The sequence below is a fragment of the Meles meles genome, chromosome 18, assembly GCF_922984935.1.
Source record: "Meles meles chromosome 18, mMelMel3.1 paternal haplotype, whole genome shotgun sequence".
NCBI classification, from domain to species: Eukaryota; Metazoa; Chordata; class Mammalia; order Carnivora; family Mustelidae; genus Meles; species Meles meles.
The window spans coordinates 44672440-44809147 of NC_060083.1; the positions used below are offsets into that span (position 1 = coordinate 44672440).

Sequence of the window (136708 nt, forward strand, 5' to 3'; positions counted from 1 at the left end):
CATGCAGCCCAGCTCAAGCTCCACCTCCTCACCTCCACCTTGCAGCCCTCCTGGATCTCCCCCTGCTTCAACCCCAGTACCACTTCATGCTCACTCCCATGCTGTTATCCCTTTCCTATCCACCATGATACTTGACATAGGACTAAATCGGGCATTGGTAATCCTTGATCACTGGAGGATTTTAAAAGCAACTTCCCATATCACCATTAAGCATGGGGTTCTCGGCGAAAATTTGTTGACTGGGTCTTCCTCATTGTGATGGGAGAGAGGTGTTTTGTTTTGTCTTTTTTTTTTTTTTTTTTTTTCTGAAACCAGGCTCTTCCTTAAAGACTGTGGTTCATGACACACTATTGACCAATGTTTGTTTGGCCAGCTCTTCCTCTATAAAACTCTTCTTTTTCCAGCCCTTCAGGTTTTTGTCCTATAAATTCATAGAAAAACTGTTGGCAAATGTGGCAGCTGGACCTCTGCAAAACAGCACCATCACCTCTGCCCCACTCCTCCCAGCCCCGCCCGCAGGCAGTTAATAGGAGAAAGGAATAACTGTGTCACCCCTGGACTCCAGTTGCTCATCTTGCCCTTAAACTTGGAGGCCTCTGGGGCTGAACGAAACTGGACAAAGTGTGCTGAGGAGCCCAATAGGGCTGGTTCTTTTTCTGAAAGTTCCTTATTGTGGAAAAATAAAATTATGTGTTTAATTTCTGTAACCTGATGCCTGATTTGCCTTGGCAGCCATTCTCCCAGGCTTGGCCAAAAGTCCAGCAATACTACTGATTAATACCAGCTCAACTTGCTCCCCAGAGAAGAAGAGCATTATTTACTTGACCATTTTCTTAAATCCTTTTTAATTTGCATGTACTTGAACATGATCTTATTGGCTTTAACCTGCTGTATCTGACCACTGGCCCCAGTGAAGCCTTGGGGAAGACTGCTCTGCTCTGTGCACTCAAATCCCATCATAAAACAAGATTTTTTCAATCCAGTGATTAGAAATGACACGTCATATGTTCTGTTCCTTTGGGGGCTGTTGAGTTCTAAGTGTACTTTTGTCCCCTGCTGGTCTTCAGGCCACTGGTAGAAAGGGAAGAAAATGATAATTCCCAGAATTCAAAACAGTGCTTTCTGCAATATTCCTTTCTCCCTTCCAACCTTCCTCCCTTCCTCCTTCCAGGTCCCTTTGAATGGTGACCCCTGGGCTCATTCTGTCTCTCCCTTGTGAAGCCCATAGGGATATCAAATAGCGTTTCTCCAAGGGGACACAGGGAACCAAGGAAAGGTTGGGCCCCAGACAGTCCCTGACAGGGAAGTGTAAACACAGCTGCAGAGATGGGAGCAAACTATCCTCCCTCTCGCCTCCCCCCACCCCCAGTTCCCACCCAGAAGTAGGGAAAGGCCACCCGGCTGTGGAGAAACAAACAACAAAACAAAGCAAAGCACAACCTAAAAGCCTGCGTGAAGGTCACCAGAAACTGGGGTTGCTGCCCAGGCCTTGGTGGGGCCAGCTAAAGTGCCAGACCCCTCCCTGAACATTTAGAGGCAAAGGCAGCTCCAAATCAAGTTGCGGTCTGGACACTACTGAGCCTGGAAACATGGCTCAATTTTTGAAGCCTCTCCACTCCTGGACACTTTGTCCCCTGATCTCAAAAACACAGCTTTCTGCCCCAGGTGCTTAGCTCTTGACCCCTAGTTGCACAGGGATCATAATAATGCATTCAATTCAGCAAGTAAGAACAAGCTCACAATAAACTCTTGTTCGTGGCTGTTATAAGTTTAAACTCTGAGCCTCCAAGCCAAAATTCAGAAAGGGCCTCCTAGCCTTTGTTAATTACAAAATAAATAATGCCAGCAGGAAGGGACTTTCTCTTTTGGGGATTACTTGGGTGGGATTCATGCCTTGCTTTGCACATACTCTGAAAGCCCCAACCCCACAGCTAGGGTGGTGGTGCCCATTCTTGCTCCCTTGGCACAGTGAATGCAGGGCCTTGATCTCATGGGAACGCCTTTGGCACAGCCTTGCCTGGGAAGTAGCCCCGAACGGGTGGACAGCTAATGAGCTGTGCTTCCTTTTTGGCCATCAGGGTCCTCAACTATAAAACTGCAGAACTAGAAAAGTGGTAATAGCCTTCAAACACTGTCCACTCAATATGTGCCCGGCATTGTGCTGAGTGCTTTACAACGGGTCACCTCATTTCATATGAAGTCAGTAATATGCTTTTCCTCATTTTACAGCCAAAAAAAATTAAGGCTTAAAGAGATTCTGGGGGGTGCCTGGGTGGCTCAGTGGGCTAAAGCCTCTGCATTCAGCTCAGGTCATGGTCCCAGGGTCCTGGGATCGAGCCCCGCATTGGGCTCTCTGCTCAGCGGGGAGCCTGCTTCCACCTCTCTCTCTATCTGCCTGCCTCTCTGCCTACTTGTGATCTCTGTCTGTCAAATAAATAAATAAAATCTTTAAAAAAAAAAAGATTCTGGAACTTGCCCAAGGTTACCCAGCTGGTAAGTGCTGTGGTCAGGATTTGGGTCCAGTCATTCTGATCCCCAAACCCATGTTCTGAACCCCATCCCTCTACTTCCTCCTTTCTATGAGATCTTCTAGCTCTGATATCATGATTCTGGATTCTCTCCATGGCTTGCTGTTCTCACTATTGGTGCCAGAAAAGAGAAATGTGTTTGGGACTCTGTAAGTTCAGAGGAAAACAGTTCCTGAAGGGTAAGGGGTTCCTTACTCCCTTTGTGCTGGAGATGCCAATCAAAGCTGGACATTCTACAGACCCCCATATCAGTAGGGAACAGTCTGTGTGAAAGACAAACAAATCCTAGCCAGACAGGAAAGGGGAGTTCCTCTTATTTCTGCAACTTCCCCTACTCTCTTCCCTGGCTTATCAGCAGGGTCCCACACTGCTAATGTTATGGCCCTTTGAACCCCACTCTAGCTAGAATGGGATACCAGGCTACAGAGATGCTTTTGGAGCAGAAAAGCACATTACATACATCTACAGATTATATCCATGCCACTGTACATAAAGGAACAAACATAAATCACATTTATTTACACATTTAACAAATCATCTTTAACATTCATGTAATCGCTAGACATTGGACTGGGTGTGAATCTACATTATTTCTTGTAATCCTTGCAAGACGTCAAGCAACCATGAGTCATGTAATCCTTGCAAGAGATGGGCATTGTTAGCCCCATTTTACAAAGGGCATTGAGACTCAGGGAGATTGAGAACATTGGCCATGGCCGCATGGCTGGATAGTAGGAGGGCTGGAATTCTATCTGGTTCCAAAGACTATATTCTTTTAAATAAAAGGAGTGCTGTGTCATGAAAAGAACAAAATTTTAGAACTGCAAGGATCCCAGAATATCTGGGAAATGCAGTTGTCATAAGTATATGTGTTACACACTTTGACGGTAAATACCATTTATCACAGGGTTTCTAGAACCAGACATTGGGTCAAATGCCTGACTTGCATTATCTTTACTGCTGAGTGAGATACACACTGGTAGCCCCATTTTGGAGATAAGAAGACATGCTCAGAAGAGTTAAGTATTTGCGCAGGGTCACATACAGATGGAGCTGGGATCCAAACTCAAGTCTGCTTGACTCCAAAGTGTGTGCTCTTAACCGCTAAAATAATGGGAATCATCATCATCATAAATAATAATAAAAATATCCTGCTCTAAGTGCTTTATATCTTGTAACTTATAAGGATTTTTATTATCCCCATTCTGCAGGTGAGAAAAATGTTGTCTTCTGTAGTATTATTAAGCTCGCATCACAGATAGGACACAAGTTAAACAAACATATACTCCTACTGTCATATTTGCTTAACACACGCTGGATGTTATGATCTAGAAAATATTCTATTTTGTAACGTCATGAGTGTTTTTCATTGTCCACCCAATGCTTTAAGGTCTTGGGGACAAGGATGTGAAAAGATACTGTCTATAAAAGAAACAGGCATAGTCAGGAGAGGGATTGCACAGAGAGAAGAAGGCCTCCCGTGCCACGAGCAATTCTACTTTTTTGCCCTTCTGGCTGGTCTTCTGCATCCCTTTCTATCTGGTTCTCTCTAGCAGGTTGGCTAGCAAGTTGACATCTATCAGGTATTGTGGAGCAGAGGTTATGTTCATAGGCTTTGACATCAGGATCTGGGTGTCTGCCAATATGAGCTGCATGAGCTTGGACAAATTACTTAAGTTTTCTGAGCCTCAGTTTCCTCATCTGTAAAGTGGTTTCTATGGCACCTAATTTAGTAGAGTTGTGAGTTTTAAACAAAACAATCTGAGCATACTGCCAGGCATCCTCAGGGTATCCCCATGTTATATAACATCAAAACTCTCGGGGTGCTGGGAGTGGGTAGAAGGGTTCCCGGGGATGTCTCATAGGATAGTCCTGAGCGATGGAGGAAGAGTAAAAGCAACCCTGGCATCTGGCATTGGGTCCTGACAGCAACCATGAGTCAGCCCCAGGTGCCGAGGGACCAGCAGTGTTCTCAGCACTGCTGGGCGTGTGCTATGGTCACTTGGCCACGATCCTCTTCAGTCATGCTCTCTGAATGTCATCCTTATAAATATGGTCTTTTTTTTTTTTCCTTCAGAAAAACAGCCTCTACCATGTGCTGTCATGGTCTAGCCTGGGTCAGAGAAGGAAGGGAGGAGGAGGTTGTGTATACACTGTTGGGTGAAATAGGATCTTTTTTTTTTTCTGGAGGGGTCTACCTTGTCCTGGAAGGAACTCTCTCCTCTCTTCTCCTCTTTCAACCCCATTTTCAAGACCCAGTAGGAAATCAGTATTTGGATATAGAGTGAGAAGATGATAAATCATAAGGCTTAAGACGTGAAGCTTTAGTATAAAGCACTCCTGAGTTCAGATCCTGACTGCCAATTACTACTTCTGGGGCCTTGGGCATATTACCTCTGTTTCCCCATTTTACCCACCAACAAGATAATTCTGATGTTATGGCAGTAAGGTTTTAAGAATTACTTACAAAGTACTCAGCACATGTGTCAGAGAACACACTGTGCATCGCATAGTAATTGTTAATAAATGGTAGCTACTATTAAGTCCCTGGCAGTTGATGGGGAATATGGCTTGACTATTTTCTTTGCTTTTTACCAACTTGAGAGCTAAAGTTTTCTCCAAAAACCATTCTTGGGACCCCTGGGTGGCTCAGTGGGTTAAGCATCTGCCTTCAGCTCAGGTCATAATCTCAGGGTCCTTGGACCAAGCCCGCATTGGGCTCTCTGCTCAGCAGGGAGCCTGCTTCCCCCCCCCCCCACTCTGCCTGCCTCTCTGCCTGCTTGTGATCCTCTCTGTGTCAAATAAATAAATAAAATCTTCAAAACAACAACAACAACATTCTTGCCTCTGAGAGATGGCCAGCCTCCTCACATGGAGTGTACCATTATTCTGGAGATGAGGAGATGGAGAGAGATGGAGTTGTGGTGTCCCTACACTTTGTCTTCCCTCCTTTAGCTAGCTGGTTCCCTGACTATAGCTCTCCTGGTCGTCCCTGCTGCCTCCTCGCCCTTTAAAGAAATCGGTCTCCTCTCTCCAGCTTGGAAGAATCAGCCCCTCCCAGCCAGGACTTCTGCCTCCCCTGACCCTGACTCTCCCCCACTTTCTCTCCTGCGTTCTCTTCTTTATTTTGCAGATAGCTGGGGAAGAGGCCAGGGCGTGTGAATGTCTCTGCATTGCAGAGATGCTAATCCCAGGATGCTCTGCATGCAATTTCATTGTGTAGGAGGCCCCCAGTGCTTTTACTCCCCTGTATGTTGTTCTGGACTTGTATGTGAGTGTGTAGGGGGGAAAGCTGAAGATTAGAAATGGAACTCCTGGGATCAAGTCACCTCTCCTCTTACTTCAGGCAAGAGGTTCCTTCGCCTATAAGAAGGGAAATTTACGTGGCAGTAGAATCCTTATCCAGAAGTCAATCTAGGTTGGGGCCAGAAATATCAGGTCAATGTCCAGCTGGACCAGAAACAGATCCCTCTTCCCAAGCACTAGAAGTGGGTGTGGGATAGGGACAGAGGACAAAGGAAGTGTGTAGGAAACAAAGACCAGACTCCACTGGATATAAGACAAAGACTACAGATAATACTATACTACAGTTAAAAGGAAAGAAGCACATCTATACATCCTATGGGAAAGAAAGCCCAAGACATATTAAGTAAAAAAAGAAGTCACCAAACAACAGAGATATTAAATCCCATTTATGGGGCGCCTGGGTGGCTCAGTGGGTTAAGCCGCTGCCTTCAGCTCAGGTCATGCTCTCAGGGTCCTGGGATCAAGTCCCACATCAGGTTCTCTGCTTGGCGGGGAGCCTGCTTCCCTCTCTCTCTCAATCTGCTTGCCTCTCTGCCTACTTGTGATCTCTCTCTCTCTCACTGTCAAATAAATAAATAAATAAAATCTTAAAAAAAAATAAATCCCATTTATGCTTTTTTAAGTCCAAAGGGAAGTGAGTGAGAAAGGAATGAGGGTATAAAGTTTAATGTATTTAAATATTTTGCAATGAGTATAAACTTGTGTGTTACTTGCAATTAAAAAGTGTATTTTTGGGGCGCCTGGGTGGCTCAGTGGATTAAGCCGCTGCCTTCGGCTCAGGTCATGATCTCAGGGTCCTGGGATCGAGCCCCGCATCAGGCTCTCTGCTCCACGGGGAGCCTGCTTCCTCCTCTCTCTCTGCCTACTTGTGATCTCTCTCTCTGTCAAATAAATAAATAAAATCTTTAAAAAAAAGTGTATTTTTATAGCAAAAAGTATATATTTGAAGGCAGAAGTAGGCTTGGGAAGGGAAGAGGAGGGGGCCCCTAGGGGTGGAAAACAGGACTTCCATGAACAAACCAGCCTCTGTCCCTGATGAAGCCCTTCTCTGTCCCCTCACTGCAGAACATGGGACTATCTTCTATATGGCAACTTGGAAGAGAAAAGTGAGGTCTCTGGACCTCTTTAAGTCCCAAAGGACCCCAAGAGCCGACCCCCAGTTACCAGGATGCCCCCAGGAATCCATGAAAGAGACAAACATCCAACTGGTAAGGAAAAGTGGAAAGAGGAAAATCAGGAGGAGGGAAAATTCCCAGATTCTCCAATAGGAAGATTTATTTAGACTCCCAAGTTCAGCAATGACTAAAACAAGCTCCTCATAGGAGGTTTCCACATCCTGTTGCAAACATAACCCCAGCTCCAGGCTAAAGATAAAACTTTCTACTGAGTCACCTATATTTTCCCTTTTGATTCTAACGTCATGTGAAAATGTTGAGCTCCAGAGAGATGAAACGACCTGCCCAAGATAAGACAGAATCTGCCTTCGGAATCCTAACCAATGCTTGCTTGTTTGTTTTTTATCAATGATACCATACTGCCCTATGTAAAGCCCAACATTTGTTTTGTCAATTGTCAACTTGACCCCAGCCTCAGTCCTAAATCACAGTGGGCTCAGGAGTTTCTGGCCCCAGCCCAGTGGAAGCAGCTAGTTTTGTTTTCTGTCTCTCTATGGGTCCCCCTCCCTTCTCATCAACCAGAAATCTCCCTCCTGACCATGTTTTCTTCTTGAAAAGGCCAGTCTTGGGTGGGAGGACACGACTGGATTTGTTCGCTGGCCTGAAGTGACTCTGAGGCGGTCAGGCTCTTTTCTGCACAGTGCAGAAGACGACTATCACCAGAGGGCTTTGGGGTTCATGCCAAGTGGGCCACCTCCTTTCTTCTTCCAGATGCCTTACTAAGGCACCCTCTTGACCCTAGCGATGGAGGAGGACCACAGGCTTTCAGTGACCATTGTGCAAGAGCCTAAGACCCTGAACTGAAGATTGGAAGAGAAATCACGAAGGATAATTTGTGGTGGGCAGAAATCAGTAAATTGGGACAAGAGCAGCAGCTGAGTCCAGGGGTCAGTGTCTGGGAGTCATTTAGGAAAGTTTGGTGCTGACAGCTGTGTCTGGAGGCGAGCATCAGGGCCAAACCAGCTCCTGGGCTGCTCGGCTGCTTCAAGCTAATGAAGCTCTGGCTCAGGACACAGAGACAGCTGTGGTGTGGCAGAAGTCAGGGTCCCTGGGGCCCCAGGCTCAGCCTCAAGGCTTCCCAGCAGTGAGACCTTAGGCAAGTCCTTAAGAAAGAAGAAAAAGAAACATCCACTGAGTGAGCGCAACGCTCTTTCATGTGTCATCCTCACTACTGCTTACCGAGAAGGACAATGTCCCCATATTACATGGGGAGAAACATTCTCAAGGTAACCAAAGTCACTGTGGGCTATCTGGTTATGGAGCAGGAAGACAGAAATGGGATTTAGAGCCTCTGAGCTCAAGTTCTGGGCTCTTTCTCCCCAGCTCTACCTTTTTCCCATGTAAAACAGGAACAAAATGTACCCACCTTATGAATATAGTCGCCCATAGCAGTTTCTTTCTTTTTTTTTTTTAAAGATTTATTTTTTTGACAGATAGAGATTACAAGTAGGCAGAGTGGCAGGTAGAGAGAGAGAGAGAGAGGAGGAAGCAGGCTCCCCGCTAAGCAGAGAGCCCGATGCGGTCCTCGTGCGGGGCTCGATCCCAGGACCGATCCCAGGACCGATCCCAGGACCGATCCCAGGACCGATCCCAGGACTCTGGGATCATGACCTGAGCTGAAGGCAGAGGCTTTAACCCGCTGAGCCACCCAGGTGCCCCGCCCATAGCAGTTTCTAAATCCTACCCTTCTCCCAACCTTGGTCTCGGAGAGTAGTAGCCATCTTTTTCTTGGCAATGGAGTAATCTTTAACTTTTGCCCCTCCCCCCAATCCCCTTTGTGGCCACTGAACTTTTGCCCCTCCCCCCCAATCCCGTTTGTGGCCACCTTCTTACTAGGAATGAAGTAACCTTACTTTTGCCCTTTACCTCAACCAGGTTTGAGGATCTAGGCCCCAGGAGGTGCCTGGAAGGGAGGGTATTTGGGCTCCGGTTTCCCCTCTGCCCCTATCCCCAGGCCTTCTCCAGATTCTGGAGGGCAGGCTCCCTCATCTCCTCCTCCCCAGTTTTGGCAGGCGGACTGATATCAGTGGGTGTTCCCAGGAAAGGGGAACTCTGAGTCCAGCTCCAGGCGCCCCTTCCCCCACGGCCCAGGGCAGCTCCAAGCCCCTGCCTTAAATACTGTGGCGTGGAGAGCCCTCTGAACTCCCAGCCCCTTCTCTCTCCTCCAGGTCCGCGAAAGCAGGTCGCTAACCCCCTTCCTCGCCTCCGCAGCGAAGGAGAAAGGACGATAGGGTCCCGGGGGCGGATGCTCCGAGACCCAGGCGAGTCCTGGGCACCGCGCAGCTGAGCCCAGGAAATGCATCCCGGTTCTGGGGTTACGAGGGGAGCTGTCCAGCCCCGCAGGGTGAGCTAGAAGAGAGAGTGGGCCAACGCCGACACGGCGGAGGGAACGGCGGGCGCCAGGGCCGGGTGGGGCTGCGACTCCCCCTCCAGCCAGCCGGCCCCGGGCGTCGCCCCCGCCCCCCACGTGGCCGCAGCCGTCCCAGCCCCTGCGAGGAAGCGGCGCGGCTTCCTGGGGCTTGGGCCGGGGATATAGGCGCCCCCGCCCGGGCCCGGCTCAGCGCCACCGCCCCTCCTCGCCTGCTCGCGGCGCGATGGCCTCGCTCCGGGCTGAGCGCGCAGCCGGCGGCCCGCGGCTCCTTGCGACCCGCGCGGGGCGACCGGCTGCGCTCCGCCTCCTCCTCCTGCTGGGCGGTGAGCGCGGCGCCCCGGGGCCCGGCTGGGAGGCGCGGGAGGCCCGGAGGGGAGGGGGCCTGGACGGCCGGGACCGAGAAACGGGCCCTGGGTGCGGGAGGGTCAGCGCTGTCCTCGGGCCGTCCCTGGCCCCACTTCGGTGAGGGCTTAGAGCGAGCTGCTTCCCACTTGGAGGAACCTAGGGTCCGGGCCTCGCGGAGAGGTCTTGGGGGTTGGGGAGGAGGAGGAGGATTTGGGTCTGGATGTGAGTGGGAGGGAGCTTCTCTTCCAGTTACTGAGGCAACCCTTGGAGGCCTGGATTATTCCTTTTTCCTCTACTGGAAGTAGCCCTGACTTCCTAGGGTCTCAGACACCCCCCCCCCCCCCACTCCAGACTCCACTGCTTAGATCCCCGCCATCCCACCTCCCTCTCCCATTTCTGTTCACAGCTGTCCTGAAGCCCCAGGAGTCTCTGGCTCAGGTTCCTCCCACTGAAAGCAGCTTGAAGCCAGAAGGTGTGTACCCGAGGCTCTGGGACGGTGACCTGGGACATCGAGGAGAGCCAGGTCGGTGGGGAGGGTCCCTTTCCCGCAACCCCAATTGGCAGCCCATTAAACCCCCTTCTGTTCTCTCCTGGGGTTCCTGTGGCCTTTTTCCCTCTCATCCCACGTGACCCGCCCCCAGCTCTGAGCTGGCTCACCCCCACGGGTGGGTTAGAAGACCCCAGAAAAAGTGTGTGGCTGTTCCTGTGGGACTGGCACATGGAAGGCATTAACATTTTTCTGAACTGAGCCTCTTTCCTTGGAAAACTTTCTGAGACTCTCCTGGTGTTTGCCATGTTTGAAGACAGGAGCAGTGGAAATACCTGGACCCGAGGGCTGGGGAGGGGGGGGGGGGAGGGGGAGGGGCGGGGTTGTGGTCCTGTGAAGCAATCTCTGCCCACAGAGGACAAGATGGAGAGCTATGAGAGGACTATCCAGATTTGCTGGCAATCTTATAAGGAGGAGATGGACTCTATCCCCAAGGATTGGTGTGACTGGGCCATGATTAGCAGGTAGGGGCAGTGCCAGGCAGCTTGGGCCAGGGGTGGGGCTTCCTCCTCCTGGGTGGGCCTTGAGTGAGTGAGGGGCATTCCCCTCTCTGGCCCAGTCCATACTCACTCTAGTCTTCCCTTACCCTCAGGCCTTATAGCGACCTACAGTATTGCCTGGAGCATTTTGCAGAAGAATTTCATCTGGGCTTCCCCAATCCCTGGGCAGAAGAGATCATCTTTGAGACTCACCAGATCCACTTTGCCAACTGCTCCCTTGTGCAGCCCACCTTATCAGACCCCCCGGAGGATGTGCTCCTGGCCATGATTATAGCCCCCATCTGCCTCATCCCCTTCCTCGTCACCCTTGTGGTGTGGAGGAGTAAAGACAGTGAAGCCCAGGCCTAGGGTGGTATGAGTTTTTCCACAGCCATCTTACTCCCTTTTCCTTGCCACCACCAGGTCTCTCTTCCCCTCCCTGTCTCTTCTGTCAGTCCCATACCTACCACAGATCCTTGGACTGATGAAAATGGAAACCCAGTGGTGTCATGGTGCAAGTTCTGTAATCTTCAAAATAAAACTTTTTTTTTGTACTATCCCCTCCCCATCCCAGAGTTTCTGCCACTCACAGCTCCGCCTGGGCAGCAGAGCTGGAAGAATCTGCATAGCAGCACTGTTTTGTTCACTTGCCTGCTCCCCACTACCCCTGCTCCCCCCACCTGAAGCCTCCCCCCCCCCCACCCCCACTGCTTCCTCCCAAGGCTGGGCCTTTCCTGTCCATATCCAAACCCAGCACCAGGAAATATACAGGAAAGAGACTCCCTTCCGGTCTGGACAGCAGCTGGGGAGGTGTGGGGGGGAGGAGCAAGGGTGGAATCTCTGCTGTGACTCCTGTGAGGAGGAAGGGGGACCACCCAGGAGCTCCGAATTTCCCTCTTCTTCATGCCTCAGTTTACTCCCATGGCCTGGGAATAGGAACTGTGATATGACCAAAAAGAGTCCATCCCTAAGGACCTCAGGATTGAGGGCAAGGGCAGTGGGGACTTAGTACTAAGTCCACCACCACAGGACTCCCCTTCCAGGTCCCTGGCCTCCTCCTATTTTGTCCTGGACCCTTGGGGATGGGGCCTACAGCCTGGCAGCACACTGCCCCCTGGTGTCCACTAGAGCTAACAGCCAGAAGGTGGACATGATCTGGAAGAAGTTCAAGGCTGAGGAGACTGGACCCTGGGATCAGACATCTGTCATCTACATAGCACTCCCTAGTTTTTAGCTGAATCCTTCTATCAGCTTCCTAAGCCATACTGATACTTCCCTAAGACACTTCCCACTTTTCTAGGGACATAGCCTCTGAACTCATCATTTCATAGATAGACACTCTTATATGTTCCTTAGACAGTGAGGCCCAGTTGTTTGCCAGCGGACCTTCACCTCCGGTTCTTCCAGATCATCACAAACACGAGAGAACAACTTTGTTCTCCATAAAGACACCTGTTTATTCTTTATGGCACCTGGAGCCTCTTCAGGGACTTTTCCTTCCCTCCTTTCTGAAGTATTTACCTTTCTGAGGACATGCATATCCATTTGCTGGGACATGCCAATCCATTCCATAAATATGTATTTGTATGCTTCCCAGAATCTATCTGTTCATCCTCAGAGACAGACTTCTCAGGACATGTCTGTCTCTCTAGAGGCATATCTGTTTCCTGGGCATTTTGAGCTTTCACCTGAGATAAGCCTTTGCTCTTTTTCCATGAATGCATTGGTCTTCCCCAGGGATATACCTGTTCTCTTCTTGGCCTATATTTGCCTTCGTGTGTTTTACTAATGTACATCAAGGGCATGCTGGTATAAGATACTGTGTGTGGTATATTTTGTTGAAAAAATAAGATAGGGCTTGGTTTCTGCTCTCAGTGACTTCCGTCTAATAAGGGAGCTCACATGTACACAAATAAAAGCAATGGAGTGTGTGATGAGAGTCATGCAAAGGATACAAACCAAATGTTATCCAAGTGCAAAAAAAAGGAAGGGTCACATCTAGCTGAGGTGTGATCACAGCAGGGTGATTGTGGAGTTAGTACATGACTAGGCCTTAAGATGAAGTGCATTCCCCTTAGAGAAGAGAGTAAAAAAAAAAAAAGGTGAGTGGCATCTGGGTGGCTCAGTGGGTTAAAGCCTCTGCTTTCTGCTCAGGTCGTGATCCCAGGATCGAGATCCCAGGGGAGATCCCAGGGATGGAGCCCCGCATTGGGCTCTCTGCTCAGCAGGGAGCCTGCTTCCCTTCCTCTCTCTCTGCCTGCCTCTCTGCCTACTTGTGATCTCTGCCTGTCAAATAAATAAATAAAATCTTTTTTAAAAAAGTGAATTAGGACATTACTATAATATCCTAGGCTTGAGAAAAAGAGGACATGGGCCAAAGAAGTGATGAGTGAGGAAGTAGAAAATAAAAAGGATATGATTAAAAACAGGGGAGTAATCCTCCAATGCTAGGACTTTGGAGATGAAGGAGAGGAGAGGTTAGGGCTGACTCAGGCTTTGAATCTGAGTTACCAGGACAATGATGGAAGTAATGATAGAAAATTACTATTAGGAAGAGGAGCTGGCAAGAAGAAAAGGATGTGCAATATGAGCTGCCAATAGAACAAGCTTTTGTGTCCCACAGAGAGTTAGAAATGGGAGGGGTGGTGGTGGTGGTGGTGGTGGCGGCGGAAATACAGATTTATTAGAGTTTTGCACAGAAACGCAAAGTGAAACCATGAAAAGGATGAACGTTCTCAAGACAGACGTTGTTTTGAGAAAAAAAAAAGCTGAGTTAGGTTCTTGGGAAACATGCACATATATTTTTTCTTTTTTCTTTTTTTTAAAGATTTTATTTATTTGTTTGACAGAGATCACAAGTAGGAGGAGAGGCAGGCAGAGAGATAGGGGGAAGCAGGCTCCCCGCTGAGCAGAGAGCCCAATGTGGGGCTTGATCCCAGGACCCTGGGATCATGACCTGAGCCAAAGGCAGAGGCTTTAACCCACTGAGCCACCCAGGTGCCCTGAAACATGTACATTTAAAGAAGGGGGGGGGCAATAAACAAAGAGAAAGATCAGAGAGACAGTAGCAGAACAAGGATAAAACAGTCCCCTGGAAGCAAAGGAAATCATGCCCTTTAAAAGAACATTATAAATTGAATGGTTCATTCATGCGACAAATATTTGTTGGGCACTTTGGTAGATCAGGAACTGTGCACAATGATGGACTTGAGTGAGAAAGGTTAAAGATCAGATAGGAAATTGAGAGGGTGACAAAGTCAAGGAAGCTGTACATATTTTCAAATATGGGTGACCTGAGCATGTTTGTCAACTAGGAGAGAGGAGACAGAGGAAAGGAAAAGAGGGAAGATTATGCACAAAGTAGTCCTAGAGGCAACTGGAAAAGAGAGGTAAGAAGATATCCCAAAGTGTTGGTCTTATGAAGGAAGAGTGACATTCTTCCTTTGAGTCCAAAAGAAAAAAAAGTTGAAGTGGAAAGGGATTCTTGTGGGAAGAATCAAGTGTAGTGACAGACAGAGGGGGAACTATTAGGAGGTTCAAATGCTTGACCTCAAGTTCACAAAATAGGAGGAGCACTCTGCAGAAAGGAGATGGAGACAGGTGGAATGACTCCACGAATGGAAATATTTGAAGAGTTAGTTACCTGGAGGGATGTGACAGGGAGTCAATAAAAGACAGTGCTGGGCTGCCTTGAGAGCCCAGCAGTGAAGTCGGTCATGGAACCTGGGGCTCAGCCAGCATGTTCTGTGATTTTTTCCAGTAATACAACTCGGTCCAGAAATTGGGGAAGGTGGGTGGGGAATGGACGTGGGGGCAGGAAGCAACAACCCTGGTCTGTTAAGTGACCAGCAGGTAGACAAGCAAGGGGACAGAATGGGGTAGTCTAGCCTGGGTAAGGACTCAAGTCAGACCAAAATGGGTCCGGAGACTTGACACTAGGAAAGTGAGGACGTGAGAGATAGATGGCTGTGGTCAAGGCGGGCGGCTCTGAATCACGGAAGCCGAACCTTTTCCAGAGATAAAAGCTACAAATGTGCTCCCACGGCGGCTGCAGGAGACCAGGGAATGGCGGAGTCGAAGGACATAGCAACTGAGGAAAACGGAGAATTGTGAGGTGTTTGTTAAATGCAACCGACACTGATGTTAATATTAAAGGAAGCCCAGCAGAGGGGGGGAAAGCCTAGGCAATTCTACCGTCAAAGTGTGCCGCTTTGGATTAAGTCACTGCCCTTCTCTAGAACTGAATGAGAAGACTTCTCGGGGCTCTAAACGGTAAGAATTTTTAGGATAACGGCAAGGGACTAGCTGATCAGCGAGACCCCTTGCGTTGGGCCGCCCCTCTCCGAAGAGGCGTCCGGAACCTTTCTGCTGTGCTTTTTGCCCGGACGTGCCGAAGCGGAGGCCGGAAGTCCTTTGCCCGGACGTTCCGGGTTTCCTGGGCTACTACAATGGCGATGAGTTTCGAGTGGCCGTGGCAGTATCGCTTCCCGCCCTTCTTTACGTGAGGCTCAGACCCCGAGAAGCCCCGCTGTGCCTCCTTTCCCTGCCCCAGACCCCGGACTCAGCCCTGATGCTTCAAATGGGGAGGGGGAGAAAGGACCCGGTCGCCACCACCCCCAGTCCCCTACTTTGTCCCCCAGACTCGCCTCCGGCAAGTGCTGCCTCTCGCTCTCTCACTCCCTCTAATTCTGCGCCCCACCCCCTTCACCCGGCAGGTTGCAGCCGAACGTGGACACTCGGCAGAAGCAGCTGGCCGCCTGGTGCTCGCTGGTCCTGTCCTTCTGCCGCCTGCACAAACAATCCAGCATGACGGTGATGGAAGCTCAGGAGAGCCCGCTCTTCAACAACGTGAAGCTACAGCGTATCCTCCCTCAGGCTCTTGCACAGCCCACACACATGCACTTCCACGCTTTCCCACATGCCCAGACGTCATACCCTCTTTCACCCACAGTAGGCAGGTTCCCACCCAAACTGGACTTGGGAAAGAGCCAGTGTGTTTGTTATAGCTGACTCCCATTTTATCCCCAAGCCCCAACGCAAATGCGGCCTCAAACCCCCTTGTGCTGGCCAGTGACAAGGACCTGGGTGTCCTTCAGGTCATAGAATCTCTGCCCTGAAGCCAGGTCCCAAGCTTTTCAACCCAAGCCCTTTGGGCTGTGAATCTCCTGTCCTCTTTTGAGTGAAGCTCAAGCTCTGGTACTACCGTTGGGAATTTTGTCCACCTACTCTCTTCCTCCCAGGAAGTAAAGGTCATTTGTTTTTGTTGCCTGATTCATACCTAAAATATCTGTGGAGAAAGTCTGAAGGAAGGAGAAAGGACAGAGGGCGACAGACGGTAGTACCGTTCATTTTTAAAGCTCTTCCCTTTAATTGAACTAGTGGCTCTTTGCCTTCCTCCTCCCAATATCCAGGAAATGCCAATTTATAGCCTGTTGGGGAATTGCACATATATGTGTGTGGGGGGGAGAGGAAGGGGACAGGTGGTTCTCAACATGACATTGGCTCTGAGAATTTTTAGCCTACCCAGCTCAGTCCATCAATGCCCTTCCCTTAACTTCAAACCAGGCAAACTCCCTGTGGAATCAATCCAGGTTGTATTAGAGGAACTAAGGAAGAAAGGTGGGTTCAGGGCCTCAGATTTCCTTATTTTTCCCTCCTACTTGGCTTTTCCTGAGGGCAGATTGCCATAAGACTTTGCTTTTTTTTTTTTTTAAAAAAAGATTTTATTTTTAAGTAATCTGTACAGCCTATGAGGGGCTCTGACCCACAACCTTGAGATCAAGAGTCACCCACTCCACCAGCTGTGCCAGCCAGGCGCCCCACAAGTCTTTGCTTTTAACAACTTTTTTCTCTCCCCTGGCTTGGAGCCCATAGTGTTCTGTACAATAGGTAGTCCAATTCCCGGGTCCTTTTTCCCTATGGGTATTCACCATTGAAATCTCTCTGTCTGTGTTCTGAGACCTGGAGAGAGATAGGAAGAGAATTGGTGCCTTGCAGATAGTAATAAAACAGATCTTGAATTTCACTTCCTGAGAGCTGAGTCTCTTCCACTGTGTTCCACCTTGGTTTTGCCTTCTGTCCCTTCTTAGCATAAGATGCTTTCATAAGTATCTTTTTTGCAGGGAACCTGGAGTGGTTGGATAAGAACAAGTCTAGCTTCCTGATCATGTGGCGAAGGCCAGAAGAATGGGGGAAACTCATCTATCAGTGGGTGAGACTGTTCTGCCATGGTGTCCCATGGCAGAGAATTGTATCTATGTTCAGCAGATACCTGGTGTTCCCAGGTCTAGACTGAGCAGAGTGGGCAGGGGCAGAAAGAGGAAGTATAGGTCTTCAGGCATGCCTCTTTCAGTGACTCAATTTCCCTGGCTGTAGAGAACTTCCCTGCCTTTGACTGCAGGAGGCCAGAGGCTACATGAGGCCGTGTTTGGAGAATGCAGTGCTGGAACCATGAGTGCTATTGTTGGCTGGAGTCTCTGGCCACAGAAGATAAATGAGGAAAGGAAGGGAAGGAAGGAAAAAAAAAAAAAGCCTGGGGCCCCTCCCCCTCTGTACCCTTTAGGGCTGTCCGCCGTATGAATGAGACATTCTGAACCAGTGTGGGTGTGGGGACAAACTCTCTCCCCCACATTCACAGCCACCACCAGCCCTAAACTTTCCCAAGGGAGAGAAGAGGGGAAGAAGCATCAACAACCCAAATATAACAAACTCATGCCACCTATTCCTGAACAGGAAAACAGAATGAGAGGTCACTGCTCAGACATGTGAAGGCCTGTGGTTTAGTGGTTCCGTGTATGTGTGTACATGTATAAATATAGCACCTGTGGGGTTTGCGGTGTTTAGGCCACTCCTGCCGAGGTGACAGCCGTGGTTTAGGAATAGGTACCATTCCTGGGTCAGATAGGTGGAGCTGGTGAGCTCACCTTCTGGGGATTTCAGGTCCTTATTCAACCCCCATTTTCTGTGTCCATAGGTTTCCAGGAGTGGCCAGAACAACTCCGTGTTTACACTGTATGAACTGACCAATGGGGACGACACAGAGAATGAGGGTAATGCTTCTCCCTTTCCCCCCAGTTTTGTGATCTGAAGCCTCTCCAGTCCTTGTTTGACAGACTTCCCATCCCTGCCTCTGAATTCCAAATACTGCATGATACAAGACTTTTTAACCCAGGTCCAAGGTTTCCCTAAACTACCTGAATTTATATGCATAATACCCCCAAATTTTGTCTGTGGGGCTGTATGTGCATTATTCTAGGGGTAGAGTCCATATTAAAAGATTTTCAAGGGTATCTGTGATCCATGAAAAGTTAAGAATTACTGGTGTAGATGCTGAATGAGGAACTGGGGCGGGAGATTAAGCTGAAGATCTCATTCCTTGCTGACACAGGCCTTTCTTTCACCCTTTATACTTATAGAGGGCTCAAGATTTGTGGGCGTCAGCTGAAGGGATTGGGCCAACACCCCCATCCCCGCCCCCAGGCCTTTTAAATACTTTGGTGTCTGGCCAGGCAAGGATTTGTATACTGTTTGATTTTTACATAGTGTAAATATATTCTTAGTTCTTTTATCTCTGGCTTCACATTCTGATCCCCAGGCTCACCAAAAGTTCCAATCTCAGCTGGGGAAAAAAGGGCACCTCCCCTTTCTGCCAGGCCCTGGCTGCCATAACAGAGTTTACAGCTCTTGGCTGTTCCCCCCTGCCCTGCAGGCCTCTGCTTGCTAGTCCCACCATCACCCCATGACTTCAGTGCTGCAGCCTTGCCCAGCCCACCACTCATGCTGGGCAAAGCTAAAGGCTTCCTCAGAAAGCAAGCTCCCTGACTCAAGAGGTAGGCCCCCGTAGGGGGGTGAGGTGTGCGAACCTGTTCAGGCTTGCCACCTGCTTCTCACTTCTCCCTGCAGTATCTTGCCATATCTTCAGATACTCAGCTGGCCCTTGGCTCCCAGCTTTGTTCCTTTTAACTAGGTAAGGGCGATACCTGTGCTGGATCTTAACAGTGTCCTGGTCAGAGGTATGGCTACACTTCTTTGTGTTAGGACAGGTGCTCCTGATGGGAGCACTAGGGTTGGACCCTGATGGGTCCAACTTGGGTCAGAATCCAGTGACAAGGACCTTGACCTTCCTTGACTTCACTGTCCCCCACTCTGTGGTCCACAAGCAGGTAGTGTCATTCTTGTACATCAGACACTCGTGGCACAGGGGTGGGGGATACATGTGAGGGTTGAGTCTGACAGAAGAACCCGGACGGGGAGAATAAGCATGAATTCTCATTTCATGCTGACTCAGGCTTGCTTTCAACCCTTACTCTAAGGAGTTTGCAGGAAGGGTTGGCAGCAGCCACAGCAGTATCGATGGCACATGTCTCCCCTGGCCTCAGGGCCTCAGCTTCCAGCTAGAGTCTGCTCCTCAGGGGCCTTGAGCCCGCAGAAGCTGAGTGTCCCTGATCCCCATCTCTCCCTATGCAGAGTTTCATGGGCTGGATGAAGCAACCCTACTTCGGGCTCTGCAGGCCCTACAGCAGGAGCACAAGGCTGAGATCATCACCGTCAGCGATGGCCGGGGCGTGAAGTTCTTCTAGCGGAGACCTGTCTCCTTTTACTTCTTACCTCCCACCCTTCCAGGGCTTTCAAAAGGAGACGGACCCAGTGACCCCACAGACTGGATCTGTGACTCCACCAGACTCAAAAGGGCTCCAGTCCAGGGATGGGTTTCCCAATTACCCGGTGCATCTATCCCTGAGGAAGGGTGAGGCTGAGGCGCCAGGGGAAAAAAAAGATGTGCTTCTCTTTGCCCTACCTCCTCTCCCATCCTCGACTGTCCCCGAGCCAGGCAGGGTCTGTAAACCTTTAACTCCACATGTGTTCACACACGTAAGTACATACACACACGCGCCTGCACAAGCTTCTGTCCCTCTCCCCCTTCCCCACCCCCTTAGCTGCTATTGCCTCCCCTCTCAGGCTGGTGCTGGATCCTTCCTAGGGGATGGGAGAAGCCCTGGCTGCAGGCAGCCTTCCAGGCAATATGAAGATAGGAGGCCCAGGAAGGGGCCTGGCAGTGAGAGGCCAGGCTGGACACTGATTTATGTGATTTATGATATTAAAAAGCTCAACCCCACTTGCCTGCCTGCCGTTGGAAGTTACTACCGGAATGGGCATGGGGAGGGCTGTGAAGCGTTGCCCCCTGAGTCAATCCCAGCCTAGGAGAGGGGAGAGGCCTGTGGCCTTTGTAAATGAAAAGGTCCTCCAGTGCTGGCAGGCTCAGTGCGCCTGTGGTTTTACATCTGCTGGGTGGGCTGTGTGGGGGAGTGCTGATGGAACGCAGCTTGGGGACAGACTGCTTGCTTTCTCTGAATTGGAGTAACTTAGTGGCTTCCCCTTCCCTCCCCGTCTCCCCCACCCCATGAAAGCCCTGAACCACTCTGAAGCCCCTCCCTCCATCCTTCTGGTCTGGGTGGGGTCCTTGAGGCCAAGGGGAGCTGAAGAGGTGTAGACCGGATATGGACTTTGGTTTATTGGGAACTTTGGCAAACAGAAGGAGGAGGAAGGAGGGCCCACGTAGCAAAAACAGCTACTGCGGCCAGGGCCAGGCCGCGGCCAAGGTAGGAGGTGGAGGGGATGGGTGACCGGGTCCCTGGCTTGGGGGAGGGGCTTGCCCTGGGGTGCACACACCCATCCCTGTGCCGCCCAGAGGGACTTCAGCTTGGGAGAAAACCAGACCTTTCCACTGACCTCTGTTTTGTCGGCCTGGGGCTACCCCGGACAAACAGGAGGGGGTGGCGCTACCTTATCTGGGGCGCGCAGGCGGGTGGTAACCTTCCCTTGAACCACCCCCTCTGTAGAGCCCGAGAGAGCCGTGGTCACGTTTCCTCTCCCAGACCCAGCATCGTGCCTCACCCGCCCCCCTGCACCCACCCCCAAGCAGGTTTGCGCACTAGTGCGAGCGGACACACCTCCGTCTCGCACCCCGTCCGCCTCGGAATGAGCCTGTAGGAGGGCCCGCGGGGAGGCGGGGAGGCTGGGAGGGCCAGCGGTCGGGGGCGGGGCGGGGCGGGGCGGGGCGGGGCGGCTGAGGTGAGGGGCTGCGCGCCCCGCGCTGCGGGCCGCTCCGAGGGGGCGGCCCTGGGGGCGGTGGGGCTGGGGGCGGGACCGGGGGCGGGGCTGCGGGGAGGGCGAGCCAGGGACTGGGGGCCCCGGGAGCTCAGCCGGAGCACCGCGCACCCGGCCAGTCAGCCTGTCAGGCCGCCTCCTCCAGCCGCCGGGCTAACTGCCTTGCGGCGCCGGCCCTTCCTCATGCTGGCACCCCCGGCCCCCGAGACTGCGATCCCCATGTCCCAGGCGGAGGCCGACCTAGCCCTGCGGCCCCCGCCGCCTCTCGCCGCCGCCGCGGGCCCGCCCCGCCTTGGGCCCCCTCCGCGCCGGGTGCGCCGCTTCTCCGGGAAGGCTGAGCCCCGGCCGCGCTCTTCCCGTCTCAGCCGCCGCAGCTCAGTCGACTTGGGGCTGCTGAGCTCTTGGTCCCAGCCAGCCTCACCCGCTCCGGAGCCCCCCGCTCCTCCGGACTCTGCTGGTCCTGGCCCCGCGAGGAGTCCACCGCCTAGTTGTCCAGAGCCCCCCGAGGGCACGTGGACCGGGGGAACCCCGGTGAAGGCTGCAGACTCCGCGCGTCCAGAGCCCGCGGGCTCTGCAGGAGGCCCAGGGTCCCGGGATCCGCCGACAGTCCCCGAAGCCGCAGCTCGGGAGCGGCAGCGGGAGCAGGAGGAAAAGGAGGATACGGAGACCCAGGCTGTGGCAACGTCCCCAGACGGCCGATACCTCAAGTTTGACATCGAGATTGGACGTGGCTCATTCAAGACGGTGTATCGAGGGCTGGACACCGACACCACGGTGGAGGTGGCCTGGTGTGAGCTGCAGGTGCGGCTGGGCGCCCCCTCTGTGGCACCTCGGGATGGGACCCTTTGGAGGTTTTGGGATGAGAAATCTAGGGGACAGCAGCAAGGGAGAGATCTATCTTTCCTGTCAAATGTCGGGACACTCCTGCCCACTCCCACTTGCTCTGATGATCAATGGATCTAGCTGATTCTGGGCTGCAGAAGGATAAACTGAGGCAGAGGTGGCTCCCCTATGGGTTTTGGACATTCTAACTTTAAAGTCTCTATACTCAACTCTGAGAGTTGGAAGATAGGATGCAAAATCGGTTAGGGAGTCAGTTCAGATCTGAGGGGGTGACTGGCCTCACCAGCCTCCTGCAGTGGTTACTATCTCTCCCCTTCCCTTTCCTCTTAGTCTTGAGACCCTCAGTATGACTCTGGTCCTCCTCCTCCTTCACCCTGGATCTTTGCTGAGTGGGAGGCTGGGATGATGGAGGCTGGGAGCTGGGGCAGGATCCTCTCCACTTCCAGAAGATTTAGAGTGGTGGTGGCAGGATGCGGCTGCCCTCCCAGGCCCCTTCTGGAGCAGTCAGACTTCTAGATTTCTCCACAGCTGGGGGAGGGGGAGACAGAGAGCTCCAGCCCTGGCCTGAGTCCAGTCCTGTTCCTCATCTCACTGTCTACCTGGGCTTTCCCTTCCCAGACCCAAAGGCACTGAACCCAGTGGGCTCTAGGGGGATGTTGGTGTGAAGGACCTTCTTTCCACTGAGGGAAGGACCCAGTTAAGTCTGGGCCAGCAGCTTTGGATTCAGACTGGGGGGCAAAGCCTGGGTAAGGGTCCTCCCCTCCAGCCCTGGCACTGGACTCGCCCCTTGCGCCTGCCAGTGCCGCTCCCCAGGCTCTAGGCCAGGAACAGAAAGGCAGCCAAATGGGGGGTGGGGGGATGAGAGGTGGGCGGGACAGCCATGGGGCAGGGGGGCGGTCTTCTGGCACCTGGTCCTGGATCTTTCTCTGTAACTCCCTCTGCCGCCCTCCTGCCTCCCGTCTGGATCTAGCAGTTCCCAGTTTCTGGGGCCAATCCCCTTGAAGGCCCCAATTCTCTGCCTACTGTCAGCCTGCTGCCTGCCTGCTGCCTGCCCACTGCCAGCCCCTGGGCGTCCCCTCCCGCCCCACGGCTGGCCTGGGAGGCCACAAAGGCGCTATTGAGCTCAGGACTCCTGAACCGGGCTGCATAAAGGCCCTTGTGTCCAGCAGGGGGTCCAGGGGTGGCCCCAGGCCCAGGATGGGTGGGTCCTTGCAACAGCCTAAGGGGGCGGATGGAGAATTCAGGGTATACAGCCCGTTGGGCAAGTGATGACCTAGCCCCATCTGTGGGCTCCAACCCTCACTGCTCCTCAGCCCCTCCCCATGTGTCCCTTCCTCCTCTCCGTGGGAGTCCTGGGCCTGTTGTGACCTTGACCCCCATCCCCTACCCCACAGACTCGGAAACTGTCTCGAACCGAGCGACAGCGATTCTCTGAGGAAGTGGAGATGCTCAAGGGGCTGCAGCACCCCAACATCGTCCGCTTCTATGATTCGTGGAAGTCAGTGCTGAGGGGCCAGGTTTGCATCGTGCTGGTGACCGAACTCATGACCTCCGGCACCCTCAAGACGTGAGCTCTGTGCCTGGTGGTAGTGTTGGTTGGTGGGAGAGCTGTTGGTGGGCGGTCCCCACTGCTCCTGGAACTTCTCCCAGGCTCCTTAAACGCTAGATTTAGTTTCCAGACCAGGTTCGCTACCTCTCACCCACCCCTACTTGGAGTCCCTGCCTTGGTGAGTGGCAGTGTCCACCCAGCACTGCAGCCAAAACTCGATCTCCCCAGATGCCTCCTTTATCTCCACTCTGTGCATCCACCTTCCCCCATCAGTCTGTCTCCAAGGCCTCCTTATAATCCCCCATTCTGCCTTCCCAGTGCCATCCGCTGGCATTCACTGGAATGGAGCCCTGCAGCAGCGCCCTCACAGGCCTTCCCCCACTCTGCCCTCACCTTTCCAACCTATCCTATCTTCCTGCAGTCTGGGGAATCTCTCCATCCCTTCAAGGCTTCCCACCACTCTCAGGTTAAAGTCCACCCTCTGCCTAGGCACAGATTCCTTAGGACCTAGCCTCATCTTGAGCCTAGGTTCCACAGGAACTGAATTCCCAGCACCTCCTCCCACCCCGCCCTGTTGCAGTCTCCGTGCCTTTGAGTCCAGTGTCCCCTCCGCCTGGAAAGTCTCCATCCCTTCCCCTTTTCACCCTTGAACCCCTACTCATCCTTCAAGACGCAACGTAAAAGTTATTTCCTCTCTGAAGCCCTCCCCCATGCCCAAGGCGGTTAGTCATCCCTTCCGCGCTCCCCAGCCCCTCTCGGCGCTGCCCTATCTACAAGTTCACCACCGGATCCCTTTTGTACTCTCACGTCTAGCCACCACGCCCCCGACTCAGTTTCTCCCTGGAACGCCGCGAGGACCTGAGCTAGAATAATGCTGGCAGAAGATGTGTAGGCGGTGGTGCCGGTGGGAGCCGGGGAAGTTCCTAGCCGGGGTCCCCTCCCCCGCCTCCGCCTCCGTGTTCCCGCCGCGACCCTGGCAACGTGCCTTTCCCCCAGATACCTGAGGCGGTTCCGGGAGATGAAGCCACGAGTCCTTCAGCGCTGGAGCCGCCAGATCCTTCGGGGGCTTCATTTCCTACACTCCCGGGTACCCCCCATTCTGCACCGGGATCTCAAGTGCGACAACGTCTTTATCACGGGCCCCTCAGGTTCGGTCAAGATCGGCGACCTGGGCCTGGCCACGCTCAAACGCGCCTCCTTTGCCAAGAGCGTGATCGGTGCGTCCCTCCAGGAGGTCCTTGCTATTCCTACTCTCTCCTCCCCAATTTCCCCCTCCCCAACAACATCAGAAGAGACCCCGGGGATCCTCTTCCCTGAAGGGCCCTTTGAGTTGCACGGAATTAGAAGAGCATGGGGAACATGGGGAGACCTATGGTATCCTCTCTAACTCTCCCCCCAACACACACACACAGCGGGGAAGGGTCCTCACTAGCATTCCAGAACTCGGGGTTGGGGGGGGTGGAATTTGCGCCTTCCGGCACCCCCTGGCTAGTGGTGGTATGCCCAAGAGGAGAGAGGAAGCCAGAGGAAGGCTCCGCAGCCTGATGCCCACTGTGGATCCTACAGGGACCCCGGAGTTCATGGCCCCTGAGATGTACGAGGAAAAGTACGATGAGGCGGTGGACGTGTACGCATTTGGCATGTGTATGCTGGAGATGGCCACCTCAGAGTACCCTTACTCCGAGTGCCAGAATGCCGCGCAGATCTACCGCAAGGTCACTTCGGTGAGAGGGGGTGGGGAGGACAGAGAATTCCAGGTCACCTCCCATTCTCCTGCCCCAGTCAGCCTGTGGTCAATGCCGTTTCCCTTAAAGAAAACAGGCTAGACGCGAAGATGCTCTGGTAAACACCGAAGGATAGCGGATGCACACACGCTCCCCCCACCCCCGCACCCCCGGCCCCCGCCCCACTCCCCAGTACTAGCTGTTTAGAATAATGATGTGTGTAGCGCTCCCTAGAGTTTACAAACGGTTTCACATCTGATCTTTCCTGCGCAGGGTGAGCAGGGAGGGCTTCGGCTGTGCCCTGCGCTTTACAGACGGGAAAACTGGCACAGGGAGACCCGTTCAAGGTCATACTGTCGATGCCTGGGGGGACGGGGATTTGAAATCGACCCGTCTAGTAGCTGTGGCAGGGCTTTGACGATTGCACGCTCTGTTGCCTCGGGTGGGGTGGGGGGGGGGGGCAGAGAGCTGGGGCGCAGCGGTCCGGAGGCCTCATGCAAACCCCTTTCCTCCAGGGCACAAAGCCGAACAGCTTCTACAAGGTGAAGATTCCCGAAGTGAAGGAGATCATCGAAGGCTGCATCCGCACCGATAAGAACGAGAGGTGGGGTGGAGGGGCGCAGGGTGGGTGTTGGGGGAGGCTTGGAGGGCGGGCGGCGGCCAGGCTCGGCTCACCCGCGCCGCCCTCAGGTTCACCATCCAGGACCTCCTGGCTCACGCCTTCTTCCGCGAGGAGCGCGGCGTGCACGTGGAGCTAGCGGAGGAGGACGACGGAGAGAAGCCCGGCCTGAAGCTCTGGCTGCGCATGGAGGACGCGCGGCGCGGGGGGCGCCCACGGGACAACCAGGCCATAGAGTTCCTGTTCCAGCTGGGCCGGGACGCCGCAGAGGAGGTGGCGCAGGAGATGGTGAGCAGGGGACAGACTGACCTGCCGCTGAGCTTGGGCGGGGCTGTGGGCGTCGACTGGAGGGCCCCGGGTGGGGTCCCTCGGTGGTGGGACAGGCACCCAGCTCACCCCTCGCATAGTGCTTTGTAAGCGTCTTCTGGCCCCTCCCGCCTTAACACACGGACTCGCTGAAAGATTTCCTTTTCCAGAGCAAGCCCTGGGTCCTCCAGCCTCCACTCCTCCAATGCTCTACTTTCTGCTGATCCAATTTTCCTGGAATGTTCTTCTCTCCAATTTATCTATTTATTTTTCCCCTTTTCACCCTCCACCAACCTTGTGTCCACCCCTCCCCTTGCCCCGGTCTTCCTCCATGCTCAGAACCATGAATTTCAGGAAACCCATTCCCTCTAGAGTCAAAATTAAATGCTTCTTTCCGCTTCAACAGGTTTTTCATTACAGGACCCACCACCATCGGTCTTGTTTTATACCAGAGGACATTCCTGTCTTTCTCCTCTACTAGACTGTAAATTCCTTGAGGGCAGAGACTGTGTTCTATTGATTTTTCTGTCTCTGACAGTACGTGGCACATGATTGGAGCTCATTAATAATCCCACATTTGTATATGGCTTCAAGCACTTCCACGTGCCTGTCAGTGTTGTTACCAACCCTGCGTGGAGTGATTTTGTCCTGATGTACTGATGAGGAGATGGAGGGCTCTAAGAGGTTGAATATCTTGTCCAAGGTTCTGAGTGAGTAAGTGGCAGAGGTAGATTTAAACTCGGGTTGTTCAGATTTTAAGTCAGAGCACCCCACCCCACCTCCCTTACATGCGCAGTGAAGCTTGTCCTTGAGATGAATAAGGACATGGTGAACAGAAGCTGCCAGACCATGAGAGGCATACCTGGGAGGTAGAAGATGGAGAGCTGGTTTAGGAAGGCCAGAGGTGGGGAGGGGCAGGAAGAGAGTTGAAAATTTCTTTCTTTTTTTCTTTTTCTTTTTTTTTAAAGATTTTATTTATTTGTTTGAGAGAGGAAAAAGGATGAGAAGGAGAAGGGTCAGAGGAGAAGCAGACTCCCTGCGGAGCAGGGAGCCTGATGCGGGACTTAATCCTGGGACTCCAGGATCATGACCTGAGCCAAAGGCGGATGCTTAACCCACTGAGCTACCCAGGCACCCGAGTATGAGATTCCTGATAGAAAAATAGCAATCGAGGGGCACCTTGGTGGCTCAGCCCATTGAGTGTCTGCCTTCGGTTCAGGTCATGATCTCAGGGTCCTGGTATCAAGCCCCACATTAAGTTTCCTGCTCAGCTGGGAGCCCGCTTCTCCCTCTCCTGCTCACCCTGCCTGTGCTCTCTCTTTCAAATGAATAAATAGAACCTTAAAAAAAAAAGGAAAGAGGGGTGCCTGGGTGGCTCAGTGGATTAAGCCGCTGCCTTTGGCTCAGGTCATGATCTCAGGGTCCTGGGATCGAACCCCGCATCGGGGTCTCTGCTCAGCAGGGAGCCTTCTTGCCCCCCCCCCCCCGCCTGACTCTCTGCCTACTTGTGATCTCTCTTTCTGTCAAATAAATAAATAAAATCTTTAAAAACAAAATGCTTTTTTAAAAAAAGGAAAGAAAGATGGCAGTTAAGAGGGTAGGGATCATCTGTGGTAGGTCTGGGTCAGGAACCTGAGAATGTGTTTGAAATGCGGCATAAGAAAGAGCCAGTCTCCATAGCACCGCTCACACCTGACTTGGGATCTGACCTTGATCCATTACTTACAGGGATTCTTGATGACACCAGTGACATCTTTAGGAGACTGTAGAGAATGTAAAGATGTAGAGAAGAATCCCTGGCTTCTGGTCACTAGATGCCAGTAACACTGAGTTTTTTTTTGTTTTGTTTTGTTTTGTTTTTAAATTTTATTTATTTAACAGAGAGAGAGAGATCACAAGTAGGCAGAGAGGCAGGCAGAGAGAGAGGAGGAAGCAGGCTCCCTGCGGAGCAGAGAGCCGAATGTGGGGCTCGATCCCAGGACCCTGAGATCATGACCTGAGCCGAAGGCAGCGGCTTAATCCACTGAGCCACCCAGGCGCCCCTAACACTGAGTTTTGACAACTACAAATGTCCCCAGATATTGCCACACGTTCCCCTTTCCCCTCTGAGTGCAACTGACCTACTAGATACCCATGAACTAGTCACAGCTTTCCTTACATCTAAAACAGAGCTAAGACCTCTCTTGGCAAGTTGTGGGGAGGATTTCATGATGGTGATGTAACGAGTTGCTGGTTAATGGGCACAGTGCCTCATCAATGAATGTTAGTGCCCTTCCTCCTGGAGAAATATTCTAGAGGCCCCAAGAAGGCATCCTGATGTGTCTTGGAGCAGAGTCCTCACCTCAAACTGTGTTCCTCCCCCTCTTAACTCCAGGTGGCCCTGGGTTTAGTCTGCGAAGCTGATTACCAGCCAGTGGCCCGCGCAGTACGTGAACGAGTTGCTGCCATCCAGCGAAAGCGTGAGAAGCTTCGCAAAGCTAGGGAGTTGGAGGCCCTCCCCCCTGCACCAGGACCCCCACCAGCAGCTGTCCCCATGACTCCTGGTGGTCCCCCCAGCGGCTTCCCCCCAGAGCCCGAGGAGCCCGAGGCGGACCAGCACCAGCCTTTCCTCTTCCGCCATGCCAGCTACTCATCTACCACCTGTAAGTCACCCCTGACTGGGGAATTTGGGATGTGACCTTGGTCCCAGAACCCTTGGCCTCTGCCCCCTGCCCAGAAGTTCGGTCCAGCAGCACCGTCACTTCCCCTGCCTTCCACATCTAGCTGTGAGCTCCTTCTGGGAAGGAATTCCCACAGCACCAGGCCCCTCCTTGCTCAGGCAGCCCTGCTGCTCTGCCACAATTCCCCTTTATTTCCCCTTTTTTGATCCCCTCCCTCCCCCACCAGCGGATTGCGAGACTGATGGCTACCTCAGCTCCTCCGGCTTCCTGGATGCCTCAGACCCTGCCTTTCAGCCCCCTGGGGGGGTGCCATCCAGCCCTGCTGAGTCCCATCTCTGCCTGCCCTCGGTGAGAGGGGGTCACTGTGGGGGGCTCCCAGCCATTCCAAGCCTATGACCTATCTTTCTCCCTGTGAAACCCAGCCCCCTGACCTGGCCCCGTGTCCCTGGAAGTCCTGCACTCTGTCTTCTTCCTTAGTTCGCTCTGCCTAGTGCCCCAGCACCCTTGACCCCATCTCCCTGGATCCCAATGATAATCTCCTCTGACCTCCTGAAAAAATTTCCTATTTCAGGCTTTCGCCCTATCCATTCCACGTTCTGGCCCTGGCAGTGACTTTTCCCCAGGAGACAGGTAGGTTCTGGCAGGAGTTGGGGTGCTGGAGTGACACATATGGCCCTCTGGGGTCCCGGTGTCCACTTTGACACTCCTATCTCCTTTCCTTTTCCAGCTGTGCCTCGGATGCAGCGTCAGGCCTTAGCGATGTGGGAGAAGGGATGGGACGCATGAGGAGACCCCCAGGGAGAACTCCCCGGCGCAGACCGCGATCCCGGCTGCGGGTCACTAGTGTAAGAAAGGGGTACAGAGGATGGGGACTAACCTACAGGACCAGGATGGAAACTGCCAGGGGGGTAAGGGAGGCCAGCCAAAAAAGAGAGGGCAGTATGTGACTGGTACCCTAAAGGCAGCCAGTCTCGTTTCTGATACCAGGCTTTGGGAACAGAGTCTGCTTCTCTCAATTCCAGTCTGCCCACTGTCACTTGGTTGAAGTGGGGTGGGGACATGTGATGACATGGACAGAACAGAGGGCCTGACATCCTCCCCTCTGCTGACTTTGAATCTGAAGGTCTCAGACCAGAATGACAGAGTGGTTGAGTGCCAGCTGCAGACACACAATAGCAAGATGGTGACCTTCCGATTCGATCTGGATGGGGACAGCCCGGAAGAGATTGCAGCTGCCATGGTGAGGGGGAGAGAGAGGAGGACAGAGTCTTTGGCTCCAGGACAGGAATCTCCCGTCTGATGTCCCCTGGTGCTGAACTCCCCCTCCCTCCCGCCCAACAGCAAGGGTTTTTAAAGCACAGTGACACTGAAGACATCTCTGCCCTTGGAAGGTGGGGGAGATTTTTATTTATTCCGTGAGCTTCAGATCCTCAGCTGGAGCAGTCGGATATCATGAGGGTATCCGTAAGTGCTGTGGTCAAGTACACGCTACACATGTGATCCTGTGTCTGTGGTTAAAGGGTGGCCTGGGGGCAGCAGGGGGAAGAGGCAGAACTTCTTCCGGGTCTTGACAACAGCAGTGAAGACCAGAAAGGGCGGGTCTAGAGGAAGTACAGCATAAGGAAAGGCATGGAAGTAGGGAGTGACTTGGAATTTGGGGCTTGCAGGGGGGCGGTTTATGAGAAAACCTGTGTCACTAGAACTAAGGGGTCCTAGAGGAGAAATGTGGAAGCATGGTTGGGCAGGAAGAGTAGGCACAGATAAGAGACAGTCTGAAGAGTTAGACAGAGTGTAGTATGGTGAGAATAGGTTTTAAGAAGACCATTCTGCCGGGGGAAGTGGGAGAGGGTTGGTGGGAGTCCATTTGGCAGAAGAATACGATCAACTACAAGTGGTCCAAGGAGAAAATGGATCACAGGGAAATGGAAGAAGAAAAGGAACAGATCTGAGAGTTGTTTCAGGAAAATAAGGTACTCTGTAATCCAGTCCTTTTTTTTGATGTAGTATGGGGCATATAGTAGATGCTCAGTGAACACTTGAGTGGAAATGATAGGGGTTAGGAAGAAGGGATTTCATGAGTGACTTGTAGCGTGGAGAAGATAGTAGCAGTCGTAGTGGGAGCAGACCATTAAAGGAGAGAGGAAGCTGGAAAATGAAAGCATGTTTTCTTAGGAGTCAAGACAAGCTTGAATAACAGAGGGGCAGGCAATAGCCTCCCTAGAAGGCAGATACAGTCAGGCAGGGCTGGATCTAGGATCCAGAAGTGGATCTAGGAGTTGCCAGTACAGAAGGGAGAGTGAAAAGGAGATGAGCTTGCAAAGCCAGAGGCAGAGAGGGTCTGAGAGTGGGTCTCAGCGGATACCCTCTTTTCTGGGATGGGGAGGAGTAGGTCCTCAGAAGACACAGAGGTGGAGCCCGAGAGGCTGGAGGAGCCCCTGAAGATGTTAGGGAAAACTGAGTGAACAGAGAGTTTCCAGGAGGTGACATAGGATGGAGCCTGAGGCAAGACCACACTGGCTTTTGTCAGAAGAAGGTCTTTGTGGGAGACCTTTCAGTGGAGTGGGGGCAATGGATGCCAGTAGTGAAGGAGAGAGGGGAACGAGAGAAGCATCAGGCTTCAGGAACTCTCTTTAAAGCTTCTCCTTCATCATGTCACTCACCTTGTATCGAGGACAAAGACAAAATATCACAAGGCACAGAGGCTTATTGTCTTCCCTCTAACCACACTGGGTTCTGAGTGGTCCTCTGAAGAGACTGGGTGCCTTTTCACTTCTGTCTCCATCTGCTCAGGGGTGTCTTGCCTTCAAAGACTTCTTTCACCAGGCTTTTAATCCCACTCGGATCCCACACAGCCAAAGTGACACCCCCCCCCCCAATGGACCACAGGGTCCTCTGCTCTCTTTTCTTTCCCTACTCTTGTACCCTCCACTCCTCTGCAGCAGAATTCTCCTGGGGCTTGGATCTGCTCTGGCTTTTTTGCCCCTACACCATTAATGGCTAACCACCTATGGTTAGAGTAAGGTCCCAATTCTGGAGCATGGCCTTTGAAATCCACTGCACTCCCAGCTCTGCTGTGGTCTTCACTGCATTGTGAATGTGCCAGGTCCTTTCATGCCTCAGAGCTACTACTCACACTGTTCTCCCTGCTCTTCTCTTCCCGATGAACAGCACAGAACCGAGGAAAGGCTGGGCTTTCACATAAGACCTGAGTTCAAGGGCAACCCTCTCCAGTCCCCGCCCTCTTCTAGAGCTTTATACTGTGCCTCAATAAACTTTGTATACTCAGTAATGTAGATGATATACTCATTTTGCCAAGATGTTCTGATATAGCATATACTTTATGAGAGGTGATAGATGTATGAGAAATGAAATGATATAAGAAGTATCCACACATGGTAGGTCCTCAGTGAAGGGTTGCTTTCTCACTCATCCTTCCAGGCTCAGCTCTGTGAAGCCATCCCAGCTTCCCTTGTCCTCCTGGATGGCATGACCTGCTCTCTCTTGGGAACGGCATTTTAAAAAATTACAGCAAAAAGCATATAACACAAAATTTGCCATCAACCATATTTAAATATATAGTCCAGTGGGGTTAAGTATATTCACATTGTGGTGAAACAGATCTCCAGGACCTCTTCATCTTGCAAATCAGAAACTCCGTACCGTTAACGCTCCCTTTCTTCCTGCTGGGATACCATTTTCTCTATACCTTGATCACAGTGCCTTTCCTACCACAGGCTGACTTGCCATATATTATGTATATGTCTCCCTTTTACTAGATTTTGGGCTTCCTCAGGGTCAGGACCTTGTTTTATGCTTCTCTGTATTCCTCACCTAGAATAATGCCTGGTACATACTGTGTGCTCAGTGTTGGTGAAATTGAATGTACACTTACCATCTATTGCCTTATTTTTACTTAGCAGATGGGACAGTGCAACGAACTCGGGCTCTGGCTTTAGACAAATCTGGGTGCAAATTTTGTGATTTTAGGCAGACTGAACTTAACCTTTTTGAGCATTGGTTATTTTTGAACTCTCAAATGGGGATGTGAATACAGAGCTTGGGATGCCATTGTCCTCATTAAATGAGATAGACACTGGAAGGAAGGATCTGGGGTAGAATGCATCCTAGGAATGTTAGCTCCTGTCCTCCAAGCTGTCGTTCTTACACTGCAAGTTGGTGGTTGGCAGAGCAGTGGGGTGAAGGGTTGGCTTTTAAAGATCAATGCAGGTGGGGAGGGAGAAGTGGGATCACCAAGCCCTCTCTCCCCTTCCTGCTGACCCCTTGCCAGGTGTATAACGAGTTCATTCTGCCCTCGGAGCGAGCCGGCTTCCTGAGCCGTATTCGGGAGATTATCCAGCGAGTGGAGACCCTGTTGAAGAGAGACACTGGCCCTGTGGAGGCTGCTGAGGACCCTCTGGGCCCCCAGGTCAGACCCCTCAGGTCACCTCCACCTCTCTGCTCCAGACTTACTCCTCTCTGCCTTCGCCAGTGCCCTTGGCTGGAACTCCTCCATCTCTGGGACCCTAACACAATGGCTCTTGCCCCATTTGAGAATCTGATGAAAGCTGTGGGCCCTTGTTCTAGAAAAATCTGTTCAATGCACACTTTTCAACTCATTATTTTGATAGGATTTCAGACTTACAGAGAGGAGTTGCAAGAATTGTACTAAGAACTCCTAGATACCCTTTGCCCAGATTTGCCAATTGTCAGTGTTTGGTCACATTCGTTTTATCACTGGCTTCCTCCCCTCCCCTCTCTACATGTATGTGCACATATTACTGTTTTCTGAACCACTTGAGAGTAAATTATAGACATGATACTCCTTTACCTGTAAATATTTTAACACATACTTTTGAGTCCCTTGAAAGTCCTTTATGGACTCCTAGAGGTTCATGGGTCCCAGCTGAAGCCCGCTCTGAATGTCCCATCTAAGACTCAGCTCTTCCCCACTGTGACCGTGGCCCCATTCTCTCCCTCAGGAGGAACCAGCACCATTGCCTGCCCTCTTGGACCCCCTCCCAGACCAATGCCGTGGTATGTACAGAGTTCTGTCCCTACTCATCACAACCCTTGGGATTGCTTCTGGGAAGGGCGTAAGGAATGGGGGACTGGAACTCAACACTCCTTCCTCACCAGCAGAGCTCCAGAGCTGCACGTCCCTGGAGCAGAGGAGCTGGGCAGCCTTCTCCACCTCCTCATCTTCTCCTGGAACCCCTCTATCTCCTGGAAACCTGTTTTCCCCTGGAAACCTGTTTTCTCCTGGAACCCCCGTTTCCCCAAGTCCCATCTTCCCTATCACTTCTCCCCCATACTCCAGCCCCTCCCTATTCTCCCAAGTGTCTTCAAATCTCTCGCCGCACTCCCCTGGCTCTCCACTTGCGTTCTCCCCCAGTGCTACCCAGGTCCCTGGCCCAGCCTCTCATTCTCTGCAGAGCTCTGTCCTCCCTTCTCCACCTGCCTTCTCTCCCAGTGGCTCCCAGGTCACTCTGACTCCTCCTTCCTTTCCCCACTGCCCCTCCACATCTCCCCTCCCCTCCACCACAGCCGCCCCTCTCCTCTCTCTGGCTAGTGCCTTCTCACTGGCTGTGATGACTGTGGCCCAGTCTCTGCTGTCCCCCTCACCTGGGCTCCTGTCCCAGTCTCCTGCAGTCCCCCCTGCTCCCCTACCCAGTCTGCCCCCACCTCCTGCCCCTGCTCCTTGTGGCCAGGATAGGCCTTCACCTCCAGCGGCTGAGACGGAGAAGGAGGTGAGTAGGAAACCAAGAGGGGTGGTTAGGGGCACTTCGTTCTGGATCATTCCCCTCCTCACAGACCCACACTTTGTAGGCCCTGCCAAATCCTGCTCGGCCCCTTCTGGGCGAAGCCAGACTCGAGCCCATCTCTGAAGGTGAGGCTTCTGATCACTGACCTTCCCCCGCCCATTATTCTCATTTCATATCCTGCCCCTGCTTTCTCTCCCTCCTTCCATGACTCCTTCCTTGTCACTCTGCAGAGGGAAAGCCGCAGCTTGTGGGGCGTTTCCAAGTGACTTCATCCAAGGAACCAGCTGAGCCTCTTCCCCTGCAACCAGCATTCCCAACTCTTTCCAGTTCCCTGAAGCCTCCAACCCCTCAGCTGACCTCGGAGAGCTCAGACACAGAGGATAGTGCTGGAAGTGGGCCGGAGGCCAGAGAGGCTCTGGCTGAGAGTGACCGTGCAGCTGAAGGCCTAGGGGCTGGAGCTGAGGAAGGGGATGATGGGAAGGAACCCCGAGTGGGGGGCAGCCCCCCACCCCAGAGCCACCCCAGCCCGGTATGGATGAACTACTCATACAGCAGCCTGTGCCTAAGCAGTGAGGAATCCGAGAGCAGTGGGGAGGATGAGGAATTCTGGGCTCAGCTGCAGAGTCTCCGGCAGAAGTGAGTCTGGGGAGGAAGGGCAAGAGGTGGACTCGGGAGAGCAAAGTGTGTGGCCAGCGCTCATGCTCCTGGTGTATCCTCAGGCACTTGTCAGAGGTGGAGGCCCTACAGACACTGCAGAAGAAGGAAATCGAGGACTTGTACAGCCGGCTTGGGAAGCAGCCCCCACCGGGTATCGTGGCCCCGGCTGCTATGCTCTCCAGCCGCCAGCGCCGCCTCTCCAAGGGCAGCTTCCCCACTTCCCGCCGCAACAGCCTGCAGCGCTCTGAGCCCCCAGGCCCTGGTGAGACTGCAGTGGCCCAGCTCCAATCTTTGCCGGGTCCCCTTCCCCACTGATCTGGCTTTCTTCCAGGCCCTGGGGGTCTGCCCCTTGGTGTGGGGGGACTAGCCCCCCTCTCCCCGTGGCCCCTTCCCTCACTCAGTGCTCTCCCTCCCCATCCTGCACCAGGCATCATGCGAAGGAACTCCCTGAGTGGCAGCAGCACCGGCTCCCAGGAGCAGCGGGCAAGCAAGGGGGTGACATTCGCCGGGGATGTTGGCAGGATGGTGAGGGCGGGCCCAAGGGAGGGCGAGCCCAGGGCATGGTAGCTGACTGCAGCTTCACCCTCCTCCCACCCTGGAGGTTTCTTCAGTGTTTTTTCTTTTCCCTCCAGTGAATTCAGAACAGAAGCCATGTGTCTCCCCCACACCGGGGCCCACCATGGAGCCTGTGCTCTCAGAATCTGCTGACCAACACAACTCTACAAGAAGACCCCAGTACTGAGCGAGTAGAAGGCCAAAGGGGCATGGAGAGGGCTGCTCCACTGTAGGGAAGAGCCAAACATGCGGGAACCGTTTACTGCGCGTAGAAGGTGTCAGTTCTGCAGCCTACCGTCCTCATGCCTCCACCTCCCCAGCCCAGGGTCAACCACTAGGCAATCCCTTTCAAGCCCTGATGCTTCTAGAGGGCACACTCTAGCTGAGCAAGTGTAGGGGTGTGCTCACACTAGCATTCGCAACAGCCAGTAAAACTGCTGCAAACTAGGATTCTGTGACACTGTATCTGTTGTGCCTTTAAGAACTGGGGGGTAAAGCCTTGTGGGGTACGGCAGGGGAAAATTCAGAAAGGACTCTCCTCACAATAGGAATCAAGGCCTGCAGCTCCCCAGCCTTCTGACTTCCTGCCAGCAGTTTGTGAGGAAACTGCAAGGTCAGTGATCCACTCAACCAAGCTAAGGTCTCATCCAGACCTCAACTTAGGCCTAGAGAGGCAGGCCCAAGTGTAAAAAGAAGGAAGACTGTCCCTCATGTTTCATCTACCCCTCTCTCTCAGAGTGGGAAAAGGCAGGAAAGTTGGGAGTAAGGATGTATTGTTTTTAAGGGTAGAGGACAGAAGAGTGACCTTCCCTCCCCGAAGATGTGGTGCAGTCTCACACAGCCCAGTGACCCACCATGATCTCTCCCTTAAATCAAATGGAAAAGATCTCACGGAAAAAGTAATTCTAGTTAAACATTTACAGCTCCCTGGGGCAAAGCCACTGCTGCAGCCACTGCCTGTGGAGCTTTCCAGCAGTCATAACACACTCATGTGGCTCCAAGAGAAGTGACTCAGTTTATTACTCTCAACCTAACTCCCATCTTTCCTACTTTAGGCTCCAACATTACACAGAGCTGCCACCCCCCACCCCCCGCAACAGCTAAGCCCCTGGGAGGTAAAGAGGGTAAAACCACAAAGTCAGAAATCCTGAGAAAAGCCAAGGTCGTATAACTCTCAAACAAAGAAACAAAATACAAGAAGGGCTCAGTGACTGGACACAGTTTGTGTAAAGTGGGCAATTTTCCCTTGCCTGGCCAAATGCAAAAAATTCTTGGGCTCAATCATTGTCCAAGGTTGAGGCCAACAATGCTGGGTGCAGGCTTTGACTTCTACAGGGTCATGGGGCATCATTCACCATGTGAAGGGGCTCCAGCAGGTTGGAGACGTGCAGTGCCCATCCGGTTCAAGGTCCTGATGCTCTCTCCAGGGCGCGGGCTCGGGCAGCTTTGGCCTCATCCTCCAGCTCATCTAGGAAACGCTCCTGGGACACGGAGTAGAAGGTGTAGCCATCTGGGAAAGTGGGTTCAGGAAATCTCTTGGGAGTATGCAAGAAGAAAAGAGCCTTTTCCCAGACTCTACCACCCTTGTTACTCTCTCACCCTCCCAAATCAGTGATTCGATCTTCTGCCCTCTGCTTTTCTGAGCCCTGACCCCGATGCCGTTATTACTAATAAGTCATATTAGAGCATTTTAAAATGACAAAATAAGGTACATTAAACGCTTGGCTCGGCATCAGAAATGGCCAAGACTTTCACAGCTCGGGCTCTTTTTAGCACCCCCACATTGCCCTACTACGCGCCTCTGCTCCCCTTCCCTTGTCCCCATATGCCTTCTGAGCCTGCAGTCTGGACGGATACAAATAGCTAACACCAGGGCCCCGATGCCCAGGCCGGTCACGATGTTCCGGGTCCGCCGCTGTGGCAGACTCTTCTGCCACTGGGCGAGCTGCACCTGCCGCATGAACTGCAGCTGCTCGGGGGTCAGCTTCTCCCGAGTCGGGTCGATGCGCTGAGCCACAGGGCCCTTTGCACTCTTTGCATGCAGAGGGTCACCAGCTCCCGGGGCTGCCATGTTGCGGTTCCGCCCTCTGTACGCCCGGGGCGCGAGGGTTGCTGGGAATAGCAGGGGATCCTGGGAGTTGTAGTCCGCGTTTTCTTTCCCGACGCGAGCGCGGCTCTTGGCCTTAGCGGAAGAGCGGTGGGGGCGGAGGGCGAGGTGGCAAGCGGCCGAGCTTTCTGATTGGCTGAGGGGTCCGCGGCCGTTGGGGTGGGAAAAGGCTGTGGAGGGCTCGAGGCCGCAGTGGGCATTGGGTTTTCCTCGCCCTTGAGGTGAAGACAAGCGCACGGAAGGCGAAAGATTCCGTCTGGAGTGAAGCTAAGGGGGTGGGTTTATGGATGCAGTGAGCCGCCCAGGTGTCCCCCGAGGCTTCTGAAGATGGACGGACCTGTGAGGTCCAGATCGGCCTCCGTCAGTGATTTCCAGTTCGGAGCTGTCGCCACAGAGACGATCGAAGACGCCCTGCTCCACCTGGCGCAGCAGAACGAGCAAGCCGTGCAGGAGGCTGCCGGCCGGATGGGCAGCTTCAGGGAGACCCGGATCGTGGGTGTGGACGCCGGGCTGGGGAACGAGTTTCATGGGAGACGGGGGCACCCGTCTTTGAGTCACCGACGTGGAGATACCGTGTTCATCCAAATAAGTGTTGCTAGTAACTACTAGATGCCAGGTCCGGGGGGTGTGGTAACGAACGAGGTCCGGCAGCACCCCACCCTTGACCTCAGCCCCCACAGCGTGCTTACCCACACCACTTGGGGGAGAGCGGGGTGGAACGGAGATCCAGATTAGAGCACATCTGCAGCTGACAACAAGGACGGTTAGATGATAACACGGGGATCGAAAGGAGTGAGAGGGCGAAGTGAGGGTAAGAAGAATTAAGGTAGACCTTGAGGAAGGATGACATTTTGGTTGGCGAAGGTGGAGGAGGGGAACAGCGTTTCTACCAAAAGGGTATGATAACCCAGAGTAAAGCCGTGGAAATGGAGAAACTTGGGGTGAGTGTGGAAGAAGAGTTGAAGTTAAGACCAGAAAAGTAGTTTGGGGATATTCCGTGTGGAATGTCAAGGGGAGGAGTTTATACATAGCTTAGGAGGGAAGCAAGAGGCATTGAAGTTTTTCAAAGATGGGAGTGATGTGACTTTGGCCTTTGCCCTAGAAAAAAGATTATGCTGGCTGTGATGTAAAGAATGGTTTGGAGTAGAGAGAGGCGGGAGGTGGTAGACCCGTGGAGTCTGTGTCAGTAGTTAGGCAACAGGGCAGACGGGATGACAAGGGAGGATGGATTAAAAACATTTCAGAGATAAAATCTGGATCTCTGCAATGGATGAATTTAAGAGGTGAGGAAGGCAAAGATGACTGTGCCAAAGGGTTGAGCCAAAGAGAATGGGAGTATAGTGGTGCTGTTAAGAGAAACACACACACCTTCATTCTTTAAAAAACAAAACAAAACAAAAAACCAGGAGGAAACGTGACCTTTGTTCGGGAAAGTAACAGATTTGGTTTTGGATCTACTGAGTTTCAAGTGCTTGTAGAACATCTAAAGTAGGGTTTCTGGTGAGCTGTTTAAAAAATAAGTCAGAAGAGAAGTCAGAACTGGAGATAAAGTTTTAGGAGTTATCTTCATAATGATTCTGTTGAAAACTGGCCGAGAATGAATCTGAGAGGGAGAAAAGAGAAGCAGGTCAAGGTCAAAATGTCCCCTAGGAGACATTTTGTGTTCAGGCAATTGGAGTAGGAAGAAGAGTCATGAAGGGAACTAAAAATATAGTTGGGGAGGAAGGAACAGAACCAAGACACCTTGGGAAGCCAAGAGTTTCCAGAAGGATGACAGTCAGCTGTTTCACATGCCTCAGGGATATGAACGATGGAATAAAGGTTGCAAAAGGGTGATGTTATTTAATAATTTGGACTTATTTGCTGGCCTTTGAGATCATTGTTGTAGCAAGTTGGGAAAAGTAGAAGCCAAACTGCAGAACAATAGGGAATTCACGGAAGCAGCAGGTTTAAGCCAGCCTTTCAAGAAGGTTAACAGTGATGGAAACTAGGGAGATAAAGAGCCCTAGCTTAAGAGGATAGAAGGGGAGGGTCTTTCAGTTAATAGATGTGTTTGTAAGCACAGGATGGGGAGCCAGTAGGGCGGGGAGGCATAACCGTTATGCATTGCACCTAACCCTACCTCAGTTTTCTTGGCAAGTTAAACTAGAAAATAGAAACAATCGCCCAGATAATTCAGACCCAAAACAAAACAAAACCAAACAACTGTATACTCACAAACAAAACAGAAAGGAAGCCTAAACTCTAGCAAATAAAAGGACTAATAACACACAATTATGTGTTCTAGGGTATTTTGCTTAACTGCTCAAACTAACTTCTCATTGGCCACTGCTAGCAGGGTTTTAGTTTCTGTAACAGTAAAGTTTTGTACGTATGTGTAACACGTCAAACAGACTTTTCAGCTTTGTGCTACCATGATTTCCATGTACCTAAGAAAGTCGAACTTTCTCTGAAGACACATGGTCATTCGACTATGTGTAATGTTTTACTGATTAGTGCTAAAGGTCCCAAGTTCTACAGGAGCTTCCTTTGTTAAGAAATAACATTTACCCTTGTTTCCACCCTCTTAATGATATTGCAAACTAAACAGAATTCTATCTGGGGCTGTTCTTTCAAAGAGAAACAGAGGCAGCCTAAGATCTTGCCAAGGCATCTTGCCCTTCCCATCCTCCCAGTGACTTTGCCCCCCCCTCCCCCAAAGTAGGCTATGTTCCCTGATCTAGGGGATATTTCTTCCAAACCAGCCCCTCCATAGTAACAAACTTGCTCCTGGGGAGAAGCTCACCCACCGCAGATTCACCCAACAAACTGGTGGTGGGGAGATGGTGTCCAGCTGTAAGGTGAATTGTGTTTGTAAAGCAGTGGGAGTTCTCTAGAGGGTGGTTACTAAACAAACACTGTTGTAAAGAATATTGAAGCTCCAGGAGGGCCTTTTCTGTTCCTGTCAACATTCCACTGAAAACAGAATATAGGGGCTAGGGTTTTTATCCATCCAAGAATCTCCCTTGAAGCTGGAGGTTCCCAGCATGGTGTAGAGGCCAACTCGGCCAGCTGGTATGTGTGTAGCTGGCCAAGCCTTTTATCAGCTGGGACCCACAGGAAGGCTCAAGGGTCACTGAGGGGGCTTGGGAAGCCCTTGTCTTTGGCGTTCGGTCAGTCTCCTTTTCGTGCCTCTGATCTGCTTGTTGGCAGGAAAGGGAACTCAGCTCAGCTTGGGTTGTTTGAGTCCCCTTTCTCACCCCCTGACCCTCTTCCCTTGGCTCCATCATGGCTTTTACACAATGCCAGGAGTTCACAGAATGGTTTTGGTTGCACCTTGTGAATTAGTCTCTTCTCTCTTGTTTCGGCAGAGTTTGTTTTTCTCCTTTCTGAACAATGGTGTCTGGAGAAATCCGTGAGCTACCAGGCTGTAGAAATCCTAGAAAGGTAAAGCCCTGGGCGTAGGCCTGTGTGAGTGGTACCTCTTAGAAGGACTAACGTACCCTTAAAAAAATCTTAAAAAGGAAAAAAAAAAAAAACAAAACTGTCGCCCTTCAGCATGAGACCTGCTTTGGCAAGCTCTACCGCTTGCAAATGTCCAGTTTCTCAGCCAGGGACTGAGACTGGAGACTGGAGATAGGGCAGAGCTTGCTGCACAAACTCCCTTTAGTTTGAGTGAGCGTGGACTGATTACTCTCCTCTTCCCTCCCTTCTAGGTTTATGGTTAAGCAGGCAGAGAATATGTACCGGCAAGCCACGGTCCAGCTGAGTGAGAAGAAGGAGCCTCAGAATTGGAAAGCTCTGAAAGAACAGCTTTCCAGCAAGTTTATCCTGCGTCTTGTGTCGTGTGTTCAACTGGCGAGCAAACTTTCCTTCCACTACAAAGTAAGGAGCGGGGGTCCCTCCTGGGCACCTGCGTAGTAGCAGAAACCAGCTCGTCCACAGGCGACTGTGAGAAACCTCCTCCTAAGCTAGGTGTTAGGACTCCTGTGGAAATTCCAGAGTGCAATTATGCTTCCTAAATAAGCACACTCACACACACACACACACACACACACACACACACACAGGTAGTTCTTTAATAGCCTGCGGTTCTGTTCCCAAAGCGTAATTGCTGGACAGATGCCATCATTTATGCAGGTCACCTTTCCTCCCCTTGGACTCAAGGACAGTTTACGTAAGGTGCCTGAATTGCCAACAGGCCTATCAGTGTTAAAGACAAACGGTTACATTTATAGGGGATAAAATGTTTCCATACCCTTACCCGATGCCTGTGTGGTAAAATATCATTCCTGCCACAAAGATTCACTGTCTTCTGTGGCCAGAGGCTGCACTCAGTGCCATGGGTACAAGTGAAAATATTGCGAGCGCCCTCAAGGAATTTATTATCCAATGGGAGAAGACACGCAGACAGATAATGTGGGAGCGCGCTCTGATGAGTGTAAATACAGACAGCTGTGCGTGTACCTCCTTGGCCTTGGAAAGTCAAGCAAGTGTATTTAAAGAAAATGAGGGGGGCACCTGGATGGCTCAGTGGGTTAAAGCCTCTGCCTTCGGCTCAGGTCATGATCCCAGGGTCCTGGGATTGAGCCCCACATTGGGCTCTCTGCTCAACGGGGAGCCTGCCTCTCTGCCTACTTGTGATCTCTGTCAAATAAAAAATAAATAAATCTTAAAAAAAAAAAAAAACTTCTTGAAGGGGGTAGGTAGGCGTGGGTAGGAGATGGGTGGATGCTAAGAAAGAGGGAGAGGCGTTCAGGAAAGCAGGGAGAGAGAAAAGGGAGGAGAGGGAGATCCAGACACAGGAAGCAGCACGTGTACCGGCTTGGAGAACTGGACGGTCTCAGGAACTGCGAGTAATCCTGTGTGACAGGCGTGGGACGTGAGGGGCCAATTGCCAAGAGAGACGGCGAGATGAAGGCATGGGCTGGACTGTGAAAACTTTGTATGCTACGCCAAGCTGCGTGACCTTTAGTCTGACACCCTTCTCTCTCTCTCAATGTTTTGTTTTTCTTTGCTCAGATCATCAGCAACGTTACAGTCCTGAATTTCCTCCAGGCTCTAGGGTATGTGCACAGTAAAGAAGAACTGCTGGAGTCAGAGCTTGATGTTTTGAAGTCCCTGAACTTCCAGATCAATCTGCCCACTCCCCTGGCATATGTGGAGATGCTTCTGGAGGTGTTAGGTATCTACTGTGTCGGGGCGTGTGGGTTGGCTCTTCATAGAAGACAATAAGCATGTGCCCAGGGCTTTGGAAGCAGTGGGCAGAACCCGCCAGTGGGAAATGGCAGGAAGCCTGGGATGATGGAATCCCGTGTTCCTTTGGTACATGTCAGGAATGGAGACTCAGGTCTCAGCGTCTGGCTGGTCTCACTGGGCACTCTCTTATTACAGGATCAACGAGGTGATTTTCTAGAGAGGGATGAGATAAGAGGGGAGCCAACAAATATATTCTAATTGTGTGTACACGGCAGATAGAGATTTCTCTATCTTCTCCTTTATCCTTTAAAATTGACCTCCAACTAGAAGCGCCTGGGTGGCTCAGTGGGTTAAAGCCTCTGCCTTCAGCTCGGGTCATGATCCCAGAGTCCTGGGATCAAGCCCTGCATTGGGCTCTCTGCTCAGTGGGGAGCCTGCTTCCCCCTCCCTCTCTATCTGCCTCTGCCCACTTGTGATCTGTCAAAAACAAAAAACAAAAAACTGACCTCCAACTAAAGAGGTTTCCTACAATAGAAAACATTAGCTCAAGAGCTTTGTGTCACATGTCAACGGTGATAGTGATCAGAGAGGACCCACTTACCACTCTTTGCCATGACCATACTCCCATCTAGGATACAATGGCTGCTTGGTCCCAGCCACACAGCTGCACGCAACCTGCCTGACCCTGCTCGACCTTGTCTATCTCCTGCATGAACCCATATATGAGAGCCTGCTGAGGGCTTCCATTGAAAACTCTGTACCCAGTCAGCTGCAAGGGTAAGCCAACCCCTTCGGGTAGGCCCCTTCCAGAAACAGTGTTTGAAGCACACCTTGAGAACATACCACGGGAATGGAATTTACCCAGTAAGGCATCCGGTCCACAGATAACCTGCGCAGGTCACTGGTTTTAATGAACTCCCAGTACGTTGCTTGGATGCAGATGACTGAGCCCCATCAGCAAAAACCCAAAAGGATTTTGCTTTTAAATTTAAATGACTGCAGGTAATTAACATACTTTGTTTCATAGTTCTTCCTTTACTGCTGTTTCGATTTGAGATTACTGGACTGCCTTTTAGTCGCTTAGGAAAAAAAGACAGTCACAGGGTTGCGACTTAGACAAAAGTGTTTGATTACTGTAAAGTCAGACTGGTAAAAAGGCTCACAGTTACATGTATTAGGGAGGCAGATGGGACAACAAAGGCCGATAAACCAGTCAGAAGGCTCAGGTTTTGATCCCAGGTGGGTTGGGGGAGGAGGCCAATTAGCCATCACTTGGGCATTTCCTTCCATATCTAAAGAAGTCCAAGATGAAAAACATAAACAACTCATAGTTGAAGTCCCATGGCCCTCGGATTTGGAAGGTCAAGTTCCATTCAAGCTCCAAAATTAATACGGTTTTAATCACGCAGGGAGAAGTTTGTGTCAGTGAAGGAAGACTTTATGCTGTTGGCGGTAGGAATCGTTGCGGCGAGTGCTTTCGTCCAGAACCACGAGTGCTGGAGCCAGGTGCGCACCACTGAGCAGGACTGGCGTGGTCAGAATTCACTCACAGAAAGCATTCTCCCGTCGGTTAGGGGAAAAGAGAAGAAAACTTATAAAAAATAAGTCAAGACCCAGCATGAGGATGAATAAGCAGGATTTGGGAGGCGGGAACACTAGGGCAGGCCTGAAAGCCCTCTCGTTTTCCCCTTATGGAACTGGAAGTGGAGGATGACATTCAGCTTGTTCCTCTCCCTTTCTGATGACAACCCACTATTATGCTCAGGTCGAGTAAGTACACGCTCCCCAGTAGCAGCTAATGTCTAGGCCCCAATGCCCTCTTCATATTTCATAGACCTTATCTCCAGCAGAATGAAATGTCTGGCAGAAACTTTCCAGGCTCACACTATCAGGGTAAAGGGATCCTAATGTGTCACCTGGCCATTGGCAAACACTGGGATCTGGATTTAATCTTCTTGCAAATGCAGAGAAACAAAAAAAATTTACATGTGGCTTGAGAAAACAGGCCAAGGGATGTGTCTGAGAGGTAAAACACGGTGAGGTTATTTAGTAATACGGAATCTGTCTCCTTCCGTAGGTTGTGGGGCATTTGCACAGCATCACAGGCATTGCCTTGGAAAGCATCGCTGAGGTCTCTTACGCAATCTTGAGTCACAGCGTGGGAGCCAACACTCCTGGACGACAGCAGCCTGCTCCTCGCCCCCTGGAGGCCAGAGCTCTGAGGGCCGCCGCGGCCTCCAACACATGAGGTGCGCTCAGCCCACCAAGTATAAACAGCCTTCCTCACCGCGCTCAGCCCTCCTTTGGTTTACTCTCCGACTCAGGAGACAGAAGTTCCGAATATCTTTTTGAACTATGTTTTGTATTCCAACTTCATGCTCCTTTTCCTGCACCAGAGAGAGAGTTAAAGTTGACAAGCATGTCCTTTTCGCAGTTATCAAGACTTGAAATGTCAAGGAGCTGGGAGGAGACAGAACATTAGTGAAGTTGGTTCATTTTTGTTTAACAAGATATTTATAGCTTTTCCTTAACTGTTCACTTCATTGAGAGAGGACACTAGACATGGAAATTAGTATTAACCAGGGGCTTGAAAACCGGGACTGTTTGGGTGACCTTGACTGATCATCAAGGAGGCAGCCTTTATTTCCCCTTCAAGTTAGCTTAACATCTCTGTTCTGTCACTGAGATGTACACAAATGGGGCTTCCTCTACAGCTGACTATCTCCACGAGTCTTTTTAAAAAATAACACTAATCCATCTCTCAACATGTTTTGACAGAATTTCCACAAACTGCACTTGGACTCAACACTCCCAGAATATAAAGTACTCTATCTTAGTCAACCAAAAAACCCAACAGTACACCTCTGGGCAGTTATCAGACTGCAGTTAAAACTTTTATTACAAATAATTAAATCTCTGCATAATGTCTCAGACAGTATCAAACACCATTTCATATTTCTAACAGAAAGCAGAGGAGGCAGTCAGCACGAGAACCGAGACAGGACAAGTGTTAAATCTCGAGCTTCTGATCACAGCACCTGGTGACCAAAGCTGATGTGTCACTCTCTCACATTATCCAACTGTGTGTCTCACACATCTCGTCTCAGTGCAGACAGAAGTTTCTAGTTCATATTTTAAGTGCAGGAAGTTGAGAGAGATAAAACCCAGTGAAAACACACAACTCCGTTAACAACAACAACAACAACAAAAGCAAATTTAAATTAGTTTTGAGGGTAAGGGGGCAAGGGAGCTATAGGGTTAAGAGTCAAAACTATGACAAAGGCTGGTAGCTGTACAAGGCATGTTGTAGCTCTGGAAACTGTCACATGATATCCTAAAATAAAGTGGCTTTTGTGGATTTTTTTCTTCTTTTTTGGTATTGTAAACATGTGCTGTTTAATAGTACCCGAATTTAATTTAAAATACTTTTTTCTCTTTGCAAACAAAACAAAATTTAAAGCCTTTAAGGCAAACTTATCTTCCTCAGAAAAAAAAAAGTCACTTGTTATAAAACTGTGAGGACACCCAAGCAAGCCCCCACTTGAGGTTCGTCAGCATGAACTTGAGAGCTTTTGTCCACTGTTCCTCAGAGTTAAACTGGGTTTTGATGGAATAGGAGCCGCCACTGCCTCCTGTGTCTTCAATCTTGCCTTTCTCCACATCCATCCTGCAGACGGACACAGCAGAGATCATCAGTAACGGAGATCGGAGTTAAGTCATTTCAGGCAAATGGGCAGGGACTTGGTCATGGGACCATTCACGTCATTTTATCTAGTAAAGAACTCTTGGCAAGGAATGGTAGTGTATTTTGGATAGGCTTGAAAGCCAAACATAAGAAGGCTGTCACAAGAGCCTCATTGTCATTGCGGAGTACAGGGACAGGACACACACCCAAACAAATGAGAAGCCTGCAGCAGAGGGTACGCGGGGGTTACAGTACTCCTGACTGTTTACCTAGGCATCCCTGAACTCACGGGGAGAGAAGGGAGGCAGAAGAAAAGAAATGCTTCGTTTTGGGGTGACAGAAGCAGCTCGGCCTTACTCTCTTGAACTAAGGTCTCCGTCTATCACTGGGCTCTTACGAAATTTGACCAAAGGAAGCATTCTTATTTACTTCCAAGGGCTTAAGGGGAAAAGCTTCCGGAAATTAGAGAACTGGTTTGACCTCTGTGCTAAGAAAATCCCCCCAAAGCCCCGAAGAGAATATTCTTTCTCCTCAGGGACCAAGTGGTCACATTCAGTCCTGCTCGGAAGGTTGAATCCGTCTTTGCCCATCAGTGGCATGTGACTCTGCAGCATTTTCTGCTTTCCCACCATTTACACACTATGTTTTGCTTCCATTCTTACTGTCCCTTCAATTCTGCTCAATTTGGTCCTACTCCATGTTCATTCCACATTAGGGGATACTGACCTGTAAGGAAGACAAAAACGTGTCTCGCCTTTCTCTACCTCTTCTTTGAACTGCTGCACACAGTCCAGGAAAGCCACCATGGCATGGTCAAACTTGTTGTCCCAGAAAAACCGCAACCCCCCAGAACAATATAATGGCAGCTCCTGCCCAGGAAGAGAGAGAACCAGCTAAGGGGGTGGCATTGAGACTGGCTACCAGCGACTGTTCCCAAGCCGAGCAACCCCTCGAGTGGTGTTCTGCCTGTACCCCACTGAACACAGTAAGCTTGGGCCAGTACGAGCCACCAAGAACTGCTTCACCATCACTGGAAATGAATTAAACCCTTGATCTCACGGTGATCCCTTTCCCACCACAGCATACATCTCCTCTGATCTGCCCTTAGCCCTTTTCAACAGATTGTAAGAACCTATTTTGTGTCTCTAGGCCCCAAAGGGCTAATCCTGACCTAGAAAAGACCCCGAACAAGACATGGGATCATGAGATACCTCTAAGAAAGAAACTAAGAAATGCTGTTATCAAAAGGAAACCATTCCCTCAGGAGGTACAAGGATTCTGCCTTCCACTGAGAATGGGGCTTCCCAGAATACCTTAGATTTGTCTGTCAGAGACTCCAGATACGAATGGTTTCCATAGGGAACGAGCCGATACCTAAAACGGAGATGCACATGGAGACGGATACAGGACTCCTGCTGAAGTGATTACTGGAATGTTAGAACCCAGTAATTTTCAGGCTTCATCCTCCCAAGGACAAATTTTATTATTCCCACCCCTCTCCCTCATCTCTCCATAGACTCCGTATTTAAAAGATGTTGTTTACTGAGCCAACTACATTTATTATATAATTGGCTGGGGGGCCTTTCATTGGAACATGTAGGTTTTGTTTAGGCTGAAAAAAACAAAAGCTGAAAACAGCTTGAGGAACCACCAAGGTTCTAGAGAAGCTGGGCTGGGGACCACAGCTCTGGTCATGCAGTTCAAGGACTGCTGGCTGAGTGGAGATAGCCCTATCATAAGGGGGACAATCAGAGGCAGAGTCTCCATAGACAGAAAATCCTCAGTGTGTTGGGAGCAAGGGCTCCTGCCCCAGCAGAGGACTCCCAGGCTGGAGATACAGATTACATCAAGGACATGCCACACCCCAAGAGAGGGGGGAATTTCTTACCTCTGAAATTTCAGACCCATCTTATTGGCCAGGGCGTGCAGCAGCAACACCGTCTGACCCCAGGCGGCATTGATCTCATTCCATTCCACGGGAACACTGGGCAGGCGACCCAGTCGGAAGTTATTGATGGTTCCAAACTGTCCACTGTGCCTGGAGGAAGGCGGGAGGGTGGGGGGAAACCCAGGGAGACCTTAACACTCAGCAATTTGAGGCTTCCGGCTCGCACCTAAACCCTTGCATAAATCTCTCTCCTCATCTCCCCATTCACATACCTCAGCTCTACTGGGCACTTTATTTATTTAAGTAAGTTCTGTGCCCAACACGGGGCTTGGACTCACGACCTCAGGATCAGGAGCCATGTGCTCTACCGACCGAGCCAGGCAGGAGCCCCTCTACCCGGCACTTTAAATACACGTCCAAACGTGAGGCGTCATCTTTCCGCCTGTGCTCAGATGCCAAAGTAGAAAGGGGGACGTCATTCCTGAATGCTCGCTCTCCGTTCCCTCCCCTCAAAAAACACCAAGCCCTCTTGACTGGACTTCCTAAATCTCTCCAATCTATCCACTTTTTCCCAAACTCAGTGCCGCTGCTCTATCTTTTCCCACTTAGAGGCCCACAGTCTTACCACTGGCACTGCCCTCCCCCAACCCGGCCAACACTTCCCATAGCGCAGGTAAAGCGACCCCTCCCACGTGCAAATATAGTTATGTCACTTCCCTGCCTAAAATGCTTCAGTGGTTTCCACTGCCCTTTGGATGAAGCCCAAATCCCTTCAAGAAGCCTACGAGCTCCTCGGAGAACTGGTCACTCTCCAGTTTCATATCCAGTCACTCTCCCCTTCACACTCAATCTCCAGTCACAATAAACTCCTTTCGGGTCTCCGAACTCACCACCCCCGTGTTCCTCTGTTTCTTTGCACATGATGTTCCTCCACCAAGAACAATCCCCCTCTGCAGGCTTCCCCTTCATGTCTCAGCTTAAACATCAACCTCCCCTGGGGCAAACTTTCCATATGGCCTTCCCAAATTGCACCCAGTGCCTTTATATGGCCCCAGAGCTCCCCCCGCCCCCGCCCCGGGGTTCACAGTCACCACGCCGCATCACAACAGGCTATCACACAGCCATCCCTTCCACGAGAGTCTAAGCAACCAGAAGGTAGAACGCACGCTGTGTGCTTTTGCTCTTTGGGTGCTTAACACGGTGCCCGCCACGTATGAGATGCCCAACAGATACTAGTTAAATGGACAAAACGTCAAATAAATACATCAAAGATCCTAGGGGGAGCACCTGGGCAGATGACAAGGTTTTCGTGGGACTGGGGGGCTCAGGTCTTTTCCTTTCCTTGGGGGAATGGACGTCACCAAGCTCTAGAGTTCCAACCCCAGAGGTGCCTATCCCATCACAGGAAACGAGAGGAGCCTGGATGGGGTGACCGTGTACAGTCCGACATGGTGGGAGGCGGGCACCCGGCCTGGCGGTCAGCAGCTAAGGTGCAGGTGTGCAGTGCTCCCCCGGCCCTCCTCACCCTCCAGCCCGCGTTACCAGATGTGGAAGGTCGCATTGAAGACATTGGTTTTCTTCAGCTTGTCCAGCTGCATCTGGGCATAGCGCATCTGGTTTTCCACGCTCTTCAGCTCATCGTCCAGCTCCAGCTGCTGTCGCTTGAATTCACTGTACTCCCGCTGGTACCTGTGAGCAGCAAGGGGGCCGCTGAAGGCTGCTGGTTCAGGAATAAAAGTTCTCTCTCCCCACATAACAGTTCAGTCTGGTGGTTATGGGGAGACCTAGTTACAGCATCCTTTCCACTTGGCACAGATCCCATTCAAAGGAACATACAGGCCCTAGTTGTTCGGCCTGCGAGGGACAGAAAGGTCTCAAATTCCAGCTGCCCACATGCAAAAGGTAGAGGAAAACAGGACTCTCCTAAAGCTGGGCCAAGCGCTTCTCATATTTCTGATCCTTTACAGAAGGGAGGTGGGGGGGTTCAGAGTGGCTTTTTCCTTGAAATGACCGTAACTGAACTACCAGAGCCTCACTTCTATGCACCTACCAGTCCTTTAGAGTCAGATACACCATTTCCAAGGGAACTTGCTCACGACTTTGAAAAAATTAATTTTTTCTCTGTCCATCACCTCCCCCACTTTAGTTAGTGTCGACACTGGCTCTCCTCCCCTGGACAGAGGGTTCTCTCAGGGCAGGATTACCAGTGATATTTTGCGGCTGGGAAAGAACGAATGTAGGCCACCATGCTCCTCTTTCCAGAGCAGGATGCCAGGTTGGGTGGCTGACTTACGGTTCCCTACACGATGGAAATGCAACTAGAACCCTCGTTTCTCCGCTACTTAACCGACACACTTTTTTCACTTACTTGGGCAGGCCCCCTCATACAGAACCCTCTCAACAGACCTCAAGAAACAGAACCTGAGGGGCGCCTGGGTGGCTCAGTGGGTTTGGCTCAGGTCATGATCTCAGGGTACTGGGATCGAGCCCCGCATCGGGCTCTCTGCTCAGCGGGGAAGCATGCTTCCTCCCCTCTCTCTCTCTCTCTACCTGCCTCTCTGCCTACTTGTGATCTCTGTCAAATGAATAAATAAAAAATAAAAAATAAAAAAAGAAAGAAACAGGGCTTGGAAACAGTATGTGGGATCTGGAGCAGACAAGCTGCCAAAGTACACAGACACGTTCAGTTAGAAGCCACTTGTCCTGGAGCCTCGAGGCCAGGAAGACGGAGGAAGAGGGTGACCACTCACTGAGCTTCCTCCTGGTCCAGTCTCTCAGCCTCAGCCTGGACCTTCTCGAGATTTTCCGCCACCATCTTGCGGTTCTTCTCCACCTCTTCCAGCTCCTGGATCAGCCTCTCCTCCTCCAAGGCCAGCTCCTTTAGCTCCATTTGTAGCTGTTCACTGTCGTCCTCGTTCATCTGCTCCAGGATCTCCAGACAGCGCCTGCCGAGCACACAGGCAGAATATACTCACCGCAGGGCGCCCGTTATGCTGTTTACCCGAGCACAGCTCCCGGGTCAGAGCCAGGCCGTCTCAGCACAGGGACAGCTCTCGCATCCAGACCTCAGGTTCCCGGTGCGGGCTCTAGAGGCACTCACTTGTAGTTCTGACACTCATTTTCGGTGACATTGAGCTGAGTGTCGAGCTGGTCTAAGAGAGTATCTGTGCATTCCTCGCATAGCGGGTGGTCCACATCAGTCTGGCCTGACATGATGTCAAAAAGGTCCCCAGTGACCTGGAAGGGTAGGGTGGGGGAGAGTCAGGGTAGGGCCTGGCACCTGCGACCTGTCTAGGAGCCAGGCCCACCGCTGTGACGCTGCCCACTTGCCTTCAGTCTTCGGCTGAGGTTCTCCATGGTGCCGCCGTCAGATGCCTCCCCAATCAGAGTGAAGCTGTTGGCACTTTCCGTAGACATCATCCTGCAGACAGCCCCCCGCCCACGGGCCACATGAGGGAGCAGAGAGGCCTCCTCCACCGACTGTTGTGTCAGTGGCAGGGACTCTCAAGCACCGGCTGAGGGGTCTCAAGGCGCATACGCACTCCTAGCCCGACTGACCTCCCAAGGGTACCTCTCTCCCAAGGGAAGGCCATGCTGGTCTTCCACAGGGGCACTCAGCTCGAAGGTTGGCCTGGATGGACTAAGGAGGGGAGAGGGGGCATCAAAAACTGACATGTGGGTGTGTGTCTACAGCAGAAAAGGAAGGAGAATCAGGAAAGACCATTTTTAAATCTTATACCCCTTGCCAGCAGCCTTCACATGCATCAACAACTAAGAACCTGAACGTCTAACAACACCTGCTACTCTAAAGCTTTTTAAGGGCCCATCTCTTTTATCGTCATTCACTCCCTCAGACTTTCCTCTGTCCCTTCCCACTGTGTGAATGGCTACGGGGAAAACCAATACTGGAAAGGGCTGGGCCAGGTATAAGAGAATACATCTTTTCTGGAAGAGCCAAAAGGCTAGGTGATTTATCTCCACCACCTGGCTCCAGGTCTCAATTCTGGGTTCCATTAAAATTCTACTGGCCTCTGGCAAGAAACAGGGGGCTGGGGAGTGGTAGGCACCTGGCTGGGGGGATGAATCTGCGAGAGACACCATCCTGGCGAGTTTCAAGAAATGGCTCCTGGGAAGGAAATAAGAGGGCATTAGCATTCTGGCAGCTTGGAAGTGGGAGTCCCAAACGGCCTCAGAACTATCTGGTTTTACCCTTGATTGATAACTGCCGGACTTGATAAAGCAGACACTTAAGAAATAGGTATTACCTAGCCCATCCTCAGATATGTGCACTAAGAGAGGACCCCGGTACAGACAAACCCCAAGTCCCATGTGACTTTTTGTGGGAAACATCTCCCAACTATGTTATACTCCATTGTAGTTGAATTTACATTTTCTCAACACTTCCCAGTTAGGGGTAGGGGAAGAATGCCCTGAAACACGGCCCAAGCAAAAAGCCGTATCAGACTGCAATGAAGCTTGCCATGGCATACAACAAAGTAGATAATTCATATGCTTTTGATACTTTGATACAATTTATATGTGATCAGATACTTAGACATCTACCTTTGACAAAGAAAATTATCACTGATGTTATCACAGTTTAAAAATGACATGTTTGGGGTGCTGGGGGGCTCAGTATAAGTGTCTGCCTTCAGCTCACGTCATGATCTCAGGGTCCCGGGACAGGGTCCCAAGTTGGACTCCCTGCTCAGCGGGAAGTCTGCTTCTCCCTCTCCCTCTGCGTTCCCCAACCCCCGCTCATGTGCACGCACTGTCTCTCAAATAAAATCTTTAAATAAACAGAAATGACATGTTCTCTAATACAGATGATCCTTTCTGGCTAGAGTAATCATATTCTAGTCCAAACTAAGCTACTTTTAAGAATGGAGAGGAGTGGATATTAATAATTGGCTAGGACAACAGATATAAACCAGGCATGCCTTGGGATGACCTGTGTGTCCAGGTCATCTCCCACCTATAATGGCTGGTCATTCCGCTTCAAAGAAAAAGCCTCTCCCCACATTTTAAAATTATGCCTCATTTGTCATCGTGTGACCTCAGGAGCACTTCTGGACTTCCCCAATGACCCACGGAGGCCTGATCATGTAGAACATCTCTTGTTAACCAGGAATCCCAAAAGTCTGGGGGCTCCTGAAGCACCAAGTACCCTGCAGAAACCCAGTTTGCATTCCAGTGTTTCATACCTCTCCTGGGTTAGCCTCTTCCTCTTGGGTCTCTCCTGGTTTCACCTGGGTGGTGGTAAGTAATGGAGCTAAGGACAAGGAAAAGATCAGAGTTAGGAAGAGTCTTAACAAAGCTGGAGTGTGTATGAAAGTATGGGAAAACAAGAAAAAAAAGCCTCATCACCACTCCCACCTCCGCCTTTTCCTTTAAGTACCATCTGCACATAGATAAATCAAATCTTTTGTCTTCCTCCCCATTAATCAGATTAAGGACCTTTTTTTTTTAGATTAAGGAATTTTTAAATTTTTCCCACTGTAATATCACAATTGTGTTTTTATTTATTTTTAAAGATTTTATTTATTTATTTGACAGAGTTCACAAGTAGGCAGAGAGGCAGGCAGAGAGAGGGGGAAGCAGGCTCCCTGATGAGCAGAAAGCCCGATGCGGGGGCTCGATCCCAGGACCCTGAGATCATGACCTGAGCCGAAGGCAGAGGCTTTAACTCACTGAGCCACCCAGGCGCCCCACCATTATGTTTTTAAAAAGACATCTTAGCGGAACTGCGATCTTCCAGTAATTCGCTAAAATGACCAACACAAAGGGAAAGAGGAGAGGTACCCGCTGTATGTTCTTTAGGTCTTTTAGAAAACATGAACTTGTTCCTTTGGCGACATACATGCGAATTTACAAGAAAGGTGATACAGCGGACACCAAGGGAATGGGCGCTGTTCAAAAAAGACTGCCCCACAAACGTCACCATGGCAAAACTGGACGAGTCTACAATGCTACTCAGCCTGCTGTTGGCATTGTTGTAAACAAACATGGGCAAGATTCTTGCCAAGAGAATTAATGTACGTGTTGAGCATATTACACACTCAAAGAGTCAAGATAGCTTCCTGAAGCCTGTGGCGGGAAATGATCAGAAAAAGAAGGAAGTCAAAGAGAAAGGTACTTGGGTTCAACTGAAGCGTCAGTCTGCCCCACCCAGAGAAGCACACGTTGTGAGAACCAATGGAAAGGAGCCCGAGCTGCTGGAACCCATTCCCTATGAATTCATGGCATGATAAATGTAAGGAAAATGAAAGACCTCGAGACTGTAAAAATGTTTCTCTTGAGCAGAAGTACAGTGTCCTTTCCTCTCCAAAAATATTTAAAACAAACCATGTGTCCTAAAAAATAAAAATAAAAAACAAAAAGACATCTTATGTTTCAAAAATACTTACCAAAACATTTACAGTATCTTTATGTTTGGGATTTCCTCCAAGATAATTAGGGGTGAGAGGGAACTAGATGGGGGTACAGATGAAACAGGATTTAAATACGCATTGATAATTGTCAGGGCGAGGTGATGGGTAGGTGAAGGTTCCTTTCATACTCTGAAGTTTTCCATAACAAAAATTAACATCTCCTTTTCTCCAGAATAACTTGGAAGGAACACGAGGGAACTCTCTGGGAAGATGAAACCTTTCTACATCCCAATGATCTGAGTTACATGAGTGTATCCGTTTTGTCAAAAATGCACAGCTAAGATTTAAAGGCATGACATTTTTGAAGATATAGAGAACACAAGAATGGCGAATGTGGCTTATCGTTGAAGCAGGGTGATGGATATGAGGGAGTTCACTATGCTATTCCCTTGACCAAATGATTGAAATTTTCTGTAGTGAAAGGTTAAAAATATATTAAAGAGTTAATTCCACTCAAAAAGAGAAATTGGGGGGCGCCTGGGTGGCTCAGTGGGTTAAAGCCTCTGCCTTCACCTCAGGTCATGATCTCAGGGTCCTGGGATCGAGCCCCACGTCAGGCTCTCTGCTCGGCGGGGGGCCTGCTTCTCTCTCTCTCTGCCTGCCTCTCTGCCTACTTGTGATCTCTCTCTGTCAAATAAATAAATAAAATCTTAAAAAAAAGAGAGAGAGAAATTGGTAGCAATGATAACAGCTAACACTTGAGTACTATTTGCTCAGCATATCCGTAAGTACTTATGTTCTTCATCATATCCGATCCTTACAATTACCCTGAGATCATTTTATGTTTTACAGATAAAGAAACCAAGAAACCTGGGCTTAAAAAGTAAAAGTAACTTGCAAAAAGCCATCCAGCTAGTAAATGACACTTAGGATTTAAATCCAAACAGGCTGACTCTGGACCCAAGAGCTTATTTAAACTACCTATTCAGTCTTTTCTTTGTTTTGTCTCTAACTTCATCTCACTTCTTGGGACTTTAAGACACTGTTCCTCCATTTACCTAATGTTGGCCACCGGATAAGTCACTTAACCTCTCTGAGCCTCAATTCCTCAACTGTAAAATGACGACTGTACTCCTCCATTTGGGGTTGTTGCAGGGATAAGGGATATAATGCATGTAAGGCACTTGCTATATGGTAAGTCCTCAACAAAAATTGTTTATTATTATATATACATATTCCTTTACTCTGAAACAGTAAGAGCAGAAAACTAAGGACCCTTCCTTAAAATAGGAAGCTCTCAGAAGCACACACTGTCAGAACTCCTTCATGTTCCTGATTAGAAAATGGGGAGACGGAGATGAAATGACTTTCCTAAGTTCACAGCAAGTTTGTGGCAGATTACAAAGACAGCCACCTTAAGGCCTACATCTCCAAAGCTACCCTTTTCCCACGACCTTGACCACCCTCTTTCCAAGGGTCTCCCTGACCTGTGAGCTCCTGGATGGTGACACGGTCCAGGATCTTGAAGCTCGTGTCCAGTTTCAGGGGCTGGCTGCAACGCTGGCACACGAAGCTCACTTGCATGGTGCTGCTGGAAGTTTTAGACCCCTCCATCCCTGCGGCGGTAGAGAGGAGGCGATGTTAGGTTGAATCAGCGCCCTTGAACTCTAGGTCCGGGGCTACCACCTGCCTTGCTGGTATAGTGAAGGGGGTAAATCCTCGCCCACGCCATTCCCTGTAGGAGCGGTCGGATATCAGGCGGACCCGTTTCCGGGAAAGCCCTGGCAAAGCCAGTTTACCAGCCCAGAGTCTGGGAGCGGCTTCGACAGCGGCCGTCAGAGTTCCCAGGCTCACTTCTAAAGCCCCGGTTCAATCCCCGAGCGTCACCTCGGGACCCGGAGCCCGCAACCCTGGTCCGGTCTACCGCGGGGGCACCGTGGCGTCAGGTCTCGCCGGGAGCGACACCTCCAGAGTGGCCATAGCACAGCCTTCTGATACTTCCCTGTCGGCCAGCGGAGGACTTCCGCCCGAACCGGACGTGACGTCGTGGCCGCCTTGCTGTGGCTTGGGTGGTCTGTCGGGCCGTACTTGCTTCCGGGCCCCGCCGCGCCACCTAGAGGCTGATCTGGGAAGCGCGGCAGGCGTCGGCGGGTGGGCAATTGAAGTGAGAAAGAGGCAAGGACCGAGTTGGAAAAGAAAGAGGAGCCTCACCCAATCTGTAATTCTGTGACTTTTCTTTAGATTTGTTACTTCTGAGCGGAACCACTTTAATTCTTCTTGAAGTATCAGTTTTAAAACTTTCTCCTTGGGGGAGCTGGGCTCTCTTTCGAATGCCCCTGAAAAAGTGGTAGACACACTTGGGAGGGGAAGGTGAGGAGGTAAATTTTATCCTGTTCTATTTTATATTTTAAAATTTTAGCTATTTATTAGGGAAAATAAAGCGTTTCAGATATCAAATATCCAGTTATTGAAATTATAAAACTAAAACATTTTGTCATGGTGCAGGAAGAGACCACAATCAATGGAACATAATACAGTTCATGAATAGATCAAGTTTACAGGGGTTTTAGTATATTGTAAAAGCTCGTATTTCAAATCAGTGGGGAAATGAGCTACTTAATAAGTGATGACTGGATCCAAACAGCCACGTAGAGAGCAGAGAGCTGAATCTCTACCTCCCTGTTTACGCCAAAAGAAGCTCCAAGTTGGTCACAAATTTAAGAATCAAAAACACAATGGTTCAAGGTACTAGATGAAAGCATTAGTGAATATTTTTTATAATCTTGGAGTGGAGAAGATCTAAGTATGATGAAAATCAAAAGCAAAGAGGAAAATATGGAATTCTACTCCTTAGAAATTAAAGCTTTCTGAATTCTCAATGACACTGTAAAAAAAATTTACAGAAGAAAAATGTAGAAAATAGTTGTGGCTCATAAGACAGGTGAATTTCCTCAATATAAAGAGCTCTATTCGATCAAAATACAGAACTTTATTCAAAAAAACCACCAAAGACCAGTAATGAAATGGGGAAAATATATTAAAAAGTGAGCTCGCAGAACAACAAATGATTAATAAAGAAATAGATGTTTCATTTCATTTGTAATTAAGTCAATGGAAGTTAAGTGGGGGCAGCATTGTTGATTTATGAGACTGGTAAAGGCTAAACCAGTTGATAACATCCAATGCTGATGAGCATTCATGAAACTCTAAAATGACATTGGCTGGGAATGTAAATTAGTATAATCTTTTCAGAGGTCAGTTTGGAAACATTTATCAAATTCTTAAATGTTCATATTCTTTGACTCATAAAATATCTTTCTAGGAATTTACCTAATAGATATACAAGTGCACAAATATATACGTCCAAGAATGTTCACTGCTCAATGTCCTTCAGCCATAGAGGATTGTTTAAATAAATTGTGGTATTATTCATTCAGCAGAATACTATGTAGCCATTAAAAAGAATAAAGTAAAATTGCTTTTTATTTGGTCTATTTATCCACTTTGATAATAGTCAGAAGAAGGGCAAAGGTGGCAATAGGGAGACTAGCTAAGTGGTTTCTCCATGAATTGAGCCAAGAGGTGTCAATCAAAATAAAAATTATAGGCAATATACATGGTATGATTTTATTTGTATAAAAGATAACATCACATGATATGACATGTGTTATGTGGACAATGGGACAGAGACTTTTTCTTCTACTTAAGGCAAGTTTGTACTGCTGGATTTTTTGTTTTAATAAGCCTACAATTCATTTACAACAAAATCAAACCTTTATAGGAAGATGATTTTTTTTAAAGAAGGTATTTATTTATTTAACAGAGATGGAGCAGGCGAGCACAGGAAGGGGGAGCGGCAGAGGGAGAAGAAGGCCCCCTGCAAGCAGACCCCCTGCTGAGCAGGGAGCTTGATTTGAGGCTTGATCTCAGGACCCTGGGATCATAACCTGAGCCGAAGGCAGTCACTTAACTGACTGAGCCACCCAGGTGCCCCTATAGGAAGATAATATAACAAATACAGGAAGTTAGGGGAATAGTGTCATAATGTTACCCTTAATCTCACCACACTGTAACTTTTATGGTTTCCATTCAGATGTGTTTCCCGCCCCCATGAATTTTAACAGTTGTATTTGTATTTATAATCTGTATGTAATTTTTGTATCCTGTTTTTAAAATTTAATATTACATATTATAATTATTTCTCATTTTGCTACACGATTTTTGTAATTGCCATTTTCATATGCTGCATTATGTTACATCAAATGAGTGGCTTTAATGTATTTCTTCTTTGCTGTAAATTTCCATTGTTTCCAGTTTGGGTGATTACAATAATGCTGCAACGAAAAGCTGACTGCTTCCTTGTGTTAGAGTCTCACAATTGGCATTACTGAATTAAAAAAGCATGGGTATTTCATGTCTATTGACTAACATTAGCAATTGCTTTAGAAAGCGGTTGCACATAATTATATTCTCCCCCCAGTAGCATATGAGAGAGTCTGTTTCACAATACCCTGGCCAGTATTAGATATCATATATCTGATGAATAAGGGCCCCCCCCAAAAAATGGCACTTCCCTGTTATTTTTACTGGCATCATTGGTTACTTGTATATATTGGCTTGCTGTAGTTTCTCTTTTGTAAATTTTGTTTGCATCTTTTGCTCATTTATCTGCTAGGTTCTTAATATTTTTCTTAATATTCTCCATCAATTTATGCAACTTCTATTTAATTAAGGTGTTTTCCAGATGTGCAAAAGTTTTACATTTTTATAAAGTCAAATCTGCTTTTTTTTCTTAAGATTTTATTTATTTATTTGAGAGAGAGAGAGAGTATGAGAGGAGAGAGGTCAGCGGGAGAAGCAGACTCCCTGCCAAGCAGGGAGCCCGATGCGGGACTCGATCCCAGGACTCGATTCCGGAACTCCAGGATCATGACCTGAACCGAAGGCATTCGCTTAACCAACTGAGCCACCCAGGCGCCCCAAATCTGCTTTTCTTCTTGGTAACTTATATTGTTTAGAAAGTGGTTTCCATGGGATAAATAAATATTAAAATGAAATTTAAAATTTTTTAAGGTTTTATTTATTTATTTGCGAGAGAGTGGGAGAGAGAGCACGAGCTCAGGAGAGCAGAGGGAGAGGGACAAGCAGATTCCCCACTGATCATGGAGCCTGAGATCATGACCAGAGCTGAAATCAAGAGTTGGACACTAGGACAAGAAGTGAAGAGGTGGAGATGCACCTGGGTAGCTCAGTTGGTCAAGCATCTGTCTTCTGTTCAGGTCATGATCCCAGGGTCCTGGCATCAACCCCCACATTGGGCTCCCTGCTCATCGGGCTCCCTGCTCCCACTCTTCCCTCACCCCTCTCCTCCCTGCTCGTGTTCTCTCTCTCTCTCTCTCTCTTTCAAAAATAAAATAAAATAAAATCTTCAAACAACAGCCACAACAAGTGAGGAGATGGAGAAAAGCATGCACATATAGGATGCATTATACAGGTAAAGCTAACAGGACCTGCTGATGAATTAGATGTGGCAAGAGGAAGGAAAGAGAGGAATCAAGGATGACAGTTCAATGTTGGTTTGAACAACTAAGTGGATAGTTGTCTGTTACTGAGATGGGAAAGGGCAGGAAAATAACAGGTGTATGGAAGAATCCAGAATCCCGGTTTGGCCACATTATGCTTCAGATGTCTATTCGTTACCCACGTAGGAATGTCAAGTAGACAATTGGAGCTCAGTGAAGATGTCAGAACTGGAGGTACAAATTTAGAACCATCTGCATTCAGATGGTATTTATAGCTATGAATATGGGTGATACCTCTTAGGGAGAAAGTGTAAGTGGAGAATAATAAAGGATGTAGGACTAAGCCCTGGAGCACGCCACCATTAGGAAGTAAGCGGTGGAGGAAGACCCAGCAAAGGGAATAGGTCACCAGTGAGGTTGGAGGAATGTTGGAAGAACAGCTTGCCATATGAGGGGTTAGGGGTGCCTGGGTGGCTAAGTCAGTTAAGTGTCCAACCCTTGATTTTGGCCTATGAGTTTTGGTCATGATGGTAGGGTTCTGAGATTGAGCCCCATGTCGGGTTCCAAGTTCAGTGGCGAGTCTGCTTGAGATTGTATCTCTCCCTCTCCCTCTGGCCCTTCCCCTGCTCACATACTCTCTAAATAAATAAATACAATCTTTAAAAAATTTTTTTAAAAAGTGGAGTGGTTAATGTGTACCACCCAGCAATGCAAGATGAAGAGAGTTAACTCCTAGTGCTATCAGTATGGCAACTGGTAACCTAACAAAAACTATCTCAGTGAGAACACGGGGTGGGAGAGCCTGATTGGAGTGGACTGGAATGAGTGGGAGATGAAGTAGAGTAAGAGACAATAATATCATTCAAGAAATCTTGGCATGGAGAAGAGCAGAGAAATGGAGTGATAGCTACAAAGGAATCTGGGTCCATTTTTCTCAAGATAGGAGAAATCTATCATGTTTGGAAATGATCCAACAGAGAGAGATAAATGTAATACAGGGGAAAAAATGGATAATCACAGGAGCAGAGACCTAGAGAAAGTGAAGCGTATGGGACCCAATGCACGAAGAGTTGGTTTTTGATGGGAACAGGGTCTTTCCTTTAATGAAAGAGGAGGAAAGACAGAAAGTACTTATGGGCTGGTAAACTTAGTGGGCAGAGGAAGTTCTCATTTGCTTCTGTCTTCTCAATGAAGAATCAGCCAAAATCATAAACTGGATGTGGTGGGGGAAGAATTGTCGAGGATTAAGGAAATGAGAAAGTACGACAGTCATTGGAGTGTATGAGAGTACACTTGTCAGGGACAAGTAATAGGTTCTCTGCAGTGTTGTGCACCCAGATGGACATGAATTTAAAGTGGTACCAGTCATCAGTATTCATGTTTGATTCACAAGCTCCAGAAATGAATAGAGTTTGGTAAATGTAGTGGCCCTCAACAACTGTTCACTGAATAAGTAAATAAATGAGTGGAGTATTATATAAAACGTTCGGACAGGGAAGGAGGAAGGAAAATAAAGAACGAATGTGTATCTGTCATCTTACAACCTACCTAAAGACAATACACAATTATTTGAAAACAAAGCCATATTTCAACAAACACAAATGTACAAAGTTTTCAACTAAAGTTATTAATTCTGAAAGAAATGCAGGGTAATCACATACTTAAGATAGGATGAAGTTAATTTGGGAAAGCATTCCTGAAGTTAACTTCCAGATCGGAGTTTACACTGATCTGTACACGAGGTACAAGTGTTAACAGAAAGCAGAGGTAAAATAGAGAAGACTAGTAGACATTAATAAGCAAGACGGGTAATATGGGCTATGTTACATATAGTCTTGAAGAAATGGAAACAGACCTGGAGTTTGGAAGCAGCAATAATAGTTTAAGGAGTAACCTCTTCATGCTAAGCACTAACAGGTAACTTAGATGATAATAACTGCTATTTATCTGGTCCCTGCCTTGTGTCCACACACTGTGTTAGTTTTTTTACATATTTATGATTTCTAATATTCACAAACAGTCCACGGAATTGCATATTATTTATTTATAATCAAAATTCCTTTTCACAGATGAGGGAATTGAGACCCAGCATTTCAGTCATTTCCCGAAAACATCACAGAAAGGAGCTGAGGGAGGATTTGAACCCAGGTCTCTGATTCCAAAGGCCATAGTCAATGGCACTTTATTTATTTATTTTAGAGATTTTATTTATTTGACAGGCAGAGATCACAAATAGGCAGAGAGGCAGGCAGAGAGAGAGAGAGAGGAAGGGAAGCAGGCTCCCTGCTGAGCAGAGAGGCCAATTCAGGGCTCGATCCCAGGACACTGGGATCATGACCTGAGCCAAAGGCAGGGGCCTTAACCCACTGAGCCACCCAGGTGCCCCAATGGCACTTTATTTAATTGTGTATTCCTGCCATTTCCCTTGTGCTTAGTGCAGAGGCCTTCCCAGGATAAATGCTGAGCAGCAAGAATGACTCCAAAATGTAGATCAGACAACCTGCCTTCCTACTTAATTCAAAGGGGCGCCTGGGTGGCTCAGTGGGTTGAGCCTCTGCCTTCAGCTCAGGTCGTGGTCTCAAGAACCTGGGATCCAGCCCCGCATCAGGCTCTCTGCTCAGCAGGGAGCCTGCTTCCCCCTCATCCCTGCCTGCCTCTCTGCCTACTTGTGATCTCTGTCAAATAAATAAATAAAATCTTTAAAATAAATAAATAAAATAGACCCATGGTGTTCTCTACCTCAGTCATTTCCTAACATTCATCAAATTTTGCAGTTATGTTGTCAGGCTATTTTCTGGTGTCTTTCGCCAGTATTAAGATCCAGGAGGCCAGAGAACTTGAGTCTTGTTTAACTTTTGACTTCCCTGAGATGTGCTTTTCTATTTTTTTTTTTTAAAGATTTTATTTGTTTATTTTGAAAGAGCAAGCACAAGCAGGGGGAAGAGGCAGAGGCAGAAAGAAGCAGACTCCCCGCTAAGCAAGGAGCCTGATGCAGGACTCAACCCCAGCACGCTGGGATCATGACCCCACCCGAAGGTAGAGGCTTAACCCACTGAGCCACCCAGGTGCCTGAGATGTTCTTTTCAATACAGGAGTCACTAGCCACATGTGGAACCTCTGAATCGAGATCTACAATAAGTGTAAAATCCTTACTTGATTTCAAAGACTTGGCTTGAGAAAAGAATGTGTAAGATCTTATCCATATTTTTATATTGATTACATATCGAAAAGATAATGTTTGGATAAACTGGGTTAAATTTATGATTAAAATTATTTTCACCTGTTTTGCCTTTTAACGTGACTACTCGATAATTTTTACTCACATAAGTGCCTCGCGTATTTCTAGTCTCTGGGACAATGCTGTTCCAGTACAGGGTCCTGCCCCTATTTTATGCGCGAAATAACCAATGTTAAGAGACCGAATGAATGGATGAATGAAGAGCTATGGTCTCTGCCTCTTATTAGGAAAATAGAATATGGCATTGTCCTTTAAGTCAGGAGATCTGGGTTCTGGTCCAGGTTTACTGGACATACTATGCAGCCTTGGACAAGCAGTGCCCCACTCTGGGTGTCAATTTGCCCATCAGGCAGCTAATCTCTGAGGTCTCGAAGTGTATGAGTGTAAGTGGCGGAGAAAGGTGGGGAAGCCTGGTACAACAGGACTTGACTTCTGTTTGGCTCCAGCCTAACACTAGGGCTTCGGCCGACGGGAGGAGGCAGCAAAAATCACCGACTAGAACACCGGAGTCCCGCGCGGGGACCGCGGGCTTCCTCGGGCCGACGTCACTGGGGCGCGACGGCGTGGTCCTCCCGTCTCCGAGGCGGCAGCGGTTCAGAAGGTTCCCCCCGGCGAGGGCGAGCGCCAAGCGAATAGAAGGTCAAACAATACTCGAGTCTCTCCAATGCCCAGTTTTCAGCAAACCACCTTCTGCCAACCTCCTTCCCACTTCACCCTTACCCGGCACAGGAAGCCAGGGGATACAAGCCCGGCCCCGACAGCCCAGTGCTGGACCCTAGCGCGGCTGCGCGGGGCACGTGCGCTTCTCCGGAGTCCCGGCGATTGGCTGTGATGTAACTTCCGGCGTGAGCGGCGAAAGCCGGGAGGGCGAGCAAGAGAGCGAGCAGGCAGCAGGCAGCAGGCGGGCGGGCGGACGGCACGGAGGGAGGGAGCGAGCGAGCGAGCAGTGAGTGAGCCAGCGAGGGCGGCCGCGTCCCTAGAACAGCCGAGATTCTTCCCGTCCCTCTGATCCCCTCCCCGGAGCCCACAGCGCCTCCGGTCTCCTGTGGAGCGGACACGGCCCGGCCCGGCCATGGCCTCGTTGCTGAAGGTGGATCAGGAAGTGAAGCTCAAGGTAGCCGCACCGGTCCGGCCCTCCTAACCCCTCGTTTCGATCCCCAAGCAGTCTGACCGGCTTCCCACTCCCCATAGCGTCTTTGTCTCCCTGGGGACACCAGCTCTGAGCTTCCGCTCGGCTCAGCCCAACCCCCCACTCCCGGAGATGGCATCGGGGGAGAGAATAATACAGGGTGGCCTTCTGAACCGCGTCTGGTGGTGGAGAGCCCTGGTGAGACCTCCGCGGACACGTGGTGGACTCAGCACTTTAGGCCAGTGACAGCTGGAAGTCCCCCAGCTCAGCAACGTCCCCGCCTCCGGATGCTACTGCTACTCTCTCTGCCCCTACCCTTGGTGTCAGACCTGCTTGGTATCAAAGGCTAGGTCTGGATGGGGGCTTGGCACGTTTGTGAGCTCATATCTCCCCTGTCTACCTGCCTTTTGTTTGCTCTCAAATTCAGACAGCTTCAGACTCAGGGAGGGAGGGTGAGAGGGAAGACAGGTGGGTGCTACTCTCAAGCCCCGCTTCCCTCTCCTGAGATGGAGAAATGGATCCTCAAAAAAATAAAGTATTTACAGTCTGGGGGCCTCTCAGCTTCTCATTACAATTATAAGGTGAGGGGAATACAGCTGGATTTGGGTTTTCCCATCCTGCCGGTACCCCTGTTGCCCGGTACTGACTTGCTGTTACTGAATTGCTCTCTCTGTTAATTTTAGGTTGATTCTTTCAGGGAGCGGATCACAAGTGAGGTGAGTGCAATAAATAGAAAAATAAGCGTTGGTTGATAGTTCGGAATTTCCCAGAGAAGAAATCTGGAGAGAGAGACCTTCCCACAGTTATTAATTGAGGTGTATTTTCCTTCCTCTTTAGGCAGAAGACTTGGTGGCAAATTTTTTCCCAAAGAAGTTGTTAGAACTTGATAGTTTTTTGAAGGTGAGAGAGACCCTTTTCTTTTCTTCAAATTCCACCCCCCCCCTTTTTTTTTGGCTCTGGTCTTTCTGTCAAATGGGAGAAATCATGTGTTGATTCTATTTTGTTTTGTACAGTAAAACACTCTGATTTTTTTGCCCTTCAAATGAAATACTTCTTTGTTCATTTTGAAAAGACTAATGTTGTTTTGGGGGTGGGTGTCTCTCTTTCAGGAACCAATCCTAAACATCCATGACCTAACTCAGATCCACTCAGACATGAATCTCCCAGTCCCTGACCCCATTCTTCTCACCAATAGCCACGATGGACTGGACGGTGTGAGTGTCCTGCATTTTTCTTTATATTCGGAAGCAGTAGTTCTCTATTCTCTGTTCTCTACTTCCTAGTCAATTTGAACATGTACAGGAAACAGTGAGATTAGGATGTAGGAATGACGGCTCTTACAGACATGCTGACTCCAGTATACCACTTTTAGACCCTGATTTTCATTTATAGCATGAAGTGTATAACCTGATGCTACTCTGTCCTAGAGTGAGTTCCAAATAGGACTGATAGCTGCAGTTTCCCTCAGGTTGTCTGGTCTGTCCCTGTGGCTCTAAGCAAGATTTTTCTCATCTGTGTCAGTGTCTTATTTTTCTTTTAAAGATTTTATTTATTTATTTGACAGAGATACGGTGAGAGAAGGAGTACAAGCGGGGGGAGTGGGAGAGGGAAAAGCAGGCTTCCTGCCAAGCAGAGAGCCCAATGCGGGGCTCGATCCCAGGACCATAGGATCATGACCTGAGCCGAAGGCAGAGGCTTAACGACAGCCCCCCATGCGCCCCTGTGTCAGTGTCTTGAGTATTGTTACGGGATGAGCAGTTTTTGTTGTGTATTGGACTGTAGTCCTTGTCTTTGCTACATATCTTCAGCACCTAGTGCTTGTCAGTTACATGACCACATTTTATAACAACAGTGATAACACTGTATTGTTGTCTGAGTTACTGTCTCATTGATAGAGCTTGCAATTCTGGAAAGCAGAAGCTGTCCTAATCAACTTTGTATCCCCAGCACCTAGTTCTATATCTGGTACATAACAGGTGCTAAGCACATGTTTGTTGATTGAATATTGTGCTTCTTTGTGGAACCAGAAGATGTGTACATATTCCCTTAATGATCCTCACCCTGCATTGATTGGTTCATTTTTCCTGTTGTTTATAGTATCCACCCCTCCCCCCAAGTGCTTATTATGTCAGTTGAAAAGTTGATCTTCCCAACTAGAGTGTAGGTTGCTTTGTGGCAAGAATCTTTCCTTAAAGCCCTGTATGTGCTTAGAAAATTGTGTATAAATTAAAACAACCTATGGGGCAAAGTTACCCGAAGGGGAACTTGTGTTGGGAATATGGGTGTCAAGAGCAGGCTAATTCCTGTCTCTATCCGTAGCCCACTTACAAGAAGCGAAGGTTGGATGAGTGTGAAGAGGCCTTCCAAGGTAAGAGCCAGCCCTACCCCACCTACTCCCTGGTTTGCAGCCCTGAGCAGGGGGATTGATCTGGCAGTCTCTGATCAGGAAATAAGATCAGACTTGATTTTCCAGAGTTCGCATTCCCACGTTCTCCAAACGTGGTCATTATTTAGCACCCAAAACCCAATGTCCCAGTAAACAGGGAGGGCTTGGCTTAGTGAGGACTACAAGGGACAGAGGTTGGAGGTGGCTGCCCATTTCAGGTTTTTCACAGAAGTCCAAGTTCCACATTACTTTCTCTTCAGTAATCGTTGGTGCATTAAATCTTTATTTTTTTTATTTTTTTTTTTTTAAGATTTTATTTATTTATTTGACAGACAGAGATCAGAAGTAGACAGAGAGGCAGGCAGAGAGAGAGAGGGAAGCAGACTCGCTGCTGAGCAGAGAGCCCGATGTGGGACTCGATCCCAGGACCCTGAGATCATGACCTGAGCCGAAGGCAGCGGCTTAACCCACTGAGCCACCCAGGCGCCCCGGTGCATTAAATCTTTAGAGTGTATTTTCATTTCCTCGTTTTTCAGACTTTTGGCATACTTTAGACACTCATTTGTTAATCCATACATTTTCTTTTTTTTTAATTCTCTTGGTGGGGTCATGGTTTGTAGGTAGGATTGTGGCAGATAAAAGACAGAGGTCCTAGCATCTCATGGCTCTGGGGAAGGAGAGAGAAAGGCGGGGGGTGGGGGTGTTAATGTCCTGCCCTCTACCCCAGTCGTTTGACCTTCTTCATGTCCCTGCCAGGAACCAAGGTGTTCGTGATGCCCAATGGGATGCTAAAAAGCAACCAGCAGCTAGTGGACATTATTGAGAAAGTGAAACCTGAGATCCGGCTGCTGATTGAGAAATGCAACACGGTGAGGCAGGGGCTAGTGACCTATGGGCTGACCCCAAAAAGCCTGGCTTGAACTATGAAAAATGTTGGATGTGGGGCAGGAAGCGTGGAGATGATAGAGGAGGTAGCACCTGAAGTATCTTGGCTCCCTTGCTCCCGGCATCTGGTCCTAGCTAGCAGCATGGGCTGTGTACTTCATGGCTTTGGCAGAAAAAGCAAGGGTCCTCATATGTACATATTGGTCCTCTCACCCTTCAGGTCAAAATGTGGGTACAGCTCTTGATTCCCAGGATAGAAGATGGGAACAACTTCGGGGTATCCATTCAGGTAACGTGCTTGCATACAAACTGGAGAGGAAAGTTCAGAAGGTTACTCTCCTTTTCAACCTGCTTTGTTTGTTTTCCCCTGGTCTGCTCTTTGGATGACATGGAAATGACGTGACCTCAACACCTGGGTTTGTTTTTTTTTTTAGGAGGAGACAGTTGCAGAACTAAGAACTGTTGAGAGTGAAGCTGCATCTTATCTGGACCAGATATCTAGGTAGGGCTTCTCGGGCTTGGCCCAGGAATTGGGGGCTGGTGACGCGGCAAGCACCGTCCAGGGTCTCCTGCAGCTTCTTCCTCTTCTCTCTCCTTTTAGATATTATATTACAAGAGCCAAATTGGTTTCTAAAATAGCTAAATATCCCCATGTGGTAAGTAAGGGTTTGGGGTCTGAGGGTGGACGTGGAAGGGAAAGGGAGGAGTGGCCATTTCCCAGCAAGAGCTGCCTGTGGACGGGGCTGGCCTCGAGAACTAGCTTTTCCTCCCTCCTTTCAGGAGGACTATCGTCGCACAGTGACAGAGATTGATGAGAAAGAATATATCAGCCTTCGGCTCATCATATCAGAGCTAAGGAATCAGTATGTAAGTAGCCTTGGTCCCTGCCCACAGTCACCCTGGCTGTTCGGCCCGGCTCTCATTTTCTTGCCGCTCACTGGGGTTTGAGATGGAGGATGGAGTGGGATAAAATGAAGAGGATAAATTCTCATCAGCTGAGTGTGGAGAATTAAGAGCTCATTGAGAGTATGTGGCTGGGGATCTCCCTTTCTGGATGGATGGCAGGGAGTGCTGTGCAGTGTAGGTGCGAAGGTGTGGGCAGTGGAGTCAGACAAGCTTGGGTTCAGAGCCAGTTCTGCCTGTAATCTGGCCTTGAGCAAGTTGTTGAACCTTAAACTTCAGTTTTTTCGTCTGTAAGATGGAACATCGTATCTATGGCATGAAGATGGGCTTTTTGTTTTGTTTTTTACAAAGATGGTTTTTAAAAATGAGTGAAATAGGGGTGCCTGGGTAGTGCAGTTCGTTAAGCATCCAACTCGTGATTTCGGCTCAAGGCACGATCATGCATAGTGGGACTGAGCCGTGCATCGGGCTCTACAGTCACCCCGGAGTCTGCTTGAGGTTCTCTCCCTCTGCCCTTCCCCTCACTTGTGTGCATGCGTGCGCTCTCTCTTAAATAAATAAATCTTAAAAAAAAAAAAAAAAAGTAAAATAACACGTTGAAAGACCCAGTACCAATTGTTGGTTATAACAGGTGCTCAGTAAATGTTAGTTGTTATTAGACGCCTAGGGCCTGGGAAGCTCCCAGGAATCCCTGGTGTGTGGGGATAGAGAGCAGAGGCAGCCACCCTGAGCTGGGGTTCCAGTGAGTGAGATTGGGATTCTGCATATGATTGCCTGGGGCTTTGTGGGGGTATCTGGTTTCTTCGGGAGGTTGGGGTGGAACAAATTTGATTCCCTGGCCTCTTCTCCCAGGTCACTCTACATGACATGATCCTGAAAAATATCGAGAAGATCAAACGGCCCCGGAGCAGCAATGCAGAGACACTGTACTGAGGCCAGGGCCAGGGCCAGGGGACTCTGTGAGTCTGGCTCAAGACCGACATTGCCTTGGTTTGTTACATGACTATCGTGATGGGGAAACTGGCTGGAAATAGTAATCACACCTCTCTCTGTTTTTAGTTAGAGTCTAATGAAACTCTCATGTAGTTCTGTGACGTGTTTACCTCTTTTTTCAGGCCTCAGGAACTCTTCTATTTCCTTCCCTAATGCCCCACACCGACATGTCCAAATTTCTGGAGAAGTCCAGCTTTGTGTGTGCAGGACGTTGGCACAAGAATACTTGTGTTTTCTCTCCCTGCCCTCGCCCTCCTGTGTCTTGAGCTTTGTGGTTTTTTTTTTTTTTTTTCCCTTCTGTTGACTAGTTGATTAGAAGCTGAGGGAACCGGAAGAAAGTGCTAGGTGTTGGGGGGGTGCTGTCCAGCTCCTCTCTGATGTAAGGTTAGTGTCTCTTGCTCCTGTGTGGGACATTGGATTCTCCCCCCAGTTTCCCTGATGATAACTTAGGGTCTCCCATCTGCATACATCCCACCTTGAACCTGATCATGACAAGAAACACCTTAGGCCTTCTGCCAAGTCCCTAGCTCCTTGAGATGTTTTTATAAGTAGGATTTTCACATACATGTATGTCTGTGATAGACACATACCGACAGACATGCACGCACATGCCTTCCTACTCCATCATCTGATTTCCCCATCCCATCGTCTGTTGTTTGCCTTTGTCCCGTCACCCCCATCCCATGAATTCTGTCACACACGCATCATTCAGAAGCTGATAGTCGTCTTAGTCCTCACCTACCGGGGCCCATCGTTCTGCTATTATATATGTAGCCTCTCGGTGCCCAGAGGCTGATGAATTGGAGGAGAGATGAGAATCAGAGGATTTGGGGGAAGGCCCCTTCCTCTGTGACTCGGGTCTTTGGGGGCGTTATTGCAAAGGCTGGTCCTCTGACTCCTGGGTGCCTCTTCTAGGCCAGTCGTCAATCGGGGTGGGTTGTCTGCAGCTGTGAAGGCCGGATGCTGCTGCTTCTGTTGGGCTTTCCTATGGGACAGATCGTTCTCTTATTTATAGTATCGTGCTTCCAAGGAAAGCAGCACCTGCATATATGTGTATGCATACCTGCGTGTATGCATTGTGTGTGTGTGAAAATCTGCTGGGCAAGTCAAAACCACAGAAGAGTTGCCTCCTGTTCCTCAAATCTTCCCGAGCTCTCACTTGTTACAGCTTTTCTCCTAACCCTCATCAAAGCCCCACTTCCATTCTGCCGCTACTGGAGGGTCCGTATCTGCGGTCAGCCTGCCAGTGACTCTCTCTGTGTGTGTTTCTGACTTTAATTCTTCCCCTGTCTTCCTCTTGCCTTCAACCCCAATCACATTTCCACCCAGCTGCATCATTTTTACTCCCGGTATGCTATAGAGAAGGAGTCAGGATGCTGTCTTCCCATGAATAGTACTCAGTAACAAACCAATTGCATTTTAGTTGGGCAGTGCCCCTACCTACCCTCCAGATCCCTTCCAGCTAAAACCCTCCCCTGCTCCCCACCATGTGTTTCTCAGTTTCCCTTTTCGTTTGTTGGATTATTCTGCTGCCCCTTCTCACTCTATCACCCTTGGATCGTAATGTAAAATTCTTTTACCATGTCAAGAAATTATTAAAAATGCAGGTACTTTGACCTCTTTCTAAAGCTGCGGACCCTGGTGCGATGGCTCTGGTGGCTAGGGACATGCCCACACTCAGGTGCGTGCCTGTGGGGCCCCCCACCTCCACGTACACCTACAGCCACCCTATTGGGTGTTTTTATACCAGTTGAGCCGCCTCTTTTCCCTCAAATAATGGAAAGGCTGAGGCTTCTGCCTACCAAGAGGCAGGGGTGGGTCCTTCATTTGTGGTCAGTCTGAATTATGTAAAAGTTAGCTCTTCCCAAACCTAAGCTGCTTCTAACTTGCCCAGATGGCAGTGCCTTGCTCCCTCTGCCCGTTGATACCCAGGAACTGCCAGTAGAGGCTGCTCTAGTTCCGTGGCTGGGGGATCACCTGGTTTGAGGCACAGCCTACCGGCTCATTTTCTTGACCTTCGACGAATTCTCCCCACTGAATAGTGTCTTAAATTTCTTGAGGAGATGCCAGGGATTCCTGCTTTGGGTTTTCCAATGACTTGGGAGGGCCGTCTAGGATTCTAGCTCTCTGAAATAAAGCTTCCTCAACTTCAACCTTGCAGAGTAGCCTTTTGATACCTAGTGATCCCCTCACTGATTCTCTGGCAAAAAGAGATTTAAGGTCTGAAACGGTGGAGGAACGTCTGCTGTATTCTGTTTCAGAGCTCGGTAGCAGTAGCTAACAATTTTTGAATGCCTCCCCTGTATTGGGCTCTGTTAAGTGCTTTATGTGCATGACCATGTTTAATTTTCATGACTCTGGGGTAAGTTACTCCTCCCTTACGGGCGAGGACACTGAAATTCGTGAGAAGTAACTCCTCTGAGGTCCCACAGCGTAGTGATCTGACCGCTGAGCCCAGGTGCTCACCTTTCCTTTCCCTCTGACTAGCTAGAAGAGAACTGATACTTTTGCCAACCAAGGGCTTGGCCTCTGGCAGCTGGCCAAGCACTTACTGCTGAGCTGGGCCATGGGTTGTGGGAATATTGGCAGGTGGTGCCTGCGAGGAGGCAGGGAAATGGATAGTTCTGGCGTCTGCCTGCAGCACACGGCACTTAACTGGGCGTCTGAGGTTTGCATTCTCTCTCAGACCTGTTCTGAGGGCAAGGTAGAGTTTAGAGTTAATCCACATGGCCCTCTAGTCTGGTCTGAGTGACAACAGTCAGGACTCCTGTCGGGCAGCCGCCAGGAGCCCAGGGGCAGGGGAGAGCCTATGCACGTGGAAGGAGTGCCTGGAGCCAAACCACAGAACAGAAAATTGGAACAGAATTATATAAATTAAGGTCAGAAATTTCCTGTCCAGCCCACAGGGTGGAGTTTTCTCCATCCCTATCCATCCTACTGAATATAAGCCCTGATTTGATGTTAGTAACTGGAAGGAGCCGCTGGTAGGACTCTCCTTAGCTCTCCGCATTCACCATGAATGTCAAGGTAGTCCTCGTATTCCTGGCACTGTCCCTCATCACCATCTTTGCCCTGGCCTATGTCTTGCTGACCAGCCAAGGTGGCTCCAGCCAGCCTCCCCGCTGCCCCTCCGTGTCCCCCAGTGCCCAGCCCCGGACACACCCCGGCCAGAGCCAGCTGTTTGCAGACCTGAGCCGAGAGGAGCTGACAGCAGTGACGAGCTTCCTGACCCAGCAGCTAGGGCCCGGCCTGGTGGATGCAGCCCAGGCCCGCCCCTCGGACAACTGCGTCTTCTCGGTGGAGCTGCACCTGCCCCCCAAGGCCGCCGCCCTGGCCCACCTGGACAGGGGGAGCCCCCCACCTGCCCGGGAGGCACTGGCCATCGTCTTCTTTGGCGGACAGCCCCAGCCCAACGTGAGTGAGCTGGTGGTGGGGCCGCTGCCACGGCCCTCCTACCTGCGGGATGTGACGGTGGAGCGGCACGGGGGCCCCCTCCCCTACCACCGCCGCCCCATGTTGGGAGCTGAGTTTGCCCAGATGTGGAAGCATCTGAAGGAGGTGGAGCTACCCAAGGCCCCAGGCTTTCTGGCTTCTGTCTTAAACTACAATGGCTCCACTTTGGCACCTCTACATGCCACCCCCAGTGGCTTGCGCTCAGGGGACCGTGCTACCTGGATAGCCCTCTACCATAACATCTCAGGTGTTGGGATTTTCCTTCACCCAGTGGGGCTGGAGCTGCTGCTGGACCACAGGGCCCTGGACCCTGCCCGCTGGGCTGTCCAGCGGGTCTTCTACCTCGGGCGCTACTATGCAGACTTGGGCCGGTTGGAATGGGAATTTAAGGCTGGCCGCCTGGAAGTGGTTAGGGTTCCTCTCCCCCTGCCAAATGGGGCTTCATCCTTGAAGTCCCGGACCTCCCCAGGTCCTCTTCCCCCTCTTCAGTTCTCACCCCAGGGCTCCCAGTACAGCGTGCAGGGGAACCTGGTGGCATCCTCCCTCTGGACATTTACCTTTGGTCATGGGGTGTTCAGTGGCATGAGGATTTTTGATATTCGGTTCAAGGGCGAGCGAGTGGCCTACGAAGTCAGTGTCCAGGAGTGTGTATCCATCTATGGTGCTGATTCACCCAAGACAATGATGACCAGATACTTGGACAGCAGCTATGGACTTGGCCGTCACAGCCGGGGCTTGGTTCGGGGCGTCGACTGCCCCTATCAGTCTACGATGGTGGACATCCACATATTAGTGGGCACAGGGGCAGTCCAGCTGCTCCCAGGGGCTGTGTGTGTGTTTGAGGAGGCACAAGGACTACCCCTTCGGAGGCACCACAATCACCTCGAGAGTCATTTCTATGGTGGTTTGGCTGGCTCGGCCCTTGTAGTCAGGTCTGTGTCATCTGTAGGCAACTATGACTACATTTGGGACTTTGTACTGCACCCAAATGGGGCGCTGGAAGGGCGGGTTCATGCCACAGGCTATATCAACACGGCTTTCCTGAGTGGGGGTGAGGAGAGCCTCCTCTTCGGAAACCGTGTCGGGGATCGAGTGCTGGGGGCAGTGCACACGCATGCCTTCCACTTCAAGCTGGACCTGGATGTGGCAGGTGAGTGGTCGGGTGAGGACTGAGCCTCGGGGTGGAGCAGAGGGAAGGGAGACCCCCAGATGGAGCCAGAAGCAGCAGAGGGGGGCAGGCCGGCCCGACAACATACTGTGGTAACAGAGCAGGGGCTGATTGGAGCATATTCAGCAGCAGTCAGCCTGAAATCCTGGGCGTGCTGGGTATCTGGCCGAAGGCAGAAGGTGGCCCTACCCGGCCCTGGTCACCCAGCCCCTCCGCCTCGCCGTGGTGGTTGTGAAACTTGGCTTAAATGCAATGGCCAGGACTGGCGACCTTCATCTTGAGTGCCTCTGCGGGTAGTGAATTTGCCCCAGCAGTTGGGGCTGGATTTGGGGCTCTGAATTTTCTTCCTGATTCTGGGGGACAATGGAGGTGGGGAAAGCAGGGCCCTGAGCAGAGGTAGGAAGCAGCCTAAGGTTTTCAGCATAAAGGTGGTCCTGGGGCATGGGGGTGGGGGATGCTAGTGAAGGTTGCTTCACAGGATTTCATAAAACAGGACATAGGATGGTGGCCCCACTGTCCTCCTGGGGAGGGTCATCCCACCCCTGCCAGCACATGTCCTCACCACCGGCCCTCCGGTGACACAGCAGGCCTGCAATAGGCTTGCTGCAAGTGTAGAAAGGGATTTCTCAAGTGGGGCTCAAAGCAGAGAGAGGACTTCCTGCTCCTGACGGATTTTCGTCAAGGATATAATGAATTTAATCAAATCACGGACTATTAGACCCAGAACGAAAAACAGAAATCTACCAGACCCTCGCCAAGCTGAGGAGGGCGGGGGGAGAAGGGGCAAGAAGTGGCTGCCTGGGTATAATGCTCAAACCACGCATCTTTCTTGTCAAACGGTTTCTTACCCTCTAGACCAGAAAGATGCGGTTTGGGGTTGGGGGGAGAACTAAGAAAATAGAATGACTGAATGAACCTATTACCTAGATTACTCTTTGACATATTTGGAATAGGACTTGGATTTGAAGTTTCTCTTCAGCACTTTTTGGCATTAAAGAGCCTTGTCTCAGGCAGTGAAGTTGAGTCACAGGTCCTGGATCCCTGGAGTGTGGAGCCGGAGGGACAGGCCGCAGAGGTGCTGGCCTCAGTAGGGCGTGCTCTGTAGGGTGCTGGGTGCCTTCACCATCGGTCCTGTTGAAAGGCACTGACACCTCAAGCCTGCAGAGCATCCCCAAGTGCCAAGTGGGGAAGATGGGTGTATGCTACAAGTGCAATCGAGTTCTAGGGAACTTTCAGACAATATAAGATCTAAATCTACTCCCGGACAAAACCAAAAACAACAAAATATCAAAGTAGTCCCCTCCTTGTGGAGATGGAAAGCAAAGTTTCAGAGCTGGGACGAAGATGCAGGGCGCTCTGGAGGGAGATTGGGTTTTTCCAGCCACCTTCTCCAAGACAAATCTCTCTTTCATGGTTCCAAGAATGTAACTAGCCACCTGCGTGTGCTTTTCCACTTGCAGAGCTCAGCCACAGAACAGCTTTTATTATGCCCGCTGTAGAGATCGAGAAAGAGAAGTAAAGAATCGGCCCAATGTCTACCGGGTAGACTGGTGCTAACAGAGCTCTGCGGTGATGGATATTCTCCATCTGCATTGTCTGATATGTTAGCCACTAGTCCCACGTGGCCAGTGTGACTGAGGAACTTGAATTCTTAAATGGAACTAGCTACTTGTGACTGGTCATAGCCGTATTGAACGGGGCGAGGTTCAAAGAGGATGGGCTAGCGCTCGAAGCCAGGCCTTCTGGCTCCCAGCATGGTGCTCTCTGATGAGCTCCGCCACCCTTTGTCAGGCCAGCGCAGTGGGCATCGTGGGGAGGACAAGGGACTCTCTCATCTGGTGTGGAACTCCTCTCCCCCCTCCCCCGGCAGGGCTGGAAAACTGGGTGGTAGCCGAAGATGTGGTGTTTAAACCTGTGGCAGCCCCTTGGAGTCCAGAGCATCACCTGCAGCGGCCACAGCTCACCCGGCAGGTCCTCGGAAGGGAGGACCTCACAGCTTTTCCCTTGGGAGAGCCCCTTCCCCGCTACCTTTATCTGGCTGGCAACCAGACTAATGCCTGGGGTCACCAGCGCGGGTACCGGATCCAGATCCACAGCCCCCTCGGCCTACACATGCCCCTGGAGAGCGACATGGAGAGGGCCCTCAGCTGGGGGAGGTGAGGAGGGCTCCGGGCAAGGGTGGTAGGGAAGGACTGGTCCTCTTCCCCCATCCCAGCTCTTGAAGACCCCAACTCACTGCCCTTGGTTTACCATTCACTGTTGTGCCTCCCCTCAGCTCCAAGTAGATATGGGATGGGAAATGCTCTCCCACTTCGAGGCCGAGAATGGCCCCTGACATTTCCTGACACCACCTTCCTTCAACATTCCTGGTCAGATACCAGCTCGTGGTGACCCGGAGGAAGGAGGAGGAGTCACAGAGCAGCAGCATCTATTACCAGAATGACATCTGGACCCCTACTATGGCCTTTGCTGATTTCATCAACAATGAGACCCTCTTAGGAGAGGTTGGTAGCCCTAGAGGCAGAGGAGAAGGGCAACTGAAGCCCGACGTCTTGGCTGCCCAGCCCCTGACCGTAGTTGGAGGGAATGGTAGGTTTCCAGTTCTCTGATTCAGGGGCCAGTGCAGGTCATCCCTCTTGAGGTGAGACTAGCCCGGGGACAGTGAACACCACACGGAGCTTCTCACAAGGTCACCCCGCCTGCTGTGTGGACCTGGGGCTGGGTGGAGGCGGAAGTGAGGCCAAGGCTAGAGGTTGGGGATTGTGGCTGAGGAGGGGTGGGTCTCTGGGTCTCGCCTCCACGAAGTCTCTCAGCCTCTCCCTCTTCCCGCAGGACCTGGTGGCTTGGGTTACAGCCAGCTTCCTGCATATCCCCCATGCTGAAGATGTCCCCAATACAGTGACTCTAGGAAACAGAGTTGGCTTCTTGCTCCGACCCTATAACTTCTTTGATGAAGATCCCTCCATCTTCTCCCCTGGCAGCGTCTACTTTGAGAAGGGCCAGGATGCTGGGCTCTGCAGTGTCAACCCTGTGGCCTGCATCCCCAACCTGGCGGCCTGTGTCCCGGACCTGCCCCCTTTCTTTTACCAGGGCTTGTAGCCCCAAGGGTGTGGTGGGACATGGAGGGGAGTTGCTGAGACATTTGTACCTTTCTCTGTTCCCACTTCCTGCTCCCTTAACTCCTACCCTCTTAACATTCGTTAGGAAAGAGTCTCCCACACTGAACCCCTATATATCCCTTCCGTTAATTCTTATTTCCAGTTCATCTTGTTTAAATGATGGATGTATACAAATGATATGATTACTAAAAAATTCAAGCGAAACACCACAAATTCTACCACTCAGAAATAGCTAGTGTTCACATCTGGTGAACATCATACCAGACATGTCTTTATGCATGTGCAGGAATGGAAGAATAGATAGAATTTTGTAAAAATAGATGGTGTGTGTGATTTATAATAAAAGGTACTACAAGATATTTTTTATTGCTTGCGTTTCTTCTGTTTGACTTTGGAAGTATCTAGAATCCCCCGGAGAATATTAAGGACTCTGGCCAAGGAAATTAGCAAGGGAAGAAGAGAGGGCAAGAGGGATAGACCAGGCCAAGGAATGCTGCTTGGGAAGCTGCAGGGCTGGGGGTGGGGGTTTCCTTGGAAGCAGAACAATAGTTCCAAGTTACAGGAAAGGGAACATCTGGCCCTGGAAGGTGGGGGTTGGAGGAAGAAGCCGGGCTGAGGGGGACAAGGGGCTGCTCTGCGCAGACCCTGCTCCTTACCCGTGCTGCTTTTCCAGGCTCAACTGGTCAGTTGCATTATTTTTAAACCCCGCTCTCCCCAGTTCCAACCCTGACCCAGAGAGCGGAGTCTGATTTGCAGCCTGGAATACAAAGCCATGTAAGGTCTGTGGAAATCACTGCCGTCCCGCTTCAGGCCCGCCCCGCAAGCCTGGCCTGCCCCGCCCCCTCCCCAGCCTTCCCGTGTCCTTCCCACCCTCCCCACCCTCAGTATCCTGAGCGGCTGAACACTGGGAACCTCAGCCAGAGTCCAAGAGACCCCCCACCCCCCGCCTCCCCTCCGTATAGGATAAGAGAGATCTCACTCTGCTGACCTGAGAACACACGTCTCTACTCTGGTTCTCGGACAATGAACCAGAAGACCACTCTGGTGCTCCTCGCTCTAGCCGTCATCACCATTTTTGCCTTGGTGTGTGTCCTACTAGCCGGCAGGGGAGGAGATGGGACTGAACCCGGCCAAGCTCCTCACTGTCCCTCCGTGTCCCCCAGTGCCCAGCCCCGGACACACCCCGGCCAGAGCCAGCTGTTTGCAGACCTGAGCCGAGAGGAGCTGACAGCGGTGACGAGCTTCCTGACCCAGCAGCTAGGGCCCGGCCTGGTGGACGCAGCCCAGGCCCGCCCCTCGGACAACTGCGTCTTCTCGGTGGAGCTGCACCTGCCCCCCAAGGCCGCCGCCCTGGCCCACCTGGACAGGGGGAGCCCCCCACCTGCCCGGGAGGCACTGGCCATCGTCTTCTTTGGCGGACAGCCCCAGCCCAACGTGAGTGAGCTGGTGGTGGGGCCGCTGCCACGGCCCTCCTACCTGCGGGATGTGACGGTGGAGCGGCACGGGGGCCCCCTCCCCTACCACCGCCGCCCCGTGTTGCTCCGAGAGTACCTGGACATAGACCGGCTGATCTTCGACAGAGAGCTGCCCCGGGCTGCCGGCCTCCTGCACCACTGCTGCTTCTACCAGCGCCAAGGACAGAACCTGGTGACGATGACCACGGCTCCCCGAGGTCTGCAGTCGGGGGACCGGGCCACCTGGTTTGGCCTCTACTACAACATCTCGGGGGCCGGGATTTTCCTGCACCCCGTGGGGTTGGAGTTGCTGGTCGACCACAAGGCTCTGGACCCTGCCCGCTGGACCATCCTGAAGGTGTTCTTTCAAGGCCGCTACTATGAGAGTTTGGCCCAGCTGGAGGACCAGTTTGAGGCCGGCCTGGTGAACGTGGTGCTGGTCCCAGACAACGGCACAGGTGCGTCCTGGTCCCTCAAGTCCCAGGGGCCCCCCGGTCCGCCGCCTCCTCTGCAGTTCTATCCCCAGGGCCCCCGCTTCGGTGTCCAGGGGAGTCGAGTGACCTCCTCATTGTGGACTTTCTCCTTTGGCCTTGGAGCTTTCAGTGGCCCCAGGATCTTTGACATCCGCTTCCGGGGAGAACGACTAGCTTATGAGATCAGCCTCCAGGAGGCCTTGGCTGTCTATGGTGGAAATTCCCCTGCAGCAATGCTGACCCGCTATATGGATGGCGGCTTTGGAATGGGCAAGTACTCCACTCCCCTGACCCGGGGGGTGGACTGCCCCTACGGGGCCACCTACGTGGACTGGCACTTCCTTCTGGAATCACACACCCCCAAGACAATGCGCGATGCCATTTGCGTGTTTGAACAGAACCAGGGCCTCCCCCTGAGGCGACATCACTCAGATTTCTACTCCCACTATTTTGGGGGCCTTGCAGAGACAGTGCTGGTGGTCAGATCTGTGTCGACCATGCTCAACTATGACTACGTGTGGGATATGGTCTTCCACCCCAACGGGGCCATCGAGGTCCGACTCCACGCCACCGGCTACATCAGCTCAGCCTTCCTCTTTGGTGCCGCCCGAAGGTACGGGAACCGGGTTGGGGAGCACACGCTGGGCACCGTCCACACCCACAGCGCCCACTTCAAGGTGGATCTGGATGTGGGAGGTAAGACATCCCTGGGGAAGCAAGGATTCCAGCAGAGGGGACTGAGGTCTCCATGTCTTGCTTTAAGAATTGTCACTGAAGGGCGCCTGGGAGGTTCAGTGGGTTAAGCCTCTGCCTTGGGCTCAGGTCATGATCTCGGGGTCCTGGGATTGACCCCCACATCGGGCTTTCTGCTCAGCAGGGAGCCTGCTTCCCATCTCTCTCTCTGCCTGCCTCTCTGCCTACTTGTGATCTCTCTCTCTCTATCACATAAAGAAATAAAATCTTTTTAAAAAAATTGTCACTGAAAGATTAAAAGATTACAAGTGAAAGTCAGGTTCCTCAGAGATTTTCACCCTTAGCAGATGAGTTATTCTCCCATACTTAAGAAAAAAATTCCTCCATATTTTTAAATATAGCATCTGCAATATTTAATAAATTATAACATTTGTTATATCGTATACTATCTGTAAGTATCATATACTGATGTAAATATTTTGAATTTTCATTATCAAAATTGGATCATATCATACCTATATTTTGCCACTTCTGTTTTTTCCGCATAACAATGCATCATCATGCATGCAAGCAACAAATAGTTACTGAGTGCATTTTTTTTTTTTTAAGAAAGGGAGCAGGGGGCGGGGCAGAGGAAGAGAGAGAATCTTCAGCAGGTTCTACACCAGGCACAGAGCCCAAAGCAGGGTTCCATCTCACGACCCTGAGATCATGACCTGAGCTGAAATCAAGAGTCGGACACCTAACCGACTGGCCACTCTGACATCCCATGAATGGGTATTTGTGCCAGTCACATCCCTAATGCAATTTAACAAAAGAAACAACAACCCTGCTCTCGAGAGGTTTACATTCTAAGGGAGGAGTGGGGAACATGTGGAGTGCCTTGAAAAATGTGTATGATAGAAACATTGTTATGCTTAACTGCTCTGTGCCTCAGTTTACCCAAGTGTAAAAATGGTGTAAGAGTGCATTCTTAGTAAGACGACTTGAGGATTAATGATGAGTACCTTAAAACACCATCTCTTAAAAAAATATATTTATTTATTTATTTCCTTAATCTCTACACCCAGCATGGGACTCGAACTCACAGCCCCTAGATTGAGAGCCTCATGCTTTTCTGACTGAGCCAGCCAGGGACCCCTGGCTTCTCTGAAATAATTTTAGACTGAAGAAAAGTTGCAAACATTGTCCAGTTCCCATATACCCTTCACCCAGCTCCCCCTAATGTTAACATCTTATACAATTGCAGTATGGTGATCAAAACCAGGAGATTAATATTATTACAGTACCGTTACCTAAATTACAGACCTCATTAGAGTTTCATTAGTTCTTCCATTAACTTTCTTTTTCTGTTAAGGATCTAATCCAGGATCTCACACTGCATTTAGGTGACTTTTCTCCTTAGTTTCCTCTAATCTAAGACAGCTCCTTGGGCTTTTCTTATCTTCGGTGACCTTGCCATTAGGGAAGATTTTGGTCACTATGTTCTACAGTGGCTCTCAAATTGGGTTTCTCTGTTATTTTCTCATGATAAGATTGAGATTGTACTTTTTTTTTTTTTTGCAAGAAAACCAGAGAGATGACATTATGCCCTTTTCAGTGCATCATATCCAGGGGTATGTGAGGTTGATATGTCTTATTACCAGTGATGCTGACCTCAAGCACTTGGTTAAGATGACGTTTTCTGACTTCCTCCATTTTACAAGTTAGTACTTTTCCCAGGCATCTGGGTAGTTCAGTCAGTTCAGCATCTGCCTTCAGCTGGGATCATGATCCCAGGGTCCTGGGGTCAAGCCCCATGTTGGGATCTCTGCTCAGCAGGGGGCCTGCTTCCCTCCCCCCCCACCCCGCCTGCCTCTCTGCCTACTTGTGATCTCTCTCTCTCTCTCTTTGTCAAATAAATAAATAAAGTATTAAAAAAAAAAAAAAGAAATCAAGCCCAGGGCACCCAGAGTGCTCAGTAGCACTGGGCCGTCATTGCTCTTAGGCTCACTCCTTGGACTTAGCTAGAAAATCACATTATGTATTCTATCTGACACACACATCTATCTCCACACCTAAGCAAGGATGGCTCTTCAAGCTCTTTGAACTATGCCTGACATGTAGTGAGAGGTATTAGCCATTGTTGCTGTCATTGTGGTCCACATGAGCCCATTGTGTGGATGTCCCAGAAACAACTGTTGGCCTTTAATTGTCACCTGGGGTGTGGAATGGAGGCAGTGAATCCCCAAAAGGAAAGCGAGAGTCTACTTCAACTTTGGCCTATGTTCTTTACTGCACTTTGGTCTCAAGTCAAAGTTGACTCCCAACAGGGTACCTAGTTAGATTCTAATGAAAATCATTCAAAATTCCCAGAGCTCTGGGAACAGACTCTGCCTTTGGCCCTGCTCTTAATTCCTTTCCAAGCCCCAAACGATAGGAAGCACCATCAAACTCCAGCAGCATTGGGCCTGGCTCTGATTTGCCTTCCCTCTGGCTTGTCTGTCTGCTGTCTGCGTGTATGCGCCCACTCTGTGTGGCTCTCCTCTGTGTGCTGCTGTGTGGGCAATACAGAGCCAGAGTGAGACCGGGGTCCCCAGCATCACCACGATGCTAACCTCATGCCCTCGGTGACAAGCCTGAGCATGTTACTTAAATTCCCTAAGCCTCAGTTGTCCCATCTCTACAATGGGCACAAGGGTAGTTCCTCCTTCATAGGGTTGCAGTATGAGTAAAGCACCAATGCCCTGCAGTGCAGAGCTCCTTGAGGGGTAATGAACGTGAGCTACCACTGTTATTATGGTCATGATAAGGCAGTTCCGGTGATGCTATGGGGCTTCATTCATGAGCCACAGACCCCTTCCTTGGATCAGAAGGAATCAGACTCTGCAATGGCCTGCTAGGCTGCTCCAACCTCAGGGCAACCATCCTCCTTGGCCAGCCCTCAAAGGGACGAGGTCAGCAGAGGCCCAGTCACAAGGTGTCCGGGATTATTCCCAGAAATGACATCAGGCAGAAACACCATCACCAAATCTCTGGATTGGGGTATCTTGGGGAAAAGGAGGGAAGCAGGGTCACACTCCATCCTGGATTTCTCCTTGGCCCCACTCTGAGGCAGTGAGTGGCGGGGAGGGGACACAGTCCAGATGCAACAAGGCAGCTACATGACTGGCCCTCCCCCCCATCACTACCCCTTCCCTGCAGGACTGGAGAACTGGGTCTGGGCCGAGGACATGACCTATGTCCCCACAGCGGTCCCCTGGAGCCCCGAGCACCAGGTGCAGAGGCTGCAGGTGACCCGGAAGCTGCTGGAGACCGAGGAGCAGGCCTCCTTCCCCCTGGGAGGTGCCCCGCCCCGCTACGTGTACCTGGCCAGCAACCACAGCAACAAGTGGGGTCACCCGCGGGGCTACCGCGTCCAGGTGCTCAGCTTTGCGGGGGAGCCGCTGCCGCAGAACAGCTCCTTGGAGAGAGCCTTCAGCTGGGGGAGGTGAGTGGTGGGGTGTCACGGCTGGAGGAGGTGGACTGTAAGACGGGCCCATGTGGCTGAGAAGCTACGTTGTCCCAACCTCCCGCAGGTGTGTGTGCACATACACAGTCACAAACGCACACGCACAAACACACGCTCCTGTGGCCACAATCTTAGTGCCGCTCAAAATGAAGCCAGCCCACTGCACAGAAGGAGAGACGGAGAGCTCCGTGCTGAGTCAAACATGCTGAGATGCGGAAGGTGGAGTCCAGGCTGTGGGCACACGGGGCTGCACTGTGCCATTCTTTCAACTTTTCTGCATGTTTAAGATGTTCACAATGAAAGTTGGAGGAAAACACCAAGAGGAAGAGAGGAACGTGGATTGGAGGGAGTATACTGTCCTAACACCCAGGCAGTGGACATCCTGGGATGGACTGAGGATGGAAATCAGATCTCATCTGCACGCCCGCATCCAGGGTGCGGGCTCAGACCCAGATGGACGCGTGAGGATGCCATTCCCACCTGAGGTCTGAACGGTGGGCCCGTGGATGTAGGAGATACGGGATATGGAACAAACTCAAGAACTCTGCGGGACAGAGAGACAGAAAGAGAACAAGTACACAGAGAATGATAATGAGGCTTGACACCGTGAGACCGCTGTGCTCATTTCCCCTTTGTGTTCCCTCTTTGGTGGGGCTTCGGGCAGTAGGACAGGTTGTTGACCTCATGCTCTAATCCAATCTCCCTAGGTACCAGCTGGCTGTGACCCAGCGGAAGGAAGAAGAGCGCAGCAGCACCAGCATCTACAATTTGAATGACCCTTGGTCTCCCACCGTGGACTTCGCTGACTTCATCAACAACGAGACCATCGCAGGGCAGGTGAGCTGAGAGGGAGGAGGGGAAGGCAAGAGGGGGAGGTAAGGGGAGCAAGGATGAGCCGCCTCGTTCACTCCTAAGCCGGATTCCTTGGGGGTCTTTAGAACCTGTTAGGAAAGAAAGCTTCACCTTTTTTCCTGGGCTAGTGAGCTAAATCCTCACATCCACGGCTGCTATAGGAGGCAGGCCTGCCCCTCACGAAGCCAGGCCTCAGGATCCTCTTTCTTCTCCTCTGCCAGGACCTGGTGGCCTGGGTGACAGTTGGTTTCCTGCACATCCCACACGCGGAAGACGTTCCCAACACGGTGACTGTGGGGAACGGTGTGGGCTTCTTCCTCCGACCCTACAACTTCTTTGACCAGGACCCCTCCTTCGAGTCTGCGGACTCTGTCTATTTCCGGGAGGACCAGGATGCCGGGGCCTGCGAGGTCAACCCCCTGGCTTGCCTTCCCCAGGCTGCTACCTGTGCCCCAGACCTCCCCGCCTTCTCCCACGGGGGCTTTTCTCACAACTAAGGGGTCCCCGGGATGGGGAGTGTGCCAGGGGCCCCAGGGCCAGGCTGTGGGGAGAGGAGCAGTGGGCGCTGGGCCAGGCGGCCTGATGCCCTCTTTTCCTTCCTTCCACCTGGAAGCTCCCCGCCTCCCCTTCCCCCTCAGGCCCCCTCTCTATGGCCCTCCATGACACCCCCTCCCTGCTGGGAGCATCCTGAGCCTGTGATGCCTGGCACTGGGGGAGGGGCGGAGACCCCAGACCTGCTGGGTTCCTGTCCCAGAGAGAAGAATGGCCAGCTGATGCCCGGACGGATGGCCAAGCTTTCCCAGAAGACTCCTGTTTCTTCTAACAGTTTTTTAATCTTACTTTTTTTTTTTAAACAAGATATGACTCACATGCCATTAAATCGCATATACATTAAACATGTACAAGTTAGGGGTTTTTAGTATATTTACAAACTTGTGCAACCATCACCCTATCCTTTTCCAGAGTGTTCTCAACACCTGAGAAAGAAACCCTGGACCTGGGTGCCTGGGTGGCTCAGTGGGTTAAGCCTCTGCCTTCGGCCCAGGTCATGATCTCAGGGTCCTGGGATCAAGTCCCGCATTGGGCTCTCTGCTTGGCAGGGAGCCTGCTTCCTCCTCTCTCTCTCTGTGCCTACTTGTGATCTCTCTCTGTCAAATAAATAAATAAAAATCTTTAAAAAAAAAAAAAAGAAAGAAAGAAAAGAAACCCCGGACATGTTAGCACTCTCTTTTCCCTCCAATCCCTTCTCAGCTCTAGGCAACCACTCAGCTTTCTGTCATTGTCGATTTGCTGATATTCTGGACATCTCGTATAAAGAGATTTGTACAGTACGTGGCCTTCTGTGATTGGCTTCTTTGCATCAGCATCACGTGTCTGAGGTGCGGACCGGTTGGAGCAGGTGTCCGTCCTTCATTCCCTAATGGCTGAGCCCCGTTCCACCCCGTGGATAGACCACACTTTGTTCATCCGTTCTTCCACTGATGGCCATTTGGCTTGTTTCCACTTTGTGGACAATGCCACGGTGAACCTTCGTGGACAAGCTCTTGCGTGGACAGACGTTTTCGTTTCTCTTCAGCACACCTGAGCGTGGAACTGCTAGGGAGTATGGTCGCCTGAGGCTTAACCTTCTGAGGAATCACAGACCGTTGTCCAACACGACTGCACCATTACTTTTCCCTTCTTTTTTTTTTTATTGTGCTAAAACATACATTACATAAAATTTACAGTTTATAAAAACTGATCATTTTTAGATGTACAGTTGAGTGTCATTAACATTCAGAAGCCTTCTGGGGCCTTCCCAGCTCCTCCTCTGTTCTTGGGTCTGGAATGGAGATGAGGCCTCCAGAGACCAACTGTTCTCTCAAATACCAGGGTAGGGTCCCCACCAGGCCTGTGTCCTTCTCATTCCAGCACATTCCTTCTCCTCCCTGTGTTCCTCCTCCTCCTCCTCTTGCTACTTCAGCTTCTGCTCCCTGGCGTTTCCCTCCTCTCCGTACCTGAATAAAAATGTTCCTCCTGTCATCTTGTCATCTGTCTACTCTGCCAAATAGTCTTCTGAGTTCCTGGCATGGACGGAGACGGTAGGGAATATGCTTTTGAGATAGGATGGTCAAGTGACAGAAGAAATTCAGGGGGTTTGTGGGTGGAATGTTCCAAGGGCCATGAGTGACAGTGGCCTCTGTTCCATCAGCCAGCCCACATGACCAGAACGTCACTGAAGATAGGAACCAGAAAGCATCAGGAGCATGGCCCTAAGGCCAGGTACTGTCTGATCAGGGGTAGGCATGCCAATGAGCCAGGGGTGTCCCAGTGAGAACCAGCCTGGCGTGGTCAGGCAACAGCCTCCAGGGACTCCCATCCCCATTGGCCTTCCTGGGGTGTATACTGTGGATGAGCATAAATAAGAACTAGAAAGTTTCCAGAAAAGAGTGTTGGGGCAAGAGTAAGGTCGGGAGATGCCTCCAGACTAGAGAAACCCATGGGGAAAGTGGTGTCCACACCTCTGCTTGGATAGCTTGCCTACTTCTGTCAGTCTCTTTTCTAGAAAAGGGGGTTGTGGGGTCAGGAAGAGAGGGTCTTCCTTTCCCAAGAGGAAGGCCAGGCCACTGACCCAGCCCTAGGGGAGGGCAAGCCCTGGCAAGAGGGTAATTGAGGACACAGAGATTTGGGTCCAGCTCAACTTGAGAGCAGAGAGAAATGCCAAGACACCGTGGAAATCCTGTGGTTCCCTCGAGAACGGCCTACACCTCCAGGCTTAACCAGGTGATCTGGAAAGGAACGAATTCTGGCAAAGAGACCTTCATACAAAGACTAAAAGCCATGGGAGCCACACTCTCGTTTCAAGAATAGCAGCAGGATATGGTGAAATCTCTCAGATGGAGAAGGGGTGAAGGCAGAGCTGGTTAAGACAGTTAAACTGATACTTCTTTCCGTTTTGTTTCTAAGTTCAGCAATTTAGTGTCTCTTTATCCTCTCAGCCCAGATAAATACCGTGTTTTGACTTCCTTGTGTTTCCTCGTGTGAAAAAATTTGAACCATGATGGGTATAGATGCTCTCCTCTTGGCTCCCCCCAGCCCGCACATGCGGGGAGGACCAAGAATGCTTCTCTTGGCTGTTCCAGCTCTGCTCCTCCTCTCGCAAGAATGGAGAGAGGGGACCTGTGCCCCCAGGCTGAGGTCTGTGTGAGTGGCTCTGCTACTGTGGCTCACCTGCTAACCAATAGGTGTGTGATGGGGCTCCCCACTGGGGTCAGAGGGGATCATCTGAGCCACTCCAAAGGAGTGGGTGAGCAGGGAGTGCTCAGGAAAAGCCCTGAGGCAGCCTCGTTGGAAGGCCTTCCTGGGAACACAGCTTCCAGCTGCAAGAAAAAGAGCAACCGGACCCTGAGGAATAGCCCAGAGAGATCCAAAGGGTCAGAGTAGCAAAGTTGTAGGGGAAACCTGGTGAGTGGGAAAGAACTCTGGGAATGTGGGTCTCTGGGGACTGTTGGACCCACAGACCCCACTGAAAGGACCTCAACCACACACGCACACACAATCCCTGCGAGCTGGTCTTTTAGCGGCGCCTCCTTCAGGTCCGCCCTCCAACACTTGGCCCATGGCCGATGGTTGGCCATGTTTGCTCCACTCGGGCTCTGTAGGCAGGTATCTGCAGCTTCTATATAACTCTTCCTCTTCCTCCCCACATCTGGACTCTGTGACTGGAAATAGATTACAAGGCTTTTACCCCAGACACCTGCCCATGGCATGTTCTTTATACTCCTTGACCTTATGTCTGTGGGCCAGAATAGGATGGGGGGACTCCCCCGTTCTTAAAGACCCTCAAGGAAAGTGAAGTCTCAGTCTTTCCTGCTTCTCCCATTGAAATGGAGCCAGGATGATGAAGACCAACCTGGGTGAGGTGATTTCCATCTGTTGCCTCACAACAACCTTGAGAAGCAGATATTATTATCATTCCCATTTTGCAGATGAGAATACTAAGATTCAGAAGGATTAAGTAACTTGCCCCAAGTCATCCGGCTAATAAGCAGGGGGCTGGGCTTGAACCCAAGCCTTTGTGGAGTTATAGCTGACTGCTTTCTCCTTTCCCACTGCACTTCCTCACTGCCTGTCAGGCCTCGTTAAAGAATTCAACATGGTGATGTTTGAGAATTATTGTTGAACTTGGTACCTGATCCATGGTAAGTGACCCTCTAAGAGCAAAATCAACATGCAATGGACCAGAACAGAAATATGCACAGTCGCCTTAAAGCAAAGGCTCTTGACCTTGACTGTGTATTAAATCATTGGTGGAACTTGTAAAGCTCTGCATACAGGCTGTACCTCAGACCAATCACATCAGAGTCCCTGGGGGTGAGGCTCAGATATCAGCAGCTCTTAAATTTCCCCATGGTGATTCTAACATGGATCCAAGGTTGAGAAAACTCTGGGACAGCAGTTCAGTTCTAAGCTTGCCAGAGGAGTATTGATATATAAAGATCTACAAAGAATGTGTCTAAAATATATAAGGTGCAGTAGGGGCGCCTGGGTGGCTCAGTGGGTTAAAGCCTCTGCCTTCGGCTCATGTCATGATCCCAGGGTCCTGGAATCGAGCCCCGCATTGGGCTCTCTGCTCCGCGGGGAGCCTGCTTCCTCCTCTCTCTCTGCCTGCCTCTCTGCCTACTTGTGATCTCTGTCTGTCAAATAAATATTAATTAATAAATAAATTTTGTAAAAAAAGAAGGTGCAGGAAAGGAGCATTAGTGAATCCAACTCAGTGGGACAATCTGACCACATCTAGAGCAGAGGAGTCAGCCCAAGCCTGGGCATGTCCAGCCCTGGAGGCACATTAGCCACTTGGTTGGAGGCATGAGACACTGTCAAACGTAGCCCATGATCAACTTCTGATTATGATTCCCAGCTCCTTGAGCCAGCTTCCCACCACAACTTGGTCATGGAAGGAAAATGGACAAGTCAATTATATCTCTTGTATACATGAATTAATTGATATTCTATTAAAAATTGCTTTTGTTTTGACAGTTACCATAAATGAAGATTCGCCTGCAGGTATTCTTTTGATAAATTTAGGTCTTCCTGAAAGATGATCCCCCTGGGTGATCTGATGAATCTGGTTTCTGACTTAGGTCCCTCCCTTGGACTGTAGGGAATTCACCAAGAAACTATCATGGGGTGTCCTGGAGACATCAGCCAGACTTTCCTGCTACAACCCACCCAGCCTTGCCTAGACTTCACATCTAACTTCCAGAGCAGAAACTCAGTGTGAGCAAATCCTCACCTTCCTTCCCTTCTCCTCCTACAGTTTTTCCTTGGCCAGCCAAACCTCAGAGTTCCTTGGGGGTGCCTGGGTGGTTCAGTTGGTTAAGGATCCGACTCTTGATTTTGGCTTGGGTCAGATCTCAGTGTTGTGAGATGGAGCCGCACATCAGGCTCCGCACTGGATGGAATCTTAAGCTTGCTTAAGATTCTCCCTTTCAGGGGCGCCTGGGTGGCTCAGTGGGTTAAGCCGCTGCCTTCAGCTCAGGTCATGATCTCAGGGTCCTGGGATCGAGTCCCACATCGGGCTCTCTGCTCAGCAGGGGGCCTGCTTCCCCCCCTCTCTCTCTGCCTGCCTCTCTGCCTACTTGTGATCTCTTTCTGTCAAGTAAATGAATAAAATCTTAAAAAAAAAAAAAAAAAAGATTCTCCCTTTCAGGGGCACCTGGGTGGCTCAGTGGGTTAAAGCCTCTGCCTTTGGCTCAGGTCATGATCCCAGGGTCCTGGGATCGAGCCCCGCATCGGGCTCTCTGCTCAGCAGGGAGCCTGCTTCCTCCTCTCTCTCTCTGCCTGCCTCTCTGCCTACTTGTAATTTCTGTCTGTCAAATAAATAAAATAAAAATCTTTAAAAAAAAAAAAAAAGAAAAAGTAAGGGCAGGCCCTCTGGCTTGAGATGATATAATTAAAAAAAAAAAAAAAAGATTCTCCCTTTCAGGGTGCCTGGGTGGCTCAGTGGGTTAAAGCCTCTGCATTTGGCTCGGGTCATGATCTCAGAGTCCTGAGATCGAGGCCTGAGTCGGGCTCTCTGTTCGGCGGGGAGCCTACTTCCCCCTCTCTCTCTGCCTGCCTCTCTGCCTAACTTGTGATCTCTCTCTCTCTTTCTGTCAAATAAATGAATAAAATCTTTAAAAAAAAAAAAAAAGATTCTCCCTTTCCCTCTGCCTCTCCAGCCCAGCTTGCGTGCACCTGCGCTTTCTCTCTCTCCCTCTCTAAAAGAATAAAAGTGAAAATAAATCCTCAGAGCTCCTTACTCTCTGCCAGACATATGGGATCATTCACAAACCAGTTTCAGCAACCCCCGCCATCCTGATGTCCCACACTCCAGAGGCTCCAACCATGTGGCCTTCCCCAGTCCATTCCCATCCACTCATGCCTCTGTACCCCCTCTTTCCTTCCACTGGTTCCTCCCTCTTCCCCCTCCCTTACTCCTTCCTGCATTTATTCATCCTCAAATAGCACTCCCCAAGCACACCTAGTTGCTTTGTTCTCCCTGTTCCCTTGGTACTTTGGACAGAACCCTACAAAGAGGTTCAGGGCTGAATTCTAGTTCACTGTCTCCACGTATCCACCCTTCGCTCCCCATCTGAGACTGAACTCTCTGGGGCAAGACCCATGTCCTGTTGGCCTCACTGGCCTGGTGCCTAGCATTACGGGTGACCCATAATGCCCATGATAGGTACTTAAATACATCTTTGTTGAAATCCGAACAAACAATAACTATTGCTATAGTCAAGTAATTCTCTGTTTTATAAGAAGACATTTCATATCCAGTTTTTCCTTTTTGACTACCTCAGAAAGGAAGATCTAAGAAAGCCCCAGGATTTCAAGTGAAAAATCACCCAGGCCGTACAGGTTAGGCCAGGACATGGGGCCAAAGGGCGACACAGATACGCTGAGCCTGAGCATTCCCTCTCCAGATGAGACCTCCCTCTTCAGATGAGACCTGTACTGCTGGAACCATTACCCAGCAAAGGTCACAGGAAGAGGGGGAGATGGCACAGAAGGTTTCTGAGTAGGTGGACATTGGCAGATCTGAAATCAGTTCCCCACACTGGGCTTTTCCTGAAACAGACAGGAGAGGTCCAGGGCCTGGGATGGACCCCAAAAGTGGGGTGGGAGAGTTAGAGGCAGAGGCTGAGTATTGGCCCCCCAAATGCTGTAGAATGGGGCATGCACGTGGGAAAGGTGTTTGTGAGGCAACATCCCCAATGAGTTCATGTTGTCCTCATTCCACAACATGGCATAGTGTTCGTGGTGGGGTTTCTAGAGCCAGATTGCTGGCGTTTGGATCTGGCAAATGTCACCCTTGGGGAATTTATTTAACTTCTCTGTAGCTCACTTTCCACACCTGTAAGATGGGGACAGTAATAAGATCTACCTTGGAATTTTTATGAGGATTCAATGAGGTAATCCATGTAATTTTCCAAAAGCAGTTCTTGACATATAGTAAGTGTTCAATGAATACTAGCCAGTATTTCATAGTTCATTAACCAGCATCTACTGGGCACTTCTGCTGCTGCATAAAAAACTGCCCTGGAAAACAAAACAAAAACAAACAACAACAACAACAACAAAAAGCAGAAAACAAAACAAAACAACAACAACAACAAAAAAAAACTGCCCTGAAACTTAATGACTTAAAACAGCAAACCATTTTATTTGTTATTTGTTCCATAGGTGAGCTATCGGGGCTGGGCTCAGATGGGAAGTTCTGCTGGAATCACCCGGATCACTCACACAGCCACAGATCTCTGGCAGTAGGACGGGAGCTGGATGGTGTAATTTGGTGTCACTCACATGTCCGGTGGCTGGGCCTGGCCGTCAGGTCACATGTTACAGCAGTGAGTCTCAGCAGACCAGCCTTGACTTTTCCCCTTTGTGGCCCAGCCCCAAAAGGATAGCCCTAGTGAACGGAGGCTTTCCGAGCCAAGGCTCAAGATCAAGCCCAGAGTCAAAGGATGGAGATGTAAACTTCACGAGTTGATAGGAAGACAGGCAAAGCCACAATGCAAAAGGACAGGGGGCTGCACTGAGAACTGTCACAGCCATCTACATAGGCTACCATGATAAACACTCAGAGTTCAGTTCTGAAGGCTGGAAGGGAGGTTTTCGTGGCTCTCAGGGCTCAGAACAGCAGGGAAAATGTTGAGACATAGGAAAAACAACTGTAATGCAAGGTTTGAACATGAGGAGTGCCCCAAGATCAGAACAGTGAAGTACTAGGGGAGTTCAGGTCAGTTTGTTCCTTTACAGTTGAGGAGGGGTGAGTTTTAATGAGTTGGGAAGGCTTTATTAGTTTGCCCTTGAACATGGTTAGAATCTGGACATGAAGCAGGAGGGTAGTAGGGAAAGGGTGGTTGGGTTATGGACATTGGGGAAGGTATGTGCTATGGTAAGTGTTGTGAAGTGTGTAAACCTGGCGATTCACAGACCTCTACCCCTGGGGCTAATAATACATTTATGTTAATAAAAAAATAAAAAATAAAAAAAAAAGAATCTAGACATGAGGGGATGGGGAAAATTGTATTCCAGGTGAAGTGAAGAGCAAATTTAGGAAAACCAAGGTATATCAGGGAAATCCAAACCCATCTAGGATAGAACTAGAGTGAGGGATCCATGAAGGAGAGATTGGAAACATAAGGCTAGAAAGATAACCTGGGGTCTGATTGGGAGTAAGCTTGAATTTGAACTTCATTTTGGCAATGGGGAGCCTCTGGATATTTTTTAGGTGACCAGTGAGAAGAACTGTATTGTAAGAAGACTCTTTTGCCAGTAGTCTATTGGAGGGTTTGGGCTGTCAGTGAGAAGGGGAGTAGGAGATCATTCAATAAGGGACTGACTAGCAGATCTAGGCAGAGAGATTGACAAGGAGCAACAAGAATAGAAAATATATGGTCAGAACCCAACGAGGTGGCATCAAGGATGACTCAAAGGTTGCCAGGCTCAGTGCCTAAAGGATGGAGAAAGAAGAGAGGTGTATACAAAGCAAGAAAGTCCAAAGAAGGAACAGGTCTGGAAGGAACTCATGGATTTGAGGAATGTGTGGGACACCCAAGTGGTGTCCAAGCCGCGTCCAACATCATGCCATGGCAGGGAGGAGAGGAGAGGAGTGGAGAGCTTGCTGGAGCAACCCTGAACACAAAGAGGGTCAACGCTTCAAAGCAGCTGTCAGAAGTGTCAGATGTGGCCAAAAGATCAAGGAAGAAGGATGAGAAAAGGCCAACCAGGGGCGCCTGGGTGGCTCAGTGGGTTAAAGCCTCTGCCTTCAGCTCAGGTCATGATCCCAGGGTCCTGGGATAGAGCCTCACATCAGGCTCTCTGCTCAGCAGGGAGCCTGCTTCCCTTCTTCTCTCTCTGCCTGCCTCTCTGCCTACTTGTGATCTCTGTCTGTCAAATAAATAAATAAAATCTTAAAAAAAAAAAAAGGCCAACCAGCAGATATGACAGTGAGAAGGTCATGGGGACTTCCCAGTAGAGCAGAGGAGGCAGAAATTGCACTGGGCTGAGGAGGGAGCAACAGGCGTCCTGCTTTCTGGAATTCAAGGTTGGAGAGATCCCCTGAACTTCCGGGACTCCAGAGCCACTCTCCTTCCGCTTCAGCCCTACTGTAGTGAAGGAAATCTTTAAAATCCTAAAAATAGAGCAAACACTGTCTTTCCCTTTCATCCTAGAGGAGGGAGGCATGCAAGACTCTCCTTGCTTTTCTCCCTCTGTCTCCTGCCTGCTAGCGGGAGATCCAGCAATGTCAGGACTCGTGTCCAGGGAGACAGGCGTTGGCGGGACAGACGGCTGTTTACTTCCTAGCAGAGCCCTGCCGTGTTTTCATAGCTCAGAATAGTTCCTTGGCCCTTTGCTGGCTTGGGGGTGGGGGGTGGGGGGAGGGGAAACCTCACTGTTTGTTTTCAGGACAATTCCAGGCCTCACCTCTTCCTCTTTCTCTGCATTGTGGTCCTCATTGGGGAATTCTCAGAGGGGGTAAGGTGTGGGCTCAAAGGGTCCAAGACTACTGATTTCCTAATTATCTCCCCCCAGCCGGGCTCCGGAAGAGGGAAGGGCTCATAACTGGCTGTGCGGCGTGGTGTTTTGGTTGGGACAAAAAACGCTCTGGCCATTAAGGAAAGAGTTGATTAAAAGACTGCAAGGCAGAGCTGGGGGAGAAAGAAAGGGGGGAAGAGAAGGGGGAAACTGCCCCCCCTCCTCCAGTCTCGGTCTGGGCTGGCTTCCAGCGTCTGTCTGCGCAGGGAGCTCTCCTCTACTGGAGACCCCTCCCCCGGGGGGGGGGGTCCTGGACCCCTGACGCCTGGCAGCTCTGGGCTGTGTGCTGGTATCTGGAAGGTGCCCAGAGGTGGGAGGAAGAACCGGCTTCACTGAATATTCCTTTGAACTCTGAATTTTTATTTTTATTTAATTTATTTTTTTAAAGATTTTTTATTTTATTTATTTGACAGAGATCACAAGTAGGCAGAGAGAGAGAAGGAAGCAGGCTCCCCGCTGAGCAGAGAGCCCCATGCGGGGCTCGATCCCAGGACCCTGAGATCATGAACTGAACCAAAGGCAGAGGCTTAACCCACTGAGCCACCCAGGCGCCCTGAACTCTGAATTTTTAAAAACTATGTGACTATGTTGCCTTTTTTTTTTTTTTTTTAAGTAATCTCTATACCCAGTGTAGGGCTCAAATCCATCCCTGAGATCAAGAGCCCACCCCCCCACCAACGGAGCCAGCTAGGTGCCCCATAACTACAGGACTTTGGAAAATATTTTAATGAATAAGATATGAATACATTTATCTTCTCCTTCTAGCAATAATGAATCATTGACTTCTGTTGGGTCATTAAAAGTCAGGCACCACGTCACGGGCGTTACTTTTCAAGGGATCACCAAAGACTAGGGAATGTTAACACAGGACGAAGGGTGACAGTCATCAAGTCGCATCAAAACTGTTGACAAAAGTCAAACCCAGACGACTGTAGTGACTCAGCCAAGGTCACACAGCTCTTTCATTTTCCCTCGTAATCTTTTATTTTCCTGTTAAATCCTGCTGATAGCGGTGGGGGAGGGGTGGTCTTCGGGGGCCGCCCGCTGGAGGCCTGAGGGTGTCTGTGAGAATCTTCTAAGGGAAATCAAGACCCTCCTTCTGTCCCACACCCACCTCTACCCGCCCGCAGACCCCACCTCACTCCACCTCCCACCAGGCTGAGCTCTGGCGGCTGCAGGACTTAAGTTTCCCTTCTTCTTTCCTTGGTCCCAATTCTTTCAAAGAATTTCGAAGAAGCCTTGAATTGAAGCAAGGAAGGGATGGCATCTTTAGCTTGAGTCACATTTCCCGTCTCACCTCGGATAGCCCCTCTTTGCCTCCGGGGTACAGACCAGAACGAAGGGGAAAATGAGCTTTTTGCAAATGGTTCCAACCACTGTATTGGAGACTTACTTCCTGTGCCTCTGTCTCAGCAGTGCACGACGGACAAAGTTTAACTCCTGGCAGGAAGGATGAAATTTGACAGCAAGAATGTGTCCTGAGAGCTCGTGTGATTTGGCATTGCCCAAGGGTTGACAAGGAGCAGGAGAACTGTCTACCATCTGGTGGGGTGGGGACTGGTTGACCATTTGTGGAAACAGGATATTCTCTGGAGGGAACAACAGCTTCTCTAGGGAGGACAGTGAAGGAAGATGGGGGCGGGGGGGGGGGGGGGAGGGAAAGGATGGCCGGTCCATGCTTCCTGTCAAGGTTCCCATCGTCCACCTGATGTTGGTAGAAGGCAGACCCTGGGGCGGAAGGGAAGGTAATGAGCAGGAAGCTCCTCACTGTTGACCGTGAAGCAAATGCCCTCCGGGGTTTTTCTGTGGACAAAATGTCCAGCCCATCTTGAGACATGAACCACGCTCCCCCCACCTGGTCAATAGATGCACCCAGTCCAAGGTCCTGAAGCTGAACTTTCTCACCACGCCAGCGATAAGTCAGCCATTTTCACCGGCTAACAATGATTAACCCACCTCTCCCTGCACCTGCTTTCCCCAGCCTGTTTTTGTCAAAAATCAACAGGGTCACTCATGGAAAAGGTGACAGTCGTCCATCCAGCCAGTGTCTACTGTCTACCCCTGAACACCTTACCCCCACTGATCACTAGGTAGGAAAAAAGAAAACAAAGCAAATAAAGCAATTTTAAAAAGTAAAACTATCTTATACAGTTTGAGCTGTCATCCTTCAGAGAAATCTACTCTGCTCAAAGCCCCAGATCGAAGCTGGGTTTTGCATGCCTGCTTTCGTGTGCAGACAAGACCCTCTTCAGTGATGACAGCTGAGCGAGGCAAGGCAGCTCCTCCAACAGAACCCAGAGCCCCCCCCCCCCCCCCAGAACAGAGGACGTGGCTGCAGGTGAAGTCAGAATTTCTTTTTGGTAAGAAATGCAATTTTTGGATGAGGTGTGCGGCAAATTCTGGCTCCTTTTCCTCCTCACTTTCCTGTCGGCAAATAAACTTGTTCGAGTGAGTGAGTCAAACTTGTTCTTGGAGAAGGAGGTGCCAGGACATGGGAACCAGCTGTGCCTACTTAATAACAGACCAGACTGTACTTTCTGGCCCATTTCCTTAATGTTCCTCCCAAACCAAGAGCCCCAAGCCTCTGAGTTTCTGTTTGTGGAGAAAGTGCCTGAGGAGTGCCCAGCTAGTGTACCTGTCAAAAAAAAAAAAGGGGGGGGGCTCTATAATTTTCCATCTTCATTGCTTCCCAGACTTCATTTCCCCAGAGGGCATTAGTAAGTCTTGAGTCATCTCCACTGAGGACAAAATTAAAAAGAAGTCATTTATATTTGGACAAATGGATTCGGCTTTAATTGAAAGGTCCGCTTTAAATTTATTTTCATTATTTATTATTTTATTATTAAGTTTAATTTAAAGGTCCACTTGACCCAACTGTCGAAGGCCTGGCCTCTCAGCCTCACCCCAATGTCAAGGTCCCTGAGAACCTGGGGATTTAACGTTGAATCCTTAGGGAGTCGGGCGAGGAGCTTTGCTCAGGAAATGTTTGTTGAGTTAAACTGGAAAACTTCTTGAAGGGGAAGCTGACAGGATTTGGGGGAAATGATGGAACCCTGCCTGTGGGAGACACGTCTCTAAGTGAGTGGATCCTCACCCAAATCTCTAGCAACTCACGTGCTTTGTCCACAATATTCACCTCAAATACCCACAAGTCCTTTGAGGATCTGAGAACTCTAAGTTTCTCTCTTCAGCTTTCTAACAGACTCGGGTCCTTTGGGGCCTCATTCTTTTCTGCACACGATAAAAATTTGCCGGAGGCAGCAGGAAGGAGCTGGAGGGTGGAAAGGTGAAGATGAGTAAATGGTCTCATGATGTACACAGTTGTTCCAAGAGGGTCCCCCTCCCTGGAGGGCAGCCTGCCAGAAGGCTGCCCAGTATGCCCAGAATGGGTTATCAGCCCCATCATGTGTCTCTATCAACATGAACTCTCTCCCTGCGGTTCTTCCAGAAGATAGGGCTCTCCACCGGCTCCCCACCTACTGAGCACATGGTAGAGACCCAGACAGTGGCCTCTGGATATTTCGTCAAAGGATCTGCCCTGTTCACCCTCGACTCACCCCAGATCATAAAAGCTCCAGTCCCCAGGGATCACCACAATAGTTACTGAATACTTTTGAGGAGGGCTTATCTAGTGGAGGGAAGGGGCCATCTCTTTGGTCGGGGCCTCCTACCGGTGCCCTTGCAGTCCTGACAACGCAGAACACTGCCCCGCCCTCCACAACCCTGCCAACCACAAGCCTCACTGGCAGCACCCTCACCATTAGCTGCTCTCTAGCCTAGAAGGGGAGGGGGGGGTGGGGGGGGATGGGGTTGCTTGTGCCAGCGGAGACAATTGGGTCAAGGGCAGTTGGAATCAGCTTGAGCTGGGTGGGAGCCCAGGGAGGTGAGACTCCAGGTCATACCTCCTGGATGACATTGTAATCATTTCCAGCATGGAATGTTGTCAACCTTTGCTACCCACTCACGAGCTCTGAGTTTCTTTTCCTTGTCCCCAGTCCACTCCTTACAAGGTAATATGGACTTACCGATGGAAAATCCAAGCAGGTTTTGAAAAACTCTATTCCAACGAGCTCTGATCTTTGAAAATGTCAGTCCGCCACCTGATTCCGTGCCCTGCTCCCTTCAGAGGTCTAGGTGACCCAGGTGTGTGAGGCTTTGGTCTCTGCATGGCTACAGGATGATTTCAGCTCATGCAGGAAAGAGGGCAGCATTGTTTCTCGTAACTTAGTTTCTGTTACTTCTATTTATTCCTTGTCCTTTATATATCTAGTCTCCAGGAAGTCCATTGCATTGACTTCCTGGAGATTAGATATATAGATATATATATATATAAAATCTCGAAATACAAATGAAAGAAAGCGCAAACCCCTCAGGGAGATGCGAATTAAAACCGTAATAAAATATCACCTTACATAGGCGCCTGGCTGGCTCAGTCAGAGGAGCATATGATTCCTGATCTCAGGGCCGTGAGATCGATCCCCATGTTGGGTTTAGAGTTTACTTAATAAATAAATATTTTTTAAAATATATATCACTGCACACCGTCAGAATGGCTAAAATCAAAAAGACAAGAAATAGCAAGTGTCGGCGAGATTGTAGTGAAGAAGGGACCCTTGTGAACTGTTGGTGAGAATGTGAATTAGTAGAATCACTGTGGAAAACAGTATGGAGTTTCCTCAAAAAATCAAAAATAGAAACACCTGAGCATCTGGGTGGCTCAGTCGGTTAAGCGTCTGCCTTTGGCTCAGGTCATGATCCCGGAGTCCTGGGGATCGAGCTGCATGGTGGCCTCCCTGCTTAGCAAGGAGTCTGCTCCCTCTCCCTCTGCTGCTCCCCTGCTCACTCTCTCTCAAATCAATAAATAAAATCTTTTTAAAAATTAGAACTACCGTATGACCCAGTAATCCACTTCTGGGCATTTACCCAAAGAAAACAAAAACACTACTTCAAAAAGATATATACATTCTTCTGTTTATTGCAGTGTTATTTACAATAGCCAAGATATGGAAGCAAACCAACCGTCTATCCATAGATAAATGGATAAAGACGAGATGGTGTCCATATAGAGATAAGAATAGGCACACACACACACACACACACACACACACACACACAGGAATATTACTCAACCATAAAAAAGGATGAGGTTTTTGTCATTTGTGACAACACAGATGGACCCAGAAGGGATTACGCTACGTGAAATAAGTCAGACTAAGAAACAAATATCACACGATTTCACTTATATGTGGAATCTTAAAAAAAAAAAACAAAAGAAATGAATAAACACGAAAAGCAGAATCAAACTAATAAATACAGAGAATAAACTGACGGTTGCGAGAGGGAAGGAGAAGGGGGAGGGGCAAAATGGGGGAAGGAGAGTGGGAGATACAGGCTTCCAGACCTCATGGGATGAATAATTCACCATGATGAAAGGTACAACTCAGGAAATACAGTCAATGGTATTGAAACAGTGTTGCACGGTGTCGTTGCATAGCACAATGTGTAGAGATGTCCAATTGCTATGTTATACACCTGAAACTGATGCAACATTGTATATCAGCTACATTCAAATGCATTAAAACACACACACACACACACACACAGAAGCCCTTTCTGGAGTCCCCAGTCACCAGCTTGCTAGCGTTTTTACAAAGAACTACATAGTCAGCACATTGTTTTTGCATGAACACACATTCATTCTACTGCTTAAACTTGTCTGTTAAAACCCCAAAGGTCCTGACCTGAAGGACATTAAGTGAATTAATCAGTGCATTCAAAGATGATTATTTCCTGGCCGTAAGAGCTACCGAGACAACCCTGGGAAGAGGGTTTGAGCTCCCAGACCAGGGGCCCTTCAGAGATCCCTCTGCAGATAAAAGAGGATCAGCAAGGTGATGGTTCTCCGGACAATAGAACTTAGCACATTTTAAAAGGAATATTCTTAAAACATGATAGCTAGAGCACCAAGACGTGTCTTTGACCTCAAATAAGTGCACTTGCAGACGGGAAATCGGGATCTCTGAAAGAACCAGGGCAGATGTAGACTCTGTCCTGGGTCTCTGGGCTGGCTTTGGAGCCAGAGGGCAGCCCTTGCACTACCAAGCAGCATGCCAAAGTTAATAATTGGCCCGGCCGAGTACATGGCAAAGATCAGGCTGTTTTTGTGTGCCTGTTTTTCTATTTTACGTAAATCACCCTGGACATGTTTGCATCAACCTACTGGTGATGCACCTTTGATCAATAGATTTTAGACAAAAGTGGTTTTTGAGTCCAAAGATCAGGGCTGGGTTGACCTGCAGGGCAGATCCAGGGTGTATAAAAACAGGGGCAAGGCGCAGGCTGATAGAAGAGCGATCACCACCAAGTCCGTCATCACAGCGAGGGCTCAGCTGAAGGCTGCCCAAGGCACCAGGAGTGAGGATGGAGCAAGGAATGAACGCCCTTCACGACTTCGGGATCCAGTCAACGCACTACCTCCAGGTGAATTACCAGGACTCTCAGGATTGGTTCATCTTGGTGTCCGTGATCGCAGACCTCAGGAATGCCTTCTATGTCCTCTTCCCCATCTGGTTCCATCTCCGTGAAGCTGTGGGCATCAAGCTCCTCTGGGTAGCAGTGATTGGAGACTGGCTCAACCTCGTCTTTAAGTGGTGAGTAAGAGCCAGACAGAGAGGAGATCGGCAAGGGAAGAGGCTGGCATTCTCTCTGGAAATGTCTGTCCATCGGAAGTTGCCTTCTCCGTGCTATTCGGAAAGCCACAGTCTACTCCCCTCCCAACTTTGGATCGTCTACTTAAAGAGGGAAGACAGAGAAAACCCTGTCCGTGAGTTGAAGACACAGGCAAGGCTATTTCATGTGGATGGAAGGCCAGCTGCTCGACTTAATGAAAAGGCTGAAGTATAGGTTATAAGCAAAGAAGTATAGTTTTATTACTTTGAAACAGGATAGGTAACATAAAGATAGATGGATGAAAGATGGTGTATGAAAACAGGAAACATGTTGGTAACTTAAAAATCCATGGCATGGATGGGGCGCCTGGGTGGCTCAGTGGGTTAAAGCCTCTGCCTTCGGCTCAGGTCATGATCTCAGGGTCCTGGGATCAAGCCCTGCATCGGGCTCTCTACTCAGCAGGGAACCTGCTTCCCCTCTTCTCTCTCTGCCTGACTCTCTTCCTACTTGTGATCTCTGTCTGTCAAGTAAATAAATAAAATCTTTAAAAAAAAATCCATTGGATGGAAAAATGAGAAGAGACCCAGAGAACTGAGCTCCAACCCTCATTCAGCCACCCACCAGCTTTACATCCTGGGCAAATCAAAGCCACTCTCTGAGTTTCTGTTTTATAATCTGTAAACTTAGGTTATCTCTGGGACCTTAATAATAACTCTAGTTAACATTTATTGAACTTTTAATAGGTACGAGGCCATGTGCCAAGAGCTTTGCTGTGGGGTTGTTGCTACAATATAACAGATGAAGAGACAGAGGCACTGAGATAAGCGACCACAGCACGATCAACATGGCGGTCAATGGCAGAGGCAGCAATGAAGCCCAGGCAGGCTGATCAGAGGCAAGGTTCTTAAGAACTAGGTTATAGTCAATGCTGATGAACTGACTCTCTCAGGGGGCAGGTGGTTGTCCTAATTTTAGCATTTGTCAATTTCTCCATCTTTATATTCCCCTTGGGGCCACTTTCAATCTACTGATGGGTCAGGCTTGCAAAAATCCTACATCTTTTACAATGGTTGGCCAGTACCAGTTGACTGCAGCCCGTGATGGCTTTGGCCTCTATTTCCACATCTAGAAAATAAAGAGCTTGGGCTAGCTAAGACCTTTACCATCTCTAAACAGTCTATTTCTACTGTCAAGTGATTCTGAAGATGCTTCTAGGTCTAATATTCTTTGGCCATAAATAATAAATGTCTTTTAGTATCTAAAAAAATTTGTCATGGGGTTGAGAGGACCAAGGTGTATCAGTGTGGTTCTGAAACATCTGTTGAGAGGTTGGAGAACTAAATGTTGTCTGTAATGCCCCCTATTCAACAGCATGACCCTAAAAAGTAAACAGGTAAAGGGTTATTTTAAACATCTGATCTCAGTTGAAGAACCATGGATTTTCTCTCGAGTTGGCAGAGGTCAGAGTTAGTGGCTGTCTCTGATGTCGGTGAAAAATCACTATTCCAGTCCTGGAGGGGCTGAACCTTGACACCTATTTCCACAATGAAAAGTATATCTAGTACTTTATCTAGTACTTTTAAAGGGGAAGTGGTTTGGGGTGCCTGGGTGGTTCAGTGGATTTAGAAAGCCTCTGCCTTTGGCTCAGGTCATGATCCCAGGGTCCTGGGATAGAGCCTGGCATTGGGCTCTCTGCTCAGTGGGGAGCCTGCTTCCCCCTCTCTCTCTGCCTGCCTCTCTGACTACTTGTGATCTCTCTGTTAAATAAATAAATAAAATCTTTAAAAATAATAATTTTTTAAAAGGAGGGAAGTGGTTTGTCTGGGCTATACCCTCTTCCAAGGCAGAGAGGATACAAAGTAAGTGCCCTAAGCTACCTCTGTCCTTACAGAGAGCAGTTCCCTGGGGCCCGGGCACATTCTCTGATGTCAGAGGAAATCCAAGACTCCCTGAGACCTGAGGGAAGAGCATAGGGACCTGGCAGGATTTGCAAGTCCAAGGTGCAAACTGTAGTTCTTTTCTTTTCTTTCTTTCTTTTTTGAAGATTTTATTTATTTATTTATTTATTTATTTATTTATTTATTTATTTGACAGACAGAGATCACAAGTAGGCAGAGAGGCAGGCAGAGAGAGAGAGGAAGGCAAAGAGGCTCCCTGCTGAGCAGAGAGCCTGATGCGGGGCTCGATCCCAGGACCCTGAGATCATGACCTGAACAGAAGGCAGAGGCTTAACCCACTGAGCCATCAAAGCATCCCACAAACTGTAGTTCTGTATGTGTCCTTCTAGGACCAATTCTTCCTGGGATTTAAAAAAAGTCACAGAGCTTCCATTAATATGGAATTTTAGGATCTCGGGTTTATTTCTGTTTGAGTAAATAATACTTTCAAATCGTTCCAAATTCAAAAGTTATATAAAGGATGTACTAGAAAAAGTCTCCCTCCCCTACCACTCACCAGCCACCCCATTCCTCTTCTTGGAGGCAGCCGAAGCTAATAGTCTTCTGTTTAGGATCACGTGAATCTTCTCCTCACACTACTCTCCTTTCCCCAAGGTGTGGGCTTCAGGCAAAAGGGTTCCTTCAGTAACTCCAGACTCTGGTTCTGCTTTTTTACAGGATTCTGTTTGGACAGCGTCCATACTGGTGGGTCATGGACACAGATTACTACCGCAACACCTCCGTGCCGCTGATAAAGCAGTTTCCAGTCACCTGTGAGACTGGACCAGGTGAGAGTCCCCGCCCCGGTAGAGACAGAAGCTGGGTGGACCTTGCTCACTGTGGCCACCTCTCAGCAGTCGGTGTAGATGAAGCTGTCTTTGAGGGGACAGGAGGAGGACGGCTCCTTCAAGCTTTAGTCAGTCTTCAGATGGGTACAACTCCAAGTTAATTTAATTCAAGGAGGTCTTCCTGAAGAGCACATCTCTGGGGCGCCTGGGTGGGTCAGTGGGTTAAGCCGCTGCCTTGGGCTCAGGTCATGATCTCAGGGTCCTGGGATCGAGTCCCGCATTGGCCTCTCTGCTCAGCAGTGAGCCTGCTTCCCTCTCTCTCTCTCTGCCTGCCTCTCTGTCTGCTTGTGATCTCTCTCTGTCAAATAAATAAATAAAGTCTTTAAGAGCACATCTCTGGCTAGAAATCTGCCTAATGTTTCCAGAACCTGAATGGTTAGTTCAGAGAGGCAAGAGTATTCTTATAGGCAAAGGGCTCATGAGAGTAACGGCATTGTGGCCCTTCATCCAGGGAGGGAAAGCAGGAGAAGACTAAGCCCCTGGCTTGTTCTTCCCCAAGGACCAGCCAAGTAGAGGTATCTTCCTGAACCGACTGTCCAATCCCATGCATGTTTGTGCCTTTTTTTTAAAGATTTTATTTATTTATTTGACAGACAGAGATCACAGGTAGGCAGAGAGGCAAGCAGAGAGAGAGAAGGAAGCAGGCTCCCCGCCGAGCAGAGAGCCCGACGTGGGGCTCGATCCCAGGACCCTGGGATCATGACCTGAGCCGAAGGCAGAGGCTTTAACCCACTGAGCCACCCAGGCGCCTCATGCTTGTGCTTTACTAGACACAACCAAACAGTTCTCATGCAATCCAATGATAGATTAGATTTCCTTTCTTGGTTGGCAATGGACTATCCAACTGCTTTACTCACCCTTAAGTCTTGGTGCCAGCATCCCTTCCTCACGGGACCATCCCTAACTCCCAAACTAGGGCATGGCCCTTAGTTATTTCTTCTCGCAAACCCTTTGCTCACTTCAGAGCATATTCCTTCACTTTATTTATTTATTTAAATTTTTAAAATTTTGATTTTATTTAAATTTTGTTTATTGAGTACCTACACCATGCCAGACGTTGTTCTAAGTACTTGGAGTACCTTTAGTGAATAAAAGAGACAAAGATTGCTGTCCTTGTGCAGCTGAAATTTGAATGGTGTGTGTGTGTGCATGCACGTGCCCAATATACACAATCATATTACATGAGTAAAAGGTAAGGAATATTAGAAGAAGAGGAAGACGAATAGGAGGAAGGAGCAGAAAAGGAGGAGGAGGGGGAGGATGAGGAGGAAAGGCAAGGCAAGGCGTTATCTCTGGGATTCCCTGGCAAGCAGACTGAGATGTAGATTAGCATGCAAGAGTCCCTGTGTTGACTGTGGGAGGAACCCAGGTGGAAGGAAGGAACAGAAACCAACCGGGCAGGAGAAGTCTGATTCGGATTCAGTCTCAGCCAACCCCATAGGGAGCTCTGAACTTGGGGGTGGCCCTTCAGAGTTTCCCAGAATTGTGACAAGAGGATCAGGCTCCTACACCCCAATATAGAGCAGTGATGGGATGGAGACTGTCCCTGGGGAGAGGGTAACCCTGATCAAAATGGCCCTCTTCAGCTCAGGGCAATGCCAGGAGACAACTGAGGGCTGAGGGCCATCCACAATCCCATTCTCCATAGCTGGGCAGATAAGTCCTCCAATCCAAAAAGGAATCTCGGTGGCGTATCTCAAGACCTCCTATCTGTCAGGGTAGAATGATCAGGAAGTATGGGTTGAAGTAGTAAGTAGGGAGGTCAGGGTAGGATTCCCTGAGGAGAGATTTGAGCAAGACCTTGAAGGAGGCAAGGACATTTTCAAGTAAATTGCTGGTAGGAGAGTTCTCTGGCCAGAAAGACCAATAGCACAAAAACCCTGAGGTGGGAGTATGTTGAAAGGAGCGCGAGGCCAGCATGACCAGAAGAGAGTGAGCAGCAGGAGAGTGGAGGGAGGTGATGGAGGGTGCGTTGATTTGCTGTTATACACTGAGTGTGCTGATTCTTGGCGTGATCTCTAGATTGTATAGAACTACAAGAACTGGGGCCTTCTCTGGTTTTTCTCACCACTACCCCCAGAACCTAGTACAGTGCTAGGCATGCAGTAGGAGCCCAATAGATACGTGGGTTTTTTAAAGATTTTATCTATTTATTTTCAGAGAGAGTGAGCACAAGCAGGGGGGGAGTAACGGGGTGGGGAAGCAGGCTCCCCACTGAGCAGTAGCCTGATGCGGGGCTCCATCCCAGGACCCTGAGATCATGACCTGAGCCGAAATCAGACACTTAACCCACTGAGCCACCCAGGCGCCCCTAGACATTTGTTTGATAAATGTCTAAATGGATGAACGGATGGATGGCTGGATGAAAGGATGGAAAGATGGGTGGTGGATGGACAGAGAGTTGGATGGATAGATGGATAGAAAGATGGGCGGGTGGGTGGATGGATGTATAGAGGACATCCCCTAGCAGTGTCCCAGATGGAGACTTTTTTTCAAGATTTTATTTATTTGACAGAGAGAGATGTCAAGAGAGGGAACACAAGCAGAAGCAGGCTTCCCGCTGAGCAGGGAGCCCGATGCGGGGCTTGATCCCAGGACCTCAGGATCATGACCTGAGCCAAAGGCAGACGCATAACAACAGAGCCCCCCCAGGCACCCCTAAATGGAGACTTTTTACCTTTAGTTCATCCATTCCTCTCTTCCCTACTCTTTAGGGAGTCCCTCTGGTCATGCCATGGGCACAGCGGGTGTATACTACGTGATGGTCACATCCACCCTCGCTATCTTCCGGGGAAAGAGAAAGCCAACCTACAGATTTCGGTAAGAACTCAGCACTGGGGACTGGGGGTGGAGGGCAGGAGGTGACTGTCTCTGTAAACGGACATACCACTTGCTCTTCTCCACATTCCACACCACTGGTCCACCCCGCCCTGGGCTGGTAGTGAGCCGAGTCATGGCATTTCTGCTGAGGGCAAGCATGAAGGTCACAGGATGTTAGGGCTGGAAGGGACCTACAAGCACAACCTCTCCCTTTACAGATAAGGAAACAAGGCCCCACACGGTCCCCCAACGGGGACTTCTCAAGATCAGACAGCGTCCTACTGGCGGGTTTAAATAAAAAGCCACTTCTGTACCAACCAAAGAGTCGCCTTGTCCAGGTTGAAAAACAAAGGCACATTAAGACATTCCTACTACAGAGTTCTGAGCACACAGCCCCTGTGCAAATGGCTAATTATCACACACGTAAAGTAGGGGAGCTTAACGTTCACGTGTGCAAGCATTCCCCACGTGACACGGGCATCTCCGAGCTTTGGAGTACGGGCTTCGAATTCACTAAAATTCCACGGACAGCGCCTCAGTTGGCCAGGCTCTGGCGTTCCTGCCAGGGCTGTCCTTGCTAAGGGATGCGTTCCCGGGTGCTGTTCTGACCGCCTCTCCTCTTGCAGGTGCTTGAACGTCGCTTTATGGTTGGGATTCTGGGCCGTGCAGCTGAACGTCTGTCTGTCCCGAATCTACCTTGCTGCTCATTTTCCCCATCAGGTTGTTGCCGGAGTCCTGTCAGGTATCAGCTGCTCTGGCTTTCTCCCTTCTCACCCCTCCTATCCCGTGTCTCCCCAACAAAAGCCCAGCATGCCGCAAGTCGTGCTCTGGACGTCATCGTGCTGTTAACGTTTCAGTGGGCTGAATGGGAAGGGTGAGGAAGCTCTTCATTTCTACAGGATTCCCCAGATCTACGCAATTCAATGTGTTTCAGAAAAGTTGCAACATGTCAAGTTCATTTACTCAATTGAATTAGCTGGAAATTTCATTACTTTTCATATTCTTTATCTCTTACTGGTCTTCAGCTGGAAACTGCCCCTCATTCTGTTGTTGGGTTGGTTTTTGTTTTTTTTTAAGATTTTATTTCTTTATTTAGAGAGAGAGTGGGGAATAGGCAGAGGGAGAGAGGGAAAAAACCTCAGACAGACTCCATGCTGAGCATGAAGCCAGATATGGGGTTCAATCTCAGGACCCTGAGATCATGACCTGAGCTGAAATCAAGAGTGGGATGCTTAACTGACTGAGCCACCCAGGCACCCTGGTCCTTAGTTTAGTTTTAAGGGAATCTACTAAATTTAACGAATGAACAGGGTCCTAGAAAAGCTCTTTATTTGGGTAAATCAATTTTCAAACCCACAGTGGTTTTTCTTATAAGATCAGAGTTTTGAATACAGTCGATAATTGAGCAACACAGGGGTTAGGAGCACGGACTCTCTATGCACTCGAAAATTTGCATATACCTCTGACTCTCCCAAAACTTACCTACGAATAGCCTACTGTTAGCTGGAAGCCTTACCGATAACATAAACAGTCAATTAACACATATTTTGTATATTATATGTATTATACCCTGTATTCTTACAATAAAGCAAGCGAGAGATAGAAAATGTTATTTCAGAAAATCATCAGGAGCAGGGGTACCTGAGTGGCTCAGTTAGTTAAGAGTCTGCCTCTGGCTCAGGTCACGATCTCAGAGTCCTGGGATTGAGCCCCAGGTGGGGCTCCCTGCTCGGTGGGGAGTCTGCTTCTCTCTTTGCCCCTCCCTCCTGCTCATGCTACCTGGCATTCTCCCCCGCCAAATAAATAAATAATATCTTAAAAAAAAAAGAAAGAAAGAAAATCAGCAGGAAGAGATAATCCATTTACAGGGCTCTACTATATTCATCAAAAAAAAAAAAATCTGCGTATAAGTGGACCCACCTAGTTCAAACCCATGTTGTTCAAGGGTCACCTATACTTGTGTTTTCTTAGATCCCATTTATAAGGGGCTTAAGTGTAAGAAAGACTTTCTTTACATTGTGGGAGGTCCTGGAATATAAGATCTTAGGGACATTGTAGAATTTCCCCCCTGGAGATGGCTGAGAGCAGAACACAGTGGCATTACAAGAAGAGTGTGGAGCCCAAGGGAGATAAGGGCTTCACAACCACCACAAAAGTTAGGCAGCCTACTGGGTGCCCTGTTTGAGGAGCCCAAAAGCCATGTTGTATGAAAGACCTGAGAAGGTATAGGTTAGAGATACGAATAACTACCTTCAAATGCGCTTTCTACAGAGGTTCTAGATTTACAACTTCACTCCTACAGAAATAACAGACTAACAGATGGGATGGGGGCGGCGGGGACTTTGATAATTCATTCAAAGATGAAATGGGCTGCCCAAGTGGGAGTGAGCTCTCTACCCCTGCGGGAATTCAAGTAGAAACAGGAGGGCCCCGAGAGGAAGCACGCGTTCAGGGAGAGAATATATGTGACATGCCTCTTCCAGCTTCCCATCCACCTACGGGAATAAAGCAGGTGACGCTCTAATCTGGCATCTGTGATTTAATGTCACAATGGCAGGATGGATGGCAGGTCATCCACGGCTCCGAACCCCCCCACCCCACCGCCCCGATAGCTGAAGGGCTAGAGCCTTCCCTACTTCTCACAGCCATTCTTTCTCCCACGCAGGCATTGCTGTGGCTGAAACTTTCCGCCACATCCAGAGCATCTACAACGCCAGCCTCAAGAAGTATTTCCTCATCACCTTCTTCCTGTTCGGCTTTGCCATTGGATTTTACCTGCTGCTCAAGGGGCTGGGCGTAGACCTCCTGTGGACGCTAGAAAAAGCCAAGAGATGGTGCCAGCAGCCGGAATGGGTCCACATTGACACCACGCCCTTTGCCAGCCTCCTCAAGAACGTGGGGACCCTCTTCGGCCTGGGGCTGGCTCTCAATTCCAGCATGTACAGGGAGAGCTGCAAGGGCAAGTTCAGCAAATGGTTCCCATTCCGCCTCAGCTGCATCATGACCTCTCTCGTCCTCCTGCACCTCTTTGACTCTCTGAGGCCCCCATCCCAAGTGGAGTTGATCTTCTACGTCCTGTCCTTCTGCAAGAGTGCGGCCGTGCCCCTGGCATCTGTCAGCCTCATCCCTTACTGCCTTGCCCGGGTTCTGGGCCAGCCGGACAAGAAGTCTTTGTAAGGGCCGTGGAGACTGCAGAGTTCAAAGTCAACTACCGACCGACCGAGCCAACCTCTGAGGGAGGCTACGGTCTTCTGCCAGCCCAGAGGCCGGAGGTGCTAGAGTGAGCCTGGCAACCCCTCCCTCCTTTGCAATTCTAATTGTATTGGGTGGGGTTTTTTGGAAAGCAAATAAGGCTAGTTGAGAAAGCCTTATCTGTTAGGAGTTGGGTCCCTCTGGATTTTTCCCGGAAGACTTACTTGCTCTTCTTTGAGATAACATGAAAGCGAGACTTCCAGGTAGGGCCTGCTCGCCACCTGGGCTGGGGATCTCAACTGAGAATTTTCTACCTGTCCCCATCCTTATGCAGAAAAGGGAAAGGAGAAAGGAGCAGTGGACTTGACAGAGAAAGAAGGATGATGGGTTAAGGAAGACTTTTTCATGTCCTGCACATCTTGTAAAGTATGTTACACATGATCTAAATGGCTTTGGTTATATCTGAGTCTTTAGGTAAGGCACTCTCAATAGTGGGGACCAACTTAGAGTACAATTAATGGGTAATTAGTGGGGTAATTCTGCTTCTTATATTTTTCTGTTATATATCCATGGTCTTTGCATTCACCGGGATTCCTGAATGGCCGCAGTAACCTCGATTGGTACTGGGTCAGAGCATTCAGATAGAATCAATTTCTCCTCCATCACACTAGATCGTACCCCCCCTTGTTCGCCCAGCTCTGCTTTCCCTAGAATTTTCCACTGGCTCCGCATCCTGTCAGATACAGGGATGCCTCAAGGCAGCTCTGGGACAATGCTTGTGTATGGTTTAGTTAAACTCTGAAATCTTGGACAAAAAGGCAAGGAGAGGGCAAGGAGAGGCAAGGAATCCTCTCCCCAGAAGGTCACTCCAGTTACTTTTGATTCCTACAGGGTAAATATGACTCCTTTCTCTATCCCAAGACAACCAAAAGCACATTCTTGGAGGAAAAGCCAGCTTCCCCTTGCCTGTTCTTAAGTCTCAGCTGATTTGCAGAATATGTCTTAAAAAGAATGTTTAAGCCTATTTATTTGAGAGTCCTTGTTTTTGCTACTAATTATACAGTTCACCATATATTACCATTCACACCAGCCATCCTGGTCATAACATCTTTGAAAAGAAAAATATATATGTGCAGTATTTTATTAAAACAACATTTTATTTAAGAACGAAGTCTTGCTGATTACTGTATTTTAGATGCAATTCTATCTGAAGGTTCTAATTCTGGCTCAGCTAAATTTCTAGCTCTTTTTCTATTTCCCTAAACAAATCATTTAGTCTCCGTGTACCTATATTTTCCCTTCGAAGAAAGAGAGTCTTGGGCTGGCCAGGAGTGCCCGTGGAGCTGGGGGACCTACAAAGTGTCCATGGGGGCATAGATAGTGTGGAGGGCATCGAGGCAGGCACAATATCATCGGCCAAGATTGAACATTAGTTTACCAGACCACAGGTCAGCATGAGTGGCTCGAAGGGATCAAGCTGCAACTTAAAGACAAATACACAGGGTCATTAACCAAACTAAGCAATCAGGGAATGTAAGTCATAGCAGCAGAAAAAGACCGGGTAGACTCTGGAATCCAGGAAGCTGGCATCAGCAAGGTTTGGGGTTATAGTTAAAGAAAGTCAAAACAGGGGTGCCTGGGTGGCTCAGTGGGTTAAAGCCTCTGCCTTCGGCTCAGGTCATGATCTCAGGGTCCTGGGATTGAGCCCCGCATCGGGCTCTCTGCTCAGCGGGGAGTCTGCTTCCTTCTCTCTCTCTGCTTGCCTCTCTGCCTACTTGTGATCTCTGTCAAATAAATAAATAAAATCTTCAAAAAAAGAGAAAGTCAAAACAGAGCGAGTCATAGCAACACGGAAAGCTCAAGGGAGTTCTTGAAGTTTTCTCCCCAAATGATTCATTTCATCCTGGGTGCGGGGGCACCCCCTCCAAAGGCAAAGCCCTGGATCTAGGAAGACACCTGCTCACTCCCTTCAGAACTTTGGAATGTGTATCTTCAGGAAAGTAGAGTCCTCCTTCTGGATTTCAGTTCCTCAGGGGGCACACGGCCCATCGGAGACTCTACTGGCCTTCCAGAAGGAGAAGGGAAATGGTCTTGTTCTGTCTAAACTGAGCCCCATTGCTCTGGCCTGACCCCCCTCCTTGACGATTAATTTGTTCTCAGGGACCAGGTCCAGGTTCCTCGCAATAGGATTCTGGCAGAAAGTGAGTAGTTCCCCTGCCCTTGGCAATTGGTGAGGTCGATGGGGACACAGAATAGATCAAATTTACTGAGTACTTCTTCTATGCCAAGCTCTGTTCTCTGCATTTGATTTATTCATACAACTAATTCACTTAATTCTCCCAAGGTGGGGGCTGTAATTTATCCATAGATATTACATATGAATAAGAACAGAGGGTATAGGTATCTTGCCCAGAAGGGTGAAGCCTGTTTAAGAACCAAGCAGCCTGGGGCACCTGGGTGGCTCAGTGGGTTAAAGCCTCTGCCTCTGGCTTGGGTCGTGATCGGAGGGTCCTGGAATTGAGCCCAGCATCGGGCTCTCTGCTTGGTGGGGAGCCTGCTTCCACCTCTTTCTCTCTGCCTGCCTCTCTGCCTACTTGTGATTTCCGCCTGTCAAATAAATTTAAAAAATCTTTGGAAAAAAAAAAAAGAACCAAGCAGCCTGATTCCAGAGTCCACATGCCCCCACCCATAGACCCTCCCAGGGATGGACGCCAGTAATCCTGGCGGCTCTTTCCCGGTGCCTCAGCGCTGTAGAGCATGCAACTCTGGATCTCAGCATCCTTAGTTCAAGCCCCACACTGGGTGTGGAGCACCTTAAAATTAAAAAATTAAAAAACAAAACAAAACTGGCAGCTGTTTCAAACCATCCTTCAGATGCCAGATACAACTTTAAATTCAGCCCAGAGAATGTTTTCTTGCGGCTGAAGGAATTATAAAACTTTGAGTGATCCTCGCAGTGAGCTGGTCTTAGTTTCTAAGTAGGAAGACCGTATTTCAAAGGCAGTATTACAAAATAGCTGTTAGAACAGGGATAACCATATTAGCTTAACTTGAGCTCTTTCTTTCTTTAAAAAAAAAGAGTTTAAAAGTCATGCTCAGACTATCTGGGTCAGAGAGTAAGTAACTTACTGTTTCTACAGTGAAGGTAAAATGAGAAGACAGAATTACCACAAAGAACTGTGGGTACTGGGGTACCTGGGTGGCTCAGTCGTTAAGCATCAGCCTCTGGCTCAGGTCATGATCCCAGGGTGCTGGGATCGAGTCCCGTGTTGGGAACCTTGCTCAGTAGGGAGCCTGCTTCTCCCTTTGCCTGGGGCTCCCTCACAGACAGATGATAGGTTGAGGGGTTTTATTTTTAATAATATTTATAATGGGTTTTAAAAAGGTATAACAACTTTATTGAGATGTAATTCACATATCATACAATTCACCCATTTTTTTAAGATTTTATTTATTTATTTGACACAGAGAGCGAGTGAGCACAAACAGGAGTGGCAGAGGGAGAGGGAAAAGCAGGCTCGGCACAGAGCAGGGAATCAGACAATAGGTGACCTTTTGTGTCTGCTTCTTTCCCTTAGCATGATGTCTTCAAGGTTCATTGATGTTGTGATAACAAATATTAGTACTACATTCCTTTTTATGGCCAGATAATACTCTGCTGTAAGGATATACTAAATGTTGTTCATGATATCTGGGTTGCCTGCAGGCTTTGGCTATTATGAATAATACTGCTATGAACACTTGTGTACAAATTTTTGCGTCGATGTATGGTTTTCTTTCTCTTGGGTATGGACATAGGAGTGGGCCTACTGGATCATAGAGTTACTCTGTGTTTGACCCTTCAAGGAAATGCCAGACTATTTTCCCAAAGGTTTAGCAAGGACAAGTTTTACAGTGTTTTTCATTCTGCCATCTCTTTCCACTGCCTAGAAGCATACCCTGTCTGATAGCTTTGTCTAATTCCTTACTTTGGAAGAGATTCGCAGCAGGATGGAAGAGGGGCTCAGATTTCATAGGATGAACTGTCAGTGAGCTCCTGCTACTTTCATAAAGCCCTGGCTTTATTCCATTGTTCCAAAGTGCATTCCAAGACCACTTCATTGAAGACATGTCTGGATATTTGAAGTTCCAGCCCTATTCAACTGACTGGCTGTAACCTGTCAAAATTTGTTGACCTGTTTTCTGAACAGCATGCCTTTAGCTGCTGAATTATTAATATGTGTTGATTTCATTCCATAGTAATCGCCAAACTAGGACCGATGCATTTAAGGCTGGTATGTGTTAAATAAACTAGGACAACATCACTTGTACCCAAGGGTTTTTTAAGAGCCTCTTGAGAACAAAAAACACACCGGCCAAATAGACTTCAGATGATGTTGTTAAGAAAAGAATGTACTTGGGGTGCCTGGGTGGCTCAGTGGGTTAAGCCTCTGCCTTCGGTTTGGGTCATGATCTCAGCGTCCTGGGGTCAAGTCCCCCATCAGGAATCCCTGCTCAGCGGGAAGTCTGCTTCTCCCTCTCCCACTCCCCCTGCTCGTGTTCCCTTTCTTGCTGTGTCTCTCTCTGTCAAATATATAAAATCTTAAAAAAAAAAAAAAAGAAAAGAATGGACTAGAAATGGAACGAACCAGCAACCGACAAAGTCGCTTCCATTAGAGAACCAAGAACCTAATTAATCTGGAAGAGAAACTAGCAATTGTCTAGTCCAGTGATGGGTGACCCAAAACCCAAAATCTAACTGCAGAATGAAGATTAAAAAGCTGCCTCTGGAACAAACAAACAAAAAGAAAAACCAGAAACCCATAAATATAGAGAACAAACTGGTGGTTGGCAGAGGGGTGGGGGGTAGAGGGATGGGTAAAATGGGTGAAGGAGAGTAAGAGACACAGGCTTCCAGTTATGGACTCATAAGTCCCTGGGATGAAACAGACAGCGCAGAGAATACAGTCCATGGTGTTACAATAGTGCTTTATGGAGACAGACAGTGCCTACCCTTGTAGTAACCAGAGCAGGACGCATAGAGATACTGAATCACTATGTGTACACCTGGAACTCATGCAACATTGTGTCTCAGCTATTCTGCAATAAAAAATAATAAAGAGAGCGCCTGGGTGGCTCAGTGGGTTAAGCCACTGCCTTCGGCTCAGGTCCTGATCTCAGGGTCCTGGGATCAAGTCCTGCATCGGGCTCTCTGCTCAGCAAGGAGCCTGCTTCCCTCTCTCTCTGCCTGCCTCTCTGTCTAGTTGTGATCTCTCTCTGTCAAATAAATAAATAAAATCTTTAAAAAAAATAAGAAGAAGAAGAAGAAAGAAAGAAAAATAAAAAGCTGTCTCGTGGTCGCTGCTTCATCATAAAAAAGAAAAAAGCTTATAACTATTTTTATTTTTTCTGAACTGGCCCTTATTAAAAAAAAAAAAAAAAGCTACTCACTCTTAGTCCCAATCAAAAATTTATTTCACAAATACAGAAATTAAGGTCTGGAGAGGTCAAAGAGCTCGTCTAAGTTATATAAGTAACCTGTTCTCAGGTCTCCTGGTTCTTAGCAGAGAGCAGCCTCCCCTTTGCCTGTCTCCTGTGTGTTAACATGCAGCTGTTGAAACAGAAGTGAACACAGAGCCAGTGTATTTGAACCTGGACCAGGGTTGTTAACCCCATGAGAGCCGCAGATACAAGAACCATGCTCAAAGGTGGTTTTTAAAGGGTTTTTTTAAGATTTCATTTATTTAAGAGAGTGAGCGAGAGAGAGAGAGAGGGAGAGAGAATGAGCAGGGGGAGAGGCAGAGGAACACGGAGAAACAGACTCCCCACTGAGCAAGGACCCCCCCCCCCCAACCGATGCTGGTCTTGATGCCAGGACCTGAGATCGCCGCCTGAGCCCCCCAGGAGTCCATCAAGGTGGCCTGTTCTTAATTATGTTATGTGCTCCTCTCTGCCTTTGCTCTCAAAAATCTTTCCAGGGCAGAAGTGTAATTAAAACAGGAAGCAGGGGCGCCTGGGTGGCTCAGTGGGTTAAGCCTCTGCCCTCGGCTCAGGTCATGATCTCAGGGTCCTGGGATCGAGCCCCAAGTCAGGCTCTCTACTCAGTGGGGAGCCTGCTTCCCCCTCTCTCTCTGCCTACTTGTGATCTCTGTCTGTCAAGTAAATAAATAAAATCTTTAAAAAAAAAAAAAAACAAGAAGCAAGTTGGTGTTTTTATGGAGTTTTCATTTTTTGGTGGTCTTTTTTTTTTTTTTTTTGGAGGGGGTTGTTTTTTAAGCAGGAAGGTGGTTTTCCAGGAAGCACATCTTCAATTCTTCTGTTTCTGCTCGATCTCACCTTCTGCTTTTCACATTGAACAGTCATTTCCTTCAGGTCAGCTAATTCAACTCCAAGTCCGCAAGCTGCTCGGCCTCCCCTCACTTGCTGCAACGAGGAACTGGGAATCCGAGTGATGCGCCGGCTGTGTTACTTTCAACCTAGAGGCCAAAGGAAGAAAACTGAATTCCTTCTCCTCCACAGTGACCGGTTCGGACGCCTTGACCAGGGCACACTGCCAGAGGCCCGTCCTTTCTCCTCCGTCTCCCCTCCTAACCTCCTCCTTTGACCTCAGCCGGTCAGCAATGCTGCCCTTAACCCCTGCTTGATCCTTCCTCCTGGTGAACGCAAATGAGCCTTTTGAGGGAGAGGTAATTTGCAGAATTGATTTGATAGCCCCAGTGACATAAATCAATTTCCTTTATTTTGCTTATGTCTTTAGATGACCAGGATCCTCCTTCCGGGTCCATTTCCCACCCCCTCCCCACCCCTCCCATACAATGACTGCAAGGGAACGGCAGGAACAGCATCTCTCCCTACAGAGTGCTGTGAAACCACCAAGGACAGCCTGAGCCAGACCTCCGAAGGCTGTTTGGAGAGCTTAGGATGAGGCTGTCTAGCTCCTGACAGGTATCAGAGTTGATTCAGACAAAGCTGATGCAAGCAGCCCATCTTTGATCTGCCTCTCCAAACTTTGCCAGCAGGCTCACCAGGCACGCTGGCCACCAAACTATTCTCTCCAGAACGATGCCCTCTCTCCTTTTCTACACGGTACGCTTCTAAGAACTTCCACAGGGCAAATGACGCCACATATAATAACTGTCAGACTGGTGGGTTAATTTCTCAAATTAGGGGATAGCTGAACTCAACCCATGTTAAGAAAATGAAAACACCTGGAGAGGATTCTGCCCATCTTGGACTCTTTCATCTGATTTCCAATTAGTGACAAAACTAATTTGGGAGTTCTGTAAGACTCCATCTCTGAGGCGAAGGAATCGGGGAAATAATTTGATGAAAGACAAGAAAGTGCTGGAGAAAAGTTCAAGGAGGGGAAGGGCTGCCCTCAATTTTTATTTGGGGCTGAGCCTCCTGGGAAGCTAGGGGCAGAGAAGATGAAGTTGGAATGTTTCATTGTCTTCACTGAGAGGGGATAATCTCACGCTATTACCCCTGCACCATTATTTCCATACAAAATATCTAATAAACTGAAGGTTCTCAACCAGGAGTGATTTTGCCTCCCAGATGATGGTTGGCCATGTCTGGAAACATTTTTTGGTTTTCATAACTGGAGATGTTGCTAGTCGTATCAAGTAGGTAGAGCCCAGGCAGGTGGCTAATCATTCTAGAAGGCACAGCACCCCACCTCCACCCCCAGCAAAGAATTATCCTCTCCAAACGTTCATAGTGCCAGCACTGAGAATCCCCATAACAAACCCAAGAGAAAGGAGAATCCATCACAGCTTGCCTGGGAGAATTTTCTCCAATGAATGTTTTTCAGCCCAGTGCCAGAACACTGCTTTGCAAACGGGTCCTTCTGTGCCCAGCAGCCCCTCCTCCAGTCCTGTCGTAAGTGGGAGATTTATTGTGCTAAATTCTAACATCTTTTTCCCCAAAAAAGTCTGACTTGTTAAAGTAACTGGAGTCCTTGCATCTGGGGGCCTGTAAGTAAAACCAGTCTTTCCTCCAGGCTTTTTGTAGAGACCCGGAAGCTGAACGTGCTGTGGGTATCCACAACTGTGGCCGTCAGTAAACACAGGATAAAGGTACGGATGGATAGAGAGTTTCAGCTAAAGAGTTAGGGTGAGGAGAGCTAGATCTCACCGGGAGCCACCGAATATGAGTTTGGTAGACACATTATGCTCCCCCAGAAAGGCTCTGGATGTATTCAACGTTGTTGTTAAATCACCAGGGAGAGCGATGAGTAAAACAAAACACATTCTTACATGGACAAACAAAGAATGTAGTTAAGACATACTGCATAACACTGGGCTTAATTCTTCCGAGCTTGGGCTTGATTTATTCAAAGAAAGCAGGAGAGATACATACTACTTTGGTATCTCCTTGCTACAAAAGTCAGGGTCCATTAGTATTGGTACAAACTCCTGTTTTAATTTTTGTTAATTGCTAATGAAAAACATTCTAATTGGATTGTGTCTCACTGCCCAAATTAAGGTCGAGAAAGGAAAAATATCAATCCCAGGTCAAACAGCCTTCTGATGATGATGTTAAGAATCTACTAGAAGGGGCACCTGGATGGCTCAATTGGTTAAGCCTCCGCTTCTTGGTTTTGGCTTAGGTCATGATCTCAGAGCCCTGGGATGGAGCCCAGGTCGGGTTCCGCATTGGGCACAGAATCTGCTTGTCCCTCTCCCTTCCCCTCTGCTCCTACCCCTGTACTTCTCTCTCTCTAAAATAAATAAAATCGTGAAAAAGGACTCCACTAGAAAATTTGATTTTTTTTTTTAGATTTTTATTTATTTATTTATTTGACAGACAGACATCACAAGTCGGTGGAGAGGCAGGCAGAGAGGCAGGGAAGCAGATTCCCTGATGAGCAGAAAGCCTAATGCAGGGCTTGATCCTAGGACCCTGGGATCATGACCTGAACCGAAGGCAGAGGCTTTAACCCACTTAAATTTAACCCCATTAAAATTGATTTTAAATGATTCCTAAACGTTAACTAATAATAGTCTATTCCAGTGAACATGTTTCCTTGCTTTCCAGTTGTTAAATATTAACTCCTACCCAAGATAAATTATTAAAAACAAAAACAACCCAGAACTTGCCACAAATACTTCTCCATTTCCTTCCTGTTTTGTACAGTTCCTTGATTTAATGTCCTCTTAGGGTTTTGTTTTAAGATTTTATTTATTTATTTGAGAGAGAGAGAGAGCAGGGAGAGAGGCAGGAGGGACAGACAGACTCCTGAGCACAGAGCCTGTCGAGGGGCTCAATCCCAGGACCCTGAGATCGTGACTTGAAGGAAAACCCGAGGTTTCCCTGAGTGAGCCACTCACGTGCCCCTCGTCTTAGCCTCTTGATATGATTACCCTATGTCTGATTCTGAACTTTTCCCAGTTTTGAAAAAAAGAAGGGCCAGTCTGCTATCGACCTGACTCTGTAACAGGAACTGGAGAATTGGTGTTACTTTTTTGTAGTTGTTCCATTGGCAGCTCCGATTTATTCTGGCTTCTGAAATCCAATTTCTTCCTCTCTCTTCCTGAAAAAAATAGGTCCCTGCCACTTGGCTGCTTATAGGTGAGCCCTCCGCAAGTTCTGAGGACTGATCTGCCAGGGGACAATGGACAGACTCCAAACAGGTCTTTGTATCCAGCACATCTCCTTCATACCAGCCGCTCTCCACTCCTTCCCAGATGTCTCCAGATTGTGGAGCAGAGTTCTGATGCCAGAGTTCACATTTTCCCATGCCTTGGCACATATTTATGAAGATTGCCTGCTGCAAAACAACACCGATTGCTTGATTTATATTATAACTGTCTTCTTTACATGCTCAAATAACTGTTTCAGACTCCAAAGGGTCAGAGCCCAGAATGTCCTGCAATCGGTACTGTAATTCACACGCAACTTTACAGAAGAGTCACCAGACTCACCTCTAAACTACATCTCTCCTTCCTCAAAACTCACTTCCAGACGTTTTCGTGCAACAGAGCATTTTACAGAGTTGTAAACTTTCCATGTGGTGTTCTTTGTCACTTAAAATAATTAAATCCACACATTCCCTAGAGCCAGAAAAGGCGGCATTCCTGTTTTTAAAATCGGTCACTGGTGTTTCCTTATGTCACTATACCATAGTTTGCCGAACCATGTCCTTATTTGGCATTTGGATTGTTTGGATTATAAATAGCAACGCATGGACATCTTTGCACAAATTACATTTTTTCCCTTTTGGGTTATTTCCTTGGGGTATATTCCCAAAACTGGTATTACTGGGTCAAAGGTTTGAAAAGTTGCATAGCTCTTGCTACCCACTGCCAGAATATTCTTGAGACAGACTGCGGTATATCTGAGCACTTGAAATGTTTAACCGGGTTTCCCACGATATACAATAAGAGTAGGTCGAATTTAACTTCTCATAGTCTTCAGTGAGGGAAGGAGTTATAAAATTTCAAAACCAAACCGAAGCAAAGACAGCGGCAATCTTGCTGGAGCCACAGAGGATCTCTCTTGGGTTAACTTGGTAAAATGTCCACCACAAGGGCTCAGTAAAATATCCGTATTCCCAGCAGGACAGAAAACAACACCCAAGCTTCTGCAAAGTACCGTCAGCTCACAGCTGAGGCGGAGTGGTTTCAGGGAGAATTTAAAGCCGGCACTTGGTGAGCAGGGTGGGGAGAGAGGTAGAAAATAAAAAGAAGGGGCGACCCGGTGGCTCAGTCGGTGAAGCATCTGACTCTTGATTTTGGCTCAGGTCATGGTCTCAGGGTCGTGAGATCGAGCCCCAAGTGGGGCTCCGTGCTCAGCGGGGAGTCTGCTTAGGTTCTCTCCCTCTCTTTCTGCTCCCCACTCATGCTCGCTCTCTCTCTCTTTCTCTCTTTCTCAAAAAAGAAAAGAAAAAGAAGGGACGCGCTCTGCTGTCATGGCTGTCTCTGTGGTGGCGGCAGAAGCAGCCCAGAAAAAAATAAGCTGGTTCTGGTTCAGATTATTTACACCCTGAAAGTGACATCCAAGAACTGTGATGCTTGAGGACCTTGGGAACCTCAGTTTAAGAATCAAAACCAAACCAAAACAAAAATAACCCACTGAGTCATCCTTGCCATCTGGTTCCTCAGGCTAATAATAGTGATGATGACAGTGGCAATGAACACACACCAAGTACGACGTACCCATCACTTCTCTAAGGGCTTTACCCACATTGGCCATTTTATCCCAACTTCCATTCTTAGGCCCACTTTGCAGATGAGAAAACAGAATCAGAAAGCTAAGAAGCTTTACCGAAGCCACAGAGCTAGTAAATGTCAGAGCCAGACTCGAACCCAGACAGCCGACCACCATGCCTTGTGCTCTGACCACGACACCGTACCGCCTTCAGGTGCGGCAAGAGCAAAAGGGCTCAGGGATGGTTCGATGATGCACTGGAATATCCAATTGTCGGCTCTTTTCTAAATATTTCAAATTATTTCTGTTTCCTGTCTACTCACCTAAATTGAAACAATGTTACTCAAACATGTTTTCTTCAAATTTAAGTTATATGTGTCTCTCAGGCGCCTGGGTGGCTCAGTGGGTTAAAGCCTCTGCCTTCGGCTCAGGTCACGGTCCCAGGGTCCTGGGATTGAGCACCGCATTGGGCTCTCTGCTCTCGGGGAGCCTGCTTCCTCCTCTCTCCCTCTGCCTGCCTCTCTGCTTACTTGTGATCTCTATCTGTCAAATAAATAAATAAAATCTTTAAATAAGTGTCTCTTGTGTTTTTTATACACATACACACATATGGATGTATAGGATATATATAGGATATGTACATATCATATTTGATCTTTAAATCATATATATATAGGATATGTACATAGGATATGTACATATATATACGATTTAAAGATCAAATATGATTTTTAAAGCCTAAGAAGGACTGAATGGAAATACATCAAAAATATCAGATCAACATCAACTATCTCTAGGTGGTAGAATCCTGGGTATTTTTTCCTTCTTTCCACATTTTTATTTCTTTTTAATTGTTCTCTTTTTCTTTTTTAAATATGTTATTTGTTCATTTGAGAGAGAGAGAGAGAGAGCATGAGTGGAGGGGAGAGGCAGAGGGAGAGGGAGAGGAAGAGGCAGAGGGAGAGGGAGAGGCAGGCTCCCTGATGAGCGGGGAGCCCAATGCGGGACTCGATCCCAGGACTCCGGCATCATGCTTGACCATCCGAGCCACTCGGGTGCCCCCTCTTAATTGTTCTAAGCATGTGTTACCTTTTCCTTACTCTGTATTTTTAAAAAACTTCAAATAAAAAAGGAAGTGCAATGAACCTTTATAGAGCCTTCCTCTGAATCACCAACTATTCACATTTTTCCATATTTGCCTTATGTCTCTCACTATATATATAGTACATGTACTATACATGTACTGTACACTGTATACTATAACGTACATTTTTTTAAAAGATGTATTTATTTATTTGACAGAGAGACACAGCAAGAGAAGGAACACAAGCAGGGGGAGTGGCAGAGGGAGAAGCAGGCTCCCTGATGAGCAGGGAGCCCGATGCAGGGCTCGATGCAGGGCTGGATCCCGGGACTCTGGGACCATGACCTGAGCCGAGAGCAGACGCTTAACGACTGAGCCATCCAGGCGTGCCCTACGTACGTATTTTTGATCAGTCATTTAAGGATAATTTGCCAACATCACAAGGCTTCATGTGTTTCCTAAGAACACGGACATTCTCTTACATAACATTAATGTGTTATTTTCTTTATTCTTTAATGCCAAAGAACCTCAGCTTAAGAAAAACAAATAACTAGGGGCACCTGGGTGGTGCCGTTAGGTGAGCATCCAGCTCTTGATTTGGGCTCAGGTCATGATCTCAGGGTCCAAGGATTGAGCCCCGCATCAGGCTTCACACTGAGTGTGGGGCCTGCTTGGGATTCTTTACCCGCCCACACACCTGCTCTCTTTCTCTAAAAAAAATAAACAAACAAAAATTTTTAAAAAGAAAAACAAATAATTAACAATAAACTAAAGATTTTCTGTCTCGTTACCATGCACTGCAGGTTAAATGGCCTTTCCTTGCTCACCGAAGCTCATTTGCCCTGATCAATCCTTGTCCACCTGCCCAGATGTACCCCCATCTCTGCTGGGGAAATTTCCAGAACACTCTTGACTCCTTGACATCACTCAGTTTCCTGTCAATGTTTTAAGTGTCTTGGTACCAATGTATGCGCTTCCTTCCTTCTCTGAAGGTCAACAGTTTGCTTATTTAATTAGTGTAACACTCAAATTAGTTTAAAATTAATATCATTATTTTATTACTGTAATGGAAATTTTAAAATCCTAAAGTTTTTAAATTATTTTTTCATAAAATGTCTTATAATTATAACTTAGGTAAACAGGGTCCCTCTTTCAATTTAATGATTTGTCCGCTAAATAATTTATTCATTTAGCTCGTATTTATTGAGCATCTACTATACCTTAGGCATTGTTGGAGTTAAAGGAGGTAGCACTTTTTTTTTTTTTAAAGATTTTATTTATTTATTTGACAGACAGAGATCACAAGTAGGCAGAGAGGCAGGCAGAGAGAGAGGAGGAAGCAGGCTCCTTGCGGAGCAGAGAGCCCGATGCGGGGCTCGATCCCAGGACCCTGGGATCACGACCTGAGCCAAAGGCAGAGGCTTTAACCCACTGAGCCACCCAGGCGCCCCAGGAGGTAGCACTTTTGAGCAATTAACATCTCCCAGGTATTTCACCTGGGACACCAGAGTTAATCCTCACAACTATCACCATTCTCATTTTCCAGATGGGTAAACAGAGAAGTTAAGTTATTTGCCCAAGGTTGCACAGCGAGCCAGAATTCTGAGGCAGACAATCTGCCTCTGTCTGGAACCCATGCTCACAGGCACCAGGTGATACTGCTGGGAGTGCCCCAGGGGAGGCCAATCTGTGGGGCCAGCAAGAACACCAGCACTTGTGAGACAGTGGGGATGCTTGCCTTAGATGGGGTTGGTTGTGGTCGAGGAAGAAACCCAAAAGGCAGTTCTGTTCCCCCTGCTTCTGGGCGCGAGCAGATAAAAACAGACAACAGTGAGCAAAGTCTGCTTCTGTGCGGGGAGTTATTTCTATAAACACTGACGATGGAGTCTTGGCCTTACTTAACTGGGCTTCCAGGATATTCTCTGCGCTTCTGCTCCCTCTAGCCACTCCTCCCGTCTCCTCTGCCAGCTTGCTCGTCCTCCTTCACCCTGGCTTTCCATGTCTCCAGGACTCAGGTTCTGGCTCAAGCCTCGTTTCCCTCCCCTCCCATCCAAGGTTAAAACTACTGTCTGCGCTGTGTATCTTCTGTTTGGCCCTTTTGGCTCCTGCTCGGGGCTGGATGGAATGCATCAGGCTCCTTTCCCTGGGCTTGCATTGGGGTTTTGCAGAGGAGAGCTACAAACAAGGGACAAGATGGGGAAAGAGTCCAGGGTATTTATTCCTCCTGGGTCACCGAGATGTGACAGTGGATGCTGCACCCGTTTTAATTGATTTCCGGCAACCCTACCTACATTTTTATTAACAACATCCTTCCGACACTCTCCACCAAGTATCCAGCTGGGGCATGCCCTCTGTTTCCCCTAGGGGCCTCTGCCTAACCCCCAGGGACTGTCACGTCCATAGCCCCATCCCAACCAACATCTACTGTTTTCTAGCACTGTGCATTCAACTACTCATTCCACCTAGAGAGGTGTAATTCTCTGGATTTTTCGCGGGTGCTTCAAACGCAAGACATACAAGCCCAGCGTGGTATAATAATATATATGGTCTTTGTTCCCTGTTTCTGGCACAGAGCTCCTAAAACCCTTGGAATTTCTAGGCGATAAGAGTGATAAAAGTGTCTTGATGTTCATAACAATCCCCTTTGACCCACACCTGAGTTCATGTTAATGAGGTGACTTCTGGAAAGCACCTAAGGGGAGCCTGCTGGGGCAACTAGCCATGTGATTATCAATGAGTTAGAACTTACCATCCTCCTGCTGTGACCTTGGGAATGGTGGGGGCAGGGACTGGAGGTTGAATCAGTTGCCAATGGCCAATGATTTCACAAATCATGCCTATGTGATGAATTCTCCATAAAACCCCAAAGGGATGGGGTTCAGGGACTCCCTCGGCTGGCGAACACTTGGAGATGTGGGGAGAGTGGTGCACCCCAAGAGGGCATGGAAGCTCCCACCTTTCCCCCATACCGTGACATGTATCTCTCTTCCATCTGGCTGCTCCTGAGTTCTATCTTTTTGTAATAAAATAATAAACTAGTAATTCGGTAGGTAAAATATTTCTCTGAGTTCTGTGAGCCACTCTAGCAGATTAATCCGACCCAAGGAGAGGGTCGTAGGAACCCCTGATCTGTGGACCTATTGTCAGTCTGCCAGAAGCACAGGGGATGTCCTGAGCTTACCAATGGCATCGGAAGGATGGGGGGGGGGGGGTCTTGTAGGACTGAACCCTCAGGCTGTGGGATCTGACACCATCTCCAGGTAGATAGTGTCAGAATCGACTTGAATTGTAGGACACCCAACTTGTACCCTGAGAATTGCTTATTGGATGTATGGGCAGACAACCCTCTCCACATACTGAAATTGGGTCCAGAACCCTAGTACTGGGGAATGGGGATAATTACTAAAGGGTAAGGGATTTCTATGGGGAAGCGATCAAAATGTTCTAAAATTGATGTTAGTGGGGCGCCTAAGTGACTCAGTTGATTTTGGCTCAGGTTAATGTTCTCAGGGTGAAGAGCTCGAGTCTCGTATTCCGCTCTGCGTTAGGTGTGGAGCCTCCTTGGGATTCTCTCTCTCCCTCTCCATCTGCCCCTTCCCTCACCTGCTCTCTCTCTCTAAAATAATAAATAAAATATCTTTTAAAAAATATTTTATTTATTTATTAGAGAGAGCAAGTGATAGAGAGCATGAGCTGGGAGAGAGCAGAGGGAGAGGGAGAAGCAGGCTTCCCACTGAGCAGGGAGCCCCATGTGGGGCTCTCATTGCCCCACGTGGTGATCCCAGGACTCTAAGACCATGACCTAAGCCGAAGGCAGATGCTTAACCCACTGAGCCACCCAGGCACCCCAATACATAAATCTTAAAAAAACTTTTTAAATAGGGGCTCCTGGGCGGCTCAGTCATTAAGCATCTGCCTTCGGCTCAGGTCATGATCTCAGGGTCCTGGGATCAAGACCTGCATCGGGCTTCCTGCTCAGCGGGAAGCCTGCTTCTCCCTCTCCTACTCCCCCTGCTTTTGCTCCCTCTCTCGCTATGTCTCTCTGCCAAATAAATAAATAGAATCTTTTTAAAAATTTTTAAGTAAAAATAAAATAAAATAAAATAAAATAATCATAGTGATTATTCTGTGGATATACTAAAAAACCAACAAATTATACACTTTAAATGGATGAATTTTACGACATGTGAATTATATCTCAATAAAGCTCTTACTGAAAAAAAATTCGTTATAGGACCTCCATGAGCCGGCTTGTCCAGGGCCTCACCTACCTCGCCCCCCTCACCTCGAGCCATGTAGATAGCCTACCCCAGCCTCCTCCTGGCTTTTGCCCAGACCTCTTCTCAGAACTCTGTCCCCACTTCACATCCAGGTCCCTCTCCAGTCCAAATCACTTCCTCGAGGAAACCTCCTTGCCCGCCTACCCCAAGCCCAGATCAAGAGCCTGGCCGGGCCCCCATGCAACTCCCTCTTCTCGCTCCTGCCCAGTGTCAGTCTGTGATTCTCTGAGTCATGTCTGTCTTCCCCACGACACTCAAAGCCCCACGAAGGCCACACCACGCCTGCTTTGATCACCCTTGTGAGTGACCTCAGGGAAGCCAGAAGGAGGCCTCAGTGTGTCTTTGTTGAATAATAATGGACAATATACAGCTATTTGCTGAAGAGTTGGAAAACCAGCTAACAAATTATAGATGCGCGGAGCTTAGCGCCCCACACATGACTCAATAAAAAGACATTCTGAGGCACTCCCAGCCGAAAATTAAAAAGAGGGTGAAAACCCAAAGGATAAGGCAGGCTTATGCAAAACAGAAACGCTGGCCTCTTCCCAGGAGAAGTTGACTCCCTAAGGTGGGGGACCAACTCTCTCAGCCACTCATTCTAGGAAGTCATGACTAAGGCTTGCGGCTGTTTTGCAAGATAGAGACTCACCCTCCCAGGTCCTAGGATAAGACAGAGAGTATGAACCGAATCTTGCTTTAGCCAGATGGGCTTTTAACTGAGAATGTTTGCTTTTCGTCACTGGTCACAGACCTACTGGTGGCTCAACCAACTTTTACCACGTCGCCTCAGCCCCGGTGACATTCCAGGCCCCCTGTCACCTTTATGATGCTTTGAACACCACGAACGCAGAGAAGACACACACCCCACCACAGTGATAACAGAACTTGTCGTTACACAATTAGTATTAATACAGTGACGCCAAGTTTCATCAGCACCATAGCTAAATACAATTGTCTTACTTTCCTGCCTTCCCTTTCCAGGGTTGTTTGACACTCTCCTAGGTTTGGAGCAATTTTTTTTTTTTTACTCCTCTATCTTTGTAGAGTTACAGTAATCTTCGGAACCAAGAGGAAACATAATAATATCTCTGAGAAGCCAAGGTTCTGTGTCTGCATTGAGAACTGCCAGATTTAGGATGAGCATATGGAACCCGGTCGTGCTTTCCAACCTAAGCCTCCATTTTCCATTTAAACTTGACTAGATACAACAATAAGATCTTAAAAACCCATCCTTTGGAAATTGGTGTCGCTCACCAGAATAGGGTTTTCTACTCATCTTGCTTAACTCACCAAATCCCACTGTCTCATCATTCGAATACGCAGCATTGGCTGGGTCTGTTACAATTATTAAAAATAATTGTAAACATTAAAAAATTAAATTAAATTTTTAAAAGTGTTAATAAAAGCTTATCATATCTCATTATGACGACCTGTGGCTCTAGAGAGATCTGATTCTTCATCTCTCTCCCTCTCTCTCTGCCCCTCAGCCCTGCTTGGGCTCTCCCTCTCTCACTCTATCCCAAATAAATAAATAAAATCTTTTTAAAAAATTAACAATTAAAAATTAACATGATTTATTATCATAAACCATATATTACCTTTTTCGTTTTGGGGTCTTCACGTGCTTAACTTCCTGTATTTTATTTTATTTTATTAACATTTAAAGTGGGTTTTTTTTTTTCATTTAACAGAGAGAAAATGCGCACAAGCAGGGGGATTGGACAGGCAGAAGGCGAGGGAAAAGCAGGCTCCCCATTGAGCAGGGAGCCTGATGTGGGACTCCATCCCAAGACCCTGGGATCATGCCCTGAGCCGAAGGCAGCTGTTTAACCGACTGAGCCACCCCGGCGCCCTGCTTCACTTATTTTAGTTCATCATAATTACTTTTCCCTTTTTAACGTCAAAATTGTTACAGTTTGGTCAGTGGCTTCCTTATTCTTCCACCACTACTGTCTGAAATCCTTGTTTCCTAGGCAATTCTAAAGTTGCCTTGCCCCAGGATGCAGAATCGTCCTCCAGTAAGTCGGGGCGATGGCGGCGGTGGGGGGGGGGTTGGGGGGATGGAGGCAGCAACTACCCCAAGTCCTGCTGTGGATGGGTTCCAGTCAGGGTCCGAAAAGAAAAACACATTATTGTTAGAGATCATGAGCTCAGACCAATCGAATTTTCTTTTTTTTTCCCCCAATATAAACAATTTTTAACTTAGACCTTCTCTACAATACACCTGCTTCCAGTTTTTTATTCCTTCGCCAATAATGCCATCACATTTCCTTCGGTTTTGTATTCCTCCTCCTCCTTGCTGGCCACCATCATGCCAAGCCTTTGTTGACCCTGAAGTCTGTTGGGTTGGTCTCCTTGCTGTTGTTGACAAACCTGTCGCCCCTCCACAAACATCAGGAAACTCAAACCAACCCCCCCCACACACACACCCCCACACACACATCCCAACCAGAGCCGGCATCTTTATGCCCATTGTTTTGCTCCCAGAGGCCTCCTGAGAGCCAGACATCTTTTTAACACAATGACTCCTTCTGGAGTAAAATCCTAACTGAGAGTCTCTGGGAATATTTGGTTTTTGGTGTTACTGTTTCGCCAGCTTGTCCTTTGGGAAGCTGACACTGATTCTCACGGGATATTTTCATTTAATTCTTTACAAGTGTCAGTTCTTGCTGTTTCTCATTTGAAAAGCATCCCACAAAGAAATGATAAAGAAGACCGTTTCCTTTCAGAAGTGCTGGAAACCAGTGAAAAGCGTAAAGATGAAAATGAAAAGCACTCCAATCTCATCACCTAGAAATAACTCCTGCCAACATTTTGCAATAAGATGTGTGGACTGTAACAAAGAGAAATCCGCATGAACCTGAGAGAGCTGCTGAGCCTCCGGCAAATGTGTCACCGGAGATTTCTTAGGGTTTCTCTAAAATGTTAAAAAAGAAATGGGGCTCCTGGGTGGCTCAGTGGGTTAAAGCCTCTGCCTTCGGCTCAGGTCATGATCTCAGGGTCCTGGGATGGAGCCCCGCATTGGACTCTCTGCTCAGCTGGGAGCCTGCTTCTCCGTGTCCCGCTGCTCCTACCCCCTACTTATGCTCATGCTCTGTCTCTCTTGCACTCTCTCTCTCTCAAATAAATAAATAAAATCTTAAACATTAAAATAAAATTTTAAAAAAGAGTTGTAATGAAAAGTTATCGACAATGGTATAATCCCGATTTAAAAGTATGTATTTATGTGGGTGCCGGCTGGCTCAGTGGGTGGAGCATGGGACTCTTGATCTCAGGTAGTGAGTTCCAGGCCCACCTTGGGCATAGAGAGTACTTAAAAATAAAATCTGAAAAAAATACATGTATTTATGAGAAAATGTCATCTTTACAATCAAAATGGAAGGATAAAAACCGTGAGGTCTGAGGGTCTCAGGCCTTCCCTACCTTTTTCTTTTTTGTTTTTTATGCGTTGGGTTTTTAATTAGTATTATTAACTAATGTTTCTTAATAAGAAACATTTGTTTCCTGGTAAACTTAGCCAACTGTCCCATAAAAATCAGAAGACTTGGGGCGCCTGGGTAGCTCAGTGGGTTGGGCCTCTGCCTTCGGCTTGGGTCATGGTCCGGCTCCCGCGTCCCGCATCCAGCTCTCTGCTCGGCGGGGAGCCTGCTTCCCCCTCTCTCTCTGCCTGCCTCTCTGTCTGCTTGTGATCTCTCTGTCAAATAAATAAAATCTTTAAAAAAAAAAAATCAGAAGACTTATTATCCCTCACTGGATAATCAAAAACCTATTTTGGGGGGCACCTGGGTGGCTCAGTCGGTTAAGCATCTGCCTTTTGATCCCAGGGTTCTGGCATGGAGCCCCAGGTGGGCCTCCTTACTCAGTGGGGAACCTGCTTCTCCCTCTGCCTCTGTACCCCACCCACCACTTGTGTTCACTTGTGCTCTCTCTGTCTTTCTAACAAATCAATAAATAAAATCTTTTTTTAAAGATTTTTATTTTATTTATTTGACAGACAGAGATCACAAGCAGGCAGAGAGGCAGGCAGAGAGAGAGGGGGAAGCAGGCTCCCTGCTGAGCAGAGAGCCTCATGTGGGGTTCGATCCCAGGACCCTGGGATCATGACCTGAGCTGAAGGCAGAGGCTTTAACCCACTGAGTCACCCAGGTGCCCCAATAAATAAAATCTTTTAAAAATATTCATTTATTTGGGGGTGGGGAGAGGGCCAGAGGCAGAGGAGGAGAATCCCAGCAGACTCAGCATGGCGCCCAACCTGGGGCTCAATGCCAGGACCCTGAGATCATGGCCTGAGTCCGGATCAAGAGCCGAAGGCTTAATCAACTCAGCCATCCGGCACCTCCATGACCACCATATATGGCCTATAGAAAACGCCAACCCACCCTACCACATTCCTCTTTGCCATCATCTTCTGTGTTCCCAATTTCTTTCCCTTCCCTTCTCTCTTTCCTTTTGCTTTCCCATGTTGATCAGATTTATGGGTTGCTATGTGTCTGCATCACTAAAATAGGCTATACTAGGGGAGGAATTGTCCTGTTTGCTGATGTATTCCAAGCACTTAGAATTGTGCCTGGCACATGGTAGACACTCAGTAAAGATCTGTTGAAATTGGTTAGTGCTCACACCATAACAATTGGCAAATAATTTGAACACGTTGACTAAAAATACCCTATAAAAGTATCCTTTAAAAAGCAGCCAAAGGATAAAGAAATAAAGCCAAAAAAAAAAAAAAAAAGCATATGATGGGAAAATGATTGAGGTTGGCAAACATTATAAATCCAAAATGATTGGGGTATCTGGGTGGCCCAGTCGGACTCTTGGTTTTGGCTCAGGACATGATCTCAGGGTCGTGGGATCGACCTGTGCCTTGGCCTCTCTGCTGAGCATGGAACTGGCTTGAGATTTTTCTCTCTCTCCCTCTGCCCCTCCCCACTCTCTCTCACACACGCACAAGGAAGGAAGGAAGAGAGGAAGAAAGAAAAGGAAAGGAAAGGGAAGGGGAAAAGAAAAGGAAGGGAAGGGAAGGGAAAGGAAGGAAAAGAAAAGAAAAGAAAAGAAAAGAAAGGGGTGCCTGGGTGGCTCAGTCAGTGTCTGCCCTGCATCGGGCTTCCTGCTCAGCAGGAGTCTGCTTCTCCCTCTTTCTCTGCCCCTCCCCCTGCTTGTGTTCTCCCTCTCTCTCTCTCTCTGTCAAATAAATAAATAAATAAATATCTTTTTTAAAAAAAGAAAGAAAAGAAAGAAATTCAAACTGATTGCATGCAGAATTAGAATATCCACCATCCCGCTGCCCTGCCACCCATGCCATCAATTACCGGACTAAAAGAGGAATGGCCTTGCCGGTGAAGAAAATGCTGTTCCTTTTGCTTTGTTGATTCTCAAGTTCATTTCAGAGTTAAAGCTTGCTTTGTTTCAGTTTTTTTCTTTCTCAAACATTTGGAAGTTTCTAATCAGCTTTCAGAGAATTTCACTGTTCTCCGTCTCATGATGCAGCTGTCACTTGAAATGTCTTTACCTGGAGTTCTCCGTCAGTTTCAGTTTCTTACAATGCTATGTTTTCCTCTTTCCTGAATTCTTCTCTTGTTTTGCTAGGGTTTCTCCAGCACACCCAATCAAATCAAATATTGTTTGTTTGTTCCAGGAAGGGAGCGGAGGTAGTAAGCTTGCTGAGTCCTTCAGACAGTGTCTCTCTTTTGTTCATGTCTAGAATGCCTCCCAGTTTACATTCCAGGTGATAGAGGTCAGTCTCTGCCACCACATCATCCTCCGTGGGTTGCTCAAACTCCCTGGGCATCCCCATCTCCCTCCACCTCCCAGTGACTGTGTAATTGCATAAAAAGCATACAGCTTTCTGAAATAGATGTTCTCTATGCTTGGAGGAAGCAGTGAGCAAATTCAATGTGTGTCCATCCTGTTTTATTATGAACTCATGAGTGTGTCTTGTCATGAAAGCTTACTGTGAAGAATTTTATAAAAACAAATCACCCATTGGGGAGCCTGGGTGACTCGGTTGGTTAAGCACCCGGCTTGGGCTCAGGGTCCCCACTGCACGAGGGAGTCTGCTTCTCCCTCTCCCTCTGTCCCTTCTCCCACTTGTGTTTTCTCTCAAATAAATAGATAAAATCTTAAAAAAAAAAAAATCACCCACTGATTTATCCCTGGAGAACATCTAAATTCTTACAAAGCAAACTTGCCTAGAGCAAAGGATAAGCGAAAAATAGCCAGACACGTGGCCCATCCACACTTTACATCAACGATCAAGAGGTAAAGGGGCTGGAGGAAGTCAAGGAGAGGGGAAAAAATGAGGCAGAATTTCAGGAAAATGGAGAAAAATTGAGAGACACAACCTGGACGTGACATTAAAGCCTCAGCTTACAAAGAAAGGGAAAAAAGAAAAAAAATCAACTGTTGTCTTGTATCCGTTGATAGAATCAGTACAAAGAAATTCAGTGGGAGCCTTGGCAAATGGGAATAATGAATACCGTTTTCTGAATTAAGGTAGGAGCCAGCACTATTCAAGATCTCTGGTCTTGGTAGATAGAAATACATAAAATATCAAGCATTTATTTAATCAGAGAAGGGTTAAAATTCTCAAAAACACAAAGGACATGGATGTGAGGGCGATCTGGCTGCGACATCTGTCACCCCATTGATCGCCAGGGTTGATTCGGCTGATCTGGCTGGCTAGGCGGGTGTCCCCTTCCTCCCTCACCGCTCCATGTGAGTCCCTCCCGAAGCTGCGCGCTCGGTCGAAGAGGACGACCTTCCCCGATAGAGGAGAGGACCGTTCTTCCGTCAAGGGTATACGAGTAGCGCTGCGCTCCCCTGCTAGAACCTCCAAACAAGCTCTCAAAAACACAAAGGACAAAATCCCTTCCAGAAAGCCACACCGCCTCTCTTAATTCCCTGCTTGCATTTTGGGAAACAGCTGATGACCCTACAACCCACCGACAAGGTCTTCAGAGCAACAAGGCAACAGATGATTAGAAGCCTTGCAGGCTGGCTGAACTGCCAGGGGCTCTTTTATTCCTTTCCCCGCACCCCTCACCCTGGCAGAGGTCTGAGCAACCACAGGCCCCCAGCGCCCTCTGCCGTTGAATTGCAAAAGACGGTACCTGGGGTGTTGGGACCAAGACAGCTAACGGGTTCTGGTCTTGGGCAAGAGGCAAATTACAAGAGCAGAAAAAACTCAGAATTAGTTTCCATGCAAAACCTCAGGATGAGTTCATCTTGCTGGTAACAGACAGCAAAGACAAGCAAAATAAAACACGGCAGCTGAATTTTTCCAGCAAGGCAGCTTCTCAGCCTTTTCCAAGCTAAGCGGAAAACCCCAATTCACCCTCACCAAGGCTCCAAAACAGGAAAAATACGCTTTTTCTCGTGTCGTTTGTGAAGCACACATAATGCTGTCTGTAGAGACTGAGCCCAGAGAATCGGGCTTAGAAGTAATTGGAGGGATTTAGGAGCTTGTCTTCTGGGGCCCCCCCCCAAAAGAATAAACTCCTAGCTTTTCAGTTCCAGCATTATAATGTACGTGCATGCCCTAACAGAGGTAAAATTAGAGGCTACATGACAATGTTATAATGGAAGGTTTTTACTTCTATTTGTAGATTGCTTAATTGATCCTTTTTCCTTGCCAAAGGCACCAGACAGCCTTGAGATCCTTAAATGCTCCCATCTTAAAATCACTTATTTAACCATGAAAGAGATACTAGTTTATAAACAAGGATATTCATCTTGTATATACATCTGTGTGATCTTTTAAGGTACCTGAGCAGACAGAGAGAGGCCACCCAGCTCAGTGGGCAGGACCCTGGAGTCAGGCTACTGGTTCAAACGTGTGCCCTGCCATTTACTTGCTGAGTGACCTGGGGCAAGCTCTTTACCTCTCTGTGCCTCGGTATCCTCATCTGTAAAATGGGGGTGACAATAGGCTCTATGTCATGGAGTTGTTAGGAGAATCGAGTGAGTCAATATTTGTAAAGTGCTTCAAACAGTGTCTGGCCGAACTAGGTTAAGCGTTGGTCTACTCCCAATCAATGATTAAACAGTGCCAAACGATAATAAACTAAAAAGTGTGTGGTGGCACTGAGTCTGCTTTTCTTTTTTTTTTTAAGATTTTATTTACTTATTTGTCAGAGAGATTAACAGAGAGTACAAGCAGGGGGAGCAGCAGGAAGAGGGAAAAGCAGGCTCCCCGCTGAGCAAGGAGTCTGATGCGGGGGCTCCATCCCAGGACCCTGGGATCCTGACCTGAGCTGAAGGCAGAGGCTTAATGACTGAGCCATCCAGGTGTTGCTGACTTCTGGTTTTCAGTACCTGGAACTGCAATCAGCAGTTTGGGTTTTTTTTTTTTTTAAGATTTTATTTATTTATTTGACAGAGATCACAAGTAGGCAGAGAGGCAGGCAGAGAGAGAGGAGACAGCAGGCTCCCCGCTGAGCAGAGAGCCCGATGCGGATCCCAGGACCCTGAGATCATGACCTGAGCCGAAGGCAGAGGCTTAAACCACTGAGTCACCCAGGCGCCCCAGCAGAAGTTTTTTTTGATCAAGCATGCCTTCCCTGTGTTCATGAAGTCTTCAACTATGATGTCTTATTATCCTCTTTTTGTTTTTTTAAGAGAAAGAGAGAGCACGCATGTGGGAGGGGGAAGAGCAGAGGGACAGAGAATCCAGAAGGAGAATCTTACGCAGGCCCCACACTCAGGACCAAGCAGATGCAGGGCTTGATCTTGTAACCCTGAGATCATGACCCCAGCCAAAATCAAAGTCAGACACTTAACCGACTGAGCCACCCAGGTTCCTCCTCTTTGTCACCCTCTTTCTCCTTAGGTGCGATACAGTGTTTCCCTTCTGCTAATGGGGAGAAAGTTGGCCCCTCGGGGCCAGAAAAAATGGCCCAGCCATGTGGGAGAGGCTCGTTTGGGTGAAGAGCAAAATGAGTTTCAGGTTTCACTCTCTCTCTCTCTGTTTTTTACCTCTTTGTAACAGTCAGACAAAAGGCACCAAAATACATTTGGCTCTTCGATGAACCCAGCAGCACCTTTAAGACCCTGGTCCCCGTCTGGGGCTCGGGGACAATTCACAGCTCTCTAATTTCTATAAAGGGCTCAGCAATGGCCATCTGCTTGGAAGGGAAACCAGCAGAGTTGTCAAAATACACTGGTTTTGTTTGTCTCTTCAGCACACTGCCTTATTTGAGCTGGCCTGGAAGCCGGGGCTGGTGACGGACCACCCCCGTCACTGCCACAACTCCCCACCCCCCGCTCCCCTCTCCTGCATTATCCTCTTTTACTTCACCCTGTTCTTTTCTGCTGTGACTTGATGGAGTGTATAATTTCACATTTATTTGCTTGTCTCTTTCCTGTCTCTCTCCTCCGTGGCCGTCCCTGCCGTCAGCAAGGGGACCGCAGCCATGTTATTTACCGGTACGGCCCGCTTCTCAGAACAGTGGCCAGCACACATGACCTCCTCGACAAGTGGCTGCGGACTAAATGGACAAATGACCTCTGTGGTTGCTTGTTATATGCACAGATCAACAACAATCAAAACAAGTTCGATGAGATGAAAGGAAGAGGGAAGGACTTGGCCCAGGAGAAAATGTTGATTCCTCCGTTATTTCCGAAAACCTTGGCTTTGAAGTTGTCTGAGGACGGAGAGGGCTACTTCCCAGCACGCCCTGACAGCAGGGTACTTCTGCAGGGAGTTGATGAAAGGACAAGAAAGAGAGAAGGCCGTCCCTGTGGGAGCCTCTTTGCTCCAGACACGGGCCCCGCTCTCCTTCCTTCAAGTTGTTGAGAGCCTGGCCCTCTGCCGGCTGTCGTCTGCACAGAAGGTACAAACCTTTCTGGAAAAAGAAGGAAATTTCTCCATCACTCTTTCCCGAATAGCCTTGGTTGCCCTCCATTGAGGACATTTGAGTCACCGTTTGGATCTAATTCAGGAAAGGAATGGGAGACACAGAAGCTTTCTGCAAGAGGGTTTTTCACTGGGGTATGTGGGGCCATCTGTTTTCCCAGGGAAGCCCAGGAGTTTGAGTTATTAAGGAAAAGACCTGGCATTCCAGCATAGCTTGGCTGACTCCCTGGTTTCCACTCAGGGCTAGAGGGTGGGGTGGGATCCAGGACATGTGGGCACAGTGCCCTCCCGAATTCAGTCTGTCTCC

At 49.0% G+C, this 136708-nt stretch overlaps 9 protein-coding genes and 1 pseudogene across 22 annotated transcripts; 8 read left to right on the forward strand and 2 right to left on the reverse strand.

The window, feature by feature from the left end:
* The first annotated feature begins 9506 nt into the window (after window positions 1-9506).
* On the forward strand, window positions 9507-11308 carry RAMP2 (receptor activity modifying protein 2). Its single transcript, XM_045983816.1, has 4 exons — window positions 9507-9703; window positions 10132-10248; window positions 10628-10736; window positions 10865-11308. Exons 1-4 carry the CDS (start codon window positions 9604-9606, stop codon window positions 11118-11120), a joined length of 582 nt encoding a protein of 193 aa, XP_045839772.1. The 5' UTR covers window positions 9507-9603; the 3' UTR covers window positions 11121-11308.
* A 3844-nt stretch (window positions 11309-15152) lies between these two features.
* VPS25 (vacuolar protein sorting 25 homolog) lies at window positions 15153-19866 on the forward strand. The gene is made up of 6 exons (XM_045983944.1): window positions 15153-15252; window positions 15467-15612; window positions 16317-16370; window positions 16874-16962; window positions 17725-17800; window positions 19218-19866. The coding sequence occupies exons 1-6, from the start codon at window positions 15200-15202 to the stop codon at window positions 19328-19330; spliced, it is 531 nt and encodes a 176-aa protein (XP_045839900.1). The 5' UTR covers window positions 15153-15199; the 3' UTR covers window positions 19331-19866.
* A 931-nt stretch (window positions 19867-20797) lies between these two features.
* On the forward strand, window positions 20798-36720 carry WNK4 (WNK lysine deficient protein kinase 4). Of its 5 annotated transcripts, none has more exons than XM_045983937.1 (19): window positions 20798-21659; window positions 23096-23268; window positions 24247-24467; window positions 24817-24974; window positions 25490-25578; window positions 25665-25881; window positions 28274-28541; window positions 28786-28907; window positions 29131-29189; window positions 29287-29404; window positions 29683-29799; window positions 32848-32985; window positions 33539-33593; window positions 33696-34306; window positions 34386-34446; window positions 34552-34957; window positions 35041-35240; window positions 35406-35503; window positions 35611-36720. In XM_045983937.1, exons 1-19 carry the CDS (start codon window positions 21042-21044, stop codon window positions 35611-35613), a joined length of 3732 nt encoding a protein of 1243 aa, XP_045839893.1. In that variant the 5' UTR covers window positions 20798-21041; the 3' UTR covers window positions 35614-36720. The 5 variants fall into 5 exon arrangements, with proteins under 5 accessions (XP_045839893.1, XP_045839894.1, XP_045839895.1 ...); XM_045983938.1 differs by having other exon boundaries at window positions 33699-34306; XM_045983939.1 differs by having other exon boundaries at window positions 35406-35461; window positions 35611-35738.
* LOC123928890 (cytochrome c oxidase assembly factor 3 homolog, mitochondrial) lies at window positions 36526-37638 on the reverse strand. The gene is made up of 2 exons (XM_045983945.1): window positions 37391-37638; window positions 36526-37043 (listed from the first exon to the last, which is right to left on the reverse strand). Exons 1-2 carry the CDS (start codon window positions 37602-37604, stop codon window positions 36937-36939), a joined length of 321 nt encoding a protein of 106 aa, XP_045839901.1. The 5' UTR covers window positions 37605-37638; the 3' UTR covers window positions 36526-36936.
* A 233-nt stretch (window positions 37639-37871) lies between these two features.
* Window positions 37872-46177, forward strand: CNTD1 (cyclin N-terminal domain containing 1). The gene is made up of 7 exons (XM_045983946.1): window positions 37872-38136; window positions 40991-41066; window positions 41336-41504; window positions 42642-42804; window positions 43451-43595; window positions 44228-44324; window positions 44896-46177. Exons 1-7 carry the CDS (start codon window positions 37968-37970, stop codon window positions 45064-45066), a joined length of 990 nt encoding a protein of 329 aa, XP_045839902.1. The 5' UTR covers window positions 37872-37967; the 3' UTR covers window positions 45067-46177.
* Window positions 45686-56787, reverse strand: BECN1 (beclin 1). 4 transcript variants are annotated; one of them, XM_045983940.1, is made up of 13 exons: window positions 56650-56787; window positions 56250-56378; window positions 53596-53663; window positions 52459-52517; window positions 51963-52031; window positions 51722-51812; window positions 51492-51628; window positions 51142-51336; window positions 49934-50080; window positions 48392-48541; window positions 47817-47877; window positions 47230-47372; window positions 45686-46485 (listed from the first exon to the last, which is right to left on the reverse strand). In XM_045983940.1, exons 2-13 carry the CDS (start codon window positions 56374-56376, stop codon window positions 46317-46319), a joined length of 1416 nt encoding a protein of 471 aa, XP_045839896.1. In that variant the 5' UTR covers window positions 56377-56378; window positions 56650-56787; the 3' UTR covers window positions 45686-46316. The 4 variants fall into 4 exon arrangements, with proteins under 4 accessions (XP_045839896.1, XP_045839897.1, XP_045839898.1 ...); XM_045983941.1 differs by lacking the exon at window positions 51963-52031; XM_045983942.1 differs by lacking the exon at window positions 47230-47372 and having other exon boundaries at window positions 46330-46485.
* LOC123928889 lies at window positions 54117-54665 on the forward strand (annotated as a pseudogene).
* A 7574-nt stretch (window positions 56788-64361) lies between the features above and the next one.
* PSME3 (proteasome activator subunit 3) lies at window positions 64362-69919 on the forward strand. Its single transcript, XM_045984971.1, has 11 exons — window positions 64362-64636; window positions 65335-65367; window positions 65489-65551; window positions 65761-65865; window positions 66971-67019; window positions 67794-67906; window positions 68143-68211; window positions 68357-68424; window positions 68524-68578; window positions 68703-68789; window positions 69678-69919. The coding sequence occupies exons 1-11, from the start codon at window positions 64595-64597 to the stop codon at window positions 69756-69758; spliced, it is 765 nt and encodes a 254-aa protein (XP_045840927.1). The 5' UTR covers window positions 64362-64594; the 3' UTR covers window positions 69759-69919.
* Window positions 69920-71601: 1682 nt separating this feature from the next.
* On the forward strand, window positions 71602-85542 carry LOC123929389 (retina-specific copper amine oxidase). Of its 6 annotated transcripts, XM_045984967.1 has the most exons (5): window positions 71602-73319; window positions 79080-80181; window positions 83362-83647; window positions 84376-84505; window positions 84742-85542. In XM_045984967.1, exons 1-5 carry the CDS (start codon window positions 72834-72836, stop codon window positions 85015-85017), a joined length of 2280 nt encoding a protein of 759 aa, XP_045840923.1. In that variant the 5' UTR covers window positions 71602-72833; the 3' UTR covers window positions 85018-85542. The 6 variants fall into 6 exon arrangements, 5 of the variants coding, with proteins under 5 accessions (XP_045840923.1, XP_045840924.1, XP_045840925.1 ...); XR_006815922.1 differs by lacking the exons at window positions 79080-80181; window positions 83362-83647; window positions 84376-84505; window positions 84742-85542 and adding exons at window positions 76310-76595; window positions 76715-76943; window positions 77272-77287 and having other exon boundaries at window positions 71602-74421; XM_045984968.1 differs by lacking the exons at window positions 79080-80181; window positions 83362-83647; window positions 84376-84505; window positions 84742-85542 and adding exons at window positions 76310-76595; window positions 76814-76943; window positions 77272-77890 and having other exon boundaries at window positions 71602-74421.
* A 15276-nt stretch (window positions 85543-100818) lies between these two features.
* Window positions 100819-113737, forward strand: G6PC1 (glucose-6-phosphatase catalytic subunit 1). Of its 2 annotated transcripts, none has more exons than XM_045985431.1 (5): window positions 100819-101238; window positions 103873-103982; window positions 106757-106862; window positions 107489-107604; window positions 109528-113737. In XM_045985431.1, the coding sequence occupies exons 1-5, from the start codon at window positions 101009-101011 to the stop codon at window positions 110037-110039; spliced, it is 1074 nt and encodes a 357-aa protein (XP_045841387.1). In that variant the 5' UTR covers window positions 100819-101008; the 3' UTR covers window positions 110040-113737. The 2 variants fall into 2 exon arrangements, with proteins under 2 accessions (XP_045841387.1, XP_045841388.1); XM_045985432.1 differs by lacking the exon at window positions 100819-101238 and adding an exon at window positions 102001-102152.
* Window positions 113738-136708: the final 22971 nt, after the last annotated feature.

Excerpts from the sequence above, each read along its gene's own strand:
- G6PC1 (XM_045985431.1), top strand. The coding sequence starts at position 101,009 with ATGGAGCAAGGAATGAACGCCCTTCACGACTTCGGGATCCAGTCAACG. Across the intron at positions 101,239-103,872 it reads CTCAACCTCGTCTTTAAGTG|GATTCTGTTTGGACAGCGTC; the intron begins GTGAGTAAGAGC and ends GCTTTTTTACAG. Across the intron at positions 103,983-106,756 it reads CACCTGTGAGACTGGACCAG|GGAGTCCCTCTGGTCATGCC; the intron begins GTGAGAGTCCCC and ends CCTACTCTTTAG.
- BECN1 (XM_045983940.1), bottom strand. The coding sequence starts at position 56,376 with ATGGAGGGGTCTAAAACTTCCAGCAGCACCATGCAAGTGAGCTTCGTG. Across the intron at positions 51,629-51,721 it reads ACCTCAGCCGAAGACTGAAG|GTCACTGGGGACCTTTTTGA; the intron begins GCAAGTGGGCAG and ends CTACCCTTCCAG. Across the intron at positions 51,337-51,491 it reads AATGAGTGTCAGAACTACAA|GCGCTGTCTGGAGATCCTGG; the intron begins GTGAGTGCCTCT and ends TGTGCTCGGCAG.
- PSME3 (XM_045984971.1), top strand. The coding sequence starts at position 64,595 with ATGGCCTCGTTGCTGAAGGTGGATCAGGAAGTGAAGCTCAAG. Across the intron at positions 65,368-65,488 it reads GGGAGCGGATCACAAGTGAG|GCAGAAGACTTGGTGGCAAA; the intron begins GTGAGTGCAATA and ends CTTCCTCTTTAG. Across the intron at positions 68,579-68,702 it reads TAGCTAAATATCCCCATGTG|GAGGACTATCGTCGCACAGT; the intron begins GTAAGTAAGGGT and ends CCCTCCTTTCAG.
- RAMP2 (XM_045983816.1), top strand. The coding sequence starts at position 9,604 with ATGGCCTCGCTCCGGGCTGAGCGCGCAGCCGGCGGCCCGCGGCTCCTT. Across the intron at positions 9,704-10,131 it reads CCTCCTCCTCCTGCTGGGCG|CTGTCCTGAAGCCCCAGGAG; the intron begins GTGAGCGCGGCG and ends TTCTGTTCACAG. Across the intron at positions 10,249-10,627 it reads GGGACATCGAGGAGAGCCAG|AGGACAAGATGGAGAGCTAT; the intron begins GTCGGTGGGGAG and ends CTCTGCCCACAG.
- WNK4 (XM_045983935.1), top strand. The coding sequence starts at position 21,042 with ATGCTGGCACCCCCGGCCCCCGAGACTGCGATCCCCATGTCCCAGGCG. Across the intron at positions 24,975-25,489 it reads TCTACCGCAAGGTCACTTCG|GGCACAAAGCCGAACAGCTT; the intron begins GTGAGAGGGGGT and ends CCTTTCCTCCAG. Across the intron at positions 29,190-29,286 it reads GACTTTTCCCCAGGAGACAG|CTGTGCCTCGGATGCAGCGT; the intron begins GTAGGTTCTGGC and ends TTCCTTTTCCAG.
- LOC123928890 (XM_045983945.1), bottom strand. The coding sequence starts at position 37,604 with ATGGCAGCCCCGGGAGCTGGTGACCCTCTGCATGCAAAGAGTGCAAAG. Across the intron at positions 37,044-37,390 it reads GGCCCTGGTGTTAGCTATTT|ATGGCTACACCTTCTACTCC; the intron begins GTATCCGTCCAG and ends CCACTTTCCCAG.
- LOC123929389 (XM_045984966.1), top strand. The coding sequence starts at position 78,582 with ATGAACCAGAAGACCACTCTGGTGCTCCTCGCTCTAGCCGTCATCACC. Across the intron at positions 80,182-83,361 it reads GGTGGATCTGGATGTGGGAG|GACTGGAGAACTGGGTCTGG; the intron begins GTAAGACATCCC and ends CCTTCCCTGCAG. Across the intron at positions 83,648-84,375 it reads AGAGCCTTCAGCTGGGGGAG|GTACCAGCTGGCTGTGACCC; the intron begins GTGAGTGGTGGG and ends CAATCTCCCTAG.
- CNTD1 (XM_045983946.1), top strand. The coding sequence starts at position 37,968 with ATGGACGGACCTGTGAGGTCCAGATCGGCCTCCGTCAGTGATTTCCAG. Across the intron at positions 38,137-40,990 it reads CAGGGAGACCCGGATCGTGG|AGTTTGTTTTTCTCCTTTCT; the intron begins GTGTGGACGCCG and ends TTGTTTCGGCAG. Across the intron at positions 42,805-43,450 it reads GATGCTTCTGGAGGTGTTAG|GATACAATGGCTGCTTGGTC; the intron begins GTATCTACTGTG and ends ACTCCCATCTAG.
- VPS25 (XM_045983944.1), top strand. The coding sequence starts at position 15,200 with ATGGCGATGAGTTTCGAGTGGCCGTGGCAGTATCGCTTCCCGCCCTTC. Across the intron at positions 16,371-16,873 it reads AGAGGAACTAAGGAAGAAAG|GGAACCTGGAGTGGTTGGAT; the intron begins GTGGGTTCAGGG and ends TCTTTTTTGCAG. Across the intron at positions 17,801-19,217 it reads GGACGACACAGAGAATGAGG|AGTTTCATGGGCTGGATGAA; the intron begins GTAATGCTTCTC and ends CTCCCTATGCAG.